Source organism: Medicago sativa, chromosome 2 (assembly GCF_051527215.1).
Source record: "Medicago sativa cultivar Bolivia chromosome 2, Bolivia_mono, whole genome shotgun sequence".
NCBI lineage: Eukaryota > Viridiplantae > Streptophyta > Magnoliopsida > Fabales > Fabaceae > Medicago > Medicago sativa.
The window spans coordinates 47,496,084-47,640,262 of NC_140750.1; the positions used below are offsets into that span (position 1 = coordinate 47,496,084).

A 144,179-nucleotide genomic window follows, 5' to 3' on the forward strand; every position below is an offset into this window, starting at 1 on the left:
TATTTGCATTAAATACGTCTTCAATTGCATTAACTAAGTAATATGAGAGAAAATTTGTAGACTTTGAATAAACGGGTGTGATCAAGTGTGAAAATAGAGGTTGAACGGATGAGATTAGATTAGTCATTAGTTCATGTTTAGGAGGGAAAAATGCTAGGGATTAGGGCAACGAAGGGTGAATTAGGGCAAACATGATAGCCAAGCAAGTCTAGCTTTAATAATAAAGGATAAACCACACCGAATTTTCTACAACACAACACTGTCCAGAGAACCAAACACACATAATTTGCACACATATTTTAGCTCCTAGTTTTAAGAATTCTCAAAACAACTTGTTTCCTAGCTTTTAAGCGTTTGTTTGCAGAATTAATTTTAGGGTTATTTTTCTTTCATGTATATATATTATTCAGTTCTAGTTCCATAGTTTGGATGTTTTTTTAATCGCTACACGCTGTTGATATTGAATTCAAGTAGTTTTCACATTACCTAATTTCAAAACCTAGTCCGCCGTATTTTATTTACTTATTTAGGTTTCCGCATAATCCTTTCAAGTTTCAATTTTTCCTTGATTATTCTCTGCAATTCATGTTACCATTGTTGCTTAATTGAATTCATGCGTGTTGATTCCTTGTACAATTCACGGCAGCCGTATCATATACATACTCTATATTCACGTATGGCTGATCCATTGAATTCTCATCCTTGAAATTTAACATTGCCATGCCCATTCAACCTCACTACTTCTTATTAATTTCTATTGCTTGTCCTATTCCAATTTAGCTTTTTTCTTTCTCCCGTACTTTATATTTATATTTGTTGTGTTGCTGCAATCCAATCTGTGAGTCCATATTGCTGGTAATCCGTGTTTTAATTGAACCAAATTGGTCCATATTGTTGCAATTCAAGCCGTGCCATTCAAATTATTTGTTTGTTTGCTTAGTCCATTGTTTTGCAGTACGGTCTCTAAATTTGCAGTTTGCTGCATCGAATTGTTCGAGGGAATTGTTATTATAGAATTGGTATCTCCTTCAATTTTAATTGTTAGTAGTGTTGCCGTGGCTGCTCTCCAAAGTTAGAGATTTCATCATAAAGAGAACTGGTGGCCCTTTTGCATTTCTTTTTTAATTTCTTCTACATGCATTTTAAGTTTCTCTTATATTTTTTTTTTCATTTCTTTTGCATTTTATTAATTTTTATGTTTATTAGATTAGGCTGCATATTTATCATTCATTTATTTATTGCATAGATATTTATTTTTCTTATGTCATTCATTTTTATCGCATGGATCTTAGAATGTAAACTAGGCTTAATGTAAATTATTTATTTTTCCCCGCAGACTTTAGCATGTATAATAGGCTTAACCTAATAGTTTAGGTGCATGGGTGCGTGCGTGTGTGTATGCCTTTTATTTTATTTCTAGCTTAGGGTAAAGGTTTTTGTGGTGATCCAACGTCACCACAAAATACCTACGCTTTATTTTCTCGCTCCGTTAGTTTTAATTTTAGTTTAATCATTATCATTCAAAAACAATAAAAACATGCAAATAGTTCAAAAACACAAAAATATTTTCTAAATAAACCTTGATCCTAAATCAAGTGACTGACTTTTTTTCATTTTATTTTCTTAATCAAACATTAATCAATCTAAATTCTACTTTGAGTCTTTTTTTTCCTTATTATAAAAAACACAAACGAATTCATTTTGCCACTTGGCTTTTTATTTTAAAACCTTTTTCAAACTAATAAAAAACACTCAACCAATCAAACGTCAATTTTTACCACGAACAACGTGATTTTGATCCCTCACGGGTACGTAGGCAAAGGACTCGTCCTTCCAAATCAATAAAATGTAGATAAACTAGGTCTCCTTTCTTTTATCATTTCAAATCCTTTTTTTGTCAAAAAAAAAGCAAGTAAGTTATAGCACATTATTTAAATAAAATCAAGAGGTTCCCGTAGAGTACTACGGACATAAAGGGTGCTAATACCTTCCCTTTATGTAACTAACCCCCGAACCTTAAATCTTTTCAAAATGGGGTAGTTTGAACTTTTTTCCCCTTTTCTAAAAATTAAATATTCAGTCGTGAAAATAAAAGAGTGAGTCAAAAGCTAATCAAATAGCCTTGATCTCCGAAAAATGACGCGACAATAATCTTGTGGCGGAATCAAACTTTTCAGAATATCTTCAAGTGATCTCAGCAACGTAGCATCCATTTCAATCCTCGGGAACATGTTGTGCTGTTGAAATACGGAGAACTTGCTCCTCACACAGTCGTCGTTTGTGAGCATTATCTGGTTGAACTGCTATATCCCGGGACGTTCATATTGAACGTCTTCCACCCTCCTTGTGTCTTCGAGGTTGAGTCCTTGGTTGATTTCATTCAGTAGATCCTTCATGTCAATCATGTCATCCATATACACCTCTAACATATTTTCAATCTTGTCTTTGAATATGTAACATCCCAGACTGCTTTCAGGATTGTCTGTCGAATGACCCCACAAACCAACACGAGTCTTTTCAGCGTGTTTTGTCCTCACTCGCACGCTTACCGAAAAACTTCCCGGTAGGTCACCCATCCCAAAATTGCTCCAAGTCAAGCACGCTTAACTGCGGAGTTCTTATGGAATGAGCTACCGAAAAGAAGATGCATCTTGTTGATATAGGTAGTTCCAAACAATTCTTATAAGCCTTCCTTCAACCATGTAGTCTCATACCTACACGGCCTCAGGATCCCTCTCATTCCGATGTGATTCGGTTCCTCTAGAAACTGTCGGGAGCCGCTCATTGTCGTGCCTTGTGCACCGGCGACCACTCTCCTGTCCTCGTCAGCTGTGGGTGTTACATTCCCACCAGCTTCCGCTTGGTTCGTCCCCGAACCACACCGTACTGGGAGAGGTCTGCTCTGATACCATTTGTAACATCCCAGACTGCTTTTAGGATTGCCGACTGACCCCACAAACCAACACGAGTCTTTTTAGCGACAACTGACGAGGACAGGAGAGTGGTCGCCAGTGCACAAGGCACGACAAATGAGCGACTCCCGACAGTTTCTAGAGGAACCGATTCACATCGGAATGAGAGGGATCCTGAGACCGTGTAGGTATGGGACTACATGGTTGAAAGAAGGCTTATAAGAATTGTTTGGTACTACCTATATCAACAAGATGCATCTTCTTCTCAGTAGCTCATTCCATAAGAACTCCACAGTTAAGCGTGTTTGACTTGGAGCAATTTTGGGATGGGTGACCTTCCAGGAAGTTTCCCGGTAAGCATGCGAGTGAGGACAAAGCACGCTGAAAAGACTCGTGTTGGTTTGTGGGGTCAGTCGGCAATCCTGAAAGCAGTTTGGGATGTTACAAATGGTATCAGTACAGACCTCTCCCAGTACGGTGTGGTTCGAGGATGAACCAAGCGGAAGTTGGTGGGCATGTAACACCCACAACTGACGAGGACAGGAGAGTGGTCGCTGGTGCACAAGGCACGACAATGAGCGGCTCCCGACAGTTTCTAGAGGAACTAAATCACATCGGAATGAGAGAGATCCTAAGGCCGTGTAGGTATGGGACTACATGGTTGAAGGAAGGCTTATAAGAATTGTTTGGTACTACCTATATCAACAAGATGCATCTTCTTTTCGGTAGCTCATTCCATAAGAACTCCACAGTTAAGCATGCTTGACTTGGAGCAATTTTGGGATGGGTGACCTATAGGGAAGTTTCCCGGTAAGCATGCGAGTGAGGACAAAGCACGCTGAAAAGACTCGTGTTGGTTTGTGGGGTCAGTCGGAAATCCTGAAAGCAGTCTGGGATGTTACAAAATACTTCGTTCATCATCTCTTGGCATGTAGCATCTGTATTATTAAGTCTGAAGGGCATTACTTTGTAACAGTAATTCCTTGTTTTGGTCATGAAAGCGATTTCTCATCATCATGCGAACTTATGGCGATGGATTCATCCCTACTATGGTCCTTTGAAGATGAGGCGCCACAACCCAATCTTCGCGCCAGTCCCTTTGTGGTGAGTGCTTGGCGTGGCTCTCTTCCCCTCTGTTATGGCTTTGTTTCTCGTTCCTCCCGATTCTAACTTGGGATGAATGATGTTGGGCTTCTTTATGACGTTGAATGGATGGTGTTTTCTGAAGGAATAATCCGAAGGCGCATCACCTTGGTTAAGGTTTGGATCTTTGATGTTCTGTTGATTTGAACAGCTTAAACATGAGCCAAGTGTTCACCTTGGTTTCTATCATTTTGGACTGAAGCTGTACTTTTGTTATGAGATATCGAATGAGGTTATCTATCTGATCTGCTCTAGCGTCAGGCGTGTTTGTCTAAGCTCCATTGTCTCATGATTGGATCCCCATATTTTAGTGCATAAAATGTGGATTTCTTTGACTTTCCACGCTGTAGGTTGCAACGACCAACGTTGAGTTCACCGGAGGCGGTAGATTCATCGTGGTTTGAGGTGTTTGACCCCTGTTTCTCGTGGGAATGGAGTTCGCTGTTGAAAATGTAGCCATGGTTCTGGTGGAAGGTTCTGGCACCACCAGTGAGAGGATGAGCCCAAAAGTTCTAGCTAAAGACTATGGCACGGAGGAGGAGGAATCAACAATTTCATCAATTTTGCTCGCGTTATGGTGGACGGATCTATTATTCACCTTCTTTTTGGGTTGTAGAGATTGTTTCTAAGGTTCGATTCCCAGTGACGTTTCCACTTATTTGGTTGGACATAGGATTATTGTATGTCAGGTGAGGTCCGCTGTGGAGAGGGTTTGAGGTTTACATCGTCCGTCGTGAGTCCTTCTTCACCATGGGGGGGTGGTGTACCTGCACGTGCTCTGATGCCCAAGTCAGTACAAGAGAGAGTGTAGCTATATTATGGGTAGGAAGCGTAATACCCGACACAAGGCTAAGCATGGGTATATATATAGTAGATGAGTATTGTAACGCCCTATTTTATTATTTATTTGATTGAGTTTAGAGTCTTTTCCATTATAATTTAATTAATATGTTTGATAAGTGATATTTTTATTATTATGTGTTGATATTTATTAGTAGCCCCTATTTTATTATTTAGTGGAGAAATATATTTAGTGGAAGAATATATTTAGTGGAAGTATATATTTAGTGGAGAAATATAATTATTTAGAATAATGAGGCTTTGGGGCAGAATTGGAATTAAGAGAAAATAAATAGGTTAAAGTTTATCTAAAGAGGAGAGTCAGAGTTAGAAAAGAAGGATTACGTGCAAACTGTTTTTAGGAGAAAGAGGAGAAACCTAGAGAAAGAGGAGAAACCTAGAGAAGAGAAGAACCAGATAAGAGAAGTCTGTAGAATCCTTGCAATCAATCAATCTAAGGTAAGGGTGAGACTAACCTTCTTTAATCATAAGTATATGCTTCTAAAATAGGGTTTAACATTTTTGTTGTTGTTTTATTTTGATGATTAGAGAAGTTATGGTTTGAAAAGAAGTTAGGGTTTTGAATTGCAATTTAATTGATGAAATTCGTGCTCTAGTTGTAGTGATATGTTTGAGTATGTTAATTTGTTGATAAATGAATTGTTGATGATGAATTTGCATGCTCTTGGTATATTTATTTGGATACTTGATGAATTATGCTCAATTGATGATTTATGTTATGTTGTTGTTGATTTGTGGTTGGATTCATGATTATGAGTTGTGGTTGTTGATGGTTGTTGTTGTTAATGTCATATTATGAATTGATTATGAATTATGTTGATGAACCTATGCAAAGGATTGTTTAATAAGTTGCTTATGTTGAGGCCTTTTAGTGCCAAGTACTTGTTTAAATATTAAGAATTTTTCCGCTGCGACATATTTGAATTTATAGACAGCAGGTGTTTGAAATAAAGAGTAGATTTTAACTCTATTTATATTTGAGGATATTTTAAACAAATGTGACATCCTATTTTAAGTCGAATACTCTGATTATTATGTATTATTTTACATGTTGGGAAAACGGAGTGTTACAAGTATGGTTTTGGTTGTCAAGCCTTCACCTAGATAATTGTCAAATTTACATGAATGATCTATATGATATAAACTTACAAACCAACGGTCAAATTTGAAAAATATGCATCGAGTAAAACAATTGCATTATTTGATCCCTCCTTAAAAATGTATATGTATATCTCTATATATATAGGAGAAAAGTTTGTTTGTCTCTCTTATGCCATACATATAGGGTAGCAGTTTACTGTCATCCCTTTTAATCATTTAATATCACTAATTTGTATATAAAATATATTTTTTTTAATAAAAACATAACATTAATGTTGATATTTTAAAATAGTCACGCAATTTCAAAATTTTATCATATAGTCTTTATCATATTTATACATAAAAATATTTATGCAGTTCATAAAATTTGTAACGAGTGCGGTGCAAATCTTAAAAGGTGTTTTCTATATAAAATAAAAAATATTAAATTCAAACGCAAGATTAATGTTGATATGTTGAAAATAATCATTAGTTTTCAAAATTTTATGACATCAACATTCTCATATCGATACATAAATATTTTCTTTCGCACATATAAGCATATAAAATTTGGATCGAGCGCGGTGCAAATATTTAACTGTGTTTTGCATGTGTAAAATATATTTAACAGAAACACTACATTAATGTTGATATTTTAAAATTAGTCACAAATTTCAAATTTTAACATATCGACTTTCTCATATATGTACATAAAAATTTGCATCCGTTGATATAAGAAAATAAAACCCGCACCTGGCATGGTGCAAATATTTAACGATTTTTTGTATACAAAAGTAAAAACTATTTAACAGAAACATTACATTAATATAAATAATTTTATTTAATATTTTTAAATAAAATTAGTCCTGTCCCCTTGCACTTCCAAGGAGAGTTCACTAAAAATGTAATATCTGATTACAATTGCTCAAACACACTTTGCAGGAGTCTTCCTATGCTCAAGAACACAATCAAGAGACTTATATGCTCAAGCACAACTGCAAAAGACTTCTAACCAAACAAAATTACAAAGAAAATTGTTTGAGGTTGAACACTTGATATACAATCAGTGGTGTTCACAATACAAATCAGATACAACTCTTTAAGACTCTAGAATTTCTAAGATATGATTTTAAGAACAGAAATTCTAAGTGAACTTTGGATGTGAAATGATTTCAACAGAGTTTTGATGCTTTCAAATTGTTGTAGAGTCTTGTTCATTCTTCAAGTATTCACTCCTATTTATAGAGGTGTGAAATGAACGTTGTAAGTGCCAGCACATCCAAAAAGAGTCGTTGTTGAAGCTTGATCTTTCACCAATGATTCCTTGCCTGATTTAGTTATTGTCCTATGAAGGATCAATTTCAAATTCATTCCAGTTGAGAGGGAACATTTCTGCAGGATTGGTTGTATATTCAGAGCTGTTATCTTGTCTTGCAGCAGAGACACAAAACAGAGTAGTGGAGAAGGTTTCGTACATAGTACAATGTCAATGCTCTTGTTCCTTTTGCAAGCAAATGCCTTCAAATACTTTTGAAATAACCGTTGCAAAGTTCCACTAGTCTTTTGCCATCTTTAGACGAGTTTCAATCCATGAAACAACTCTTGAATCCTTGAATTTTGCAAATTCAGTTGATCTTCAGCTTCTGGTGAAAATAGCTTCTGATAAGGAAGCTTCTGATGACGTGGCACTTCAGGACCTCTAGTCTTCAGGAGCACTAGTCTTAAGGAGCTTCTAGTCTTCAAGAGCACTTTGCCTTCAAGAGCTTCTAAGCTTCAATCTTGTTGATTCCTTTGCTCTTTAGTTGCTCATTCAGAATCTTTGTATGATATAAATTTTTGTCTATGGTCCTGTACACTTGAACAAATATTAGCAATTCCAATTGTCAATTTTTAATACCTTGTTATCATCAAAACTCTAAAGTTTTATTGTTAAACACATTTTGTTCCAACAATCTCCCCCTTTTTGATGATGACAAACAATAGTATTTAAAACTTGATCAATTGTTGTTAATCTAATTAACCAGTTGACTTTGAGGTTCTGAGGTTTGTAAGCTCACAGTCTGAGGTTTGTAAGCTCTGACTCCCCCTGAGTCTGATAGTCTTTAAGGTGAGGTTTGTAAGCTCCCCCTAAGTTCTATCCAGGTTAATTAAATTCTTTTAACGCGCAATAATATTTCAAAATGAAAAGTAGTAGATTATAGATAAGAAGAATGGTTCAATTAATTTTATTTGAAATTTGATACTCCTTATTCGTTCAGAGCTTATACCTTTCAGGTAAGAATGATAGAAGTTTTTCAAAATAATTTTCAAATAACATTAATAATGGGACTCAGAGCCTTTAAATACTATCACATATACTCCCCCTTTTGTCATTATCAAAAAGAAATAAACAAAAAGAAGAGATGAGAAAAACATATAGTAAAAAGGTTCAAAGCAATATAAGCACATATTCAGAGCATATTAACCATTTTCAGAGTAAAAACATAAATTCAAGGTTAATCAGAGCATATCTTAAGAACAATATTTAAAACATGAGATGATATTCAATATTAATCAGAAGCAAAAAGGAGTTCAGAGCTTATATAAATTTCAGAAGCATAAAAAGAACAACATCGTAATCAATAAAGAAACTAAACAACTAAGGTGGCATCTAAGGGTTGGGTTGTTGTGATTGTTGGATCAACGCCATCATGCGAGTAATGTCCTCAGATTGCTTCTTCAGGAGCTCAGTCAGTTGCTTTACAGTTTCTTCAAGAGCTAACGGTCTCTGAAGTAGAGAATCTTATCTAGCCTTAGATTCTTCCTGCTGTTTTATCATTTTCTGCTTCAGCATCTTGAATACCTTTGCTTCTCTTGATACATATTCTGATTTTGAATAGAAGGGTTCATTTGCTAGACACAGAATTGGACCTCTAGCTTGCTCAGCTAAGTGCATATTCTTCAAGTGACGTCTCACTGCAGCAACTTGGATTCTAAGACATTTCTAGCTTACAGCATCTAGCAATTCCGAAGCTTTGCTCTTCAGAGATGTCCAACGATCCTCATAGTCAACAGATAGAGTTAGAACTCTTCTTAGTTGCACTAGAGCTTGCATTTATGTGTTGATCTTTAATAACTCAGATTCAAAGTATTCAGATTTCAGAATGTCTAAGGGTGGTTGTTCAAGAATCTGAATATCAGATGAAGATGAAGATTGGTCAGAAACACTAAGGGTTTGGTTTTGAATTGGTTCAGAATCTGTGACAGACACAGAAGGTTTAGACTCTATCACTGGAACAGACTCTTCAATAACTGTCTCAATAACAGATTCTGGAATGGTCTTTTGATGAGTAGGTTGTGGTATTTTTGGTGTTGGTGATTGATGATGGGGGCTTTCTGAAGCAACTTCCATAGAAGCCACTTCAGAGCCTTTTTCTGAGGTGTCTTCAGTAGGGATTGATGATGAAGGTTCAACAGGATTGTCAAGAATAATCATGTTGAGGGGCTGAATGATTTGTGGTTGATCAAGATGGTCAGGGGGTAGTTTACTGCTTTTAAGCTCAAGTAACTCACTTACTCTTGCTTGAATAGATAGATACATATGTTTAAAAGGAGAAACAGGTTTTGAGGGCTTTTTATGGAGTTTGGATGATGATGACTGGCCTTTTGGAGTGGATTTCAGAAGGGTATCAATGGTCATATCATCATAATCATTGTATGATGATGAAGTTGGTGAAGAGGGGTCAGATATCTCATGTATCACAGGTTCTAAATGAGTAGAGACATTACCTGTCATAGCAACTTCTGAACCATCTGTTGTTTCCTTCTGAACATCTTCAGCAATATCAGAAGCCATCAGTAGTTTTGAAGCTTCTGAAGTTACAATCTCTTGTAGTTCAGCAGTGCTTTTCAAAGCCTCTTTAGCTACTTCAACAACTCCAGATGCAGCAGCAGCAGCTTCTCTATCCCTTGCTTCTCTTACCACAATCTTCAGAGCTTCATCAACCATTTCTCTGATCTCATGATCAGATTCTTCATCAACAATACTCTTTGAGAGCACAGAAGAAGGCACTTCACTATGCTTTGCTACAGCAACAACATCTCTGTTTGCAGCTTCTTCTGCTTTCTTCTTCAGAACCTCTCTTGTAACCAGTTCTGTTGTAGCTTCCTCTCCTTCAACCATATCTGTCACATAAGTTGATTCCTTCAGCTTTCTTATCTTGGTTGATTTCTTCTTCTTCTGAAGAGGCTGTTCAGAAGCTATTGCTGAAGCAGAAGCAGCAGTTTTGTCACTTCTGGTCTTCTTAGGAAGTATAGCTTCAGGATTCAGATCCTCAGCTTCTTCTTGAACAGACAGAACCACAACAGCTTTCTCTTTCTTGGCTCTTTTAGCTGGCTGTTCAGCAGCCAAATACTCTTCCTCTAACATTTCCTTTCTCTTTCCCTTTCTTCTTCCTTCAACAGGTAGCTTGGTTCCTAGCATATCCTCAGGAACCTCTTTTAAACCTATAACCTCACCAGTTCTTGTGTAATGATCACTAAGAAGTGCCATTTGAACTGCAATAGAATCCTTCTTACAATTGGAGGGAAATCAGCATTCAGTTGTGAGACCACCATGGATTCACTAATATCTGACTTCAGAGGCGTGAACTTCTCAATCAGGTACATGTTCTTCAAGGTTTGTCCATTGATCACCTTGCCAACCACTGTATCAGCATTGAGTCAGTGTAGAACCTTGTTGCACTGAGTGCTGCAATCATTCCTCCTTGATGGAAGATTTCAGAAAGAAGTCTCCCATAAGGTACCCAGATTCTGTCCTGGTTCTGACTCTTCCAAAGCTCCTTCTCCATGTATTTGAAGATATACTTCGGCAGATTGATTTTGTCTCCTTTGATAAGGTGGTGGATGAAAACTTTATGCGCCAATGAGGGTTGGTCACTGCCACCACCCTTTGGTAGCAAGTTCTCGTATTGTATTTTCAGAAGTATCTTCTTTTCCATATCCAAGACAGCATACTTCTTCGGTGTTGTTGTGTTGTAGAGAGTCATGTTGACGATATCATTCGAGGAGCTATTCTTTGGATTTGGAATCTCTATCCCATAGTATTGGCCAAAAGCTCCTACGCCAATCACAGAAGCAATTAACTCCTGATTGATTCTTATGGGGACTCCCATCATAGACGACCTGATTTCAGTCCCATTAAAAGGTTCCAGGATCATTTCTTCCCTTGTTTTCCCAGCAAGCTCTGGATAACGTAGAATCATATCCCTTTCTTCTACATCTGCTGCTTTTCTGTCAAAGATAGATGCTCTTACCCAGAAATGCCTTACCAAGGCTTTATACGTAGGACCATTCAGCATCCTAAAGTACTCCTTCCATCCTTGAGTAGCATAAAATCTTTTGATATTACAACCGTGATACAGAAGAGATGTGAAATCAACTGGGTTTTCAACCTGTACTCTTAGTTGATGTTCTTTAAGCTTCATAGTAAATCCAGCTATCAGATACACAACCCTTCCTGGTTGCTCTTGATGTTGTTGATGTTGTTGCTGATCTTGATCTTGAGTACTTACTTCAGGAACAGAACTAGGAGATGCCATAATTTGATGAAAATGACGAAGATTTTTGGGTTCTAGGGTTTAAGAGATAGATAAAATCTGATTTTCTGTGTGTAACTGTTGTAAAAACTTGAAAGTGTAGGTAAAGTGAGTGAGTTGTGTGTGAGTTTTATATATAAAGTGATTTTGTCAAAACGTTTCAAATACAAAGGGAACAAACAAACATATCATTAATGACATTGGGGCGCGCGAGATTGTACTTTCAAAGCATAAATGCATCATTGCCCCTTTTAGTTATACACCAATACAAATAAGCCATGTCAGAAGTTCTTAGAGTAACTGCCAAGTTAGTGGGCCAGGAGTTACCAAAAAGTAACTTCCAGCGTTTCCACTAACTCTGATATTCAGAAGCACAAAACCCAGCTTCTGGACTTCAGATGCTGACGTAATCATCAGAAGCACATTTTCCTCAGAACCTCAATAAAGAGCTTCTGATGAAACATGACTTCTGAACTGACTTCAGAGCCTAAAATCCTATTTAGGAGCAAGCAAGCTTTTAATCAGACACAAAGTGCATGTTCAAATTTTTCATTATAAAATCAAAACTTTCAACAATTAAACGCTTGGTAAATATATCAACCCATTGATTCTCAGTATCAATGAATTGTATATCTAAAATTCCTTTTTGAACATAGTCTCTGATAAAATGGTGTTTGATTTCAATATGATTAGCCATTGAATGCAAAATTGGATTTTTAGACAAACAAATAGCAGCAGTATTATCACAATAAATGGGAATACTGTTAACAATAATTTGATAATCTTCCAACTGATGTTTTATCCAGAGTAGTTGTGTACAACAACTTACAGGTGAGATGTATTCTGCTTCTGCTGTAGACATAGCAATAGTTGCCTTCTTTTACTAGCCCAAGATATCAGATTATCACCCAGAAATTGACAATTGCCACTGGTTGACTCTCTTTCAATCCTATCACCAGCATAGTCAGCATCACAGAATCCAATTAGCTTATAATCTAAGGATTTCCTATAAAGGAGTCCAAGATTAGTTGTTCCTTTCGGATACCTGAAGATTCACTTAACAACAGTTAAGTGTGATTCTCTAGGATCTGACTGGAATCTTGCACACAAGCATACACTAAATAAAATATATGGCCTAGATGCAGTGAGGTATAACAGGGAACCAATCATACCTCTGTACAGCTTCTGATCTACCTTTGCTCCTTCATCTTCTTTGCTTAAGGTGCATGTAAGATGCATTGGAGTGTTCATCACTTTACAATCTTCAAGCTTAAACTTCTTCAGAAGCTCCTTTGTATACTTTGTTTGATGAACATAAACTCCATCTTTGCATTGATTAATTTGAATGCCAAGGAAGAACTTTAGCTCTCCCATCATGCTCATTTCAAATTCATGCTGCATTAACTTAGAAAATTCCTTGCAAAGAGAAGCATTAGTAGAACCAAATATTATATCATCAACATATATTTGCACAACAAGAATATCTTTCCCAAGGGTCCTTCTAAAGAGTGTTGTGTTAACCTGACCTCTTTTAAAATCATTTTTGATTAAGAAATTACTTAGTCTATCATACCAAGCTCTTGGAGCTTGTTTCAAGCCATATAGTGATTTCTTCAGTTTATAAACATGATCAGGATGCTTAAGATCCTCAAAACTAGGAGGTTGTTTGACATACACTTCTTCTTCTATAACACCATTAAGAAATGCACTTTTGACATCCATTTGATATAATATTATGCCATGATTAACTGCATAGGAAAGAAGTAACCTGATTGCTTCCAATCTTGCAACTGGAGCAAATATTTCAGTGTAATCAATGTCTTCTTGTTGACTATAACCTTGTGCAACAAGTCTTGCTTTGTTTCTTGTTACTTCTCCTTGCTCATTCAACTTGTTTCTGAATACCCATTTTGTTCCAATAATGTTCTTCAGAGATGGTTTGGGTACCAGATCCCACACATCATTTCTTTGAAATTAATTCAACTCTTCTTGCATAGCTAAGATCCATCCATCATCTGAAAGTGCTTCATCAACTGTTGTAGGTTCAATCATTAATATCAGTCCAATCATTGAATCTTCTTGTCTGAAGTATGATCTCGTTCTTGGAGGACTTTCTTTGTTTCCAATGATTTGATCATCAGGATGTGAAGACTTGTATTTGAAAGTGTTTCTGGAAGGATCTGCTTGATGTGAGCCATCTTGTGCTTCATCAGAAGCAACTTCATCTTGAGCTTCTGATGTGGGTTCAGCTTCTGGAATGTCTTCAGAATCAATTGTCTGATCAGGTTCTGATGTGTCTTCAGGAACCTGTATCTCTGCAAAACTTTCAACTTGCTTTGGAGTTTTATCCCCAAGCTCTTTGTCATCAAATTTAACGTGCATAGATTCTTCAACACAAAGTGTCTCTGAATTATACACTCTGTATGCCTTTGACCTTTCAGAGTAACCTAAAAAGATTCCTCTTTGGGCCTTGGCATCAAATTTCTTTAGATAGAGCTTGTTATTCAGAATGTAGCATGTACATCCAAATTGATGAAACTAAGAGATATTGGGTGTTCTTCCTTTAAAGAGTTCATATGCTGTTTTCTCCAAGATAGGTCTGATATAGATCCTATTTTAGACATAACATGATGTATCCACTGCTTCTGCCCAAAAATGTTTTGCTAAATTGTTTTCATGGATCATGATTCTGGCCATTTCTTGTAAAGTTCTATTCTTTCTTTCTACAACTCCGTTTTGTTGTGGAGTTCTAGGAGAAGAGAATTCATGGACAATTCCATGTTTTTCACAAAAAGCTTCAAATGGCTCATTTTCAAACTCACCACCATCATCACTTCTGCTTTTCAAAATCTTTGTTTCTTTTTCAGATTGTATTTGATTGCAGAAGTTACTGAATACATCATATGCATGATCTTTCCTTCTCAGGAATTTCACCCAAGTCCATCTGCTATAATCATCAACAATGACTAATCCATATTTACTTCCATATAAGGATGCAGTGCTAACTGGTCCAAAAAAATCAATATGGACTAATTCTAAGGGTCTGGAGGTAGAGACAATGTCTTTTGTTTTAAAAGATGATTTCACAATTTTCCCTCTTTGGCATGCACCACAGAGTGCATCTGAATGATAATCAATGTCAGGAAGGCCTTTGACAAGTTGCAACTTACTAAGCTTAGAGATTAATCTCCAGTTAGCATGTCCCAACCTTCTGTGCCACATCCATTTCTTATCATCCACTGACAGAAGGCAAATCAACTTCTGATCCACCAGTTCAGAAAAATTGATTTTATAAACATTCCCTACTCTCTTTCCCTTGGATATTATGGATTTGTCATCCTTGTTGATTATTGTGCAGTTGGATTTTTCAAACAATAGATCATAACCATTGTCACAGAATTGACTAATGCTCAATAGGTTATGCTCAAGCCCATCTACCAACCACACATTATTAATTGAGGTAGAGGAATTACCTATAGTTCCTGTACCAACGATCTTGCCAGACTGGTTGCCTCCAAACTTCACATTTCCTCCTTCCTCCATTGTTAGATTGAGGAACATGAACTTCTCTCCTGTCATGTGTCTTGAGCAACCGCTGTCTAGGTACCATGATTTCTGCTTTGGCATTGCTATTAGACATATCTGCATTTTTCACAAGTTTAGATTTAGGTACCCATTGTGCTATGGGTCCTGGAAGGTTAGTAGTTGAAGTTCTACTCTTCAGTTCTTGCACTTTAGGATGTGATTTAGGTTGCTTCTGATTAACCATCACCTTAGGTTTAACGCCTTTTGGTTTTGGTACTTTAGAAGCATAGACTGTTTTGTCCTTCTGAACTCCAGACTTCAGGATCTTGAATTCTAGTTTCAACAGACTCTGAGGAACAAATTCTGATCTCTTCAGAATCCTGATCTTTGATGTCTTAGATCCAGAATTAGTCATAACCTTAGACTTAAGGTTCTTTGGCTTTGATGCAATCTCAGCTTTAGAGCTAAAAGCTTCAGGTTCTGACTGAACCACAGCTTTACCTTTCACACCTTCAGGTATAAAAACTGCTTTCAATCATTCCTTGATGCATTCACAACAATCTTTGAGATTGGTTTCATTAGTTTTCACTTCTGTAAAGCCAATCCCTCAACCACTGCTCTTATAAATGCTATAAATCATAGAAGCAACTCTGCTTCTATCAATGCCAGACATTATAAAATCTTCAAGCGCAATCTCATGGTTGCTTAAAGGTTTTCCATTACACTTTTGTTGCAGCTTCTGACATAAGAACCTGAGCTTGTATTCATAAGTTTTACAAATGAAGTCAAAACCTCTGAGTCCTTCTTCAGAAGCCTTTAGATCCAATAGAGTTGATTCTTGTTGTTTCATTAGATTAACATATTTTTCTTTTAAATCTTTCAACTCATTGGTTCTTACTTCAAAATGTGTAAGGAGCTCTTTAAGTGACTCAATTGATTCTTCTCTGGGAATTTTAGAATATACCTCATTTTCTTCTTCTGAATCTGATTTTGATCCAGCTTCTGAAGTTGCTGTTGCTACCAACCCAACAGCCATCTTTGCACCTTCATTAGCTTCCTCTTTGTCAGATGCAGATTCACTTTCTAAATTATCCCAGGTGGCCATCAAACTCTGCTTGATCTGTTTCTTGTACTTGCTTGGTCTGAAAGTTGACTTCTTTGACTTGTCCTTTGATTTCTCCTTCTGAAGATCAGGGCATTCAGCAATGAAATGTCCAGGCTTCTTACAGTTGAAGCATCCCTTCTGATCTTCTCTCTTTGAGCTTCTGAAGCTACTCCTTCTGGCCAGAAACTTCCTATTCTTCTTAGCCAGATACTGCAGTCTGTTGGAGAGCATAGCCATCTCAGCAGCATCTTCTTCAGAATCTGAACCAGATGGTTCTTCTTCTTCAGATTCAACTACTTTGAGGGCTTTTGATGACTTGCCTTTGTATGGAAGAGCTATTGATTTACTCTTTTTAGTAGACTCGTGTTCATTAAGACTTAACTCATGAACTTTGAGAGAACTAACAAGATCTTCAACACTTAAAGTGTTTAAATCTTTAGCTTCCTCAATGGCAGTCACCTTTGGTCTCCATCTAGCAAGCAAACTTCTGAGTATCTTGCTCACATGATCAGAAGCAACATAGCTCTTCTCCAGTATTTGAATTCCAGAGACTAGGGTTTGAAATCTTGAGTACATCTCCTCAATACTTTCATCATCCTTCATCTTGAACAACTCATACTGATGAACAAGCATCAGTGCTTTGGCTTCTCTTACTTTCTTGCTACCTTCATAGTTAGCACACAAAGATGCAAACATAGCCTTTGCAATAGATTTATCACTCATCTTCATGTATTCTGCATGTGGTATAGCAGAAACAAGAGAGCCTCTGATCTTGTGATGTTTCTTGTACATCTTCTGAGCAAGAGTATGAATCTTTCTATCAACAACAGCTCCTTCTTCATCAAGAACCAAGTCACCAACTCCATCTTCCAGTATATCCCATAGTTCTTCATCTATGCCCATGATATAACTATAGAAGTTGGTCTTCCACCAGGAGAACTCTTCAGGATCTCCATTGAACTTTGGAACTTTTCCAGAGTCAGCTTTCTTTTCACTATTGTAATCATAAGCCACAACATTATGATTAGCACCAGAGCCAGAGCTAGAAACAGATGATTCACAAGATATGTTTTTCTAAGATCTTGGACTGTTACACTGTTAGGTGTTATCAACAGAACCAAGGCTCTAGATACCAATTGAAGGGGAGAAAAACACAAGAAGGGGGCGTTGAATTGTGTTAGACGTTTCTTCGTTTTCTCTAAAACTCAGAACACTTAAGTTCAGAAACTTGAAGAACAGCTTCTGAATTGGGTGATCAGGAGCGTATGCAGCGGAATAAAGACAGAGAGAAAGGAAAGAAGAAAGACACAAGCAATTATACAGGTTCCTTCCACAAACCGGAAGTAGTCCTATCCCCCTTCCACTTCCAAGGAGAGTTCACTAAAAATGTAATATCTGATTACAATTGCTCAAGCACACATCAAGAGACTTCCTTTGCTCAAGCACACTTTGCAAGAGCTTCTATGCTCAAGCACAAATGCAAGAGACTTCTAACCAAAAAAAATTATAAAGAAAATTGTTTGAGGTTGAACAGTTGATATACAATCAGTGGTGTTCACAATACAAATCAGATACAACTCTTTAAGACTCTAGAATTTCTAAGATATTATTTTAAGAACAGAAATTCTAAGTGAACTTTGGATGTGAAATGATTTCAACAGACTTTTGACGCTTTCAAATTGTTGTAGAGTCTTGTTCATTCTTCAAGTATTCACTCCTATTATAGAGGTGTGAAATGAACGTTGTAAGTGCCAGCACATCCAAAAAGAGTCGTTGTTGAAGCTTGATCTTTCACCAATGATTCCTTGCCTGATTTAGTTATTGTCCTATGAAGGATCAATTTCAAATTGATTCCAGTTGAGAGGGAACATTTCTGCAGACTTGGTTGTATATTCAGAGTTGTTATCTTGTCTTGTAGCGGAGACACAAAACAGAGTAGTGGAGAAGGTTTCGTACATAGTACAATGTCAACGCTCTTGTTCCTTTTGTAAGCAAATGCCTTCAAATACTTTTGAAATAACCGTTGCAAAGTTCCACTAGTCTTCTGCCATCTTTAGACGAGTTTCAATCCATGAAACAACTCTTGAATCCTTGAATTCTGCAAATTCAGTTGATCTTCAGCTTCTAGTGAAAATAGCTTCTGATAAGGCAGCTTCTGATGACGTGGCACTTTAGGACCTCTAGTCTTCAGGAGCATTAGTCTTCAAGAGCTTCTAGTCTTCAGCAGCACTTTGCCTTCAGGAGCTTCTAAGCTTCAATCTTGTTGATTCCTTTGCTCTTTATTTGCTCATTCAGAACCTTTGTATGATATAAATTTTTTTCTATGGTCCTGTACACTTGAACAAATATTAGCAATTCCAATTGTCAATTTTTAATACCTTGTTATCATCAAAACTCTAAAGGTTTATTGTTAAACACATTTTGTTCCAACAAACTGTGTTTATCTTTTACCAATAATATAACAAATATAATAAGAATTCTTATCTTTTTCAATAACCCAAACAATATAGCAATTTTGTTTTAGGGTGTAACTAGAATTATCCTTTATATATTGTTATAGAATTGATGATTAAAATTATTTGTATAAATTTTTGTCACTTTTTTAAAATTATATGTATAGATTTTTGTAACTTTTAAATAGTAACAAGCAAATTTGTTTTAAATAGTAACAAGCAAATTTGTTTAAGGGTATCTTATCTTATCTTAATATATATAAATGTTAGGGTATCTAATCCCGCCTTTTTTGGTGGGTCCAAATATTTTTTTTGAAAAAAAAGGTTTGAGGGGAATTGAACCGCCTACCCATAACAACACCGTAGAGCTTTTACCACTAGACCACTAACATTTTTATTGAAATATTGTTGCTTCTAAAATGGATATGTAATCCTAATGGCCTTTTTTTAAGCTATTAACAATCATTTTTATTGTGTATATTTCCATGTTTGATTACTTTCACATAATTTAATTTATGACTTTGATTCCATATTCATTTTTGTTGATGCAAACTAATGTTTTTAATTTGCTTTTTTGAGATTTTGCATGTCGACCACTCTCAATCATCACTTAGTTTGATTGTTTTTATGACTTTAAATGTAACTCTAAAATTAATAATATGACCACTTTGATACTTACATATGAAACTCTACAAAACCCGTACATCGTACGGGTTAGAGTCTAGTAATATAATGAAAAGTTTAACTCAAAATAAAATCTTGTATTCTATTTATACACAGTTGTAAGTAATACAATCCATCAAATAAAGTTAAAGATCACAAAAATAAAAACATATACGTAATATATATATATATATATATATATATATATATATATATATATATATATATATATATATATATATATATATATATATATATATATGGGTGGTAAAGAATCTTAAATGCACGATCATTGACATGTTATTAAAGCGATATGCATAAAAATAACATAGTATTATTTTTTAATATATCTGCTTTGCTAAGGTTTATGGAATGGCATCCCACAACCACAAATAAAGTCATTGCATTGCGGAACTTGTGGAAGTCTACACATTCTAGGTGGACAGTCCTCATCATAAAGGCAGAACTTCTTAACTGTGATGTCAAATAAGAACTAGAGAATGTTACTAAAAGTTGTTGAAACCATTTAGAGTAAGATAAAGAAGATAAATTGAAAACTGTGTAAAATAGTACTTACAAGAGTTTGTTATAGAAAAAGATATGGAAAGAAAAATGATCATAGCATAAACAATATTTAAAACTTTAGACATATTTTTTTTCCTTTGAATGTAAATATAAAATTATTTGAGCACTTTATAATGTGAAAAACCCATATGCTTTGTTAAACACAAACCATTATTAAAATTATAAACATTATTAAAGATCACTTAAATCATGTATTGATATGTTGTGTTTGTCTCTTTAGCTCAATGAATATTCAATTGTCCTTTCATTATATTTTTAACTAGCGGGGTGTTTTTTTTTTTTTTTGAAAGAACTAACAGGGTGAATTGTATACTTTAATAATCGATCAAATAAGCACTTAAAAACTTAATAAACTAATGTAAAAGATGTCAATGAACTATATCAAAAGTAACTCGCAACGAAATAAATAAAAGAAAAGAAAAAATGACACAAAAATTTATATATGTTCGACCAGAAAATACATTATGGGGCTTATAGCCTACGTCCAGTCCTAAAGAAAACAACCATGAGATTTCCCTAATATCAAGCTTTTAAAACAAGATAAAATAAAACCAGTATAAATTGAGCATTTTTGCGGAGAGTTCTCGGTTGTTTTAAAAGCTTGATTTAAGTCTCGTGAACTTAGTTCAGTTGGTAAGAACAATACATAATATATGCAATGTTCGGTATTCGAACCCCGGACACCGCAAACAAACAAAAAAGGTATGATTTAAGTAACATCTTAAGGTGATTTTTCCTTGGGATTGGACATTAGACTTATTTTCATTTGTGACTTGAACAGTATAAACTCATGTGTACCTTTTCATTTCCTTTCATCTATGTTTTACTATTCCATTGCAACTTATTTTTACATTATTCATTTTCAACATATTTATTTATCGTCTCTTAATTTATTTTAATTTATTTGATCAACCGCTTTATTTTTAAAGTATACAATTCACCCCTATCTTGTGTACATTTTTTGATTCACTTGTTCAACATGAGTTAGTGATGAACAAATCCTAAAAACCTAAGGAGGAACCTCACGGCGAGAGGTAAATTATCCAAAATCAAAAGTGTTCCATACCATAAACTTGGCAGTTGATCATTTGGATAATATCAGCAAACAGTATTTACCATCCAATGCTAGCCAAGTTAATCCAACGAGTGACCCAAAGGCTAGGTTGAATTGTCACAGGCCAGTTGACCACGTAGGCGAGATGAACACATTGAAAGCTGGTTTCTTGAGTACTTCTTGTATTCTAATTTATATAATTGGTTGTACTCTTGCAGGAGATTTCTTCATTTTATTTATATAAATATACTATTAAAAAAAAGTAAAGGGTTGTTGGCCACAAATCCTAAAGATGCTGGTCCATATACTTGTATCCAACAATGAGCTAGGGCACACGTTGCACTTTGACTAAATCCCCACATAAAACACATGTGCCTTTGACTCAGTCTAGATAGGTGGAGTAGTGGGGGACCCCATGATTCTCCAACTCCTCCAGTTTTCACTCTTCACTAAAATTTTCAACTCCCTCACTACTCATATGGCCAACTCTATAAATAGGAGGTTATAGGCCGGCATAAAGCATTCACTTCTTCCACCTCGCCAAATAAAGAACCATGTCACTGTCATTTAATTGCTCCTTTAGATTATGATAATTAACAAAATAGTTCAGGTCAATCCCTTGATTCAGAGCCCTCTTTTCTAATTATAATTCCCTAATCCCTTAGGTGAACAATCATCAAAGGTTTTAAAGTGCGTTAATTCAGAATGACAACCTAATAACTTTCTATCCCGGGATTGTCCGTTAAGTTGATCAGCATAAATAAGTCAAAGTTATAAGCTGGTGTCAGTGGTCATATAATCTCTAAGTTCAATTATATTGGGTCAGAATCATAAAAGCATTACGCACAATTTATACTGAATAAACTAGAATAACAATCGTAATAATTCAGAGTTATAGATTACATGGCAAAAAAGCTAGAACATAATCATCTCAGACCTAATCAATTGAAACTTAGCTAGTCATGGCTAATGCACAAATAACTAGATTAAAAGAAAACAACATTACATGAATTTGGGACTGACTATGAGTTGGATGGCAAGCCACCATGAAATCTGCAATCCTTGGCTCCAAATGTGTCTTCAATCTCCTCAAAAATCAGAACCCCTACTTCAGAAAACAGCTTGGCCTTTATAGAAAATTTCCAGGTCACACAAAAATCGTACCACGATACAGAAAATCATAGCATGATTTGACATTAAATTCATATTCAATCAGGCGCGTCTTGAAAATCGTAGCACGATGAGGATTCATCGTAGCACGATTTATTACGTTGCAAAAGCCTCCTCAAACTGTCTCAAATGGTAGCACGATCCAAGAAACCGTAGCATGATTTCCTCTTTGCTCCAGCACTAAAAATCTATCCTTTTGTAGCTTTGTACTCATGCATAATCACCTGAACTCAGCTAAATTTACCCAAAAACTACTAATAAAATGATATATGACCTAGTGTCATCAGTTATAACAAGCAACACTCCCTTAGCGTCCAATCAAGGTGTTTTCGTTCTTTTGCTTTATTATTCAATCATGTTATTGTTGATTTCTTTGTAAATATCACCATTACACTAGTGTTCATATCAAGTTGAATAAACTCTCTTTTTAGCAATTCAATTCGGTATATAAATTCCTGGGAACGGTCACAATCCTCAAAATATTGCCACGCACATAGTTTTGTTTCCTGTTAATGTGGTGATAAAAGGCAAAATTGTATGTTATCACGTTGCACTTATCCTCCATAATGAATAAGAAAATGAGTGAATGAATGGTGAATTAAATGAAGATGTTTACATGAATGTTCCCCCAGACAGCAAAGCTGAGAAGCCATATCAAGTATGCACGTTGATCAAGCCTCTCCATGGTCTAAATCAGACTAGCAAAAATTGGTATAAAAGATTAAATCCAATGCTTCTTCTTTTACACTCTTACTGGAATATGTTGATGATGTTATCCTTTATGGTAACTTTTTAATTGAATTTTCCTCTATTAAACAAATTCTACATACTTCCCTTAAAATCAAGGATTTAGGCTAACTCAAGTATTTTCATGGTCTTGTGGTAGGACATTTCAATGTTGGCATATCTATTTGTTAAAGAAAATATTGTCCATACTTACTTTCTGATTCTTGCCACCTTGATTCTAAACCAGTTTCTACACAATCAGATACATCATTAAAGCTACATCATGATGCTAGTTCTCCCTTGAAGATATTCCCTCATATAGAAGACTTGTTAGTCGATTATTGTACCTTAACACTGCAAGGCCAGACATCACATTTGCAACACCCTAAACCCCATATGCAATAAAACATGCAATTAATTCAAATACAAAAGAGCTCAAGATGTCACAACTTCGTTTTTCTCAAAAACATCATAAATATATTTTCAAAACTTGCAGCGGAAAATCATCATACAAAATATCTCAACAACATGTAATTATCCTCAATACAAGAACAGCAAAATCCAATGCCATGTCTCAGGTCTCAAATACATAACCATAGTCTCATCAAATAAAATCCAATAAAGGATAAACGACAATAAACATAAATAGTTGACACCCTAATCAAATCCTAACTAGACTCGAGCAAAAGGTAAATGGAGGTAGCATCCAAGCTAGTCCTCAAGCAAATTACAAGCAAAAGTAAACTCAGTCCTGCACACCGTCTACCCATTCATACAAATAGGCAGGCGGTCAACCAAACGACCATTGATGGTTAGATAATATTCCACGTAATAAACATAATCAAATAAGGTCATTCAAGGATTTCAAGCGTAGCACATATACATACTCACCACTCCTAAAATACTAACATCATATGAATATTATCTTCAATTCAATTATAACCCAACAATCCCCATTTCAACAACAAGAGATCATCACATCACCAACAAATAAATTCACGATATTCATAATTTGTCTTATATAAGCATCAAATCATATCTTAACATAACAAAACTCAACAACATATATCACAATTTCAATTAGGCATATTAGCACATAAATTATTGTTCCATTTCACCTCGCCAATTATATATCATCACCTTTCACATTTTCAATACACATATTCATCACCCCCATACAACAATCTCATGTAATTATTTCAAATAAATACAATCATCAGCTCAAGGATATAAACAAGAAAATCATCATCATCAAATAAAGTCATCAAATGTACAAGCATCACCAACAATAACAAACACCATCATGTACACATCTCCACACGAATTCACATTATTCACCAATCACATAAATTACAAAGTGACATAATTCATCAAGTCACAATTTTCGTATAATTCACCAAATTACCTCATCACATAATGATGAGTCATAATTTAGTCTATTTTAATGCATTATTTAGTTTAGTTTAATTTAGATTTGATTTTATTTTATTGCAAATTTATTTCCTTTTTAAATCTTTTACTTCAAATTGCTTTTTATTTTATTTTAGGAACGAATATATGGTGGAAGGTGTCTTGGAGCAAAAGAAAGAGGACTGGAGCAAATACAGTGCGAAAATACGAAGATACAAGACAAAAATATGTCTCCACCAAGTCAGAAGCTTGGCACGGCCCGTGCCAACATGTGGCACGGTCGTGCCACCCTCCAGGATACTATTTTGCTGCTTTTCTTCAAGCCCAAGTTACCCTGTTGCAGCTTTACTGATTTGCCCTTATAATTGCTTAGATTTTAAGTCAATTGTAAAACTATAAATAGAGTAGCATTCCATCATAAACATTCACCTCTTCTTAGAATATTTCAGTGAATTATTTCAATAAAGTTCTTTTAATTCTTTTGTTTCTTTCTCGCAATTTATTTTATTGTTTTCTCTCTTCTTCCCCCATGTCTACGATGAACATGAGTGAGTAGACTTCTTCTTGTCTTGGGATTGTTGGGAAAGTCTAATGACATAATCCTAACGAACCAAGCTTTAACCCTAATTTCATGTAACCGTAATTTCTAATTTAGATTCACCGTTTTAACATGAATTAACCATTATCAAACTGTAGAAGCGAAAGTGGAGGGTTTGATAATTGTTAATCCATCATCCCAAACATCAATTCATAAACTTTGATGTTGGAACAAGTGAATCTAGACAATAATTGCAAAGGCAGAGAAATAGTCTTTGCAATTATTGAGACACAAGTAGTTTCAATCATTATAAGCATCTTCTAGTAATCAAGTCAGCGAAATAGGCTTGGTTGCTAGGGGAAAACTCTCACCGGACTTTCATCGGAAAGGTGAGGAGCTAAAGGGAAACCGGTCTTTAGAAATTAAGGTGTAAACCATGAAATTAGAAGTTAAAGTCTTGTCTAGTGAAGGGTTTGTTATTATGACGAACCAATAATCCCAAGGCTATTTTTATTATTGTTATTTACCTTAAGCAATTAAACCTCCTTTTTATAAACTTTCTTCTCCTCTAATCATTCTTTTAAAGTTAGTTAAATTGAACAACTCCCTAGTTGAACGATACTCTTTTACTACTATTACTTCGATAGCCCGTGCACTTGCGGTCTGACTCTATCAAGTTTTTGGCGCTGTTGCCTGGGAGTTAACTAATTTAATTAACTTTTTATTTTTGATTAGAATTCTCTTTCTTTTTCTATTCTTTTATTTTTCTTTTATTTTTCCTTTCTTTCTGTTATTGTTAACTTCTTGGGTTCTCAACCTTTTATGCGAAGGACTAGAAATCGAGTGGTATTCATACCCGAGATCGAAAGGTTCTTACATAGAAGGACGAGAGAGGCACAAATAATACCGCCATGGCTAATTGCACTCTCAAAGAGTATGCAACGCCATCTACGGCTGAGCCATAAGCTATTATAGTGTACCCAACGATTGAGGATGACAACTTCGAAATCAAGCCTGCCCTACTTAACCTGTTGGAGTAAGCCCTAATATCCAATCAATATTGATTGGGTTTGGCTTTGTATCATGATATTGATATAAATATATATTGTGAATATATATAATAATAAGGCATTTCTTTATTGATTTTGTTATGTTTCAAAATAATAAAGTCCCTAGAATAGATAGTTCATGTAATGGAATATTAAGTGTGACTTAATCATGAGATTACATTACGTAAAGAACGCTATTCTTAAACATATCCATAGTCAAGCTTTAATATGAATTGGGATAATAATGAAGCATAAAGACTATTATGTATGTAGACTGATGACCGCATCTCATGGGTCATTGATATTGAGATATTAAGTCTATACATAGGTATAAATATTAGGGGTAATATTTATACTGGATTGACCCACCGTGAGAATACTACATAGTATGTTATGAAAATGTCATAAGATATTCTCACAATGATAATAATGTATATCGCTCTTAGACCTGAAACCACTATGATCCCTAGATGTGGACTCAAGTGCTTTGTTGCCATTCTAACGTTGTCTGTAAAAGGATAACCATAACGTTGGTTGATGGGTACTTGATGAATCATGCTGAGGGACATGAGTGTCCTAGATGGGATTTGTCCCTCCTCATAAAAAGGAGATATATCTTTAGGCCTCTTGATGAAATATGACTGTAAAATTGCATGGCCATGCCGAACTAAGTCAATATAAGATATTGGACTTATTCATTATTCAGTATATTTCGGAATCAAGGAATATAAACATTGATCTATACAAGGGTGACAATATCTATGCCTTGGGATCAATAAAGATATCGAGACAAAGGAGTAAGTGTACACATGAGTATTATCATGGAAAGGTTTCGTCAGATCACTTGACATTCTTGTCACTTGGGTATCAATGATGTGTTGCTAGATACCGCTCATTGTTTATAATATTAAATGTTAGATTTAATATTATTGCCAACGTGACTAGAACCTAAAGGGTCACACACAAAGAACAGTCAAAAGAGAAATATATAAGTATGACTTATATAAGGGATGCGTTTAGTAAATAACGCTAATTAGTTAGCAAAATTACTAAACTCGTTGTTGGGCTTACGGAAGCCCAATAGTGACTTATGACTTGCAGAGCACACTAGAAGTTCTATAAATAGAACTCTGGTGCTGAAGTTTTTGGTTACACGTTTTTGGAGCAACCCTTCTTCTCTACACTTCCCATTCATTGGCTAGCACCGAGTTTTGGAGGAGCACTGTTCGTGTGGACTTGCTAGAGGCTTTGCTGCTTGCTGCTTGCTTGGCTGTGATCGAGATTCCAGTTTCCAATTTCCTACGTTCAGATTCCAAACTTCGAGGTAACAATCGAATCACTGATTCATGTTTGAATTTCGTAATGATCCAAGGAAAGAAAATCGAAATTCTTCTTCTTCTTCTTCTTCTTCTTCCGCTGTGTATGATATCTTTCGATTTTCCTTCAGTGGTATCAGAGCCAATTACAAAACCATGAATCGGATTGCTTTGTTACTGCTTTATGTTTTAATATGATTAAACATTTTGAATCGGAATTAAATAATAAAGAGAATTAAAATTGGCATCGTATCATGTTTTCTGTGCATGGCTTTTCGATTTGTTTGATGTTTCAGAAACCGTTTCTGGTGAAGTATCGACATATCGATTATACATATCGACGGGAACATGATTGGAAACAAATCAAATTAGATTATCTTTTAAAATTGTTTTAAGAGATAATAATATTTTCGCAAATATTTGATTTGCTAATATTTTGATATTCTATAAAGAATTAATTTGGAATGCAAATCCGTTAATAAAATAGAATATTAAGTGTTAATATTTTATTATTTAAATTTAAATATTAATTAAAATTGATTGATCAATATCATATATGTGATATATGATTTTAATACAACATCATTATATGTGATATATTGATGATATCATTCGTTCAATAGGTTTTATATAATTGATTGTGAATTTGTAGTCAACTCGTGAGATTGAGCTTCGAATACCGATTCTGGTGAAGCATCAAAGATCCGGTTGTCCATACTGAACAAACAATTGTTAAAACTATTGATGTTTGATTGTTGTATTAGGATACCTAATTATACAAGCGTTGTATTATTATGGTTGTATCATTCGATCAATTGTTTTCAAAGAGATTGTTGTGAATTTGAACATTTCGTGAGAGTGAGCTTCAATATCCGAATCTGGTGAAGCATCATAGATCCGGTTGTTCATGCTAAACAAACAATCCTTGAAAATATTTATGTTTAATTAATTTATTTAATTGGAGAAAGGTAGTAAATTTAAAAGATCATGATTTTGAAAGAGTTTCAATATCAGATATGATTTTTGAATTTGGTAATAAAATATTTGCTTAATTTTAGCCCTGTAATTTGTTTTGGAAACAAATTGATTGCCTAAATAAAGCAGATTTAATTATAATAATTATTGAGTGTCAATATTACTATAATTAAGTGAATAAAAATTCTACCTTTCGGATTGTTTTTCAAAAGTTGTTTGAAAGGTAATAAACGATCCTAAATTGATAGTTAATTTAAAAGATCATGATTTGAAATAGTTTCAATGTCATATATGATCTTTTGAAATTATTTAATCGATTTGCATGACTTTAACTTGATTTGTTTATAATTTAAAAGAATCATGATTTGAAAGAGTTTCAATATCATATATGATCTTTTGGATTTGATCATAATATTTTCCGAAACGATTTGGGTGTTCATAAACGTGTCAAGTGTTGATGCGAAATACGCAATCTAGAATATTTTGGAACACAATCTGAGATATTTTGGTATGCAATCTAATATATTTTAGTACTTGATCTGAAATATATTTTGGTACATAATATAATATATTTTGGTACTCAATAAAATATATTTTGGTACATAATATGAGATATTTTTGTACTTAATATCATATATTTTTGTACTCAATATAATATATTTTGGTACTCAATTAAACCCCAAACTAATCTGCGTAGTGTGATCATATGTCAAATTTTAATTTAATTTATTTAATTATAAGGTATAATTAATAATAATAAAAGTGTGTTTGTTATTATTATCATGTGAATGATTATGGCCCTAGTCCTTTTATTTTTTTCTTTTGGATATTAAAATACGGCCTGCGTGTCGTGCCTCTCTCTTATATCTCTATTGTACATTCTCTTCTCATCCACTCCCTCGTATGTAAAACGAGTTTCTTTCATATGTAATGTAAATAGAATGCAAAGAAGTAATAGGGCTCATGACGTTAGGATAGTCCTGGAGGTCAAGCTTGGAGAAGCAAGGTCGTTTCTAGGATTAGTTTAGATTCTCTCATTGGCTTGAGAGAGTCATAGCGTTAGGATGGCCATAATCATGTCACTTTTATTATTGTATAATCGTTATGCATGTTATGATTGGAGTGCGAATATATATGATATATAAGCCGTGGTGAGGTGAGATCAAACTTAATAAAAATCCTTCAATTCAAAATATTAAGTTTAATGCTTTCCAAAAGTTTAACACCCTTCAAGACTAATATCGAAATGTGTAGGTTTCGCCTTCGCGAGGTGCACTTTCTATACTAGTAAGTTGCGGTGCGGTAATCCAATTTACCCAAGTGTTATTCTTTTGGGTTTAACTTAACTAAATTAATTTTAATAAGATTAAAATAAATTTAGAAGCAATGTTTGGGAACATCTATATGATAGATTAGAGTAAGGAGTTATTCACTCAAATGATTTGAAAGTTGTATGAGATACAATTGGAAGGAGTTCCTACCTAAATAACTGAGTTTTGAGTACAGCCTCCGTTGACTTAAAGCAAGGTGAAATATGGATTTCAACCCACTAGAAAATCTTCCAATGAGATTTTCCGATTCAAATGTTGAAGGTCATTTGTTTTGAGTAAAATAGTGGGAGCATATTTAATTAAAGACCTAATTAATTATGTTTTTATATCATGATACAATTTTATTTTATTTTCTGTATTTAGAATTTCTTCGACATATATAATTTTATTATACTGTTAAATGTTCTTATGAAGAACAAAATCTTCAGAAAAGAGTTTCTGAATTGGCACAAAATTTAAGAATTGTTCTTAAGAATGAGAAAAACTGTATATTCTCGAGCAGTTATTTCCTAGCAACTTTCTATGTCTATATTTGAAAAACAAAGCTTATCAGAAGCATTGGGTCAAATGAGTAGATATAGGATATCTCATAGTGGTAACGACGATGGAGAATGATATGATCATTCAACCTCAATGTTATAAGATGAATAGTTTAAGCCTATCAAGTAGATGTACATGGATAAGAATAAAATTCAAATTCTGTTTTTTCTACCTTTGAAAGGTTAAACACGGTTGCAAAAAGGGGAAGCAATTATTTCAAAAGTTGAAAAACAAAAATTGCTCGTAGTTTTGAAAGGGTCAAAATATAAGAAAGAAGTAAGACTTCTTATTTACCCATATAGTTATAGAAAGTTAAATTTATACTTCTTCATCATAAGTATATGATACTTGATGATTAATCTCATATTTGTTGAAATATAGAGAGTTTTAAAGAAGCAGAACATTAACTATAAGTGAAGTTCACCTACGTCTGGAATGGAACAAATTGTTTCATTGACTATAAGAGCTTATGCATGGACTTAAACTTAACTTGATATGGAACCAAATAACTGTTATTAAATTCCATATAAAATAGAAGCATTAAATCATAAATCTTGTATTGACAAGAGAATGATTGTGTAGTTGAATAATAGACAAACATTGTCCTATTATGCAAATTATGTTTTCTATAGAAGTATGCTAATCAAGTAATGGATTTGAGTTCCATGATCTTGATAAGCTGGTCTATAACTTATATGAAAAGAGGATCAAATGAGATTTGAACCTTTTGTAGATTATTGGCATCAACGTTTAGTACAAACAATTGTGATTCACATTTCCAAAAATCCATGGATATGGACTATTGGACTCATTTGATTTTATATCATTTGAAGGATGTGAGCCCCACTTTTCAAAATAGATTAGTACACCGGTCACCAACAAAGGTGAAAGGACACATAATTCATTTGAATTGATATACGTATGAGATGTATATGGAGAACTAAACATATTTGCTAGATATTGTTTCTATTACTTCATCTAACATTACTAAATCATTTAGTAGATAAGCAAAGTGTATTTGACACGATTCAAGAAAACTTTGAAATTGTTCAAAGATTTTAACAATGAAGTAAAAGGAAAGTATAAAGACTATACGAGTAAGTCGTGATGGTAAATGCTTGATTAATGAGTATAATGATTATTTATATCGCTTCATGTTTGACATAACTCGATCTAAAATAGTTTGATTATAACTCAATGACTCTTGAAATTAACTAAATTACAGTTATTCTTCACCCATAACAAAGTTCCAATTAAGTAATCATAAAGACACCATATTAGATATGGATGTAAGAGTACCTATTTTGACTTTATGATAAATTGAGGTTATATGGTTTATTAGATAAACTAAACTTCGAATTTAATGAATGTATAATTGTGTAACTATCCTTAGGAAACTAAAGGATATTATTTCTACATCTTCTTTTTTGACAAAATTTGTTTGTCGCTAGAACTGGAGTATTCCTTTTCAAGGAGTATGTCTCTACAGGAGCCAGTGGGAGTGATGTAGAACTTGAATTAAGACAAGTAACACAAAATACACATCTCTCTAAAAATGGAACACGAGTTGATTCAACAAAGGGTTGTTGTTAAATCATCAGTTTGAGTAGCACAAGATCTAAATGGCTTGAACTTTGAGAAGTGACTATATGTCATGGGATCTTATAAAGGATCTATGTACACAGACCATATATGGATGTTGGAATGTGAGTTTTCTTTTAGAATACTGACATGGATGGTATTATGAATACCTTTAAGATGTGATTGATTGTATATGGTTTCATGCAACTCATGATGCAAATTATGACGAAACCATTACATCATCGTAATGCTTAAATCTAACGATCCCAACTGCCATTGTTGTATAATACATGTTCTAGAAGATGGATAACGAGGTTGTATTCCTTAATTGGAATAACCTTATATATGTATTTGACATATGTAGGATTTCGTTAATCCAAAGGATGCTAGAAAGGTATATATATTACAAAATTCATGTATGAATTGGAGCAAGCTTCTTGAAGTTGAATTATTTGTTTTATTAGTGAAGTTTTATGAAAAACTTTGATTAATAAAAATCTTGTGCACACAAGGAGAATAGTGGGAGCATTGATATTAGTTTGGTGGAGTATGTGGATGACATACTAGTCACCAAAACAATTTATCTACACATGTGAGACATGGTTAGAAAATTATTTTCAATATGTACCAAAATTGATTGTAGTGTTCGACACTAGAATACTTTCAAGAATATCCATGGATGTTTTAAAGGACTAAGGATTGTTTCTTGAACACAGATTAAAGGAACATTGTAAAGAAGTTACAATGATGCTGACTTTAATATCGGTGTACAGTATATCCAAATCGCAATTTGGAATAAATGCTATGCTTGGATATCAACTATGAAATTTGTAAAAGTACAAGCTTCAAATAGTTGTTGTTTCTATTACAGATGTCAAATATATATGATTTGGATTGTTTAGCTCATAACTGAGCGAAACCATGTGTCTCTTGCATTGCGGATTCCATTGATCCCGTCTGAGGTAAAATTGGTTTAATCTTGCGAGCAATGAATACTTGATCTCACCAATAATCCAAATGTATACTTTGACACTTCAATTTCTTTTCGATGGAAGATCGAAAGTGGAAATTGAAAGAAGTGTAACCTACCAACATAGGAAAGAGTTCCTTATCTACTAGAATAGTATCATGCCCAGGGTGTGCTTAAAGCTAACACTTGATCAATATATATTGAGTTAATATTTGATTGGCTTTTAGTGCTAGTGGGAGATTGTTGGAGTAAGCCCTAATATCCAATCAATATTGATTGGGTTTGGCTTTGTATCATGATATTGATATAAATATATATTGTGAATATATATAATAATAAGGCATTTCTTTATTGATTTTGTTATGTTTCAAAATAATAAAGTCCCTAGAATAGATAGTTCATGTAATGGAATATTAAGTGTGACTTAATCATGAGATTACATTACGTAAAGAACGCTATTCTTAAACATATCCATAGTCAAGCTTTAATATGAATTGGGATAATAATGAAGCATAAAGACTATTATGTATGTAGACTGATGACCGCATCTCATGGGTCATTGATATTGAGATATTAAGTCTATACATAGGTATAAATATTAGGGGTAATATTTATACTGGATTGACCCACCGTGAGAATACTACATAGTATGTTATGAAAATGTCATAAGATATTCTCACAATGATAATAATGTATATCGCTCTTAGACCTGAAACCACTATGATCCCTAGATGTGGACTCAAGTGCTTTGTTGCCATTCTAACGTTGTCTGTAAAAGGATAACCATAACGTTGGTTGATGGGTACTTGATGAATCATGCTGAGGGACATGAGTGTCCTAGATGGGATTTGTCCCTCCTCATAAACAGGAGATATATCTTTAGGCCTCTTGATGAAATATGACTGTAAAATTGCATGGCCATGCCGAACTAAGTCAATATAAGATATTGGACTTATTCGTTATTCAGTATATTTCGGAATCAAGGAATATAAACATTGATCTATACAAGGGTGACAATATCTATGCCTTGGGATCAATAAAGATATCGAGACAAAGGAGTAAGTGTACACGTGAGTATTATCATGGAAAGGTTTCGTCAGATCACTTGACATTCTTGTCACTTGGGTATCAATGATGTGTTGCTAGATACCGCTCATTGTTTATAATATTAAATGTTAGATTTAATATTATTGCCAACGTGACTAGAACCTAAAGGGTCACACACAAAGAACAGTCAAAAGAGAAATATATAAGTATGACTTATATAAGGGGTGCGTTTAGTAAATAACGCTAATTAGTTAGCAAAATTACTAAACTCGTTGTTGGGCTTACGGAAGCCCAATAGTGACTTATGACTTGCAGAGCACACTAGAAGTTCTATAAATAGAACTCTGGTGCTGAAGTTTTTGGTTACACGTTTTTGGAGCAACCCTTCTTCTCTGCACTTCCCATTCATTGGCTAGCACCGAGTTTTGGAGGAGCACTGTTCGTGTGGACTTGCTAGAGGCTTTGCTGCTTGCTGCTTGCTTGGCTGTGATCGAGATTCCAGTTTCCAATTTCCTACGTTCAGATTCCAAACTTCGAGGTAACAATCGAATCACTGATTCATGTTTGAATTTCGTAATGATCCGAGGAAAGAAAATCGAAATTCTTCTTCTTCTTCTTCCGCTGTGTATGATATCTTTCGATTTTCCTTCATAACCTGGTGCAGCAAAACCAATTTTCGGGATCCCCCACCGAGGATCCCAATCTTCACATCTCTGTTTTCCTACGAATTAGTGGAACCATGAAGGAGAACCAAAAGGCCGTAAGACTTCATCTCTATCCCTTTTCCTTAAGGGATAGAGCTAGCGCTTGGTTCCATTCCCTTGAAGTCGGTTCCATTACTTCATGCGATCATATGAGGCAAGCATTCCTTGCCCGGTTCTTTCTCCCATCCAAAACTGCTAAACTAAGGGACCAAATTACTCGGTTCAATCAAATAGATGGGGAGTCTCTCTATGATGCGTGGGAGCGTTTCAAAGAAATGCTCAGACTTTGTCCCCACCATGTTCTAGAGAGTTGGCTCATAGTCCACACCTTTTATAATGGCCTATCTTATACCACTAAGATGTCTGTTGATACAGCTGCAGGTGGAGCTCTAATGAACAAGAAATACACGGAGGCATACGCCTTGATTGAAGACATGGCTCAGAATCATTACAAATGGACCAACGAGAGAGCCATAACTAGTTCTTCATCCTCCAAAAAGGAGGCAGGTATGTATGAAGTCTCTAACTATGACCACCTTGCTTCTAAAATTGATGCATTAACGGAGAAATTTGAAAAATTCAATGTTAGTGCCATCAATTCTGCTTCTACTTCTTCTTCTTGTGAAATCTGTGGTATAACTGGTCATGTTGGTGTTGATTGTAAACTAGGTAGTGCTATCAATGGTGTTGAGCAAATGAATTATGCTCAATACAACCAAGGGATGAGACAAAATCAAAATTTTTACAAAAATCGAAATCCCTATGGACAAGTAGCACCACCTGGCTATGCAAACAACCAGAGATTCGCTCAGAAATCCAATTTGAAAATTTTGTTGGAAAATTCTATTGTCAACCAAAATAAACAACTTCAAGAACTTAAAAACCAAACCAGATTTCTGAACGATTCTCTTTCCAAACTCAATACCAAGGTTGATTCTATCTCTACTCATTCTAAAATGCTTGAAACACAAATCTCCCAAATAGCCCAACAAGTGTCCACTCTTTCTCAAGAACCGGGAGTCTTTCCTGGTCAAACCGAAGCCAACCCTAAAGCTCATGTTAATGTCATATCTTTTGGGGGTAGTAAGTTAGGAGAAACTATTGCTAAGGTTCAAAACATTGAGGAAGAAAATGTCAAGCTTTTAGGTGAGAAAACTGAGATAGAAGGTGAGAAACAACTTGATAAGACCCAAACTCCATCCCCATTGGATATTGCTAAGCTTAAATTGGAGGGTAAGTTTGAAAAATTTGTTAACATACTTAGGAAGATTTGCATTAAACTCCCTTTTGCAGAAGCTTTGTCTAGGATGCCTCTATATGCCAAGTTTTTAAAGGAATTTTTTTCAAAAAAAGGGCTATAGAGCGTAGTGAGACAATAGCTTTGGCTAAGGACACTAGTGCAATCATTCAGAAGACACCCACTAAGCTTAGGGATCCAGGTAGTTTTGCCATACCTTGTATGATTGGGAGTGAGACCGTTGACAATGCCTTGTGTGACTTAGGAGCTAGCGTTAGTTTGTTACCTTTGTCCCTCTTTAAGCGGATGGGAATATGAGAGTTGAAATCTACCGAGATAAAGTTGAAGTTAGCTGATCGTTCTACCATGAAACCAGTAGGATTTGTTGAGGACATACCTGTTAAGATAGAAGGGATATACATCCCAACTGATTTTGTAGTCATTGACATTGAAGAGGACGAAGACGTCCCTATAATCCTAGGTAGACCTTTCCTCCCCACTGCGGGAGCTTTTATTGATGTTAAACTTGGTAGGATAGTCTTTCAAGTGAGTGATACAATGGTCAGCTTTGAGTTGGAAAATGTTATGAAAGGTCCCGCTCTTTACTCTTGTTGCATGCTTAAAGATCATGTTGTGAAAGAACGTTTTAAGCGTCATCTACACAATATGATATCTTTGATCCCTTTTAAGGACTTTTTCTAACCGTCAAGCTAATGACTTTAAACGAGCGCTTCGTGGGAGGCAACCCAGACATTTATTTGCTTTGTTTTGTTTGTTTTCCGTTGTTTTAAGTGTTTTGTAGGTAATTGTCCAAGTGTGATTCGAGAAAAACTGAAAATTTTGAAGCCCCCAGGACCAGAAGGTTGGCACGGCCCGTGCTAAGGTTGGCACGACCGTGCCAGATGTTACAGCACAAAAGGTAGCAAAACTCCAGAACCTTGGCACGGCCCGTGCCAATATGTGGCACGGCCGTGCCTGACTTCTTGCCCCCTATAACCTTAAAAATTTTCTTTCTTCTTCCTCATTCACAACCACAAACCTCTTTCATCTTCTAAACTTCTCTCTAAACCTCCATAACCATCCATCTTCAAACCTTCATATCTTCCTCAAAACTTCACCAATCCACTCAATTCTTTCACCAATCAATCACAAACTTCATCCTAAACACAAACCACCAATCAAAAACAACTTTCATCCACCCAAAACCATAATTCACCAAAACCCTATTCCACAAAAACCTAGCCCAAAAACCACAAATCCTTAACCCATCTCAACACCTAAACTCAACAACCTTACTCAAACATAAACCCCAACCCTAAACCAACCTTTTCCACCCAAATTCATCGCCAAACCCTAACCTTCACCAAAACTAAAAGTCAACAAAAGGTCAACTTCTGATGGCTTCAAGAAGAAGTGGTAAGGAACCAGCAAGCTCTTCCGGAGGACCTCCCTCAAAGAAGCAAGCACAAGAAAAGAATCATGGAATCAAGTTCAAAGACAACAAGCAAAGGGATAGGTATAAAATTCTAACTTCTAAATCCTTGCATCCATCTAGGTATCCTGATTCTTATAGTTTGAATGTGCTAGGGATTAGGAATGATGTTTATAAGTTGTTAGGAAACCTAGGTTGGATTGAGATGTTGAGACCTATGAGAGGTTATGAGAACTTCACCTATGAATTTCTAAGTTCTATTACTTTCATTAAGGATAGGTTGAACTATGATAACCCTAACCATAGAGTTGCTTTCCGGCTAATGAATGTTGATTATGATATGTCTCTTCAGCACTTTTGTGAAGCATTAGGCTTTGCAAACGAGGGGTATATACATGATTCTTGGGACCAAAGTTTGAAGCTGGTTGACTATCAACCCGCTGTCTTTTGGGAGCTTATCACCGGCCTTAGGCAATTTGTCTCTAGATCCAACAAAGCTAGTAACATTCATAATCCCGTGCTTAGGTACCTTCAGAGGGTTATGACTTGCACTATTTGGGGTAGAACCGAGTTAAGGAACACAAGGACGGATGAACTCTTCATGTTATGAGCAATGCTTTATAACCACCCCGTGAATACTTGTTTCTATTTGCTTGACTACCTTGACCATGTAGGTACTAGGCCTGCCGGAAAGGGAGAGATAATGGTGGGTGGAATTATCACATACATAGCTAGGCAATTTGGAGTGGGTGAAGATGAGGGGATAAATAAAATTGAGGGAAACAATAGGTTGAACATAGAAACCCTCATCGCAATGAATTTCATTAAACATTGTCCACCCATGAAATACCAACTCAAACTAAATGTGCCTATCTTGCTTCTACTTCCTAACCCATCTCGGACAAGCATCGAGATGGAAGAAAATTTGTTGTATGTTGATAATGACCAGGTACATGAAGAGCAAGACCATGATGAAGGAGAAGGTGCTAACTTGCACCATGAGGAGGAGCACCATGGCTATGAAGCCGGTGAGGTTAATGAAGATCAAAGATGGGCATGGATTCATAACGAAGTTGAAAGAATGAGCACCGAGCAACAAAGGCAAGGTGTTGAAATCTCCGGACTAAGGAACGATGTTCAAAGGAGCAACCGCTTAACACAAGAAAACAATGAGATGCTCCGCCAGATGATGCAACACCTACAACTCCAATGTCCTCCTTATGGACCTCAATAGACATTGTGAGCTATCCTCTTCCTCTCTTCCCTTCTCTCTTCTCTCTTTCTTATTCTTCTTCTTCTACTCTTTTAATTTATTTTTTTTTTTTAATCATTGAGGACAATGCTTCCCCTAAGTGTGTGTGTGTGTGTGTGTGGGGGGGGGGGGGGGGGGGGGGGGGGGGGGCTAATAAAGTGTCTAGAGTCGTAGTGTTTCCAAACTCCCTTGAACTTTATTCTTTTGTTTTGTTTTTATAGCAAAAGGCATGATTACTAGCTTGTTTTTAATGTAAAATATGGCATAAATTTTTTGTTTTGTCTCTTCTTTAAAGGTTGTTTCTTGTACATAAAAATGATTTCTTGTGTTTCTTGTGTTCTTGCTATACCCACATCTTGTTTTATTGTGAAAATTCTCCAATGAGAAAAGCACCCGGTTGCAATCTTTGAGTAAATGTATGAGTAGGTATTTTAAGGAGCACGTTCTATCTTTAGAGTTAACTTAGACCCTTAAAAGTCTTTAGAGTAAAAGTAGTATAAGTTTGTGTGGGAAATTAATCAATTGTGCCTTATTGTTATATTCTCTTAATTGTTAAAAGTAAAATGGGGCGGGAGAATGGCACCAACATGTGGGGGAAAGGACAATCCCTAACTTCCTAATTGTGGTGGTGACTCCCTAATTTGAACTTAAGTTCCAAATCAATTCATCAATGCTAGGGGAAAGGACAATTACATCCAAAAAGACTTCCTACGCGGAGATGAAATAAAAAATTTTGCAGCACTGCTTAGGGTGATTTTGAATCTAGGGGGAAAGGACAATTACATCCAAAAAGACTTCCTATGAGGATAGATAGCCCCTAAGCACCTACAGCCCCTTTGAGCTTAAATTGTTAACTTAATTTAATTTTAACCAAATTCCCATCACTCTTATATGAAATGAAGGAAGGACTTTCCTCGGTTACTTTAGCATTAAGGATAGAACCTGTTCCTCATAATATCTGTCTTATACAGGAGCAAGAAAAGGGTTGGACTGCACACACACACTCACTTAAGACTTGATGTTGGGTTGAATAGGTTCACAAGGAATGTTTGAAATTGTGATTAGTGTACTTGAAGCAATGTTGTTTTCAATTGCATTGCCATAATTAATCTTTTGATTGCTACTATGTCCATTGCCTTTTGCTTGAGGACAAGCAAAGATTCAAGTGTGGGGGAGTTTGATGAGTCATAATTTAGTCTATTTTAATGCATTATTTAGTTTAGTTTTATTTAGATTTGATTTGATTTTATTGCAAATTTATTTCCTTTTTAAATCTTTTACTTCAAATTGCTTTTTATTTTATTTTAGGAACGAGTATATGGTGGAAGGTGTCTTGGAGCAAAAGAAAGAGGACTGGAGCAAATATAGTGCGAAAATACGAAGATACGAGACAAAAATATGTCTTCACCAAGTCAGAAGCTTGGCACGGCCCGTGCCAACATGTGGCACGGCCGTGCCACCCTCCAAGATACTCTTTTGCTGCTTTTCTTCAAGCCCAAGTTACCCTGTTTCAGCTTTACAGATTTGCCCTTATAGTTGTTTAGATTTTAAGTCAATTGTAAAACTATAAATAGAGTAGCATTCCATCATAAACATTCACCTTTTCTTAGAATATTTCAGTGAATTATTTCAATAAAGTTCTTTTATTTTTTTATTTCTTTCTCGCAATTTATTTTATTGTTTTCTCTCTTCTTCCCCCATGTCTACGATGAACATGAGTGAGTAGACTTCTTCTTGTCTTGTGATTGTTGGGAAACTCTAATGACATAATCCTAACGAACCAAGCTTTAACCCTAATTTCATGTAACCGTAATTTCTAATTTAGATTCACCGTTTTAACATGAATTAACCATTATCAAACTGTAGAAGCGAAAGTGGAGGGTTTGATAATTGTTAATCCATCATCCTAAACATCAATTCATAAAGCGAAAGCGGAGCTTTGATGTTGGAACAAGTGAATCTAGACAATAATTGCAAAGGCAGCGAAATAGTCTTTGCAATTATTGAGACACAAGTAGTTTCGATCCTTATAAGCATCTTCTAGGAATCAAGTCAGCGAAATAGGCTTGGTTGCTAGGGGAAAACTCTCACCGGACTTTCATCGGAAAGGTGAGGGGCTAAAGGGAAACCGGTCTTTAGAAATTAAGGTGTAAACCATGAAATTAGAAGTTAAAGTCTTGTCTAGTGAAGGGTTTGTTATTATGACGAACCAATAATCCCAAGGCTATTTTTATTATTGTTATTTACCTTCAGCAATTAAACCTCCTTTTTATAAACTTTCTTCTCCTCTAATCATTCTTTTAAAGTTGGTTAAACTGAACAACTCCCTAGCGGAACGATACTCTTTTACTACTATTACTTCGATAGACCGTGCACTTGCGGTTTGGCTCTATCACATAACTTGTATGCATTCAATGTTCTAGACACCTCTACATGCATGTTGTACCAATTTTGGAGTTTGGAGGTAATCTTACCGAGTTATCCACTAACGTAATAAACACCACTAATTACATTCTTCACCAACTAATGTAATAAACACCGCCAATTACATTCTTCAGCAAAGACTCAATATGACTATGAATGCATGAAATTTCAAGTAAAGACTCGACAATGCATAATTCACAACACTATATTATATAATTTTTACCATCATATAATATCTTCACCAACTAAAGTAATAATCACCACCAATTACGTTCTTCACCAAAACCACCACCGCATTATCAAGCATTTACATCCATACGATCAACAATTCATAATCAACAAAAGAGTCATCAATATAATCATCATCAACAATTATCATCACAAGGGAACAACATCGTTTCACAAAACACATTTCACATAATAGACAGATAATCAACCACATCATGATAACCAACATATTATACAGCCACCACTCATTGATTCATTCTTATTTCATCATATTATCATGAATACAAAGTCATTTGTAAGTTATCAAATCATAATTTTTGATTTTGACAAAGTTCGTCTATTTTCACAAAATCACCAATTTCGACATTCTCACACAATTCAACATATCTCATGCATATTAGACAACAATTCAATCACACACCATCATATAATCATGAGCATAAAGTCATCCACAAGCTAACAAGTCATTTTTCAACATTTCACCAAAGTTCGTCTATAAATTCCAAAGTTCATCCATTTTTATCATTTTTCACAAAAATCAAGTTTCATGTTCATATCAAACCTATTTGGTTATTCTTTCATTATTACAGAAAACAAGTCATAACATCATTTCATTTGAGAAAACCAAGTTTCGAAAAATTCAGAATTCATGTGCATTTTTACTTAAAGTTCGTTTCAAAATCATAAAACCAATTTAATCCAAATCAAATGATGTTCCAGTAGATTTATTAGTTAAAACAGCATCAAAACAATCAAAAGGAACACTTGGGGATGTCCGAAAATGACCCCAAATGCCTGGAACCTCCAAAATTGTGGGTTATGTCCTGCGTCACTTGCCACGACGACAGCATGGCTCGCCCAGCGAGCATCACAGACACAACAACCCCTAATTTTAGGTTCCTCTCGGGAACTCACACCAAATTTTCCCTAAAAAACCCCAATTTTGATCCCAATTGACCCAAAAATGTTGCACAAACTTCACCAACATACATTAAAATGACATTAAAGTGAATCAAAACATGAGTTCATAACATCAATTCACCAAGTTTTCATCATCACACTCATTTTTCACCAAAAACACCAAAACTCGACAATTCAATTCAAACTTCCCAATTATCATCATCAAATTCATGAATTCTCATCAACAGGTACCTAACAACATTCATATCACATAAATCATGAATTCATCATTTATCAACAACAACATCATCATTTTCACTAAGTTAAGCAAAATTCTCAAAGTAATCACTTCAACACATATTAACAATGAAAATTAAGCATCAACAAGTTTTCATATACCCAAATTCACCACATAATTAATTATGAGCACGAAAATTAACATCCAAGATCATCAAATCCATGGTTCATTCAAAAGCAATTATGACCCATAAGTGAAAAACTAGATTATAGCTTATTAAGTAGAGCAAACCTATCCCCCTTACCTTGTTTCCTCAAAAGCTAAGCTAATCTCCAAGAATATTCACTTTCTCCAATGAATCCTAACTTCCTCTTTACTTTTCTAAAAATGGGTTCTTCCTCTTTCTCTCTATTCTTCTCTTCTATCTCAACTCTCTCTATTCTCTCTAGCCACTTTGTGAAAATGAGTGAAATGGTTTCTAACCCTAATTTTCCCTCATGAGTTATGTATATATACTTCAATGATAGGCTAGGTTAATACAATTCATAATGGGCCTCAAAACTCTTACCACTTAATTCTAAAAAGTTACCACTCACTTAACTCTTAAAGACTTCTCATTAATTATCACCTCAAAATAATTACCATAAGTTACTACTATCTTAGTAAACATAGCTCTTCACACTAAAACACTAAAATAATCTCCACTCTAAAATTACTAATTTACCCTTAGTCCTCAAATGACCAAAATGTCCTTAATCTTAAAAATGACTAAAATACCCTTCTCGCCTAAAAATCCACTAATCCCAAGTCAAACACACAAACAAGCAATTAAACACATAATTCAACCCCAACAAAAGTGCAGAAAATTAGTTTTTCAATGTGTTTTTCACTAATTAATCACTTTCAAAACCACTAATTCAACCCCAACACCTTCAAGCTTTTCAAAAACAATACCTTAGGTCAAATACCCCATTTTAACTACTTAACACACACCAAAACATCTTTTTAACTTAATTAATCTCTTAAAAACCATCGATAGCTTAAAATCCGTTTTCACTAATTTAACTCCACACCAATCAACTTAACAACATGAACACAATATCATAATCATCTCAACATAATAACAACCTTTTCAATTCATTCATATATCCCAATTTATCAAAACAACAACTTCCATGATTATTATGATCCATTTTTCACACAATTCACAACAAACCACAACTTTATCCAAACAACACATTTAACATAATTACTTCCATGAATTTTAACATAGAAACATACCCAATAACATGGCAAGTAATTAGAACATGTTTTGAGCAATAATCATCAACAATATCATGATTTTCACATAATTAAGTTAAAATCTCAAAAGCACTTATTCCATATAATCAACCATGCGTTTTAGCACAACAACAACAACATTTCATAACTTTTATCGTATTTAAAATTAGATTAATTAAGAGAGCACAAAAATTACCGTAATTAATCCATTTTTTCATGAAACACAATAATAATAACAACAACACCAGCAACCAAGTTTTTACCTATACCCGCAATCAATTCTATGAAAAGAAATCCACACACCCATACCTTAGTTTTCAATCTTTAAGCTTCATAGCTCCAAATTCTTTCCCTCTACTTGATCTTCAAGTTTGTTCTTCCTCTTTCTCCTCTTGGGTCTCTTTTTTCTTTCTTCTCTCTCAATTTTCTTTCTATTCTCACTTTGACTCTTTATAGTGAACTTACCAAATGAATCCCAAAACTAGGGTTATGACTATTCTATAGTCTTATATAGCTATCCTATTTGGCCTAACTCACTTAACATCTATTAGGCTCAATTATTCTTACTAACAATTAACTCTCATCTTTCTAATTCACTTAATTCCCTTTTTTTACCATTTACCTCAACTCTAGTAATTCTACAATGTTACCACTAACCTCATAAAATAACATTCACCTATAATTTACCTAAATGCCCTTCATTCCCCAAATTACCAAAATACTCTTAATTTCTCTAAAATCCAATTAGCCTAACAATTAAAACACATCAAACAATTAAATAAATAATAAAGCAATTAAATAAATAGTATCCTAAAAATTGGATCGTTACAAACTACACATGCACACCATACTGCTGCTCTTAGAGTTCTCAAACCTTCCTGTCGATATTTTTCAAAATATGATAACACATCCTCCGATTGTTTTATAGTAGCATCGATAAACATTTAATTAGATTGCAAGTTTTTTCTAACGGTATTTGTTCTGGATCAAATTTCGACCTATATAATGGACAAAATTCAACACAACACTGCCTTAATGATGTTGAGGGAAGGTCACATGTGCGCCTACCAAACAAAAGCACCACCATGGAACAATCTTGGACGTCATACCCGTCTCTAACTAACTCCTGCCGTCGATGTAGGGTTTCATAGAAGCAGTTACTGTAGGGATCTCAAGAGGGGGGTTTTCAAAATTTTAATCCTCTTAACGGAACAAATCCCATTGAAACAGATCTTGATTAAATCATTAATCACAAATCAAACACAAACTTAAAATCTTAAGGGTCCATTTGATGCACATGATAAGAAGACAGGATATGATAATACTATCCCATCCTTATTCAATATGATGTTTGGTGCACCAATAAGAAAGGATAATTTAAACTTATGTTTTTTTATCCTTAGCTTTTGGTGGGTTAGAATTATCCTATCATGATTAAAACAAGAATCCTTATTTTTCCCTCTCTCAATTCATCATTCATGTTCTCTCTTCTCCCCATCCATCGACCTCTACCTCTTCCTTTCTAACAGCCCGATTTTCGCTAGATTTATTTTATTATTTATTATGTGAGTTTTTATGTGCTTGTTTATGATTATTTGCCTCTGTGTGTATTTTGGTGGGATTTGGTGTTGGAAGGGTATTTTAATCATTTTGGACTCAGGGGTATTTTGGTCATTGTGGCCTATATAAACTCTAGTCTTTAAATTAGGTTAATTTCACACTTTACAAACTTTAGAGAGAGGTAGAGAGAGAAAGAGCTAGAGGAGAGAAAAAAGGTTTTGAGAAGAGAAGAGCTTGGAGAGGAAGAAGAGAGTAAAGATTCAATATGGTGGAGTTAAAGTGAAGCCTAAGCTTAGTTTGTGCTCAATTGAGGTAAGGGGGATAGTGTTCTATCATAATCTCTAAGTTATAATCTCTTTTCTACTTATATTCAAAAGTGTTTATTTGTGAAGAAGTGATTATTGCGAATTTAATTGATGAAATCCGTGCTCTTATTTTAGTGATATGTTTGAGTATGTGAATTAGATGATAATTAAGTTGTTGATGTTGAATTTGCATGGTCAAGTTATATAGAAATGGTTACTTTATGAATTTTGCTCAAATTGATGAATTGTGATATTGTGTTGTTGAATTGTGGTTGAATTCATGATTGTGAAGTGTGTTTGTTGTTAAGTGTTGTTGATAATGTCATTTCATGAATTGAGAGTGAGATATGTGTTGTTGTGTGTAAGTTGTTGTTGTTGGAACCTTGAGAATTAAGTGAATTGATATATAAGTTGTTTGGTATTGTTGCAAAAAGAGTCTAAATGATGTATTCGAACTTTGGAAAATGATTTTTATCATTTTGGGTATGTTGGGGATCAAAATAGGGATTTTTGAGATGATTTGGGGATAAAACCAAGGCCAAAAATGTGGCCTCCATGCCATTGAGTCGATTCAGGAAAGTTTGAATCGTATCAATCTGCATCTGGGCAGATTTGAATCGATTCAGACAATTTTGAATCGATTCAGACAATTTTAAATCGTCTCATTTTTTCTCTGACTTTGTTTGAATCGATTCAATAGGATGTGAGTCGATTCAGCCTTAGTTGCAAACGTGAATGTTTTATATATGGATGTCATCTTTCCAATGGCTTTGGTTTCACTTTAAAATGTTTTATAGAACTTGATTTATGATCAAATTACTACACATAGGTCATGCGACATTTTTCATGAAACTTTGTCATAACTTTTTCACTAAACCATGAAACATCTTCAAAATTTATATTAAGCTTAAGGAAGTATTTAGAGTGAATAAATGAGTATGTAATCATGAAGTAGTGATGTTTATGAATGGTTTAATTTGGATTTCTTAAATGATAAGAAACTTGAAGTGAGACGAACTTTATGAATTTTATGACTTTATCGTATTTAGCCGGTGAAGCGCACATGTATACTCAACTACACTTATATGTGATCTAAGTTTATACATAGTCGAGGAACTAGAGTTTGTTCACTTAGTTTTGATTCAATTGTCTCAATTGTTTTTAAGTTTTAAAACGATAGACAAACTTTGTCGAAAATGATCTTTAAAACCGAATACCTTGCAAATCTTTTGTGAATAGCTTGATATGATTATATGAAGATGTGTGAATGATTGATAGGTGTTGAACACGATGTTTATCATAGAATGATTTATTTTCTCTTTTACTTGGATTGTGAAAAATTATATGAAGTTGTTGATTTGTAGTGATGTAGTTGATGTTGGTGAATGCATATATGTTAAATGATGGTGATATTGTTGGTGAATGCATATATGTTAAATGATGGTAATATTGTTGGTGAAAACATATATGTTAAATGGTGATGATGATCTTGGTGAATGTGTTGTTGAATATATGTATGGTGTGTCATATGTTCATGCATCATGAGTCTTAGGATGTTTACATCCAGTGGAGTGATTTGGATACTTTGTATTCAATGGTTTAGGATATTTATATCCAGTGGTGTGATTTGAATACTTTGTATTCAATGGTTATGATGTTTTTGTTGCATCATGAGGTGACAACCTGTTGTTGTTGGTGATGGTACTATGTCCATATAGGAGTCGTGTCGAGGCGTATATTATGTCTTTGCATGAGTCCTAATTGTTTATATGCATTGGTGAGCTTGGTGAATTGTGTACTTGATGATGTTTGTTATACTTGTACACTTAGTGATTTTAAATGATGATGTTGTTTTGGTGAAATGATGAAGTGTGAATTATATGTATGTGATTGGATGATCTTTTGGTGACGATAATTTCCTTGTTTATAACTTTGAAATGTTGAATTGTATTCGTTGAGATTAATTATGCTAAATGAGGAATAAGGCGAGTAATTCTTATATTGATTGTTGTTGTTAAGTGATGAATCTTGATAATGATCTAAGGTATGAATATGCTTAATGTGTTATGATAGAAGTATGATAACATGACTAATGTTGAGCTGGGGTAATATATGTTATGATAGTATTCTAGGGATGTTGAGTATGTATATGTGTTATGCATGAATCCTTGAATGTTTATGCTTGTTTATGTTTGATTATGATGATGTGAAGCTAATCCCTAGTGGTTCGTGGTGAACCGCCTACCTATTTATATAAATGGGTAGATGGCGTGAAAGATTGATCTTTTAGCTTGCTTGGTGAGTTGCTTGAGGATAGCGGGAGCTACCTCTGTTTATCTGTTTAGGGTCTTAGTATAGGCTCTGATGTAGATTGTCGGTCTGTACGTTATTTTAGAATAACTCATGCTGTTGTGACTTTATCCATGTGTGGATATTTAGAGTTTATTTGATGTTGTATCTGGTATTTATACTATGGTTACTTGGTGATGTATGCTATTTATCCGCTGCGAAGCTTTTGGAGAAATTTTTATTATGCATGTTTTGAGATCTTTTGGAGAACATAATGTCTATTTCTTGAATAAATGCATTATTCGCGTGTTTTATCGCTTTAATAGGAGTAGGGCGTTACATCCTCCATAACTTTTCAATGCCATTCCTTCTATCTGTTTTGGATATGACCCCAATTCCATCATGCAATCAATTCATGTTGAAACCACTTCCTTCGCTCCTGTCGTTCTTTCAACCATGGTGCAAAACTCCGTCGTAGCTGTTCACATCCCTGGTTCGTGATTTCGTTTCTCCTACACTATACGTTTATGAATTGGGGGTGTTGAATAGGAGAACTAAAGAAGAAAACTACCAGATTTTAATCTACTGTTACAATTTGTAATTTATTAGTTTTCAGAACCAATTTCATTGCTAACATTTTAGTTAGAAGAACAATTATACAATCAAAGGAAGAACGGTAACAATAGAGAGGGTGGAAATGGTTCTGATACAAGAATTTGTTATAACCTGTATCAATTCTGCCGTCCTTCTATCTGTCGAACAAAAAACAAGGAAGACGAAGGTTAATAATTTTTTCTAAATTTTTGTTTTTTGAAATAATTTTTTTTAACGTAAAAAAAAAACTTCTTCAATAACTTTGTATATCTAATAATAACATAATTCTATTTAATTTAAAAGGGTTAAAATATATAATAAATTACAAGGTTAGTTTTGTCATTTAATTATGATATATATGATATCATGTTTGTTATCAGGTGTGCACTGATAACAGGTCATCTTACGTTATTCTTAACATGTTTTTCAGTCATTTTCATTAGGTTTTAGGAGCAAAAAAGAGGAATATATGCAGGGCAACGGGGCGGGTCAGGGGCGGGTTTAAGTATCCCCGTCCCTGTCCTAGCTTCCATGCACCTGTACCCATCCCCAAACCATATTGGGGGTAAAAATTGAACACCCAACCCCGCCCCCAATTGGGACGGGTCTCCCTGCCCTGCCCCCACCCCCACTCGCGAAAACACTATTTTTTATAAAATATTTAAAAAATGCATATTCATTCATTATTGAATTATCCCTAGGTGCGGGGTGGGTATAAGCATCCCCTGCCCCCGGCCCCGCCCCTGTACTAAAGACCCAAATTTTCCCCGCACCCAGTTAAATATGTTTTCCCTGTTAAATTTGGGGCGGGGGCGGCCGAGTCTGGATGGGGGCGGGTTTTGTTGCTATGTCTAGAGGAGTATTAGAGAGATTGCCTATGATTTTGGGACTTTTGTAATGTTTTCTATATTTGAGTCTGTAATTATAGTTTTCCCGAAACATAGCAATTTGAGGGGGTTTTTGAAGTAATTCATGAAGAAATCATGCAAATTGGCATTTCAAGAACAATCGAAGTTTTGTGAAGACTTTGGAAAGACCAAGAATGAAGATTCAAGAAGCCTCAGGAGACTTTACAGTGGGAGGAATTATGTTCCTAAGTTCTGAGGCAAGTTATTTGAAGATGAAGATCTAAAACGACGTAAAATCAGAGAAACTGGGCTCGAGAATTCATGTCTATATTGAACACAAGATGTAGCATGTCACCCTTGTCTAGTTCAATATTGGGCCTGTAGACATTTCTCCTGTTATGTAGGAGGGGCCAATTTCATCTTGGTCACTCATGTCCCTCAACTTGATTCATGAAGTACCCATCAACTGACTTTATAGTCATCCTATTACAGACAATGTTTGAATGTTGATAAAGCACTCGACTGCTACATCTAGGGTACATAGTGGTTTCAGGTCAAAGGGTGAAATACACCACTAGCACGATAAGAATATCTAATGACACTTTTCATAAATTTTACTATGTAGTATTCTCATGGCAGGTCAATCCAATATAAATATTACTCATAATATTTATACTTATGAAGACTTGATAACTCTTTATCTATGATCCGTGAGATGTGATCATCAATCTACCCATAAAATAATCTATATGCTTTAATGTTATCCCATTTCATAATAAAGCTTGACTACTAATTCTTTAAGAATAATGTCTTTTCCTTTAATGGGTCTCACGATTAAGCCACACTTAATGCTCCATTGTACAGACTAATTATTCTAGGAACTTTATTATTTTGAAACAAAACAAAAGCAATAAAGAAACGCCTTATTATATATTCATACATATATGTCAAAGTCATGATACAAAGCTAAATCCAATCAAAACATATTGACTATTAGAGCTTACTCTAACAGTTACAGTGAGCTGAACTATATAGATTTGGCTCACGGTCACGCCCAAGTAGGATCACATTTTACACATTTTTTCATACTTTCTTCTTTGCAATCACATACTAACTTGAACATCGAAGCAATAGCCCGTTTTACAGATTGTTTTCCCACCGTCGAAGGACATAACACTCAAAAAATGTCCGTACCGAAAAAACATTAGGTGGTAAATAATTTATATTTATATGTATACATTTTTTGTACATATGCCATATTAAAATAATCAGTTATATTAAGTTAATATCATATAATGTGTATATACTATTTTTTATAAGGTTATAAATGTCATTTACAAAAATATAACTCATTTTTTCCATCCACTTTCTATCACTTTCACTCTTACCAAACATCCATCAAATCATCTCACTGTCTACTCACTTTTGGCTTATTTTCTTTCCTTTAACAATCTTTTTTCTCTTTCTTTCCTTTCACTTTATTTTCTCATCCAAACAAAGCATTAGGCCCGGCCCTGCTCATAACCTAGAATTGCCTCCTTTGTTCTCTAGCACATGTGAACTATGTGGTCGAATGCACGAACAAAAAAATTTGGATTTTCTCAAAAATGGGTGTTTGCCTGTGATTTTGGCAAACAGGGGCTAGTTCTGATTATTACAAGCGAGATCAAACTAGAAATCTCAAGACCGTTGTGCAAAGGTTTTTTTTATAGGAAAAGGTTTTGAAAAAAGCCCACGAAATGCACTCAGGTTGCTTAGAGAGCAAGACGGGTTTGAATTAAAAGGCACTGTCTCTCGACAGGTTTGAGTTTGCAAGTAAAAAGCTTAAAATAAAGCAAGATAAAAGTAAGTTTACGCACGTAAACTCAAGGAAAAGGTAAAATGCATTGCATTAAAATAAAAGGGGTGGTCTATAAATCAGTTTACATACATTCTGTATAACTTGTTTCCCCAGACGCCGGTAGTTTGAGTGTTGTAGAATTCTGTATATGATTGGCAACCTACTTTCCGGTTTGGAAACTACTATTTGTACTAAAAAAACTAGATGGCGAACCACTAAGCCCATGATCAGCACTTCCTCCATCTTGGACAACTACTTGTCCCACGTTTTCCACTAAAAGGAAACAGTCTCCTTGCTTGAAATCGTGGTTTCCCGCCCTTTTGCTTGTCTTCGACGCGAAACACCCTTTCAGCCTTGCTTTGTTGAGATTCTGACCATACGCTCTAGGCTTGATGCTTTGTCGAAGCTCTTCACCTTATATGTGAAAGCTCTTTGATTCCTGCAAGGTTAAAGGTCCAACAAATGTTGACCATATTAAATGAGCCTGTCAAATTTATAGGCTAACAAATGCCCCCAAAAATGCCATTTTCGACGACATAATTCTCATCAGTGAGGAGAACATTGGCATTTTTTATAAACATTTCTCCTTCCATACTTATGACGTCATAGCCATCATTGCGTTTTAGACATAGTCTTTTCATGTCCCCTTGAAAAATCCATTTTTCCCTTTTGAAAATTTGTAAAATATGTTTTTTCTTCAGACAACTGATCAAGTTCTTGCAAGGTCTTCCATTTTTTGACCCTTTGTATTTCTTGTGTCATTAATGTGCCACCTTCTGCCTCGAGCCTTTCGATTTCCAGTGCTTCTAAGTATTCGCCTTTTCCCGAGACACGTGGTAACTTTAAAACATGACATGAAGAGCCTTCATGTGATGTCTATAAATCCTTTGCCACTCCTTGTTCATTTTATTCACCAACTCTCTTTCATTCCTTTGCAGGCTTTTTTGCTCACAAAAGAAAGAACCAGAGCACGCAGAATGGAACGTATTTCAGATGATGATCTGCTCAAGATTTTTAAGAAAGTAGCAGCTTCTATTGTTGGGCGCTTCCTTCGTTTCAGAGCAACATCGTCTCGCCCATGGAGACTTACTAAGACTCCTGAAGTTCTTCGAGCTTTGCCAAGAAATTGTATATCATTCCTTACAGATCCTAAGCCTTGCATCGGGAAGCGAATTCTTATCCAACGAATCACTGATAGCGGGCATCCATCCTTTTGTGTAGCTCGAGTGGCTCATCTTCTTCATGAGAGATATTTCAACCTTGGAGAAATTCAACTAATTCTCCTAAGCACAAAAGCAAATGGCTCTGTCAAAGCAAAGTACTTTTTGATGCTTCTCAACTCTTTGGCCAGCAGCGGGTTTTCTCCAGCAGATGTCTTCCTAGTCTTTGAAGATCTCTTTGAGAGCAAGCAGCTCTTTAATTACAGAAAGGCCCTTATGTGCATTCCAGGTTGTTACTCGTTGAGGCCTCTTCCCCGTGAATTGGACAATTGACTTACGTGTCGCTTCTTCAAAACTTGCAAAGGTTCTGGGCGAAAACCGAATGTCTTTTCACCACCTCCAGGTTCCGACAATGACTATTTCATGATCGACATCTGTCTTTTATGTCGTTTCGATGCTGAGCTTTTATGGTTTTTAACCCACTTTCGTTTCTCTTGGACATTTTGATTTTCGTTCGAGGCCACAAATCCTTTTTGGTATGTCGAACTAGAAATAGGTTGGAAGCTGATTTCGACACCCATCTTGTAATTTTTCCCATTAGATGGCTTTTGAATCTGAAAAGAAAATGCCATTTATCTTCCCTGTAGTTCCTTCATTGGTTCAACACCGTTCAAATCGAAAACTTTTGTGGTAACTTTCCGTCACCAATTTTGTTTCTGTCAAAAACCTTTAGCTAGGGATCTCTTTACAAGTTTTCCACTAGTAAAGATTTCTATCAATCTTCCATAATCACAACCACTTCATTGATTTTCCCAATTTATCCTTGATCAACGCGCGGTGTTATGTGCCAGTTGGCCTTTTCTCGGATTTTGAGGAAACCAACTAGAAGTTGTTGAAGATTTTTGGCTTTTCCACTTCCCCACTCTTTTTGTTGTGGATGTGTGTCGCTACTTCAAAGGTTACAAAAAAGAAATATTCCATTATACTCTTTCATTCTCTATAAACATGTAACTTCCCTTGATAAACCCCTCTATGCGAAAACTGCTTCTTAAACTTCCCAGACTTCATGTTTTATTCTCAAACATGGACTCTACCTCAAAATATTGTGGTCTCTTGAGTGAAAAAACGTATTCTCAATTGAAAACTGAGGATCCTCTCACTGCACTAAAGATTATCACAATGAGCCAAACCCCCACTTCTCTTCCTTCCTTGGGTTACCCTAAGGCATTTAACCCTGACTACTTTCATAGTGCTCAGGAAAATCTTCTCAAACAACTCAAGGATAAGATTCTGGATGTTGATCTTTTCCAAGTATTACAAGAAGACATTCAACGTTCTTCATCTTTGATTATCCTAGTTAAAACCCTCCTCAACTCTCCAAATTCTGCTGCCAATTCTTCACTTCTTGCTTTTTTAGTGGAATTTGCTCCTTTGTTGGAACAAATTTCTCAACTACTCTTTGATAAGCAGCATCTTACTGAAGAAATCAAAGAGCGAAGGGGGCTCCTCCAACATCACTTTGACGAGTATGTTACCATCAAACTTGAAGCTTTGACCTTCAACCTTCATCTCCATGAAAATAATGGTATAATCCGATCAAAAGCTTCTGAAGCTATTGAACATCATGCTAGGGTTGTTACGCTTGGGAAACTTATAGACTCCTTGGTCTTGGAAAAAGAGTTTGTGGATTTGAAATTGGAGATTTGCGAATCCCTCTATGAGAAGCTGAAAACTAACCTTCGCATCTGAGTCGATAGTTAGGTTATCTAGCTTTCTAGGTTTTCATTTGTAACCTTTGATTTCAATTGGTGTTGTTATGCGTTGTGTTTGAGACATAACAATATCCAATTTCTCTATAATAGTTCAACAATGTTTCATATTTCTTTGTTAATCTCAAAGCTGAATGTTTATTTCTTTGTCGAAGTTCTATGTTTGTGCTATTTGATTTCACACAAATAGGCTTATATTCTCAATACATGCCTTTATTTTGACATATTGATCAAAGAAATATATTCTCTTGATAAGAAATGGTAAAGATCTTCAACTATTTGAGCTAAAAATTATTCGTAACAAAGCTACGCATTTGCAAATAGACCAAAATTTGTAAATGAAACTTCCATAAACATAATTGTTTGCCCCCAAAATTTGATATTGATAAGTTTGTGATACGGGTTCTAAACAAGAATTATATCTATTTTGGTTTCACCCACTGCTTATGGTTTCTTACCCAAACTTTTGAATATTTAAGGCAGTTAAATGCCAAATTTTACCATTTGATTTTAACTAAGGAATCACATTAATTCCTTATTAAAGATACAATCAACTTCATGGCCAATTGACCAAAATTTCCTTAAGCCTAAACTTAGGTGTTTCGATAGTATCTTCACTAATGGTCTCCTAACCATCTTTTACTAGGTACCAGCTACTAAGGCCTTCTTGATCTCACATTCCGGCTGAACAACCGTGATCCAATTCTAAGCATCCTACTTAGATATGATGATCATCTTCATCATTCCCTAAGGTTAAGGAATTCAAATTTTCTAAACTAAGCTCTATGTTGAGAGCCTGGTTTTCAGGGTTTGTAGCGGTACCCCTCTTAGGCTTCTGGTATTTTCCCCATTTTGTTCTTGTCATGGGATTGTCTCCCTTGTCGTTGTTGCTATAAGAAAACTTCCTCGACTCAAAGGCAGTACCATTTTTGTTGTTATCCACAACACTGGTGTTTCTTTTCACCGTATTCTTCCCATGTTGCACATTCTTGTGGGTCGACTGAACCCATTTTTGGTTTGGTGAATAAGAGACCAAAGTTTTTCCTTGAATACTTTGATTGACATTATTGGTGGTCGAAGAGTTATTGATGAAAGGAATATAACTCTTTGTAAAGGAAAACTTAGGTCTATGATCAGCAGACCATTTCCCCCTTTTCTTAGGTTTTACAATAGAACCTTCGAGGCCTTTAGTTGCCTCTATGTCAAGCACAACACTACATCTAAGGCAGAGTATTACCTCAGAAATTCTTCAGCTTGCATCAATTGAGGATATCAACCAATTCTTCTTCAGCTGTAGGATACACTGTCTTTAACTTCTCATCGAGCTAAGGCTCTAGAGAAGTCTCCTCGATGAGTTCTGCATCTTTAGTGATGCCCACCATTTGACATTATGCAACCTCAATTTCTGCTTCTACTTCTGCTTCGACAGACAAGTCTTTCACATCGTGAATGATTGCTTCAACCACATTGTAACCTGCAATGTCAGTGTACATCATGCTTGCATCCTTCAAAGGATCAGAGTCTACTTGCATTTGAGGCTTTGGTTTGTTTCCAAACTTCTGAACCAAATCCCTAAAAAGGGAACATCGAGAGGTGTTATGTCCCAAGAAGTTATGATATTTACAAAAACCTCTTTTCTGACATTGTTCTAGTGATGGACTTTTTACATCCTTAGGTGCTACCACTTGACCATCAGCAACTAAGAGATCATAAATTTTGTTGCGTTTGGTTACGTCGAATGTATATGTCTTGGGGACATATCTTTCATTACTTGTTTCGACAGGATTATTCCCATCGGAGGGCCTTAACGATTTACACGTATAAGGGGGCCCTGATTTCAACTCAGCAATATCAACCTCCTTTATTTCAACATCGCCAAAAGCTATGTCGAATTCTTGGTTGCTTTCTTCTGATGTGACAAAAGCAACCTTTTCTTTCCTGAAATGTTTATGAGTTCTGGCTTTTTCAACCTTTAGTCTTTCGACATGTCGAACTCTATCGGCCAATTGAGCCATGTCTCTCAAGTGTTGAGTGTCTAATTTCTTTCGAATGGAATAATCTAGGCCACCAGCGGCCATTTCGACTAACTCATGTTCAAGCACTTGAGTGAAACATCTTGCCTTTAAAAATCTGAATCTATTGAGGTAATCTTCAATGGATTCAGTGGAACTTCTCTTAACGCTCGCCAATTCTTTTAGACTGATCTTAGATTGGCCCATGTAGAATTGTTCATGGAATAACCTTTCCAATTCAGTCCAATGTTGGATCGAATGCGGTGCAAGAGTAGTAAACCATGTGAAGGCATTCTTTGTTAGAGAATTGGGGAAGAACTTCAACCTCAAATTCTCATCATTTGCTAGGTCTCCTGCCTCCGTCAAATATCTTGCGCTATGTTCGACAATGGAATCACTGGTATCCCCTGCAAATTTGGCGAACTTAGGAATTTTATAACCCCTTGGAAGTTCAGATTGTAACACCAATTCCGACAAAGGAGAAACAAAGTTTGGCATATGCAGGCCAATATTTAAACCATTTTGAGCTATTATACTTTCGACCAAATTGGCTATATTGTTATGTACTCCTATGTTTTGTTGTTGGACATTCCGAACAACTTCATCGGCATTATCATTTCGATCTATCAAGATCATTTCAGGTTGACCCTGTATCATTGGTTCGACCGACTGGGGTTGAGGCACAAGTTGTTGCCTCTGAACCATCGGTTCAACTAACCTCATTGTCGATGTTGTATTTGTGTAACCGGTTGGTAAACCGGTCGTGGGGGTGCAAAGAAACTGGTTGGTAAACCGGTTGTGGAGGTGCAAAGAAATCTTCTATTCTCCCCATTTGTGTGGTTAAAGCTTGGTAACTCCTGTTTGTTTCCCTTATCAAAGGATTAAATACAATACCAATTTGTTGCGTTAACAAATTAACCATTTTGTGGTTACTCTCATCCATTTGTTGTCTTAACAAATACATTGAATCTATTGTCAATGGTGGTAGAGTATTCCGACCAAAAATGCTAGAACTTGAGGGACTATGTACGTTGTGCATTGTGAACAAATTTGCTTGGTCTGCTAAAACGGAAACACTATTATGTACATTTGCCATTAGTGATGTTGGCATACCTGTTAGCCTATATTTTTAAGGCTATCATTTAATGTGGTGTTAAATGCAGTCAAAGGAAGGTTGACCTTATCATCGAAGAAACGAAGAATTGTTCTTAGGATTTTATCGAAGTTGGGCTTCTGGGAGCACGTGCTTCAGTTCGACGGATAAAAACCATTGAGGGACAGTTATTTCAGATAAAGACAAGCAACAGATATCTTCAAGCGGCGCATTCGAAATTCAAATTAGGCAGTTAAGACTTGTTAGTTTTTATGTGGTTATAGGTTTGAATTCGAATGTAGGTAGTTATTTCTATTTGTATAAATAGTAGTTTTTCATAGGAAAAAAGGGTCGCAATTCAATCATACAAAACTTACACTCAAATTATCCGTATGGAAGCGAGAAATGAGTCACAAGTTGCAATGTATGAATCTGTGTACCAATTTACTTTCAATCAATGCAATTTAAGTTCTTTTTCTTAAATGTCTTTGCATTTTACTTGTTCATTTTGAACAATTTCTTTGTTTTTATTTAACAAGTTTCGATTGAAGTCAACTGGGTTGGTTTCGATTGCTTTTATTTTCTTTGTTTTATTTAACATTCAAGAACATTACGGTTTCCCAGAAATAACAAAAGCACAAATATGCTCTTAAGATTTACTGGTTGATCTTGCAAGTAACTCTGTTTAAACCAGCGTTTGTTTACAAAAAATCAGCGTAAACAAATTGGCACGCCCAGTGGGACCGTTTTGTGCCTTTGTAAATAATTTCATAACGAAATCTATAGAATTCATATTGTTGGTTTGTGTTGTGTATGCTCTTAAGGAGTAGGAAACAACTTCCTGAAATGGTACGTCCTCCTCCCAGTCCAAGTACAGCGGCATCGAACGCCGTTGGTTCATCAGGAACCACAACCAATCCTTCTTCATCATCTGGTGGTACGCAAGCAATTCCAAATAGTACCACAATGACGGCATTAGAAACCGTCGAATCAACAATGGCCATGCCAACATCGCAGGCCATTCCAGCGGTCACGACATCCGCTCAAGTGTCTCAGGCCATTTCGACGGGATCAACTATCCCTGGCCAAACTACACAGGCCGTCCCAGCATTTTTCAGTCTGGGCACAAGTCGTCGAAATATGCAGTATGGAATGCCAACTTCCTTAATGCAAGGCCTGCATACAAACCCATCCTCGTTCTCCGAAAGTTTAAATGTGACAATGCCTCAAATGTTTACTCCTGGGGTAAGTGTTCCAATTGCAACGCCCCAACAAACTTTAACAAACGTATCTATGATGGCATTAAGGCAACAAATGGATGAGGCCAACCATGATATGGCCAATTTAGTAACGCAACAAATGGGTGCAGTGATTAATCCCTTAATTCGAGATACAAACAATTGTTATCAAGCGTTGTCTGCTCAAATGGAGCGAATTGCTGATTTTTTCGGTGCCTCTGCTGCACGAAGCACACCGTTTAATCGAAATTTAAATGGTGGGTCAATAGAACCCCCAGCAGTTAGTCAAAATGCCCAAGTGCCTGAGAACCAAATACCGCCACCAGGGATACATGCACAAATTATGGAAGAGCCCGAAAGGGCACCAATATTGGTAAATAGATACCAAGATGCAGACCAAGTGGTCATGCAAGCCCGTCGAAACAATTATGAAGGGCATAAAAACATAGCGAATGTTGTCGAGGCTTTGTTAGCCCAAAATGGCTTTAATATGGGCTTACATAGGCCAAATTTTGTATCACCACTATCTGAATATGTTTTAGAAACTGACATGCCAAGAAATCGGAAGGTTCCCAAATTTACTAAGTTTGCTGGGGAAACCAATTAGTCAACAGTCGAACATATTGCTCGATACCTTATGGAGGCAGGTGAAATGGCAAACAATGAGAACTTAATATTGAAATATTTCCCAAGTTCCTTGACAAAAAATGCCTTCACTTGGTTCACTACATTACCTCCTCATTCTATTTTTAGTTGGAATCAATTGGAAAAAGCCTTCCTTGAACAATTCTACATGTGCCAATCTAAAATTAGTTTGAAGGAATTGGCTAGCGTTCGACGAAGAACGCATGAATCCATTGATGATTATTTGAATAGATTCCGCCTTCTTAAGGCAAGGTGTTTCACTTCAGTACCAGAACATGAGTTGGTCGAAATGGCCGCTGGTGGCCTTGATTATTCTGTTCGAAAGAAGTTAGACACCCAATATCTTAGGGATATGGCACAATTAGCAGACAGAGTTCGACAAGTTGAAAGACTCAAGGCTGAAAAAGCCCGGTCGAACAAATTTCCTAAGAAAGAAAAAATTGCCTATGTAGATACAGGAGACAGTGACCCTGAATTCGATTGGGGATCAGACATTGTCGAAGAAAATGATATAAACTTGGCAGAACTCAAAGATGGACCGCCTTATACTTGCAAATTGTTAAGGCCATCGAATGGAAAAAATCCCGAAGAGCCTAAAAATGATAAATACCCGTCCAAAACATATACTTTTGATGTTTCTAAGTGTGAGGAAATTTTTGATCTCTTAGTTGCAGATGGTATAGTTTTGATGCCAAAAAATATGAAACTTCCTCCTTTAGAACAAAGGAAGAAACGAGGTTTTTGCAAATTTCATGGATTTTTAGGCCATAACTTATCTCGTTGTACTCGTTTCAGGGATTCTGTGCAAACAGCTCTCGATGAGGGGAGACTGAAGTTTGGAGACAAAACCAAACCGTCAATGCAAATCAAAACAGATCCTCTAAAGAAGGCTGATTCAATGTATGCTGATGTGGTTGCCATCAACATGGTAGATATTTTCGAAGAATTCAGCACTGAGCCCCTTTCTTCGATCCCATTTCTAGATCAAAATCTAAAAACTGGAACTGAAGAGATGGTGGTTGAAGACCATCAGTCTGAAAATGCAATGGTTACTGAGGACCAGTTTGCTGAAAAAATGAAATTGGCATATCCTAAGGCTGAAGAAGATTTGATTGATATTCTCAACAGGTGGAAAATTTCCAATGCACATGCCATGCTTTGTCCAAGATGCAGCATAGTTTTCGATAAAGAAGCTGCAAAATCTGTTGAAGGATTTCAGCCTCAAACTAAACGAAAAGGGGGTTGGGTTGATAACCGGCCAACATTTGGTTTCAACAAACGAGGAGTCCCCTATAAATTGAATCCTTCAGAAAATCCAGGTAAAAATCACAGAAGGACTTTCAATCCTTCTTCGAAGGTTCCTACAGATACCTGGGTCTTCTTTGGAGGTAAAAAAATCTGGTTACTCTACTCCACCAACAAAATGGGTGAAAAGAGTGGCCACAACATCTCATCAACAAGAGACATCGAATTCTAGCAAGTATGCCTACATCAATAATTATAAGGGTAAGAACCCTATGACAAAAACACAATGGCGAAGGTATCAACGCCAGAAAAAGGCAAGTGTTTTGGAAGATGTTACTAATGTTGAGAAAAAGGAAAAGAAACAGGAAGCTGTTTTCGAAATGGTCAAAAGACCAGCTACTGAAAGGATATTCCCTCCTTTGTCGATCTTGAAAGAAGACCTCCCAAAAGAGGATGAAGAAATGACTTCAAATTTTTCTGAATCTGAGCCAAGTCTCGATATAGTGTGCAATGTTGTATCAGTATTGCCAATTGAGTATTATGTACCTTCTGAAGTAAATGAAGTGGCAAGCGATTTCACTGAAGAAATGGCTATTCACAAGCCATTGTGTTACTATGTTATGAACAATGGTTGTGTTGAAGATCAACATGCAGTGTTCGAGAGACCTGATATCTCGATGATGCATCACCTCAAACCTTTATTTATTCAAGCCAAAATAAATGGCGTGGGAGTGAATAAAGTGCTGGTGGATGGAGGTGCTACAGTGAATTTGATACCACAATCCTTTTTAGAGAAAATTGGTCTTGTCGATTCTGATTTAAAACCACATAACATAGTTCTTACTAACTATGAAGGAACAACTGGTAATTCCCTTGGGGCTGTCGAAGTCGATTTGATAGTTGGGAGCGTGAAAAGAACAACTACATTTAGAGTAGTTCCATCTAAAGCTAACTTCAATGTGTTGTTAGGAAGGGAATGGATCCATGGTGTGGGGGCAGTACCTTCTACTCTACATCAAAGGATTGCCATTTGGAGAGAAGATGGTTTGTTAGAGAATGTCGAGGCTGACCAAAGTTATTTTTTGGCTGAGGTGAATACCATCACCAAGAAGAATTTCGACAAACAACTTGCCAATATTTCTCCAGTTCTTTCTCTAGGTCCCAAATATGTAATTTCTGAAGATGAAATGTATACTATGAAACTACATCCTGATGGTTTTGTATGGGAAAGAGAACTCGTCGATCATGATTACATAATGGTAGATCTTAAGGAAGTTCCTCTAGGGGAGGAAAACTTGCTCAGAATAAGAGCTTCAGCATACAAGAAGGTTACTGATGACCTCACCCCTGAATCAACGGAGTATGCTATCTCACCAACTGGGTGGGACATTGAAAAGTAACTTATGGTTAAGCCCAATTTTTGGGACAAAATTACGGACTATGTGGCCGAAACTCACGCCAAAACGGCTAAAGAAACCGAAAAGTGAGATGATCGAAACTCCAGTAGAAGATATTACTGATGATCTTCTTGATGATCAAAAACTGGATTGTATATATGATGAGGAACCTTTGGGTTTCGAAGAAGATCCTATGGGATCTACCATCAAAATAAAGGCGCATGATCCTCTCGAAGAAGTGGATTTGGGAGATGGTTCACTTAAAAGACCAACTAATGTGAGCACGAAGATTCCTGAAGAGTTCAAGGTTCGAATAGTAAAACTTTTGAAAGAATATAAAGATTGTTTTGCATGGGATTACAATGAAATGCCTGGTTTAGATCGAAAAGTGGTAGAACTGAAGTTACCAATTTGATTAGATAAAAAACCTGTGAAGCAGATTCCTAGGAGGTTCGCGCCATAAATCTTGCCAAAGATTAAAGAAGAGATCGAAAGACTCTTGAAATGCGGTTTCATCAGACCGGCCAGGTATGTAGATTGGCTAGCAAATGTAGTGCCTGTTAAAAAGAAAAATGGGACAATAAGAGTCTGCATTGACTTTAGAGATTTAAATCTCGCTACTCCCAAAGATGAATACCCTATGCCTGTAGCAGAAATGCTAGTAGATTCAGCAGCAGGATTTGAATATCTAAGTATGCTTGATGGTTATTCAGGCTACAACCAAATCTTTATTGCTGAAGAGGATATTCCTAAAACAGCGTTTCGATGCCCGGGGGCATGAGGCTGTTATGAGTAGATAGTAATGCCATTCGGCCTAAAAAATGCTGGTGCTACATATCAAAGAGCAATGAATTCGATGTTTCATGACTTCATAGAAGACTTTATGCATGTCTACATCGATGATATCATAGTTAAATCTTCATCAGAGGATAGACATTTGGAACACCTGCGCCAGTCATTCTAAAGAATGCAGCAATATAGATTAAAAATGAATCCATTAAAATGTGCATTTGGTGTTTGTGCAGGTGATTTTTTAGGTTTTGTTGTTCACAAAAAGGGGATTGAAATCAATCAAAACAAAACCAAAGCAATAATGGAGACTAAAGCCCCTTCGACCAAGAAAGAGTTACAATCTTTATTGGGAAAAATTAACTTTCTTCGAAGGTTCATATCGAATCTAAGTGGTAGAACGCAAGCATTCACATCACTACTTCGTCTGAAGAAAGAGCATGTGTTTAAATGGGAACCAGAGCACCAGAAGGCTTTCGATGACATCAAATCTTATTTGATGAACCCTCCTACTTTATCTCCTCTTTTAAAAGATAAAAAGATGAAATTGTATATAGCAACTTCTGAAAATACTATGGGTAGTATGTTATCACAAGAGGATGAAAATGGTATAGAAAGAGCCATTTATTATCTTAGTAGGGTTTTGAATGATGCTGAAACAAGATATCATCCAAGTGAAAAATTATGTCTTTGTTTGTATTTCTCATGTACAAAATTTAAGCATTATATAAAGCCTTTTGATGTTTGTGTTTATTCTCATTTCGATATAATTAAACATATGTTGTCAAAACCTATCCTGCATAGTAGAGTGGGAAAATGGGCTTTAGCACTTACGGAATATTCATTGACTTATCAATCTTTGAAATCCGTCAAAGGCCAAATTGTGGCTGATTTTATTGCTGATCATTCAGTGGAAGATCCGATGCCTGGGGGCATCGAGAACTTGTGGTGGAAGTTATATTTCGATGGTTCTAGTAATAAAAATGGAATCGGAATTGGAATGGTGATTATTTCACCAAACAATACTATAACTAAGTACCAATTTCGAATAAGTCAATTTTGCTCCAATAATGAGGCTGAATATGAAGCCTTAATTACCGGTTTAGAAATTTTACTCGAACTGGGGGCAAAAAATATCGAAATAAATGGGGATTCAGAACTAGTATTGAGACAATTGACCAAAGAATACAAATGTGTCAAAGAAAGTCTAATTTTATACCTCACCATAGCAAATGTGTTGCTCAAACGTTTTGTTCATGTTAAAATACAACATATTCCAAGAATGGAGAATCAAGAGGCAAATGACCTTGCTCAAACAGCTTCTGGATATAAGGTTTCACATGATCAAGAGCAAGAACCCATCGAAATTAGGAATAAGCGCAGTTCGACAGAATCTTTCCCTAATAAATTGTCAACACCAAAACTTGGGGGCATAGAAGCATCTCATAGACAAATACAAGGTATGAATTTAATCGAAATTTTGGTTGTTAACAATTTATCTGATGATGATTGGCGAAAACCAATAGTACAACTTATCGGAAAATAAAATACAAAGCCTTGAGTTATATGATTGTGGGAAATGATTTATTTAGAAAGACTCCAGAAGGAGTTTTTCTTAAATGTCTTGGAGAAACTGAGGCATACTTAGCTATCTCCAATACCCACAGTGGAACATGTGGTACGCATCAAGCAGGCCATAAAATGAAGTGGCTCTAATTTCGACAAGGTTTATATTGTCCAACTATGCTAAAAGATTGCATAGAGTTTGCCAAAGGATGCCAAGGATGCCAAGAGCACGCTGGAATCCAATGTGTGCCAGCAAGTGAACTACATTCGATAGTCAAACCTTGGCCATTTAGAGGTTGGGCTTTAGTTGTGATTGGGGAAATAAAACCTAAATCATCGAAAGGCCACAAATATATTTTAGTTGGGATAGATTATTTTACCAAATGGATAGAGGCAATCCCACTAAAGGAAGTTACACAAGATGAAGTGATAAGTTTTATTCAAAAACATATCATATACAGGTTTGGCATTCCTGAAACTATCACTACAGATCAAGGATCTGTGTTTACTGGTCGAAAGATGGTAAAATTTGCTGAAACAACAGGTTTCAAATTATTAACCTCAACACCATATTATGCCCAGGCAAATGGTCAAGTTGAAGCAGCAAATAAAAGTATTATTTCGATAGTTAAAAAGAAAGCCAAAGGTAAACCCCAGAATTGGCATGACTTTCTTGGTGAAGCTTTGTGGGCATGTCGAACTTCTCCCAAAGAATCGACTAATACTACACCCTATAGGCTTACATTTGGTCACGACGCTGTCTTGCCACTCGAAATCTTACTTCAATCAACCAGAATCCAAAGGCAATTTGAAATTCCGACGAATCGTTATTGGGATATGATTTTGGATGAGTTGGTAGACTTAGATGAAGAAAGATTAATGGCACTAGAGTTTCTCACAAAGCAGAAGGAAATAATAGCTAAGGCTTATAATAAAAAAGTTAAATCGAAACTTTTTGCCCAAGGAGATTTGGTATGGAAAATTATTCTGCCAATGGACAAGAAAAGTCGAGTGTTGGGGAAATGGTCTCCTAGTTGGGAAGGACCATGGGAAATTCGAAAAGTTTTTTTGAATAATGCATATGAAATCAAAGAATTAGATGATGATCAAAGAGTCATGCGCATAAACGGAAAATATTTGAAAAAATATAGGCCGATGTTGCAAGAAATTAAAATTGCACAAGAGTAGTTCGAAATGAAAAACGAAACATGGCATTGGTAAAGATAGTGCCAACTAATGGGCAAGTTACATTATAAGTCCCAAAATGGATTAACCAACCATTACCAAAAAAAAAAGTGCAAATAAAATAAAGGCTAGGTTGAAATAACTAAAGCCATAACTACTCTAGGCATAACGATCGAAACCAAAAGCAACCATCATCCACTTGATTTCTGTATCGAGGCGGCAGCGGATACAATAGCCTTCATAGCAATATCCTTCATCACTATTAGGGAGAAATCCTTGATAATCTCCTATCCATCCATCTCCAAGGCAGTTGTGCCGGTTAAAGCAATAAAATGGCCATAACATTCCAAGAGGAAGTTTCCGGTGAGACTCATCACTGCGAAATCGATAAGGAGTGCCAAAACCGAGAATATCATGACGGTATTGGAATATCTTTCTGGTCATCAAAAGTTGTTCAAAATCCTTAAACATTTGCTGAGTGTCAAGAAAAGGATAGTTTGTGGCTCTAATCAATACGTCAAAGTACTTGACGCTGTTAGAACCAGTAACCAAAGCATTGTTAAGCAAAGTCCGTACCACACGTAGCTTGGGATATGGATGAAGTAGTTGTTGGGTACATCGAATCATGCAGAAAAAAGGATGGCCAGTATTCCATAAACGCCCCGAGAACCTTAAAGTATCACAAGTAAGGTCAAGATCAATAAGCAACTTGACACAGCGAACATGAAGAACTTGTAGAACTTCAGGGGTTTGGCAGATAAAACGATGTCGTCTGTTAGTTTTCCTAAAATGGCAAAAGGAGGGTGCATCATCAGCAGCAACCCTCTTAGCTATGTTGATGAGAAGATCATCACTTAGAAAATCCATTTCTAAAAAGAGAAAACTTAGAAAAGTTGAAAGGAGTTTTCAAGAAAATGGAAATGGAAGAAGATGATGGAACTTTCAAGAGAAGTTTTTACATTTATAATAAAATAGAAGATGGAGAAGTTACTTTTTTACGGTTTCTAAAACTATTCAGATGCACACACGTGGCGCTAGAAACCGTACATTGCTTTGGAAAAAGAGGGAAGTTGAAAAGTTGATTTATTTACTTTTTATTTTATTTTCCTTTATTGTCATTATTGACAAGATAGTTTGACGGTTCCCTAGACTAGGTTAACTTGTTTGGTTAAACAAAAGAAACTTTTTAGTTTCTCATCATCACTTGTCCTTGAAACATGTTCCTAAATAGTATTTTTAGAATATTTTATGGTAAATAAATTGGCAAGTAAGTTTTTTAGAAATAAAAAGTACTTATGCCATTTAAAATGGTAAAAATACCATCACAAAATACCAAACAAAGATAAAAGGAACTAAGTGTTTCGAAATAAAATTATTACATAAATATTGATACTAAAGGATAAATTCGGACAAGAGCTTATCGAGTTGGCTTTTAAAAGTCGAAAGTTTTCCATCGAGAGCACTACAATTTTTAGTAAGGGCTTGTATTTGCTGTTGAAATTGTTGTGACTCCCTGGCCTTTTGAAGAGCAGCTTGAGCCTCTTGTTTCGTGAGTTTTTCTTTGTCCAAGAGGTTAGTCTTTTGAGTTTCCAATGCTTGGATTTCTGCCTTGTATTTTGCAATGGTAGCATCAATCTCTTTCACCTTTTGTTGAACAACTGGAGTTTCTTGTCGAAAGGCTTCAAATTTAACATTGAATGCGGAAACATCCGCCACAAGCTGATCACAGCGTTGTGTGTGCTCTTCAATTTGGGCTTGATCAGTCTTCTTTTCTTGAAAAGTTTGATTGATGTTATCAAGAAAAGGCTCTAGTGAATGAGAAAGGTGTTGGAACTTAGAACCAGAAGGAAGCTCACAAAGCCTATGCAGCAAGTCTTTTACTTCACCAATGATGCCCTCATCTTCCAAAAGATTAACTTTCAAGACTTTGTCTCGGAATTCCGCTAAGAGATTTTCTTTCGATGACTCTGACGAAGCGTCAGTAGAAACGTTCGAAGATTTACCACTACTCTTCGAAAAGAGTGCATTGTTCTTCATCAAGAAAGCAAATGCATTAAGAGAGTCCTCTTGTTCAAGACGGTCGAATTCTTCTTGGTTTATGGCAACATCCGCCAAGTCTAAATTACTCATTGACGCGACCTTCTCCGATGAAGGGTTAGTCTGATCAAGGGTGTTCTTCTCAAGAACTGACCTTTCCTCTTCAGCCAGTTTGCTAAGGTTTAAACCTTCACTATTTGTCTTCGATGGCGGATTAGGAGAAATATTAACAACACCAGGAGAGCTAGTCTCTTCCCCTTCTTCTTCCTCAACAATTGGAGTTGGGATATCTTTATCAGTCGAGGGAAGCTGACCTTGTTGAGAAGTATCAACAATGTCATGTTCGATATCCTGCAAACGAAATGAATGTCACAAGGGATTATCAAAAGAACATAGAATAGAATATGTTAAAAATGGCATCAGGTTCATAACTTACCTTCGAAACATTGTCACCTACACAAGATTGAGCACTGTTAGGATTTGAATGTTTGTGCTTGTGCTTCCTCCTTTTTGGGCTCGATTTGATTGGAGATCCCTCAGTGTGTGTAGTCTCAATGGTGGTCTCTTGGACTTTATGTTTCCTTTTCCTTCGGCCTTCCTTAGCTTTTGGCATTTCTGAAATGGTAGTGACTTCGACGGCCTCAGAAGTAGAATCAGGCTGGAAAAACATCGACTATAAGATTATCACACAAAGAAATAGTTGAAAATAGGTCAATAAGACTTACATGATCTTCAAGAGAAAGTTCCTCAACATCCATAGGAGATGGTTCAGGAGAAGGGGTAACCTATTTCTTCTCTGATTTCAATGACTTTTTCTTCGATGCTTTCCCTGACTTGGACCTAGATGGTTTTGGAACGTCATCATCATCGTTTCCATCTTTGGAGTCCAAGGAAACAGCTGCAAAAGGAGGATACAAGATAAGTGACAAATAACTTTTCTTTTAAAAAAATTTTATTTTGCCTAGAAATTGATTGCTAACTTCATTACCTATTCCTATCGGAGAAGTGATTCGAATATGAGCAAGATCTAAGCCAAGATGACCTCTAAAATTGTAAAGGTTCAATTTCGATGCAGTCACTCTATCCTCCTCTTTCTTTATTAACAATTGTTTCATTCCCAGTAAGGAAATACAGTTTAGCCATTTTGGATACGGTGGCCTGAAAGCTAATGCCAGTTTACTGGTTGGCAATGGTGCGAATTTTGTTTTAAAGTGCAGTGTAAAAAGGTATTTGCTAGGAATAAAAGGTGGAAACTTTATCGAAGGAAGTTTATTATAAATTTTATCTCTTAAGGTTTGGGCGGCATAATTGACTGTTCTTTTTAAATGCAAAGGATCATATACAGTTTGAAAGTACTTTTGAAAAGCCTGAATTTCTCGAATATGCGTACCTTTGGTCTTCTTAGTCTTGCTCTGCACATTGTTAAAAGCAAGGATTAGTTGAGGAAGTATTCGATCAGGATTCACTCGATTGGTCTGGCGTTCATAATAATCCCGCCACCATCAAAAGAATGCTTCAGTGCATGATGTAGATAAAACAAATGGAATAGGCTTGAAAACAAGTTTTTGTTTTTCAGCTTTACGTAAAGTTGACCTCCAAAAGTGTTCTATCATTGGCTGCTTCAGGTCATCTATGCTTTGGTACAAAGAAGTGGGTTTAGGCTGAACTAACCCAAATTGCCTAGCAACATGGTTTGGTTGATAACCATATAACCCATAAGGACTACCAGGGGTAAGCCTGCTAGATAGATATGTGGGAGTTAAATAAGCTTCCCAAATGGCATTGATTTCCGCCTCATCTTCGATGGAGGTTGCTGGAAATTCCTTTGTAAACCAAGTTGGCCCTCGAAGCTTGACAGTGAATGGAGCCATGGCAGGAGTAAAGGTATCACATTCTAAGAAGGTATTAAAAGCAATAGAAAATAGGTCTTGAGAAGTCCTATTGCTATATTGGAGCATAGCCAAACCAATACCTTCGATAGGGCTATCTTCATAAGCTTTCTTGAGGCGATTAGGAAGTGTGATAGCCAGCTTTGTCCTAAAAGTGGCCAAGAGCCACAATTGAAACAACCAAATAGGACCAGGAATAATCAAACTACCCCGAGATGGATAATCTTTGAAGTTGGTTACTGCTTGGTTTAGGTTTTCATACAAGGATCCTAAAATGAGTTTGCTTAGGCAAATGTCTTTGCCTTCGTGCAATTGGATGGCTAAACCAGTTAACTTTTTGGGAATCTGGATTGACCTTGAGCAAAAAACAAATCTAGATAGCCAACAGGTTAAAAAGGCAATGTGTTCTATATCAGAAACTTCAGTAGTCGAAGTATCATGATGGTCTATGGCAAAGTAACCATAGGCAGGCCTAGTAAAATCAAAAGAAAGGTATGTTTGATGAATTTCAGGATCGAAAGTTTGGCCAGTAGGCTTAAGGCCAGTAATGCCTGCGACATCTAACAAAGTAGGTGTAAGCATACCACATTTTAGATGCAGGCTATTTGTCGAAGGATTCCAAAAATGCAAAGCAGCGATTATCAGTTCATTGTGGTACTTAGGTCCTAGCCTAGACAGCTGAATAAGGTCAAAAATGCCTATATCTTTCCAAAATTGACCTTTTCTCTTCTCTAGTTTATCTAGCCAGCCAATGTAAGGGTCATTTTCGCCAATTTGTGGTTCAGTTCTGAACTTGGATTTCAAAAAACTTAAGTCATATGGACCCTTAGTGAAGACTAGTGGAAGTTGTTCTTCTGAACATGGAAAAACGGTGCTAAGACCCTTTGGGGTTTCCTTTTCTATAGGAAGCAGCCCTAATAATGCATGTTGTGATTTAGGGCAAGAGATAATTACCTGCGATTTCCAGATTTTATCTTCGGCTTCCTTGATACCAGGTTCCTCTATGAACACAGGAGCGCCGATGGAAAATTCCTTAGAGAAATTTATAGGCTCATCGCGCTTTGCAGTTCCAGATGAAGAACCTTGTGCTTTTGTCATGGTATGAGTGTTTAACGATTGAGAATGACGAATGGAATGGGGTAATTTTTTCTGGAAAAGATGTGGTTTAGAAAAAGGGTTTTTTCTGGTTTTTGCTTTGAAGAAGAAGAATGAATAGTAGAAAAGGAAAGTTTGGAAAGTGAAAAGGTAAAGGTAAAGCCTTTATGTTTTATAGCCTTTTGATCAAGACAGGTGTCAACATCTTGTGTTTGACAGTTTTACAAAAGTGGTAGTTCCCAATGGAACGTGGCCCACTAAGTGTTCCCGCGAAACAATACCATACGGTTGTTCCCGCGAAACATTCTGCATATTTACATTTCGTTCATCAAGCCTAGGCCTGTTTGAAGGAGCACTAGTACTTGGCATGCTGGTAGTCGAAGGAACAACATCGGTGAATGGGGGTATAACGGTTCCTATTTCTGGTCGTATCATTTGAGTGGACGTAGAAACGGTTGAAGGAACGGTTACTCCCATTTCCGTCGAGCCTGGCATAGCCATGATTGCCCCCACAGGGGTCGACACGTTTAAATCTCCCAATGGAGAAGTCGCTTGTAAAGGTTGTGCTTGTGAAGCGGATGAACTCGCACGAGTCATAGATTTACCACTTCTCAAATGCATACACAAACAATCTTGGTGTTTTTAGCAATAAAGTTACCCGGAAATAGTAACAAAATTCTAAAAACGGATCTCTTCAAAGAGACAGATTTTTGAAAAAGTTTTTGAAAACGGTTTTTAATTTTGAAAAAGTTTTTGAAAATCAATTGCACAAACTGGGTCCCACTCGGCGTGCCAATTTGTTTGCCTGTGATTTTGGCAAATGGGGGCTAGTTCTGATTATTACAAGCGAGATCGAACTAGAAATATCAAGACCGTTGTGCAAAGGTTTTTTTATAGGAAAAGGTTTTGAAAAAAGGCCACGAAATGCACTCAGGTTGCTTAGAGAGCAAGACGGGTTTGAATTAAAAGGCACTGTCTCTCGACAGGTTTGAGTTTGCAAGTAAAAAGCTTAAAATAAAGCAAGATAAAAGTAAGTTTACGCACGTAAACTCAAGGAAAAGGTAAAATGTATTGCATTAAAATAAAAGGGGGTGGTCTACAAATCAGTTTACATACATTCTGTATAACTCGTTTCCCTAGACGCCGGTAGTTTGAGTGTTGTAGAATTATGTATATGATTTGCAACCTACTTCCCGATTTGGAAAATACTATTTATACTAAAAAATTAGATGGCGAACCACTAAGCATGTGATCAGCACTTCCTCCATCTTGGACTACTTGTCCCACGTTCTCCACTAAACGGAAACCGTCTACTTGCTTGAAATCGTGATTTCCCGCCCTTTTGCTTGTCTACGACGTCAAACACCCTTTCAGCCTTGCTTTGTCGAGATTCTGACCATACGCTCTAGGCTTGATGCTTTGTGGAAGCTCTTCACTTTATATGCGAAAGCTCTTTGATTCCTGCAAGGTTAAAGGTAAAACAAATGTTGACCATATTAAATGAGCCTGTCAAATTTACAGGCTAACAATGGGTTACTTACACTTAGTCTAATAACTTAAAGAATATTACTAAAAACCTAAGGGTCCTCACCTTAAAAGAACCTAAGGGTTGAAAACATGATAAATTTTTAGCAGAAATGGTCACAAACACGAATCTACATAGTTCTCAATCGTTTGGGTTAGATCGAAGTGCTACATCTACATCTTTCCCCTCGATAGGAAAATTTATCGTTGAAATTTAATGTAGAAATTTTGTTTAGATGAAAGAATGTGGTGGTGACATAACCAAGATAAATGAACACAATATTCCATGACGTTATTCGAAAGTTTCCAAGGTGTACAATGATGAAGTGGTGGTCAAATCAGAAAGTAAAGAACATTATCTTGTGCATTTAAAAGAGTCACTCAAGTGAATGAGGAAACATAATTTAAAAATAAACCTAAAGGCTATGTTTGGATTAATGGAATGAGATGAAATGGGATGGAATGAAATGAAATAAGTTAATGTTCTATTGTTTGGATACTCATTAAAAGGATGGAATGGAGTGGACGCTAATGGTATGCATTCTATTACATTCCATGAGTAAGCCACACAAGGCATTAAAATCGATAAAAACAAATCCAAGGATGTATTGTAAGCCACACCTCTACCTAACAAAAAGGGGTTATAATATTTCCCTTGGCAATGTTAATTCCTAAGGTGTTTTGTCTCTAATTTGTTAGGTAAAACAAACTAAAGGTTGGAGAACAGTTTAAATGGGAAGCCAAACATCAAGGTAAGTTTGAATAAATCAAAAGTTTCATGACAAATTCACCAGTTTTGATCATAGTTTTAAAATCCGGGCTGAACCGGCCGGTCGGGCATGTATATGACCCGTAGGGAACTGGTGTGAACCGTACGGTTTTCGGCCAAACCGGTCACTCGGTGGGTTATGAACCGGACCGGTTTTCTGCACAAAAAACGGGGAGGGAGAGAGGGAAAGCGAGAAGAGATAGAGTTGCATCATCATTGCATAGAGAGAGCTTCACAACATTCAATTATGCAAAGAGGATAAGAATCCAAAGAGGAATAAGTAGGAAAGGATAATACATCTAGATAGGATAAAATAAATGAATGACACTTACGACTGCTCTTGTTTGGATTTCAGCTACTAGGGTTTACTAAATAGTTGGTAAGATGATGTGCCTTTTAATAAGCTGCCTTTTAACAAGCCCGTGTTGTATGATTTATTTCTTTTTTATTTTTTGGATTTCATTTCAACCCGAAAATGACGCATACTACGCCATTGTGAAATTATGTTAATTTGTGTGTCATGATTTTTTTAATTTTCTTAATGACATAGTCATTTGACTTAACTAGGATAACATGAATACAAATATTTTATAGAAATTGACGAACCGAGTTGTATGACTGAGTCGTTCGATTTAATCTGGCTCAGTTATGCGGTTCAACCAATGATCCAATGGTTCGATTACTGACCCAGTGACTCAGTGCGCCAGCCGAGTCAAGAACCGGTCCGGTTTTTAAAACCATGGTTCTAATGCATGCAGTGTCTAGTAGGTCTTTGAAACCGTACATATTGATATTTGATGAAATATTATATTGAGTTGATTAGCTCACAAAGACGAAAAATAATATCGAGACTCGAGACAAAAAGAAGATACATCGAGAGAGTCATTTATTGCGTAAACGCGTGTTAATTATAAACAATTTTTTTTATGAAATTTTGATTAAAATTATAGATATAGATATTAGATATTTTGCATCTTCATATTGTAATAAATTATCATAAGGTTAATTAAGTTTTTAGTCCCTATAAATATTCACAGTTTTGTTTTTAGTCCTTACAAAATAAAATCACACTTTTTAGTCCCTGTGACATTTTCCTTAAGCATTTTAGGGACCAAAATGTTGATGGAAAAATTTTATAGGAACTAAAAATGGTGATGGAAAATTTTATAAGGACTAAAAAGTGTGATTTTATTTTATAGGGACTAAAAACAAAATTCTGAATATTTATAGGGACCATTTACTTAATTAACCCATTATCATATAATTATCCTTTTTCAGTGATACCAACAATATAACAAATATCATATATTTCAATTTGTCAAAAGATATCTTTAAAAAAAATTAGAACAAATTATTATCTTTTTAAATGATACCAACAAAATAACATTCTTATAGTCAAATTTACTTAAGGATATAATTAGAATAAGAAAAATTCAGCACAAAACGGCCTATTTTCTTTATATACAGTATATATATGTTGTCTATGTCTATTTTGAAAGATAAGTAGTGTTGATAAATGGAGATTGATAATTTTTTTTTCTTTTCAATATGTTCCATTGAAAGCTATAAAAGGGCAAACCATTCAATCTTATAGGATTATAACATAGGCAATTACCCCCCTGAAATTGTAAGTTTCGTCAATTACCCCCCTGAAATTAACAAAACTTCAATTACCCCCTGAAATTGCACAACGTTAATCAATTTACCCCCTCTGTCAAATTTCTCTGTTAGTCAACATGACGTTTTGTAAATACCCCCATGAAGTTTTGCACTTATGTGCAAAATGCCCCCCGAACTTGAAAATTTATATATTTTTTTCTTATCCTTGACTCAAAAGATATTAAAGGCAAACAATTAACAGTTAACTTAGAGTTTGACGTTCATGCTTATTAGATTGGATAAATGGGGTTCTGTTTGTTGTTCATGCTTATTAGATTGGATAACTATCTTAATTCCAAGATAAACAATTCATGCACTTTTGTGTGAATCTATTCATGGTAGCGTAAATTGGCTAGCTAAACATTCATGCTGCAGGAACTTATGCTTCAGTTTGGCTTGTGAAACAATGAATTGCTCAAGTTTGACATTTATTCAAACGAGCCTAATAAAAAGCACCAGTCTTCCCTTGTTATGAAAGAGTAACGCTTGAATATAGATCATTGGTTTTTAGGAGTATTTTCAATAGGTAACATCAAAGAGAAATTAAGTACATAAATTAAAGGATAAGAAAACAAAAATATATAATTTTTAAGTTTGGGGGGCATTTTGCACATAAGTGCAAAACTTCAGGGGGATATTTGCAAAACGTCATGTTTACTAACAGAAGAATTTGACGGAGGGGGTAAATTGATTAACGTTGTTCAATTTCGGGGGGTAATTGACGAAACTTACAATTTCAGGAGGGTAATTGCCTATTTATTCCATAGAAAATATAATTTGATAACGTCTAAACACCAAGAAGGTGCGGTAGTAGGAATTCCGATAGTGTATAAGGATTTGTTGGTTCCTTAAAAAAAACTATTTAAAGGTGAATATTTCCATTTAGTATATACCGTAAAAAATAATTAAAAAGTTGATATTATTCTTTCCAAAAAATAATCCATTTATTTTCAACCGAAACATTTGCAATGTTTCATATCGAAACAATGTATGTGTTCTTAGCCCCTTCCCGCTGCTTATTAATAATATCTCACACTTTCAAAACCAAAATATCTCTCTCTCACTGTATTTTGTTCCTATTTGATCCATTCCCGCAACAACTACCAATAACATGGAACTCGATCACACTGAGGTTGCTGCTAGTTACTCGCGCACAAATGGCAAATCTTGTCATTAGGTTGATTTCTAAGCTTCCATGATCGTTCGTTATTTTCTTCTTTTCATTTTCGATTGATTTTATTCAGCTCCTTGTATTGTTAGTACATACCACAAGATGATAAAATATTATAGTTTAAAGATGGTAAGCTGACAATGTATACACACTCAACCAATCAAAACGCATGGTATTGACACATCATATTTCAGTATTCAAATTAATATAATTATTTAAAAAATAATAGGAAAATCTGAACATGACAAAATACGATGTTGGTGGTGGCATTTATGGGCTGTATCATTTCTGTCTATTCAATTTGCATCCAAAATCTTGGTAACCCTTACGCACTCCAACGAATTCCTAATCAAATCCTAATTTGATCAATTCATTTCAATTTTCATCAGAAAACCCGCTAAATTTTGCTTAGTTGCTAAGTTTCGCTTTTGGACTTATAATTTGTTAACTACCTTCTTTGGTTGGTGCTTGGATGGGAGAGGAGAGTCTAATTTGTTGCCATAGAGTTATTCAACTGTGTTTATATTTTGGTTTTTTTGGTTTCGTCTTTGAGAGGGATTGGTAATTTTGCTGTCATTTGGTTGTTTGTGCTTTTGGATCATCATTCTTGTATTCTCTTATTTCTATGGCTGAACACTTTTTTGTACTTTTCTCTCAATAGACATATTTTATGCATTTTGCCTTTTTAAAAGCTTGTAAACAATTTGTTAAGAACATGCAGGAATCAAACTTATGGAAAAATATACATCCTCCAAGTAGACTGTTTCAAGGACATATTGGTTTTGATTTGCAGCACTTGATAGATATCTGGCAAGTGTACCAAAAACTATCGAAGTAGTAAAGAAAAGATCCTACCCACGAGGACTGTGTTAACTTCAGTAATTCAAAAGCGTTATTATTTAGGATGTATAAAAGTTATTTTGTTTTGCCACTAAGCAGTTGATTGGTTTGATTGCATAAAAGTAACGACAGAAAATAAAGATTGGTTTTAAAGAATAAGAGAGAGATGAGATCAGATCTTTCGAATCATCTATGTTCCCCTAATTGGTATACTGCACCTATTCTTATAAATGATTTTCTAGTTTCACAATAGTTAACAAAATAGTCTTAATCAATCCCTTGAGTTAGGACCCTCTTCTCAAACTACAGCCCTTAATTCCTTAGGTGGTCTAATAATCTTTGAAGGTTTTAAGCATAGTCACATAATTCGTGTAATCAAGGGAGAATTGCGAATTGGTACGTGAGTACCGAATTCAGGTACTTCGGCATATTGGTACGCACAAACCAGCGAACCAAGCGTACCAAAGCATGGTTACCGCTGATTGGTTGAAAAAAAGGTTTAGACTACAAAGTAAATATAAAATGAATCACCATGGGTTGAGGACTGAGTGAGAAGAACATGAACAAAGAGTGGAGAGTGAGAAACTTGGTAGAAGAAATTAGGTAAAAAAAATACTTTTTTTTTATAGCTCACTATATTTATTTAGGTATTATTACTACTACGAACAGGAGCGTACCGAAGCTGTATACCCCTATACATACCGAATTCTTCTCCTGTCGCGTACCGCGAACTCGTACCTGTACCGCGTACCGGAACGAACCGCGAATTATGTGACTATGGTTTTAAGTACGTTAACCTAATATCACTACAAACGATTATCCATTCCTAGACTAACCCTGTTTATTAGAACAATTAAATTAGGTCTAAGTAGAAAGTTATGGTCAGTAGTCATTCATTCTCATTAAATCATGTTTATATTTGATCAGGATATAAAAAGCATTAACAATTGAATTGGATAAAAACTAGATTGTCATTCACAATAAATAGAGTTTCACAGCAACGTGGATCAATTAGGGTTACAAAGAATCATCTCAGACCTAATCTCTAAGATATTTAACTACTCATAATCGAGTTTACAAATAGCATAATCAATAATGGAATCAAAACATACATGAACTGATAGAAGGTTGAAGAAATCGCCCTCCTAGCCGTCTTTAGGTCTCAAAATCACACTTTTCTCTTCTCAATTCGTAACCCTTATCTTCAGAATAGACTTCAGCTTAAATAGGCTCAGAAATTCGCCCAAAATCGTGTCACGTTTCAAGTAAATCGTGACACGTTTTCATATGTGTAGAAAATAGCTGAATTAGGGTTTCCACAAATCGTGTCACGTTTTGGTCATCGTGACACGTTTTCTCAATGCCGAGAGCATGTATTTTTGCCTTGCCAAATCGTGTCACGTTTTTGCAGAATCGTGACATGTTTTTCTTCTTTGCACTTTCTTCAGTTTTTCTGCTTTTCTTGCTACATAAGTTGCCTTGTGAATTCCAAAATGTGATAAAATTACCTAAAAAATTACGTAATGACGAGATGTCATCAACACTCTATCAAAAGAATAAAGGAACCACTATGTTATGCCAGCTATTATGGAGTATTATGTATTTGGAAGTGTATACATCAACGCCTTTTGTGAGTTCATTGTAGCACATAGGGCTAGGCATAAGGTCGGTTCGGTTCGGGTTCGGGTTCAAACCCTGAAACCGAACTAACCCACGGGTTACAAATACAAACCCAAACATAACCAATATAAACTTCGGGTTTTTCGGGTTCGGTTTTTCGGGTTGGCGGGTTCATCGGTTCGGTTTCCGGGTTATACAATATTGTTCATTCAATTTTTTTCCCAATTCTCTTTTTCTTTTTTTACTTCTTCAGTGCATGATTTAAACAACAGTCAAAGAATTCAACACAGATTCGATTCACAAATTCAATATGAATTCTTCTTTGTACTGCTTTTATGGTTCACAGATTCGAAATCTCTTCAAGTTCCACACACACCACAGAAGACGATTTAAAAATATCAATATCTTGAAAACTAGATCTAACAATTTTACCACAAAACTCCCATATCGGAAAAAAAAAATGAAAGAAGATAGTGATTAGAAGAAGAAGAAATGTATTGTGGGAGTTTTTAGGCTAAATTGTTGAGCCTTTGATTGATGATATGTTTGAAGAAGAAAAAACATGTTTCCAAAACAAAAGAGAAGAAGTACTGGAACGGCAGAGAGAGAATGGGATGAGTTTGAATGTGAATGAGATGAAAAGAATAGAAACAACGTGATGTAAAATTAGGGTTGAGGGGAATATGAATGAGTGAGATGAAATGGGTTTGGGCTGGATTAAGAAACATTTTTTTTTCTGTTTTGGGCCTAGTAAGAAACAAACATGGAAAACCTAATAAATAATAATAATAATAATAATGGTTCATATGGGTTAGTCGGGTTAGTTCGGGTTCCAACGGATTCAAAATGACCACCCAAACCGAACCGAATCTACCCATAATAACCCGTAAAATTCACCCGATCAACCCCTTACCCGTTTTAACCTGAACCGAATGTGTAAATTTACACCGGGTTGGTCGGGTTAATTCGAATTGACCCGTATTTGCCCACCCCTAGTAGCACACACATCATGGATACACTCACATTTTGATGTCTCTAAAGGACAGGTCAATTCCATCTTATTGTCATTGAAAATTTCTATAAGTATGGGGCTTACTCACGTGATCTTTAAATCAGACAACAATGTCATAGTGGATGTCATCAAAGACTCAAGGACACCAATAAACGAGCTAGGAACAATTATAGTGCATTGTGGTGATCTTTTAGCTTCTGATGTTGGTTATCATCTTACATTTGTAAAGGGGCAACATTAAATATAATGATTTCGAATATAATAAACTAGTAAGAAAACTAGTGTAACAACTATAGATGCGAGTCTTAATATCTTTCATGAACCGATTCCTGTAACTTGCTTCAATTTTGCTGATTTTAATTAACTTTTTTTTAAATGCCAAATCAATTTTATTAAAATAACACTCGCATATATGTTGTACTAAAGGTTGAAATTAGATTACAATGGAGAAGTTCAATAAGGAACAGAGAGAGGAATTAAACTACTTCCTCCGTTTCAAAATACATGTCACAATTTTATAATGTGCACTATTCATATAGCTTGCTTTGACCATATTTTTTAACTAATATATAAATACAAATGTTAGCATGTAAGATGTTTGATTTGTCTCGATGAATATTTTAAAATATAAAAAATTTATAATTTTTTATTATATATAATTAAAGATATTAATGTTCAAAGTTGTGTATTGGCATGTGTGTAGTGGTTGATTGGATTTTGGAACAAAGGAAGTACCTGCTAAAATAAGAAGAACTAGGCCTCCCAGAAGATACAACACCTAAGCCAAACATATGTGCACTATTCATGTAGCTTGCTTTGACCATATTTTTTAACTAATATGTAAATACAAATGTTAGCATGTAAGATGATGTTTGATTTGTCTCGACGAATATATTTAAAATATAAAATTTTTATACCTTTTTATTATATATAATTAAAGATATTAACGGTCAAAGTTGTGTATTAGCATGTGTGTAGTGGTTGATTGGGACATGTATTTTGGAACGGAGGACTAAAATAAGAACAACTAGGCCTCCCAGAAGAAGATACAATACCAATAAAATACACAACATTCAAGGCACAAATTTTTTTTTCCAACACTTGCTACTAGCAACAAGAAAGTGAAAAACGAAACAACCCATACCAATAAAATACACACAACAGCAGTAGAGCACACTTAACAAAGCCGGTAAAAAAACTAATACAAAACTTCAAGTCCGGCCAGAAATTGAAGAAGATTACCACCACACTGCACAAATAGTCTCAGTGAAAAAACAAGCATCACAAGATAGCCCCCTCGTAGAAGTTGAAGCACATCTCAAAGAAGCATAAAATCCAGAAAAATCCACCTCAAAGTCAAAATACTATAGCCAACCCTTAAAGATCTATCAAGTACCACAACTTCTCAAGTTCCTCAAGTGTGTCTCCCATACCCTCCTTTGAACAAAGAATCTTATGGTCAACTATCAATTCATTTGTTCTTGATTTAGTAATACGGCCCAACCAAAAACTAAAACCTTTGTTCTTTGCATACCTTGTATAGTAATTCTCTGCATCTTCAAATTATGCAAAATCTAGTCCTTCATACGGCTATAAAGAAGGCACCATTGTTCGTTCAACATTGGTATTGTCTGTATCCTCGGTGATTTCAAGAATATGGTCATCAAAACTAATCATGATAGAATCTACATGCGTATTTGTCATCTATACACCTGGAATAGTAGCAAAAACAATTCTTAAATTTTAATGTGACTGAATTAGTAGTCTATATATATATATATATATATATATAAAATAAGGCAAACAAGACTATATGTATAATTTAGTAGATATACACTCACCTCACATTCACCATGGTAGCAAGGAGTCTAATTAAATGGAAGAAGCAAAAAAAAAAAAATTAAACGCCATGCATTAGATATAGATTTAGGAATAAAAAAAAATATTGACATTTCTGAATTTGTAGCAAAAAAATTGATTGGATTAATCGAAAGAAAATCAAAAGCATGGATCAATACATAGTGAAAACAATTTGCGATTTTAAAGTAAGTGATTTATAAGCTAAATGAAACAATATAGAAACATTTAAAAGGAGTGATGGCCAATTCCTGATCACTCTATTCAACCAAGGAGTGAATGATGAAGAAAAAAACTCACATTTTACCATCCCATTTTTTTTTTTTTTTTGAAAAACAAAATCAAAGTATTTAAATTTCCACTAAAACTAAAAATATGTTACGTTTGGAAACAAAAAATAACTATGTTGCAAGATAACTATAAATAGAGTTATATGGAAATTGACATGATTACTACCTGAAGCCATTTTCAAAAGTTGAATTTAGGGTGTGTTTGGGAAGAGAGTTTAGGAGGGGAAGGGAGGGGAGGGCTTACATTCCTTTTTTAATTTAAAGACATTATAAAATGATTTTTAAAAAATTGAATTAACAATATGATAAATGATCATATAATACTTCAAAAACACTTAATTTATCTTAAAAAGACATTTTACATTGTTCGTAATTTAAAAAATAAAAGTGAACCCTCCCTCCATTCCCCTCCTAAACCCTCTTCCCAAACACACCCTTAGTATTGTTTAATTTTTTCTTCTTTCAACCTGCATTCAAATTAAGAAAGGCTCTGCCCTGCCTATGCTCTGATGTCTCTCTCTAGAAAGGGACATTGAACCCATATTTGAAGAAGAAGAAGAAGAAGAAGAATGTATGGGATTTTGTATGCAAGTGCAAGACCACAATACAAAAGCAATTAGGTATTCGTGTTCAGATTATGGTTATTTTTTTAAATATATACTAATTTTAAAATTGTAATATGACATGTCAAAATTATTGGTTTTGATTGGTTAAACGTGTATAGTTGCAATACACTGACTGGTTACTATCTTTAAACTCAAAATATTAATATACACCAATTATATTTGGCTCCTTGTATTGTTTATATAATATAAAAATTTTGGATGTCTTTTCACTTAGTTCATGATTAACAATGCTCATGTTCGTGTACGCAATTCAAAATAACTTGGACATGAGAATAAATGTTGTTGGTAGATACCACTATTGCAAAAAAAAATATTAAATTAAATAATCATATATTAGTATAAATTCAGATCCTTGATTTAATTCAGATTTGCTCCTTGTATTGTTCGTAGGTACCAATGGATGATAAAGTATTAATAATGCATATTTGTTTAGCTCAGATCCAAGTAGCACTGATATGAATTTACATTCAATTATTTTAGTTTTTCAAATTATTATCGGTGTCGACGTGTTAATCTCATCTCTGATGTCTTTGTCAACGCTTAAAAAGTTTTTATTGTGAAGTAATTTCTAACGAGATGTCGTTTCTTAATAATGTCTAATGACTTGTGACTGTTGAAAGGAAACATATATATTATAAAAAACACTCTGTGTGTGATGTTGCTCAAACATAAATTGTCCGACATAAACGACTGTTGTGATTAGCAGTATGAACTTAATTATGGAGTTTAGTTAATGGGTTGAAATAGGTGTTTAAAGTATTGTGTGGTCAACATAAACGACTATAGTGATTAGTTTGCATTGAGTATATTGTTAGCTCAAGGTATATATTGCGAATGAATACCCTTTTTGTAAAGCCGTGAGTTAATGTAAAAAAAATAAAAATAAATAAAAAGCATTTGATGGGTTGTAGGATAATGATTTTTTAGGTTAAATTTGACTATATAGAAAATGTGTATGCTTTTGATTTTCAGTTTTAAGATTCATTTTGATGCTAACAAGTATGTTTGTTTAGTTTTCCACATTAAAGTGCCATAAAAAACAATGAATTTGGCTTATAAATGTAAGGACCAAAGAAATAGGAAGCCTTGTGTCCTCAGGTTCTGCTACAAATGCCTCTTGGGCATGTTTGGTTCACCTTATATTATTTTTAATTAGGTTTTATTTTCAAAACTATTATATTTTATCAAGAGTACAAAGGTAGATTATTTTTGTGATGTTTTTTAAATAACACTATAAATTATTAGATATGTGTTAAACTCAGATACGAGGAAAAGGAAAAAGAACTAGACATGTTGAATGATTGGATATGTCGAAGGTGTAAAAGCATTTGCAACTGCAGTCGTTGCATGTAAGTTATGGTTAGAATGTAATTTTAGTTTATTATTGTGGTTTTTATTCTGTATCATTTTGTGTGTTTGTTCTGAATTAAGAGACAGCTTACAGGATAAAGAACAACCATCAACCTACTGGTGTTTTAGCTCATATAACCAAGGAATTTAGTTTTAAGTTTGTGTCTGAAGACTTGCTCCCTTCTTATTTCAAAAAGGGTCCTTGGTAGACATAAAAACCTAAGGTATAAAAAACTGGGTGATGAGGGTGCAAGATTTAGGAGGCCCGGTGTAACTTATATATATGCACTACTTGTGACAAATTTGGGCATAATGCAAGGACATGTAAGGAAAATCGAACCCAGTTGCCCTCAAAAGAAAGGTATTGTATATTACTTAACTAAGTCATTCGCATATGAATGTTCTTTGATATGTAATTTCTCATTTAACCAAATATTCCTGCATTTATGTAATTTCTCATTTAACCAAATATTCCTGCATTTTATTTCAAAAAAAAAAACCAACTAAATATGCATCGACGGTCGAAAATGCTACTTCTGAAACTATGGTAAATGCTACTTCTAAAACTTTGGTAAATGGTTCCTCTCAAACTGTGACAAATAGTAATCATGAAACTGTGATAAATGGTAAGTGGTCAAGTCTCAACATTATCATTTATCACAGTTGCATGATTACTATTTGTCACAGTTTGAGAGGAACCATTATCCAAAGTTTCAGAAGTAACATTTACCACAATTTCATAAGTAGCATTTTCAACAGTTGACGCATATTTAGTTGGTTTTCTCTATAAAAAAAATGCAGGAATATTTGGTTAAATAAGAAATTACATATCAAAGAGCATGCATATGCGAATTACTTAGTTAAATAATATATAATACCTTTCTTTTGAGGGCAGCTGGGTTCTGATATTTCTTACATGTCCTTGCATTATGCCCAAATTTGTCACAAGTAGTGCATCTATAAGCTACATTGGGCCTCCTAAATCTTGCACCACCTTCACCCGGTTCTCTAAGCCTGAGCTTTTTAGGTCTACCAAGACCCTTTTTGAAATCAAAAGAGAGCAAGTCTTCAGACACGGACTTAAAACTGGATTCCTTGGCTATACGAGCTAGAGCACCAGTAGGTTGTTGGTTGTTCTTTATCCTATAAGCTTACTCTTAATTCCGAACAAACACACAATGATACAAAATGAAAACCACAATACCAAACTAAAATTACATTCTAACCATAAATTACATGCAGTGACTGCAGTTGCAATTGCCTTTGCACCTTGGACATATCCAATCATTCAACAAGTCTAGTTCTTTTTCTTTTTCCCTGTATCTGAGTTTAACACATATCCAATAAATTATTGTGTTATCTAAACAACATCACAATAAAATAGTCTACCTTTGTACTATTGGTAAATAGAATATTTTTGAAAATAAAACCTAATTGAAAATAATATAAGGTGAATAAAACCTGCCCAAGAGGCATTTGCAACAGAACCTAAGGACACAAGGCTTCCTAATTCATTGGTTCTTACATTTATAAGCCAAATTCGTTGTTTTTTATGGCACTTCGACGTGGAAAACCAAACGAACAAACATGTTAGCATCAAAATGAACCTTAAAACCGGAAATCAAAGGCATACACATTTTCTATATAGTCAAATTTAACCTAAAAACATCATTATCCTACAACCTATCGAATGCTTTTTTTGACTTTTTACATTAACTCAGGGCTTTAAAAAAAGGGTATTCATTCACAATATGTACCCTGAGCTAATAATATACTCAATGCAAACTAATCACAACAGTTGTTTATGCTGACCACACAATACTTTAAACACCTATTTCAACGCATTAGTTAAACTCTATAATTAAGCTCATACTTCTAATCACAATAGTCGTTAATGTTGGACAATTTATGTTTGAGCAACATCACACGCACATTATTTTGATAATATATGTTTGCTTTGAGAGATAAATCCTTAGACATTATTAAACAACGACATCTCGTTAGAAATTACTTAACAATTAAAACTTTTTAAGCGCTAACAAAGACACCAGAGACAAGATTAACATGTTGACACCGATAATAATTTGAAAATTTGAAATAATTGAATGTAACAGCATATCATTGCTACATGGATCTGAACTGAACAAATATGCATTATTAATATTTTATCATCCATTGGTACTTACAAACAATACAAGGATCAAATATTAATGAAATCAAGGATCTGAATATACAGTAATAAATGATTATTTGATTTTTTTTTTTTTTTGCAATAGTGGTATCTACAAACAACATTTATTTTCATGTCCTCGTTATTTTGAATTGCGTAGACGAACATGAGCATTGTTAATCATGAACTAAGTGAAAAAAACATCCAATTTTTTTATATTATATAAACAATACAAGAGCCAAATATAATTTGTGTATATTAATATTTTATCATCATGTGGTATCTACTAACAATACAAGGAGCTGAATAAAATCAATAGAAAATAAAAAGAAGAAAATAAAACATGATCATGAAAGCTTAGAAATCAACCTGATGACAAGATTTTTCATTTGTGCGCGTGTTACTAGCAACAACCTCAGTGTCAACAAATTTCAGAACCACCATAATTGATCAAATTAACCATCAATTGAAAAATATTCCCGATTATCTCACATTGTCAAAATAGCAAACAAAATTTTGCATCCTGGAAAAGTGAGGATCTAAGATTAATGCATGCCTCCCATGAATGGCCAGATTTCAATCACTTTAGAGCATCTAAAGTCCAAATGCATCACATAGAAAAGGAAAAATATGGATATAAACACTATCGGCGAGAGGTGCGACGGTGAGAGTTGCGGCGCGCGACGTATCAGAACCGCTGCGGCGGTTGGATGACAGCGGGTCATGACTATGGGTTGTGTGGTATGGGTATGAGTTTGTGAAATGGATCTCAATATGGTTTTATTTATGTTTTTTTTAACACATACAAAGGTTGAGACACGTGTCAAAATCTGAACCATGAGATTAAATTAAGGGTTGATATTGAGCAAAATCACATGACTTTTCCTGCCAAAAAGTTATGGAATCCGGATCCGTGACGAAGACAAAAATTAGAAAGATGTGTTAGAGAAAAATAATAGAATAAGGGGATGCACATGTGCGTTGTTTTTCAATCACAACCATATAAAGTTAATATAAGGCTTAATAACTATTCTCATCATTCTCATACACATAATGCATTCTCGTATGATATGTCCTCATATATATATAGACACACTAGGAATTTTATATTTTTTATCTCGGGTCAAAAAACAAAAACTCACACTCAAATCTAAAATTAGTTTTTTTTTTGTTGTTTGTCAAATGCATCCTACGATCTTTTAAGTTATACATTTTTAACAAGTTAATTCTATAAGTTATTTTTGTGTATCAAATCGGTGGTTAAGTCATCAAATGTTTTTACTATTGTCACTTCCCATCAAACTTCGTATGCGAATGGGGTCATGATTTAGAAGTCCTAGCTCAACTGGCAAAAATGCCGAAATTGTTAGGCCGGATGCCATGACCGGGGTTCGAACCCCGGTACCTCCACTTGTGTGTGTGAATTTATAATGCCTTTGTCATTTCGTCTATCTACCAAAAAATCTACCAAAATAAAAAAAGAATTAAATGTAATAAATGTAAAAAATCAAAATGTTCTTCATCTTCATCAATTTTTGAACTTTTAATTATTATAATAACTTCATCTTCATCAATTTTTGAACTTTTAATTATTATAATAAATAAATGCAATTTGTTGAGTTGGAATTGCTACTTCAGCTTTAAAGCAGCCACATAACCTTCTTTTAATGGAGTTTGATGTGAAAGGGTATTGTGAAAATGTTTTATAACTTAAAGGAACGATTTGTTACAACAAAATTTAAAGGTTTAACTCGTTAAAATCTTATAACTTAAAGATCACAAAATGCATTTTAATTATTAGTTTTTAATAACTTGACTAAGATAAACACTTTAACAACTATGAATTATTAGTTCAAATGATAAAAAGACTTTGACCCTTTAAATAAGTAGTCAGAAGGGTTCGATCTTTGGTTTTTGTGTATGGAGAAAAATCAGTCGGGATAGAAAAATTCACGTAATGTATCGCACAAATTTCCTGAAGGAGATTAGTTATTTTTAAATGAACATTTTGTCACAAGTCTTTCAAGCGGAGACAAAAGAAAAAGAGCAAGGGAGCTTTCACGGTTTAATTACAAACTGAATTATATAATGGCAATATTTTGAAGAGTGTATATAGGGGAAAGAAAGTGAGACATAAATGTTGGTTGAAAAAAAAAAATGAAGTTCCTATCACGTGGTTTAAAAAAGGAATCATGGTAGGAATGCAATCCCATCTCTATGCCTCTGATGGGATACAAAGTAAAACAATTACTTTCATCAAATTAAAGAGATTTTGAGAATCCACATTCATAACATAGAAGATAAATGCAGCAAAATTCTCATAGTGGCCAACAAGGGACCACTTTACAAACCATGAAACAAAACCACTAAGAAACTCAAATACCTCAAAGTGGAAAAGGAAAGGATAAATGTCATTTATATGTGATGTAATATATATTCCTTTTTTGAGAATGTTGTTAACTCTTGTTAGATAGGTATTGTTATTGTTGCCTTTCGTATTCTCTTTGATATATGAAAGTGTTACCATCAAGCATTTATGTTCATATTACTTTTGTATTAAGGAAGCTTGAAACTGAGTCATGAAACCAATTTCTAGCTATGCCTATGGTGCCTATAGGTGCTCCTTACATGGCTAAAATCTCCCTCATGATAGCACAAATTGTTAAAAAGGTGGCAATTTGTTTTTAGTGGTTTTCTAAGCTGTAACGGTAACTCCAGTTATAAATGAATATAGTTCATTTTCATTAATAACTTTTTATTTATTCTTTTTTTATGGTAGATGGTTGAAAATTGAATTGAATTATTTTGGTCTATTAATAAAATTCAAGGAAATGAGGCTTGTATAAATGACTCCAGCTACACTCTTGTTCAATTCATCAAAGCTATTTGAGACTTGTGTTGTGATATATGAAAGTTGCAGAAATGGGAGTTCCTTGCAGCCCAAAGCGCCAAGTGAGAGTTCTACTGGCAAATTCTGTTTTGGACTGAAGGGAGCTCCTAGTTCTTCGCTTTCATCCTTTTTATGTTTGATGATCTCTTTCAATTTGTCTAAGATTTCTTCTTGATTTCTTTTTTTATATGCTTTGATGTTTGAAGTAAATGTTGTTTTATGTTACAATAATAGAGATTTTAATGTCTCCTCTACCTCTGCCTGAAAAGTTTTTTCAAAATATGCAAATATAACAACCAACAGATCTAACATATGACACTGTTTATTTTTGAAGAGGTTGTGACACTGTATTTGTTTACTGTTTTTTTGAAAGGAAATATATATATATATATATATATATATATATAAAAGATAATTTTGCTTCCCTTATGCTAGATATATCCCTATTAGGAATTGCTAACCTTATTGTCACATGATTTAAGCAGACACATTTCACACAGTGTACCATGCATATGTATAGGCTATTTTGTGTGCCATACCATATAAGTACTTAGTTGTTGAAGAAGCTATTAACCCTGTTGTTCATTTAATTACTATTAATTCATTATGATATCTAGCAATTTTCTCCAAAAATATGATGTGTGTAAAATTTCCTATGACTATATTCTAAGGCTTTGTTTGCGAGTTCGGAAAAAAAAGGAAGGAGTTAGTGGAAGAAATAGAGGACATTGGGATGAAGGATTTTTGGGAGCTTATTTTGGGCTTATTTTTCTTTAAAATATAAAACCCTTCTCATTTGAGGAACTAAAAAATTGTATTGGAGGAGGATTTTGGGGGGTTTGGAAGGGTATATACGAATTCTTCAAATTTAATATATGTTGTTATAATATTTTTAAAATTAAAAATATATTAGTCATAAGCATTAATTTATCACTATTTCAAAATATATGAAAGATTTCTCAATTTTCCCTATATTTTTGTCCCCCAAAGTCTTTCTTTCTCCACCCCTCCAAACTCTCAACAAAGCCTAAGTATTTCTCTAGCAAATTTAGGCCAAATGATGCCGAAGGAAGACCCAGATTTAAGGGTAGATTTGTAACATGGATTTTTCATTGTATCTAAGGGTCAATTGTAAGGCAAACAATATACCCCTTTTAGAGGATAACACTCTAGAATCAGTCATGTACTAGCCTACTAGGTTGTTAATAATCAAAGAGGTTGATAGGTTCCATTAATCACATTATCTGCACAAAGAAAATAAAATTAAAAAAAATTGATTATCGTATTGGATTTGTCTTCATTTTTAAAACCATGATTTGAAATCCTGTGTCTTGTAACAATTTTTCGGTTAATAGAGGTCATGAATATCTCATCTGATTATGATTTTGTCTTGATATATTTCAGTTATAAAACCAAATTGCAAGAAATGTTCGGCCTTTATAACCTGAAACATGTGTATTTTTTACACTTCAATTTGCCTCTGACATGGTATTATGTAGGGTTTGAAACTTTTCGAATTGTATATGCAGAAATATTGTACACTAATTCAGCTTCTAGATTCCGAAAAGTTTTTTTACAAGCTCTGGACTAGCATTAGCATAATTCTATGCTTGAATTCAAAAATGAATGAAACCATACAATTTCTAACGAACATGATAACTAATTTTCAGTTCATGACTTCTTAACCCCCCTGTAATATAAATTCAAAAGGTCAATAAAGAGTAGAAAACTGCAAAATTACGTACTCTCTTACATATGTCTAAATTGCACTATGCAACTCCAATTTGCATCCCCAATATAAAGAATTTGGAGGTTTCTGCAATATCGTAACTGAAGTCACAGCAGCTACAACAGTATTTGTCCGTATTTTACCGTAATATAAAAGTTCAAAGCGTAACTGCAGCCATAACTTAAAATTATGGTCTCTGCATCTTTTTTACACATGAATGCAAAACACACTTATCAAAATTACAGATAAGAGACACAAACACATACAATAACGTACTTGATCCATGTCATAGAGATGCGACAAAATAATACTTCCTTCGGTCCTATTTATAAGAGACATTTTGGTCAACAAAAGTTGATGTATTTGGTCCAAATTCTTAGTCAGATACATTTTGTTGACCTAAATATTTCTTATAAACAGGACCGGAGGGAGTATGTTGGTTGTCGACGCCAATACATATACATTGCCTATGTTAAACTCTAAGCAAGTAAAGGCTGAGTTCAGGACCACCACTACCAACAGGGTTCATCATGTAGAAAGCTTCAGAGTCTTTTGACCCAATAACCCTCTCATACTTGGCTCTCATATACATGAGCTCACCTTCAAAGTCACCACCATTCCCACTACTTGGCAATGGCAACACACCAGCACCCATTGAAATAGGTTCCACAGCTTTCAATATCTTCCATTCCTCTGATCCACATTCATGCCTATATGCATAACCACATTTTCTTCCATTACAATAAGTCCTCCAAATTGGTTCCTCAAGCAACTTCAAACTCTTTCTCCCTCCTCCTTTCTTCTCACACTCCAATGCAATCCTCACCACTCCAGAAGCCATTTCCCTAACCAAAACACTTGTTGGTGTTGCTAGCTCAATTAAGAATGTAGGGCTCAACTTTGAGTCATCTTGGAAAGCAAAATGGACATGTCCACGACGGTATCCGAAAAGGGTGCCCACCATACGTGTGCCACTAGAACTGTGAAGTGAACGATTCTTTGTGAGAATTGTTAGTGCTGACTTGAACTTTGATTTTGAATTCTTCTTCTTTTCAAGAGCAGCAATTTCTAATGGCATTTGGATTCTTAAATGATTATGATGATGTCGATGATGATGAACCTCTTCTTTCTCACCACCAACATCATCATCATCATCATCCTCAGGAAAATGTGATGATGAACTTATGTTGAGTATTACTTCCTCATCATCTTCATCCAAAGCCTTCTTTTTCCAATGGAAATACCTTCTAGAGAAGGAGAAAGAAGAGTCATGTGGTGACTTGGCTGCCATTATGGTCTTCATAACCAAACAAAATGTAAAAAACTAACTTCTCAAAAGGTTGGTTTTTTTTTTTATAAGAACCACATGAGCATTATATGATCATCAACAGAAACAAAAGAGAGTAAGTAACCAAGAGAGGTTTTACAATATAATTTCTGACTTATGATTTAGTAGTAGTTTGCTAGTGTGTTTAAAAGGGTGATTTTATCTTCATCATTGTAACACCTTTTTGTCAAAACAATATGACAAAAGGAAGGTAAGCGGCCACCACCTACCTTTTAGGGAACAAGGATTTATAGATTTTGAGGGCAACAATAAATCAGAATTGATATGGACAGGTAAAGTTTGATGATTTTGTTGTGTGTGTGAGGTGGAACTATAAAAAGTAACATTGTTTTGGTGTTATTTCTTGATCAAAAGAAAAGGGTAGGAGGAGGGGCTTGACTCGTTACACTGACTAGCACTGGAGACAGTTAAAGGCAGGTGAAATCACACCTACCATACCCACCTTGGAATGGAATTGGTGAGGGATAAATACAACCACATAATATATTACCTGCATACCTAAACATTAAACTATCTTGAAAATTTTCATTGTCAATGTTTATAGGAATCACTTTGAATTATCATTTTCTGTATTTTTTATTTTTTATGTTGTATCTTTTCTATACTTCTAAAGACTTTAAATTATCAAAAGCATTAATAATTTATAGAATAACATACTTCGAATTAGTACAAAGGGTAGACTAAAATAATAATAACTAGTGCACAAGTCCTAACTCAACTAGTAAAAATGTCGAAATTGTTAGATCGATAACCGAAGTTCAAACCCCATCTTCTCTCGTGTATGTGATCTTCTAAATGTTTTGTCATTTCATCTATTTATCAAAACAATAAAAAATAATAATACTAACTGTCTATTTTGTATATCTTTTTTTTAGGGATTCTTGAGATCACTTTTAACTACTATTTTTTAACTACTATTGTAACTTAAGGCATAAATTATCTAAAAGTTATGATACTCAATTACAATTTGTCATTGAATGTCTTGAATACTATTTAAACAAATATGTCAAGTTTCATTTTTTTTTTTTTTTGACAAAAAAATATGCAAGTTTCTAAAGAATATTTTTTAAATTGTTAATAAAATGTTAAGAACCTAAAATATCGAAAAGTGATTTTAAAAGCAACAAATAAGCACAAGCACCATCAATTGTGGGTTTATTTTCCTTGTGGTTGATCTTTTGTCATTATAATTGTACTTCCCTATACTTATCCTTCAGTCTTTCACTAATATGAATCCGAATTTCCACATCATAAAGAAAGGAGAAAGGAAAAAAAAAAACTAATTTTATATCACTTAGAAATGCACTGCCGAACAAATTATGTCATCTGAAATGACAATGAGATGAAAAGTAACCATATCAAAATTTGTAAAGATCACCACAATACATCTAGAAAGAATGATAGATCGATTTGAAAGCCTAATTTTCTGGATTACAATACAACAATAAGGAGCTACCAGAGCTCAAACTAAAGGCCTAAATTTGCCTTGATCGTAGTGAGCGCATACAAAAAATATTTTACACAAACATTTAACTACTTTTTTTTTTATCAGGAAACATTTAACTACATGAATCAGGGTCTCGTGCTACAAACTTGACATACAACCTTGATGAAGTAGAAACTATCTCTACTCATTCCTTTCTAAAAGGTAGGATAGCGCCATCGATACAAGCTTTTCTTTCTGCCTTTTGTACTCGTTGTATCGAAGGAAAAAGTAACCAAGATAATCAAATTCTATTGGGGACATCTTTGCCTGTTTATTATGCAAAGAAATATCAATAGCCATGGATATCATTTTAATAAGAAAGCAAAACAAGCATAAAAGAAGAAAATATATTACCTGAATTAGCCCCCACAGAGACCAGAAAAGGTGTGAGGCCAGTGCATATGTATTTACCTCAACATACAAAGTTTTAAGATCATTCTCAGACACCTGTATTATGAATTGGTATTAAAGATCTTATAATACAGCCGAAAAAGAAAATAACCTATATTACAGTTATATAGTACACAAATAATTTACATGCCCTCAAGTGGAACAGGGCATTCAAGTCTCAGTTTTGATTCCCACCGGTGCCAATTTCGGTGGACTGGTCCATACAGAGCTTTGCTCTGGCTTTAAACGGGGCCCCGCAAATGGATGGTGGAATTGGACCCCTCAGATTAGTCGTTCCTTGGGCTGGATACCGAGTTTTCAAAAATATGTGTGCGTGTCTGCGGGGGGATGTGGGTGTGTGTGTGTGTGCATATAAAACCGAATCAAAGAAAGAAAACCTTAAATCACACTTGAAATACTTAAGTAAATTCAAATTCAATAGCATGAGAGTTTGAAGTCATTTGGAAATTAAACAGAAGGATTTTTTTTAATGTAACCAAAATCACTAAATCGCAAGATTTATGTGTGTACTCTTAATCGATGAAGGTAAGCATAATCACAAAATCTTAATCTTTTACGATTCAAATCGGGATTCCACCCTATTCTACAAAAATAGGATTATTTGTGTGCTCTTAATCGTTGAGGGTAAACATAATTGCAAAATCATAAGACTTTACAATTCGAATCGGGATTGGTAGGAGTAGCAAAATATCACCACCACTAGCCAAGTAAATTTTCCAAGTATCAATTTGAGATTAATCCCTGACAGGTCAGTGAATTTTGTAGCAAGTATGAGAGAGTTTGTCAACTTGACTCCCCCCCTCCCATACCCAAAAGTCAAAATAAAAAGACAACTTACAAATGCTAACACTGAAGTGGTGTTTTAATCGTAGACAGTAAAAAACCTAAATAAACACGCGTGACAGAAAAGATGATGATCATGGCCATAGTTGATAGACTATATGGATCTCGTTTTACGGATGCTTGATAATCTGGAAACAATGAAATAAATTGCATTTTTAAATATTAATCCCTTTCACTGTGATTATTACCTCTTGAGGTCTGTCTGGCTGTAAGTAATGCCTGAAGAAATGATATTGTTCGTTCATATTTGGGTACCTGCATGATAAAATATTGAATAACTAAGAAATTAATCTGCATGATAAAATGTTGAATAACTAAGAAATTAATCATGACCGAGTAAAGCAAGAAAAGCAAGCATAAATAACTTACAAGGAGTAATCACATTCAAAACCAGCATATTCTGCAAAGTGATTCCCTATGTCATAGCCTCTGTAGTTGTATGATGCATACTCATAATCAATGAAGTAAAGTTTATCTGGACATTTGTCAGAACAAATCAAAGATTAAAACTTAGATTTACTAATAAATAAATAGGTTATCAAACCATTCTCTCTGGACATGAGAATGTTACATTATTTCTGATGCCAAATGCCCCATATTCCAGAAGTGTGTTTGTCTCCTTATGACTTTATTATAAACTAATAGAATAAATTAACATCATAACTTTCTGTTATCAAACAAACTTGGTAAGCTTTAGATGATCATTAATCTAGTATAGTCCATTTTTCCGGCTATAAAATAACTCGTCAACATTGAAAATGGTAGAACTAATAGAATAAATTAACATCATAACTTTCTGTTATCAAACAAACTTGGTAAGCTTTAGATGATCATTAATCTAGTATAATCCATTTTTCCGGCTATAAGTTAACTCGTCAACATTGAAAATGGTAGAACTTATACCAAGCTCATGACCCTACCTTTAAGGTGACTTTTGTACTCAACCATTTCAAAACTATTGAAGAAACACACACATACTACTTGTTTTTAACAGACAATGCAACACCATTACATTTTAACTTGCTCACTGCTCAGTAATAAGTAATTTGCCGCATGTGCTGACTCATTTAGTCATGTATTTTCAAGTTTCAATAACATCAACACAGTCTAGGAAGAAGAATGGCAAAGGAAACATAGAAATAAATATTTATTGTTTTGGTAAACACCGAGATATAATCATACTCTCAAAGGTTCATATAAATGCAACATACAAAAAATGGCAAATATAAGAAAAAACTATGAATAGAAAGCATCTAGCAGAATATGTTTTAATGTCAGCGGTAATTTCTACAATAAATTAATGAATAAATAAAACTAAAATATACAGCAACAAGGTGGAAGCATAACTATTACATTATTGAGGTATGTGGCTACCTTCTTCATGATTAATCATTATGTTTCCAGAAAGCAAGTCATTGTGAGAAAAAATTACAGGAGATTTGAGACGATCACACAACACCTGTTGCAAAATAAAAAATATATGTATGTCAAGAGAACATTTTTTACGAATATAGAGTACATCATTCACTGCCACTACTTCATCCATTTTAAAGAATTTACCAAAGCTTATTCATAAACTACCATCACAAAGACGAAACTGGAAAAGAAGGGGATGATATGTTATATCCCTAAGCCTGACACTTGGGCATGATAGATCTACTTCATGAATGGATTTATAATATACTTTTTAATCCAATTTCTATTTATTTGGTTTTCAATGAGATAGAGTTCTTTGTTATTACATGACTCTTTCTTCTTTTTGGGTACTATTATTACATCTCTGTTTATTCATAATTAAAGAGAGATATTGCAGCAATTTTATCGTCCTGCAATCAAACTTTCACATTTTGATTGATGTAGGAATCGCTAGAGACAGAGAAGACAGCAAATGGAAGATGAAAGAAGCCAGTGTTGACACAGAAACCTTTCCTGTGGCTACTTTCTGTGCATGTAGACATAAGGCAAGCTAGCAAGTGCGTAAACACGGCTTGAAAACAGACTTCATGGTGCACAGGACCAAAATCCCCAGTCTTGTGTCCACACTCAGCCTCATAGTGACAACTATAAATAGATGGTGGCAGCTGAATACTCACAACCTTGAGGTAGGAATTCAAAGGAGCCAATTATAGAGTGAACATAACTAGTTTTTGATTCTCTCAAATCTTTAGTTTAGGGATTTAGGATTCTCAATCTGAACTTTCTTTCCCGGTTCATCCCATTAACTTGAGTTTTTGTTGTCCTATTGATTGATTGCCTAGGAATAAAACTTAATATTTGTGTGATCATGTAAATTCCCGAGCTTAATGGACATTTCAATCAATATACAGAAAGTGTTGGGGATTTTAGTTGAAGTATTGAAGCTTAACTACAAATGTGAACATCAGATATTTGGACTTCAAATAATGGCTACTTGTAAACTGTGATTTTTTGTGTGCTTGTGTTTCAGCTCCAGCGGTCACAAGTTTTATGTTATTTTACTTTTAATTCCGTTTTGTAATAAATATCTTGGTACTTTACAATCAGTCTAGAATTTCTAGCTGGTAATCGGAACCACAACCTAGTAGGAACAAAACTCGACTCATCCACATTACTTGTAGGAAGGCTCGATCAGCGGTGGCGGAGCCACGTTGTCAAAACCATTATGCCAAAGAAGCTCAAATCAATTCAATTTTAAGATTTCATTCTCTATATATCTTCTCTCTAACCCTAAACTCTCAATCAAAAAACCCCACAAAACCTTCCTCCACCAAACTACTTGTCGCTGACATAGGTACCAACACCAATCTCCACCGAGACCACCCCTTTCAACAACATTGATAATGAGTTGATTATTTGACAATTTCATAACATGAAATCGTGCAGATGATTACTGTAGAGTATGTATATAATTTTTTTAGTACAATGTATTTTTTTTAATACATGTTATTTTTATATATTTTAATTAATAATTAAAGTTCAAACGTTTGAACCCCAAGCTCAGGGTCCTGACAACGTCATTGTCGAGGAGGGATGGTCTACAACACAGGAGGAGGGGGTGTTAGGGGTTGTGCTACCTGTAAGGGTTCATGACTTTGTATTTCTGAATATTTCTTTATAGATATTTTGCATGATATCGATACCAAGTTATGCATATATAATATTTGATGAGTTATGTTTTAATTATATTTTGTTATATGTTGATAGTATGCTTATGCGTGTTGTTAATATGTGTCTTGTAAATAGGCTACAAATAGTCGTGGAGTTCGTGCTAACAATTATGCTTTGTTTACTTTGTGATGTCTATGTGTTGGCTACTGATACATTTCAAATTATATAAACGGAACACATATTTTACACATTCAGCTTATATAACTGAAATATGTCAACATAAAGAATTTCAATGTTGCTAAAAAATGGTGTCATGAGGGTTTGACATAGTTTGTATTACATAAACTGAAATGTTAAGTTATTCTGGCGTACTATATGTCAAGCTAATAAAATAAATTATTGGATGTTATTTATTCGCAAAACTCTTGGTTATGAGTTTTGATAGATTTTGGATTCTATAATCCAAAATTTCATTTATATACGCATCAAATTCTATAATCTGAATAGAGACAAAAAAAAAAAAAAAAAAAATAGTAGGAAAAAACTTATGGGTATGAATATGAAAAGATGCTCTTTAGAATGAATTCAAGGACAGCTAATGCAAAACAAATTTCTCACATCATTCTAACTAGTATGTCATATAGGTATCATACCTGTACAAAGAAAGATTTGCACATAAAAATGTTACTTGCACGATAGATTTAATGTGAGAAATATTAATCCATAATTTGTTTAAAATTTATTTGCTTAAGAATAATTAAATAACAAAATTAAGGTGGTGTCCGGAATGATATCTACAAATTCAATGAAAATGAAATTCAAAATAAAAATGACATATCCTTCTCAATTGTGTGCATGTCTACATGCATTTAGTTTATTTTCAGGGTTATTTTGGCCATTACAACATTCAATGCCATCGCACTCCAATCTCTCTCTTAACCTATTTGCACTATGACTGTAGGCTGCACAACTGGATTTGATTGAGAAAGATGTGTCATTTTTATTTTGAATTTCAGTTTCATTGAATTTGCAGATATCATTCCCATTTTGACACCACCTTAATTTTTATTTAATTATTCTTAAGCAAATGAATTTTAAACAAATTATGGATTAATATTTCTCACATTAAATCTATCGTGCAAGTAACATTTGTATGCGTAAATCTTTCTTTGTACAGGTGATACCTCTATGACATACTAGTTAGAATGATGTGAGAAATTTGTTTTGCATAAGCTATCCTTGTCTTCATTCTAAGGAGCACTTGGTAATTCCATTCATCAGGGAACTTTCTACCTTAGCCCCAGTCTTAATGTAGTTCGAATGTTTAGCAAAAGTGATCAAAAATTTAACAGGACAACAGATTTGAAGAGCCAATCTTAAATCTAAAAGTTTTCACACTTGGTGAATAGGATTGGACTTATACTAGTAATTTATTTATTTATCATGCATTACAAACAAAGTAATATACAAACATAACGGCTAAGATAAATAAGAAAAGAATAAGCACCTGGAGCTCATAAATTTCATCATGAACTTCCTTGAATGAAACTGTCTTGTAAGTCTTTTGCTTTTCATTATCACCAAATTCTAGAACAGATGCTGCAAATGAAAACAAAAAGTTAAGGCAGCTCAAATACTATAAATACCAACCTTTAAAGATATATGATAGGAACCTGAAAGGTCAAAGTGGATTCAGGAATGGATAGAAAAAGTTAGATAATAAGGTGGCACTAATTGTCATGTGAATGGGGAGAAGAAAAGGGATCTAAATCATCCATCCACGTGGCATTGATAGTCATGTCAATGGGGTTATAAAAGACAGGAAAGCCTAGAGGATGAGGCATTCAGAAAGTTTCTCATGAGTTGTTTGGGAGAGAAGTTCTCTCTGGTCTAGGAGCTTATCTCTGGTAGGAGTTCTCTGAACTCTGGTTTATCATTTCCTCTGTTGTCAATAGCGGCCGCGCCACCCGCTATAGTGGAGCGCAGCGGAAAAAATCAGCCCACTGCTCCTAGCCGCGACGGAGCGTGTCGTATGTGAATAGTGGTTAAAGCAGCCCGCTATTCAGCAGTGCGGGGCGTATTCAATGCTGCCAAAGCGGCCGCTACACACACACACACCACGCAGAACGATGGTTTGGTCCATTACTTTAAACCGTTTAAGGGTGGTTTTGTAATTTTTGAAACGTTAACTTCATGAATTTTAAGTAATGTTTAAGGTATTTTAGTATTTCTTTTTGAACAATATGGTATTTTAGTAAAAAATATATTAGTGTCCGCGCCACAAAATAGTGCCCACTACGCTCCCCGCTCCCGCACCGCACCAATTTTTGAGGTGGCTGCGCCGCGCCGCATTTCCGCTTTGACAACAGAGATCATTTCCTTTTCAGTTTTTCCACCATCGTAGAGCTCTTAAGCTCACCCATCTACATTCAATAATACAATTTCTTTTTCTTGAATTTTGGGGTTCTATCATATACATTAGACTATGACAAAAGAAAATTGCACAAGGTAACTCTTTATATTGATAACCATTTTAATATACTGATCAAGTACTTTGCAGGACTAGGGAGCAAGAATAACAAATGCAAGGACCTTCCAAGAAAAATATGGGGACATTAAATAGATGAATTCTAAGCCAATTAGGCTAGCCACCCAAGAGAATCCTCACATAGGATAACAAATCATTCTAATATCATAAGCTATTTCTCTCAAATTTGAAATCAGGGGAAGTGCTAAAATTGAGGCAAAGCTGAAGGGAAGCTAAAAATTTAGCCTACGAAACATAGCTGAAATCCTACAACTCATCGACACAAATCCAATTCACCTTAGCAAAAATTACAGAAATAACTAAAACAAAAGAAAGAGAAGTGATCAAAGTTCATATTAGTTATAGGGAAGAAGAAAGAACCTTTCTCAAAAAACTTCCAGATATCATTCCATAATTGGGGTTCCTTAGAGCCTGGAATTTCCACACCGTGAAATTTTTGCAGTTGTTTGGCTATTTTGGCAACCAGTTTTGGTTCTCGCATATCTGCCATTGGGGAAAAGCATTCAGGAAACATTAATTAGGTTGTCATTCTACAGGTCATCAAAAGTGTTAAAACAAGTACGTAATTATTAAATGAAAGCCAATATCATACTATAACTTACTCCATATGATACTTAATTCAGATGTTTCAAAGAAACAATACTGTGTGTGTGTGTGTGAGAACTTGGAAATGGATTAGAAAATAGGGTGGACAAGCTCGCTACAAGCAAAAGCTGCCCTCTGTAAAACTGGAAATGCAAAATACAGGAAACAAGATAAACGGAATTATGCAGGACAGAATATCACGACTCCAAAACTATTCCATCCTACTCAATCCTTGCCTTCCTTCCCTCTCCTCAATGCATGACAACATTATAACCTTCCGAGTCTCTTCCAAATTTCAACGAACCACTTTCTTTGGTATTTTATTTGCAGTGGGTACTTTCCAATGCTCTTCAATTCATCTGTTTCATCTTCTTCCTAACAAATGCATCCCCGCACTTCTATCCAACCCACTACTCCTCAAACCAATTTTCATTTTTCTAGCATAAACATGATCTACATGGCTATCACAATATTGTTGAGATTTAATTAAAAAAGTTGGCTTAAATAACAAATTGTCATAATATGTATTAAGTTATCATGGTCGATTGTTATGAGAAAAGACTACAAGGTTGGGGAAGACAAGCTCAAAACGATGCAAGTTCATCCAGTAAGGAATTTACCTCAGGACTATGGCGTTCTAAAGTTAAGATCCAGGCACCAACTGGGTATAAATTGAAATCGATTCAGAAGGGTATTTTCGGTACATATCTAGTGAGCAGTTTACCACAGCTCTAAAGGAGACCCCTAATATTATCCCTAGATAATAGATATGCTGCATTCAGTAAAAACGAATTTCCATACGTACAATGCAATATTGGATACGTATTCTCTGTCTAGTGATGCTTAATTTTCTTATAAATATTATCACTAACACCAAAAAAGCGCAATCTAACAAAATCTATGTTGCCTTTGTCATTTGAGCTGAAAATGAATTTTTTAAATTTGTACCTGATGGAGCAAGAGTATGCGCATTAATAAAAGATTGCACTATGCCATTTCCAAATATTCCAAGCCACTTAGCACCAAATCCTGCAGCAGTGATGTATTTGATGGCCTAAACACCATTTCACAAGCAATTACAATAAAGAAACTTCAAGTAAGCTATTTAGTATGTTAAGAGATGCAACTAATCTATCCCATTGCAAGACTTAGTTCAAGAATCAATTAAAATTAACCATTAGAACTCATATTTTCCTCTGATCAAATGAAAAATGGTTTCTATTTTCTCATTTTAGGCAAATAAACAAATATTTGCACCTATATAACTATAAAATATATATGTTTATGATAATTTTGAATTTATTGGAAGTTCAGGTTGTTTATCCCTCTTCATAATCTTTGTTATTGTTGTTATTATTATCATAATTTTTAATCTGACCTTATTAAAGCATATTCAGGAAAACGAAATCTGCAGAACATATTAAAGGCATTGATACATCTATCTACAATGAAATACATTTTAAATTCTGGTTCCGAAAAACTAAAAGCATCTGTAGTTTTTGTTATGCTGCATCCTCTAACTTAGAAGCACAATAAGTCTCATAAAACTAATTTCTGCTACTTCAAAAAGAAGGGGGCCTAAAATACTCAAGGATAATGAGCCCTCTTTTCCATAAGCCGCAAAATTGTAGGCCCCATATATGAAGGAGGCCTAAAGTTGGCCCCCTTTTCCATTAATCTTTAAAAAAAAAATATCTCAACAAAAAAAACTATTTTTTTTTTAAAATAATCTAAAAAAAATAATAAAAAATGGGAAAAAAAAAATTTCCAACAAAAAATTGAAGATTTGAGTGGGGCCAAGAGTTGTCCCTCAATAGGGCCATCAATAAAACAACAAAAGTGGGGCTAGGGCCTAATACAGATTCACTCAAAAGGGGGCAAAAAATATGGGGCTTTTCAATACAGTGCATTTTTGACAGCTATAAACATAGTATTCCGAAAAATATTACCACAGGCAACAGAAACAAAATCAAAACAGCAACATCAATACAAAATAATGGCAACATTTGATTCAAAGTAAACCATGTTTTGTACATAAAATTGCAGTACATTGTTTAACTAACCTGCAATTCTCGAAAGCGATCAATGATATGCTCGGTGTTGGGGCCATACAATCTGATGGTTATAATATCATCAATAGAGTCCCCTTGTTTAACTGAAACCTTCAGTACTGAAAATAATGAAAAAATTATCAAATATCAACTAGTTTGAGGTCATTGGTTCTAATCTACCAACTAATTATTACAAACACTTTTCATTCAAAAAATAACATCACAAAATACCCAGGATGAACAAAAAGTAATAATTAAGCTGGCAATTTTTCTGGATTTAGCAAATAACAAATTAAAATGAGAAATTATGAGAAAAAAACTCACATAAATTTGTTATGCCTCCAGAAATTTTCTCAACTTTAAAGCAAGAATCACCTAAACTTGACCAGGTCTTGAACATGTCCTTGCACAAATTACTGCATTCAAAAACAAAAACAAAAAATAAATAAATTTCTACAAAATAAACATTCAATTGCAAAAACAAACCCCAAAACTAAATAATTCAAATTCAAGAACAAATTACACAACCCATTAGTCCAAATCAAAGAAATTGAAATGTTACTAAAGATTCCGCAATAACTAAGTAATTAGAATCTTTGACACCAGAAATCCTAGCTTAGGCCACTTGGGTCCGCTACGAGACTAATTCTCAAGTCGACAGCCAAGCAATCATTTTTTTTTAAGGTCTAACCAATGCCCGGGGCACCAGTTAACATTTCCCTTTTTTTAAACCGGGACTGGGCTACCTTCCAAATTGACGACTCGAGGAATCTAACTGGTTTTTTTCCTCGGAGAAAGTCATGTTATCAACTCTCCCAACACCGTGCGGGTAATTTTATATACAAAAAGTGAAAAAATTTGCAAAAGGAAGTGCAGGAAGAAAAGAAAAAGGGTTAAGAGAGAGAGTTACTGACATGACGAGAGGTGTCATTTGAGGAAGGGAAAGAGAAGGATCAATGGAGAGAAGAGAAGGAAAAATCTGCGAAGCGTAATCATTCCGAGCTTGTTCTGCGATTTCAACGGGATTCCAGATCTTAACTTTTCCACCCATTATTAGTATTATTGATTATTGAATCGATGAGAAAGGTTCAGAGGTGGAAGCACAGAGAGAAAGTGAAGAGTTTCTTCAAGTATGATGTATGTAAAAGAGAAGAGAATTTTGTGAATGATGTTTGTGAGAATGAGAAAAGGAGAATGGTGTTTATTCGGTTATTCCTATTCTGTCTTTCGAATTGGGCGGTGTGGTGTCCAATGAAATGATCACTAGTCCTACAAAATGAAATGACCAATATGACCACCACTTCTCATTGCTGCAGTCGGCAAATCCTGGCAGTCACGTGTTTATTTTTTATTTTATTTTGGGATAATAAATATGTTTTTTATTTTTATAAATATATAATTTTTCTTTTTAGTTTCTTTTAAAAAAAAATTAACTTTTAATCCCAGTAAAATTTTCAATCACTATTTTTTGTCCATAATTTTACGGCAAATGGTGTAACTTTTGGATTTTTAAATGAAATGTGTAGAATAATATTATAAAAATAACTCCCAAAAAATTTATAACTTTTTCATAAAACATGAATTCAAAATGAATTTTTAACCGCAAAATAAATAAAAATTCATATTTAATTCATGTTTTGTTAAAAAAATCTAATTTTTTTCGATAATTTTTTATAATATTGTAAAATTTTATGCAAAATTTTATTCAAAAATATGAATTCTACATATGAGTTTACTTAAAACGAGAGATCAAAAGTGAAGAATGGAAACTTTTAGGGACTAAAAGTCGGAAAAAAAATTAGAGGGACTAAAATCAAAAGTTGATATATTTATAAGAAATGTAACAATGCACAATATCGAATAACGAATACGATGGTTTAAGAAACAGAACAATGCGTAAACAGAACCCAGCTAGAAAAGGTTTTCCATTCAACTTCATATACAAGCTATCACTTGAGTCCCTCAACTAATAGCTTGGGGGAAATAGTTTCGGTATGGGATAACGTCCGACCACTACTAAGATCCAAAGCCCTCCTCATACAAGTACATAAACCAAAGGTGAACAACCGACATGGTCCTTAGCATGGGAGTGCATGGACCAAATGTGAACAAACCAACATGGTGTGTGGCAGAGAAGCACACGGACCAAAGATGAACAACCAACATGGTCCATGGCACAAATAATCCAAGGAGCAAACACTCACAATTGTCCTTCAAAGGATTACAACTATCCCTAAAAGGATCATGATTGTCCTTCCACAATAGCTGTATAGGTAATGGTGCAAGGGCAAAAACCCAAACATCCAATATAAATAATGGCCCAAGTGTTTGGGGTCAGATACACCTATCGTCCCACATCATTCACTGATTTGAGTGTCGTAGCACGTACAAGTTCACCACCCCCATTCACCTAGAGAAGTAGGTCATTGGTGACAGAGAAGAAGGGAATAGCCGATGAAAGTGTCCTAATAAAAGGTCATTCAACTCCATTCCAATAGAATCATAATTCAATTTACATCATTCGACTTACAATTGATCTGTTGACACCAGTCGACTTACACCAAATTTTAACCATTTAATACAATAGATCATGTGGTTTAAAATATTCAAACAAAAAAAAATGTGAGTCCTCTTTTTAATATGTCCTCTTTTCAAAAGTCATGAGAAATAGATGTAATTTTTTTTATGACTAAAGTTGATAATAACATAAATAAACTAGAAAATTTTTTTATGAGAAATTAATGTGAAACTAAAGTTGATAATAACATGGCCAAATACCTCCCTGGGTCCTTTAAGTTTCACGTTTGTAACAGACAGGTCCTTTAAGTTTCAAAGGTTACAAATAGGTCCTTTAAGTTTCTAAGGTTTCAGATAGGTCCTTAACGGAGGTTGATAGAAAGGACCTATCTGAAACAAACTCGAAACTTAAAGGACCTATCTGTAACCTTTGAAACTTAAAGGACCTATTTGTTACAAACGTGAAACTTAAAGGACCCAGGGAGGTATTTGGCCTAATAACATAAATAAACTTGAAAACTTTAGTCATACTAGTTGTCCTTTTTTATGTAAAAAATGCATATATTTTTTAATGAGTTTATAATAAATCTTTTTAGCACTTATGGAGATGCAAGAGAGCCTTCTAAAAATTAGTTTCATTGTTGAAAGTCTTTTACATACATTCATGAGTCGAGTGTCCCTTTATATCACTCAATAAGTGTTCAACATAGTAGCTTTTTTTAGAGGAACATAAATAGTTTTTTTTATCAACCTTTCATTATCTTTTATTTCTTCTATAACCTTTTGTGATAAATAAAGGAAAACTAGAAACAACAATACAATACAATTATATTAGTCGGAAATGAATCTTTTTATGTGACAAGAGAGCCACTTAAATCTTCACCTTTCATCATAAAGAATAGAGAACAAAGATTTAAAAGAAAGGAGATTTAAGGGTAGAGATGTGGACACATGAAAAAACATGAGAGAGAGAAAAATGAAGACCAATTTCCATAGTAGACAATTGGAAAAAATCCATTCCAAGGATATAGTATATATAAAATGTCTTTAGTTTACCCACTAGGTAAGTATCTAAGATAATATGATTTTGCCAATTTGTCTTGCATTTTATTTCATTTGCAGCTTTTCATGATAGATTAAGGAAAAACCTAATATATATAATATTTTAAGGTTTCAACAATGACAAGTTTGTCCTCTAAAAATAAAGAATCTTTCAAATAGTAATTAAAATCGTAATTAACAACTAATTATTTTTTATTAAATTATTTTATTCCAATAAAGTGTTTCTCTCTTTTATTGGTTCTTAAACTAAGTTTACATTTTCTTTTATAAAAAAAATTATTAGTTTGTGATTCAAGTATCTAATTTAATTTGTATATGTTTGTTTCTATATCATGTCATAGATGAAGCATATTAAGATTGACAACTCTAATTCAGCCGAAATAGACAATAGTAAATTGCTTAGTTTCTAAATTAAATTATTTTAGTCGAATATAAGTATGAATTTAATGTTATAACTCGTTTTAAGGGAATGCTGTAACCCCGACGACCCCGACTTTTATTTATTAAATAACAAATATATTAAATTAAACAGGTTCTACACATGCTCAACATTTCACCATTTTATAAAACAAAATCATAAGTAAAACAGGGGACTAGTTTATCGACTTTAAATAAGATAAGTTAAGGTCTCAACACGATAGTAAAATAAATCAAGGTTCCAAAGAAATCAACTCCAAGAAAAGAAAATCAACCAACAAATAAAACCACCGACCCTAGTGTTACAAATCAGAGCACGTAAATCGTCTATAGATTTTTTTCATAAATAAAATAAAATAGAAGAAAACTTTCATCCCCACCTTCCAATTACCTCGCAGCTAGAGTCCTCAACCTGAGTATTTGTACCCCACGAGTACAGGCACCACAACAACAACAATAACAATAAAGGGGTGAGAGTACAATCAATAACATATATTTAGTACACATAAATAACATCAAATAATGGTAGTATTTAAGTCTTCAACATTTATGTACATCATTCATAATTCTCACCAATTTAACATCAACAATTACACATCATTCACAACACGCACCGTGTTCAAACATCATCATTTATATGCAAAATGCACTTAATTCCTATCACATATATGCATGTGGTACCAATTCTACTAACTAATTTTTGTATGTCAGAGTTGTGTTACTAAACATACACTCACCAATCTCACCAATTTTTCTAATAATGATATGATGCTTGAGAAAAAACTCACCAATACGGTATATATGTCACCATAATTCATCACCATTTCACAACATATATCTCACCATTATTCATCACCAAATTCACAACAAATGTCTTGCCAATATTTTCACACCATTATACAAATTATATCTCACCAATATTTCAACATCATAAACAAGGAATATCTCACCAATGTCATACCCCAATTTTTGACCTAAAGACTTACTGTCACATGTCCTATGACCCGATATATTCTTCGATTTTTCAAAGAAAATTTCGGCAGAGAGCTATTTTAAAATACCTCTTTTTTGGTTCGATTTCTGGACCCTTTTTTTATTTTTTATCTTTAGTTTTTCATTTTAGTTAATTTCCATCTTTTATTTTTATCCTTTTGTTTTATTTTAGGTTATTTTATTTTATCTTTTTTATTATTTTATTTTCTTTATAATAGGTCCGAAAATAAAATGTCCAAGGTCCAAAATTTTCCAAGTCAAGTGTCAACTTTCACATTCCTCTTTTAAAATTCACCATTAAACACCATTCAAATCACCATCAAAATCCATTAAACCAGTTTTCCATTTTCATCAACCTCTCCACCTATAAATAGAGCTCTCATTCCTCACAAAAAGACACCAAAAGTTCTCTTGAGTTGTCAAAGAACTGTTCTCTCTTCTCCCTCGTTTAGCTTGTGTTGACGAGCTATTCTTTTCTTCTCCCTCTTTTTCTGTCCCTTCGGAATTTTGTCCCTTCGGTTGTCCCTTTCTATTAGTTTCTTTTATTTTCTTACGTTTTAGCATTTTTTGCGTTTCATTTTATTTCTATTTATTATTATCATTTACCATTTTAATTATCGTCATTTATTTTCCACCAATTAGAATGAATCTAGGTTCAATGTAAACAATATAAATGAGAAAAGTGTGTGTGTGCGCGCGTGCGCGTGCGCGCGTGTTTTTTTTTATTTCTTTACCACTTTATATATATCGAAAAATGCAAAAAATATATATTAGGGATTTTGTGGTGATCCAACGTCACTACAAAAATCCGCGCGCTTTTATTTTTATTGCTCCGTTAGTTTTATTTGCATTTATTATTCCAAAACAACAAAAACATTCAAATAACAAAAATCACAAAAATATTTTCATAATAAACCTTGATTTTCAATCAAGTGATCCCATTTTTATTTTATTTTCTTAATCAAATGTTAATCAATTTAATTATATCTTGAGTCTATTTTCTTTTAATACTAAAAAACACAAACCAATACTTATTTGCCACTTTGGCTTTTCTTCTTTAAAACTTTTTCAAAACTAATAAAAAATACAAAACAAATCAAACGGTAATTTCTACCCCGAACTACGAGGTTTTGATCCCTCATGGGTGCGTAGGCAAAAGACTTGTCCTTCCAAATCAACTAAAATCAATTTTCTTTTTCTTTTTTAAGTCACCATCCAATTCTATTTTCTTTTCTTTAAAAGCAAGCAAGATTTAACCAAAAATTAAATAAAATCTAGAGGTTCTCGTAGAGTACTACGAATATTTAGGGTGTTAACACCTTCCCTAAATATAACTAACCCACGAACTCTAAATCTTTTAAGGTGGTAATTTGAACTTTTTTTTCACTTTCTTTAAAAAATAAAAAGTTCAATCGTGGATAAAAATAGTGAGTCAATGCTAATCAAATAGCCTTGATCTCCAAAAAATGACGCGACAGAAATGACGACTTCACTGGGGATCTCCCCTAAGAGGGTTGAGCCTAACTTGACTTTATTTAAATTTTGTGCTATAACTTGCTTAAAAATAAAAACAAAAATAAAAGATGGAAATACGTGTATATATGTTCTCCCTTCTTCTTTCTTCTTTCTTAACGTGAGTGGTGAGATAAGTCCTAACCCGGGCTTAAGGGAAACAATAAGGTAGGATAGGGTATAATCATAGTGTCATACCAAGAGCATTCTTGCGCATTGTGTACATGTGATATAACCCCGCTCGGTGGAGGCCTCACGGACGGTAGTACTCTTGTTGTCACGAGCATTCGTGTCAGCGTTATTACTTTCAATGTGAGTGTCCCGCGAAGTCGAGGACCTTTAGAGTTACCTTTAACCCATCTTGGCCTTTTTAGGGCGTAGTGCGGTGGCTAACCAAGAGCATTCTTGAGATTAGTTGATACACGATACTACACTCAAACGAGACTTTCTTGCGAATGTTATTAGACCAGGAGCATTCCTGTAACCGATAACATCCAGAAGGGGTTGTAGACTTTGAGAACTTGGTAGAACCCTTGTTACAAGTACAATTGAAACCATAGTCCTTACCAAATGGCGTATTTACCCTCAACTCCAACATTATGGACTTAACCTCGCCATGTTTTCACCGTTTGTGTAGCATAATCATGCATACATGCATTCATTCATAAAAACTTTTTTCTCATTAATATCAAAGGACTTAGATAAGTTCTTGTAAACATCGGAGGTGTGGACCTTATAAAGAGGGACACCAAGGAATACAATTTCAAAAGTCTTAAACTAGACCTTAGCTTTGTTGGGGACTTTGTCTTTGGCTTTGCTTGTATTCTTAAGGGAGCTGTTTGTAATATTTCAAATTATCAAATGAAACAATGTTCCTTATGATGTTTACAATTACTTTGACAAGTCCTTCGATAAAAAAAATGTGTCTATTTTTTTTGCATAAGCATCATACATCATTTTGCATTTCATAGTCTCAATTCTGAGTCTCACAAATTTTTCTTTTCCATAAAAGGTCAACCGTTTCAAAAGTGGTCTGACTGTCCTCGTCCAAAGCCAACTCGCACCTACAACACTCGTGCAAACAAAAAGAGAGAACGTATCAGTTTGAACAAGAAATCCACGAGCATTCGTGAAGAGGTAACAACACTCCAGGCCGAGTTAGAGAGACTGAGTACCCTGGTTACTTCACTGGTAGCTTCGCAGAATCAGCCGCAGTTCCAACAAGGGCCCGAACACCAACATCAACAGCAGCCTCAACAACAGGCTCCAAGGATGCATTTTGACCCAATCCCAATGATATATGCGGAGCTGCTTCCCATCTTGCTCAAGGAGAATCTTGTCCAAACCAGAGCGCCTCCTCGGGTGCTTAACAAGTTGTCGGTTTAGTATCGATATGATCTCTCATGTGCCTTCCATCAAGGAGCACTCGACCATGACATCGAGCACTATTACGCTTTGAAAGCCGAAGTCTAAAAGCTGATTAAAGTCAATATCTTGCTTTTCTAAGATTGAATTCGGACGTGCAAGTTAATCCACTGCCGAATTATATTACCTAGTGTTGTGACACATGGAGTGGGTAACCGTAATTGGGTCGCTGTTGATGTTCCTTCCATTGTTTTTTGTTCAAATAACGTTTGTTTGTTGCTTTTTGCTTTTCAAATATATCTTTTCGTTCTGCCCGAGACGAAAGTGAACTTGTTTAGGGCTTTTTGCTTTAAGTATTTCCATCATTGATAAAAAAAAAAAGTCGTTTTGATCCTGGCTTTGTTTTTATTTTTTGCTTTTTCTGGAAAATTGTAATACAAAAAACCAAAAAAAATCTTTAATGATTTCCCAAATATCTGCATACAATCATTCACTTTCTAAAATCAAACATAAATGTAGATTACACATTGATAAGCTCGTTGAACACATTATCCATATACTCTCTCCCGACTTTGAGTTCCCTTTGTCCAAGGATGAGATAATGAAGAGATTCCCGACAAAGATCTCTCGCCTACTGGGGCATCTTAGCCGTCAAAGCTGCAGACAAAATATCAAAGAAGAAGATGGCTTTCATTTGCAAAGACTGGCACGAGATGCTACCATTTGCACTTCATGAGTATTGTACTTTAGTACAGACTTCAACAAGGGCAACCCCCTTTTTTCTTCAGTATACAACATGGAGGTCATGCTTCCCGTGGAGGTCGAAGTCCCGTCAATAGGGGTTCTGATGAAATTCAAGCTTGCTTGAACTTAAATACATGACGACCTTGTACAACCATATCAAAAGTGGTTGAAACAAACTTCCAACAAGAAGGTCCGTCCCCGTGAATTTCAAGAAGCAGACTTTGTGCCCAAAAAGGTACTATCTTTCCAACTAGGCTCCAGGGACAAGCGGACGCCTAACCATGAAGGCCCGTGTGCAATGACTCTTGTGACTACGGATGGTGACAAACACACATGTCCTATGAATGCCGGTACAGTCAAGAAATACTTTTTCAAAAAATAAAAGCTCGATAAGTCGCAAACCTGAAAAGGCGGCTTAAGCAAAAATAAGCGTCTCGGTGGACTGAAAACCCGAAAGGGCGGTCTAGGCAAAAATTAGAGACATGAACAAAAATGATTATCCTGATAGATTGAAAACCCGAAAGGGCGATCTATGCAAAAGTTAAGGATCATGACAAAGTAACTACATCAGGTCAGACACCATCCACTTGGGGTACCTCAACTGTCAAAGTACCTTCGATTTAAGGCATCTACAAATCAAAGACTTGGAACAGGGGAAATTCAAAGTTGTTGGGGAGAATAACAGTTGTTGTGTTCAATGTACCTTCCCATATATTTACCATTTTCCAAACTTTGCAAAGAATCGTGGAGCCATTCCATTGGCAGGTCACCACTCAATTCATCAAATTTGAGCCTGTGCCCATTTATTTGGAACTCTCATTTATTCTATTTGCAAAATTTCTTCTATTTTTGATGGCAATACTTGAAGCAAAAATTTTCAAAGTACAAAACTTTTTATTACATCTTTTGAAAAGTGTGAACAACAAACACACTCTCTTTGAACTCATGAGTAGATGAAGCGTACATCGGCATCCGCCTCGAGAACGGTTACATTCCGGAAGAGAAACATGGCTAAGCATTATGGAGAGGACCTCTGCTTCGAACAAGATGTTGTCACAGTCCATGAAATACAAAAAATATATAAACAAAAAAGAGCTCGCTAAGCTGAAAACCTGAAAAGGCGGCTTAGGCAATAGAGAGCGTCCCGGTGGGCTGAAAACCCGAAAGGGCGGTTCAGGCAAAAATTAGGGGCATAAAAAAGGAATATACTTCCGGTGGACTGAAAACCCGAAAGGGCGGTTCAGGCAAAAGTTAGGGATTTTCAAAGAAAAACAAAAGAAAAAGCATGACGGATGAGGCATACCAGTGGAAGAACACTTTGCGTCGGTTTACAAATGGCGACTTCTCCCAGACTTTTGGTTAAACAGTGGGCTTTATCCCCAGAAGACATCAGTTGTTACCTTGTGCCGCCGGGCTTTACCTCGTAAACTACTCGATTTGTTCACAATAATATGATCTCCAAGAAAGTTTGCTGAGCGTTTGTACTACGATGTCAGTCTGCTTCTCATCTTACATGTCCTGCCTCGTTTCATCGAGTTCGCCTGTCATATACAGTCACACAATCATATTGTTGTACAATCGTACATTTATACATCCATACATTCATACATTTATACATACATGCATACATTCTTGTATTCTTACATTCATACATTTATACATCCATACATTCATACATTTATACATACATGCATACATTCTTGTATTCTTACATTCATGCATACACAACATCATTCCTACATTGTTGCATCAGTCACCTAGAGCTTTTTTTGGCTGTATCCTTTCAGTTCGGTCCTCAATCATTTCAAGTGGCAAGTTCTAACAAACGAACAACTTGTAATCATAATTTTCATCAAAAGTGTCATCCCCTGTGTGTTTAGTCAAGAGATGTCACTAACAGTGGCGTATCCAGGACCCTGGACCAGGGGGTGCAAAATTATTTAATTTTTTTTAATGACTAATATTATTTTTTAGGGAACTAAAAATTATTATATAATAAATTCTTTCATTTAAATAATGGGTATTAGAGTAAGAACCGAAGTGTCTCCTAGGGATCACTCGAGTGGTGAAAAAATCGGCCTTAAATCTAAAGGTTGGTTCTAGTCACTCCTATTTTTGAAATAATTTAAATGTAAATTGTTTTGTGAAGCCTTTCGAAACCTAAGATTTATTCTTAAATTGAGCTTGAACACAATCTACTTGTTAAAAAAAAAAAAGACACTATAATTATAAAATATTGAATGTGTGAGATTTATAAAAAAAAATTGTGTATGCGTATATAATAATATACGTTTATACATAAATTTATAAAGAATTTAACGATGGCCTTATAAAAAATAAAAAATAAAAGAATTTAATAATGTTGCTAGCATTGTGACAACACTTTTATACTTTACTTTGTACATGTTTCTCAACTAAAGTACCGTAAAAAAAAAAAAAAACATGCGGCCCAAGCCCATTAACAAACACACCTAACCCTAAATAATTGATGCTCACGTTTAGCCGCCGCACAACTTTTATTTCTAGTTAAGCATTCTTCCTCTTACTCAGCTGCCACTTCAATGATTCTTCTTCATCTTTTCCTTTCTGCATTTGCTCTCTCTGCGAGTTCTTTTCCCGCCTTTCTCATGACTGGGTGTGAGAGATACTGATTTAGAGGTGCAAACCTAATTATTCAGGGTGTGCAAAATGGCAGAAATGCATGGTAGTATATGCAATTTTTCAAAGTTCAGGGTGTGCAGGTGCACACCCTCGGCTGTGTGTAGATCCGCCCCTGGTCACTAATCAATCATTTCAAGTGGCAAGTTCTAACAAACGAACAGCTTGTAATCTCTATTTTCATCAAAAGTGTCATCCCCCAGTGTGTCTGGTCCAGAGATGTCACCAATCAAAGATGCCAAGTGGCAAGTTCCAACCAACCAAGGAACAATTGACATTCACCTTTTTATCTTTATTGTATGCCAAGGGGCAAGTTCTAACCAATGAACTGTGAAGAAGATGTCCTTCTTAGACTTGGCTTGGTTTTGATGATAACAAAGTCACATCACAAAAGAAGAAAAACTATGGAGGCTCAAATTGAAGAATGAAGACAATGGGACTTAGGCTTCATAGTTATATTTTTGTAAGTATGGTCCTTATCTTTGATTTATCATTCTTAACTTATGGAACAACTTAGAATGCTCAGAAAATAATTATAAACATTTTTTCTAAGTCTCCATATGAAGCAATGCTAAAGCTCTCATGAAAATAAATCACACACTCACAACAATTTTCATTTAAAAATGATTTTGCATAGAAATATTTTGAGAAGTGCATATTTGTTTATAACTTTAAAGATATATTTCCGCATGTTTTTTAATCAATCCATGAGATTAAAAATTGCATAATCATGCATATCTTGAAATGCTCTTTGATTTGTTTTTGGGAAAAATTGCTTGATGGATTACGTTACATATACTTGATTACGCACCAAGCATTGCATCATGACATAGAAATTAATACATAATTCATTTTTATGTTCCATATATTTTTTATTCAGAAGGTATCCGTTGGCATTTAAGTTCATTACCGTTGGCATTCCATTCTTAAGAGAAAATTTATTTCCCAACGGCCAAATTGCTCTTCGTTCTCATTTTTATGAATAGGTGCAATTTTAAATATGTTTCTATTCATTGGTAATCCTTTTTGAAAAGTAACATTGCTTTATAAACATCTTTTTAACTTCAATAAATTCAATTGAGAATCAAATCAATTTACATACAACAACTTTCATTATCTCAATTGACATTTTCAATATCACTTGATTTTAAACTTTCATTCAAATTGTTTGGAAAACTTTGCATATACTTTAACATTTATTAAAAAGTTTTCTGAGCACTAAGTCCATTTGTTAGAGTGATATTGATAAAGATATACAATCATACATTTGTTATTCTTCAATTACTTTGTTGTAAAGTTTCTTGCCATTGTTGGTGAAAATTATTGTTAAAGATAGTGGGGTGCTATCTTGTGATTGTTGTAAAAGGTTCTTTGATTCGGGAAGATTCAAAGTCCACCAAAAGTGTTTGGTGTTTGTGTTGTAATCAAGAGAGAGGGTTTCTTTCTTGTGTTTATGTTAGAAAGATTGTTAGGGGGTCTTGGGGTGAGATTGCTTGTAACAAAGATTCTAACATAGTGAATTCCTTCGCGGGGTGTGAAGGGAGTGAACTGACCCTAAGGTTTAGAGGGGAACCACTATAAACTCTCTTGTGTCTTTTTTTCTTCCCTTGCTCTTTTATTTTTCCGCATTTATACCTTCATCATTATTTACCGGAAAATTATCAAGAACGCTAAACTCTGAAAAATTAACCAATATTCCTAGAAACCTAATTCACCCCCCTCTTAGGTTACAATCTGAACTTACAATTGGCATCAGAGCAAGAGTAAAGATAACTTGCTTCTTTGATCCAGAAAATGGCTTCCGTTAAACCGTTTCTAGCAGAAGGTCCTAATTCAAACCGACCACCATGTTTCACCGGAGATCATTATGATTTCTGGAAAATTAGGATGACAACGTATCTAGAAGCCCAAGGTGAAGAAATTTGGGGTGCTGTCCAGAATGGTCCTTATGTTCCCACTACAACTGTGAACGGTGTGACTGGTATCAAACCACAAACATCATGGGATGATGATGACCGAAAAAAAGTGTTATTTGACAAAAAGGCAAAGAACATTCTTCAATCCTCTCTTGGGATGGATGAGTTTTTCAGAATTTCTAACTGCAAAACGGCCAAAGAAATCTGGGACACTTTGGAAACAACACATGAAGGAACAGAAGAAGTAAAACGTTCCAGATTGAATACCCTCTCTCAAGAGTATGAGATGTTTAGAATGCAACCAGGAGAAAATATTCTAGACATGCAAAAGAGATTTTCACATCTTATCAATCATCTTGCAGCCCTTGGAAAAACTTTGTCCAACAATGAAATAAACTTGAAGATTCTCAGGTCACTATCAAGGGAATGGCAACCAAAAGTAACAGCCATATCTGAAAAGAAAAGTCTTTCAAACATGTCGTTGGCAGCACTTTTTGGGAAATTACAAGAGCATGAAATTGAACTTGCAAGACTGGAACAACATGAAGAAGTAGTAAAGAAACATAAGAACATTTCCTTGAAGGCGGAGTCCAATGTTGTTCAACAAGATGATAGTACTGATGAAGATGAAGACATCACTATTCTTTTAAAAAAAATTGGAAAGTTTCTACGAAAAGATAAAGAAATTAAAATTAATAAAAGAAAATTTCACAAGATTAATGATGCTTCTACATCAAAACAGAATTACACATGTTTCGAATGTGGAAATGAAGGTCACATAAAGGTAGATTGTCCGATCCTTGCAAAGAAGAACAGCCACAAAGGAAAGAAAGAATTCAAGCCAAGAAGGGCCTACATTGCATGGGAGGACAACGATATAAGTTTGTCTTCAGAATCAGAAAATGAAGAAAGTGCAAACATGACACTAATGGCTTCTCATCATTCTGATGATGAAGAAAATGAGGTTAGTGATTCTGAAATTAATGATAAACATTCTTATGAAGAATTGCAAAATGCATTTAATGAATTGTATGAAGAATGCATTAATCTTTCTAAAACTTGTGCAAAGCAAAAGAAACAAATTGTATCTCTTGAAAGAAAAGCTTTTGATGCACAAGTAGAATTAGAAAAGGTTAAAAGTTCTTCATGTAATAAATGTAAAGAAAATGAAACAAAAATTGTTGAATTAAACCAAGTGATCAAAAATTTTGAAAAAGGTCACAATGGTTTGGAAGAAGTGCTTAGTAAACAAAGATATTCAAATAACAAAACTGGACTTGGTTTTTCAAATTTTAATAAACCAAGCACAAATAAAACGGTCTTTGTTAAAGCAAGCACAATTTCCAACAATATAGAAACAAAGAAAATGCATGTGGTAAATTCTTCCAAAAGTATGAATCATAGAAATAATTCTAAAGGAAGAAATTATAGTAGCAATTTTTATAAGAAAAATAATTCTAATGTTAGAAATAATTCTTCCAATGGAAACAATTCTAATTCATATCATTATGTTCATAAATTAGCATGTTTCTATTGCAACATAAAAGGTCATACTCCGAATACTTGTTACATAAGAAACTTTGGTGTTCCTTATGGTGAATTTATTTGGGTAAAGAAAGGTATTAACCCACAAGGACCCAAATCACAATGGGTACCTAGAAAGTACTATTAATTGTTTTGTAGGTACTTGAAGACCATGTGCTAAAATTGTCATATTTTGATTGGGTTCTATAAGATACAAGATCATACGATACGATTCGATTTATGAGTTATTTGTGGTTAAATAATGCTATAACTTTGATAGAAAGATGGACACTCATACATGTTGATGATGATGGTTAAAGGTACACATTTCGTTCAAATAAATACATGATATGCCTATGAAATTTGATAGTTGATTCTCATTATCGGTTGAATTTTATGTGTACATGAGCAGTAGCACTTTTTCAATTTTAATTGGAAGTAATAATCAACACATGCTGTGTTTGTTCAGGGCTATAACAATGTTAATAATATCAAGTGACGCATGTGTTTGATGCTTCGTATTTTTTTTAAGAAAAATTGAAAAATTCTTTATTTTACCGTTTAAAATCTTTTTAGAAAATTACTGTAAACAAAAAGAATATATAAAGCTGACTCATATACATAGCTATGATATTTCAACAATCTATGTGAATCATTGAATATTCATTGTGAAGAAGATCAATTATTTTTACATAAAAATTATTATTTCCCTATATTTCGACCCTTTGGATTTTACCCTTTTTCTTCTTTTTGATGATGTCAAAAGGGGGAGAAAGTGTATGTTTGTGTTTTGTGTTTAAATTGTTTCAGGTTATCCAATTGCAAAACAAAGGGGAAGATTTATAAGATAGGGGGAGTTTCATTGTGCAAACATTATCAAAAGGATATGGTTTGTCATCATCAAAAAAGGGGAGATTGTGAAGAAGATGTCCTTCTTAGACTTGGCTTGGTTTTGATGATAACAAAGTCACATCACAAAAGAAGAAAAACTATGGAGGCTCAAATTGAAGAATGAAGACAATGGGACTTAGGCTTCATAGTTATATTTTTGTAAGTATGGTCCTTATCTTTGATTTATCATTCTTAACTTATGGAACAACTTAGAATGCTCAGAAAATAATTATAAACATTTTTTCTAAGTCTCCATATGAAACAATGCTAAAGCTCTCATGAAAATAAATCACACACTCACAACAATTTTCATTTAAAAATGATTTTGCATAGAAATATTTTGAGAAGTGCATATTTGTTTATAACTTTAAAGATATATTTCCGCATGTTTTTTAATCAATCCATGAGATTAAAAATTGCATAATCATGCATATCTTGAAATGCTCTTTGATTTGTTTTTGGGAAAAATTGCTTGATGGATTACGTTACATATACTTGATTACGCACCAAGCATTGCATCATGACATAGAAATTAATACATAATTCATTTTTATGTTCCATATATTTTTTATTCAGAAGGTATCCGTTGGCATTTAAGTTCATTACCGTTGGCATTCCATTCTTAAGAGAAAATTTATTTCCCAACGGCCAAATTGCTCTTCGTTCTCATTTTTATGAATAGGTGCAATTTTAAATATGTTTCTATTCATTGGTAATCCTTTTTGAAAAGTAACATTGCTTCATAAACATCTTTTTAACTTCAATAAATTCAATTGAGAATCAAATCAATTTACATACAACAACTTTCATTATCTCAATTGACATTTTCAATATCACTTGATTTTAAACTTTCATTCAAATTGTTTGGAAAACTTTGCATATACTTTAACATTTATTAAAAAGTTTTCTGAGCACTAAGTTCATTTGTTAGAGTGATATTGATAAAGATATACAGCCATACATTTGTTATTCTTCAATTACTTTGTTGTAAATTTTCTTGCCATTGTTGGTGAGAATTATTGTTAAAGATAGTGGGGTGCTATCTTGTGATTGTTGTAAAAGGTTCTTTGATTCGGGAAGATTCAAAGTCCACCAAAAGTGTTTGGTGTTTGTGTTGTAATCAAGAGAGAGGGTTTCTTTCTTGTGTTTATGTTAGAAAGATTGTTAGGGGGTCTTGGGGTGAGATTGCTTGTAACAAAGATTCTAACATAGTGAATTCCTTCGCGGGGTGTGAAGGGAGTGGACTGACCCTAAGGTTTAGAGGGGAACCACTATAAACTCTCTTGTGTCTTTTCTTCTTCCCTTGCTCTTTTATTTTTCCGCATTTATACCTTCATCATTATTTACCAGAAAATTATCAAGAACGCTAAACTCTGAAAAATTAACCAATATTCCTAGAAACCTAATTCACCCCTCTCTTAGGTTACAATCTGAACTTACATGAACAACTTCCATTTATTTTTTATCATATGTCGAGTGGCAGGTTCCAACCAACGAACAGCCGACATTACTCTTTTTTCCTTTATCATGTGTCAAGTGGCAAGTTCCAACAAATGAACAGGTTGCAAATCCCTCTACCTTTATCATGTGTCAAGTGGTAAGTTCCAACAAACGAACAGCTTGAGATCACCTTTTATTTTCCCACAAGTGTCATCCCCAGTGTTTCTGGTCAAGAGATGTCACTCATTATAAGCCCGGTGGATTCCGGTGAACCCTTACAAAGCCTAGCGGATTCTGGCCAACTCTTATCAAAAGTCGAGTGGACTCTCGCAAACCTTTTATCAAAAGCCGAGTGGATTCTCGCAGACCTTTTATCAAAAGCCGAGTGGATTCTCGCAGACCTTTTATTAAAAAACGAGTGGATTCTTGCACACCTTTTGATCAAAAGCCGAGTGGATTCTCGCAAACCAAGCCGAGTGGATACTCGCAAACCTTTTATCAAAAGCCAAGTGGATTCTCGCAAACCTTTTATCAAAGCCAAGTGGATTCTGACAAGACTTTTATCAAAAACCCGGTGGATCCCGGCAAGCCTTTTATCAAAAGCCTGGTGGATTCCGGCAAACCTTTTATCAAAGCCGATTGGATTCTCGCAAATGTTTACCATGTCGAGTGGATTCTCACAAATGTTTACCAAGCCGAATGGATTCTCGCAAATGTTTACCAAGCCGAGTGGATTCTGGGAAATGTTTACCGAGCCGAGTGGATTCTCGCAAACCTCTTATCAAAGCCGAGTAGATTCTCGCAAACTTTCACAAAGCCCGGTGGATTCCGGCACACCTTTACAAAGCCTGGTGGATTCCAGCAAACTTTTACAAATCCCGGTGGACTCCGACACACTTTTTCAAAGCCCGGTGGATTATGGCAATCTTTCATAAGCCAAGCGGATAGCTTGCAAAATTGTTGTCTTATCAAAAAGTGTCATCCCAGTGTGTTTGGTCAAGAGATGTCACTAAAAAGTTTTGTCTTCATTAAGCTATCGTTCCAAACCAATACGATAGTAGACAATCATTTTCCCCAGTGAAACTACATTACCCCCTAGCGGAGTCGGATCCCTTTCTTCAACGAACTTGGGTATCCCGTTGTTGTTTCTCGTCACAGTTAAATCATCTTTGTCGTCCTGCATTCATAATTGCATCACGAGCATTTCACAAGCATTTCATAGCATCTTAGGTCAAAAATGGTGTACTCTATATTTAAGTCTCTTCGGCCAGTCAAATCAAAGATTTCATCTTCAAGTCTCCGGACGAAGAAACTTAAATAGGGGCATCTGTCATACCCCAATTTTTGACCTAAAGACTCACTGTTACATGTCCTCTGACCGGAATATTCTTCGACTTTTCAAAGAAAATTTCGGCAGAGAGCTATTTTAAAAAACCTCTTTTTTGGTTCGATTTCTGGACCGTTTTTTATTTTTAGTCTTTTTTATTTTTTATCTTTAGTTTTTTATTTAAGTTAATTTCCATATTTTATTTTTATTTTTATCCTTTTGTTTTATTTTAGGTTATTTTATTTTATCTTTTTTATTATTTTATTTTCTTTAGAATATGTCCAAAAATAAAATGTCCAAGGTCCAAAATTTTCTAGGTCGAGTATCAACTTTTACATTCCTCTTTTAAAATTCACCATTAAACACCATTCAAATCACCATCAAAATCCATTAAACCAGTTTTCCATTTTTATCAACCTCCCCACCTGTAAATAGAGCTTTCATTCCTCACAAAATGACATCAAAAGTTCTCTTGAGTTGTCAAAGAACTTTTCTCTCTTCTCCCTCATTTAGCTTGTGTTGACGAGCTATTCTTTTCTTCTCCCTCTTTTTCTGTCCCTTCGGAAAAGTCCCTTCGGAATTTTGTCCGTTCGGTACTTTTGTCCCTTCAGTTGTCCCTTTCTATTAGTTTCTTTTATTTTCTTACTTTTTAGCATTTTTTGCGTTTCATTTTATTTCTATTTATAATTATCATTTAGCATTTTAATTATCATCATTTATTTTCCAACAATTAGAATGTATTTAGGTTCAATGCAAACAATATAAATGAGAAAAGTGTGTGTGTGTCCTTTTATTTCTTTTCCGCTTTATATATATATCTCCAAAAATGCAAAAAAATTAGATTAGGGATTTTGTGGTGATCCAACGTCACTACAAAAATCCACGCGCTTTTATTTTTATTGCTCCGTTGGTTTACTTTTCTTTTATTATTCCAAAACAACAAAAACATTCAAATAACAAAAATCACAAAAATATTTTCATAATAAACCTTGATTTTCAATCAAGTGATCCCATTTTTATTTTAAACCTTGATTTTCAATCAAGTGATCCCATTTTTATTTTATTTTCTTAATCAAATGTTAATCTATTTAATTATATCTTGAGTCTATTTTCTTTTAATATTAAAAAACACAAACCAATTCTTATTTGCCACTTTGGCTTTTCTTCTGTAAAACTTTTTCAAAACTAATAAAAAATACAAAATAAATCAAACGGTAATTTCTACCCCGAACTACGAGGTTTTGATCCCCCACGGGTACGTAGGCAAATGACTTGTCCTTCCAAATTAACTAAAATCAATTTTCTTTTTCTTTTTCTTTTTCTTTTTTAACTCACCAATATCAAATTCTATTTTCTTTTCTTTAAAAGCAAGCAAGTTATAGCCAAAAATTAAATAAAATCGAGAGGTTCTCGTAGAGTACTAAAAATATTTAGGGTGCTAACACCTTCCCTAAATATAACTAACCCCCGAACTCTAAATCTTTTAAGGTGGTAATTTGATTTTTTTTTTCCACTTTCTTTAAAAAATAAAAAGTTCAGCCGTGAATAAAAATAGTGAGTCAATGCTAATCAAATAGTCTTGATCTTCAAAAAATGACGCGACGACCAAAATTCAATATCACAAACAAGAAATATCTCACCAGAATTCAATATCATAAACAAGAAACATCTCACCATTATCATTACTGTTTATAACATCATCATTTATCATAAACAACAACACCATATTCTTCGTTTATTTTAGTCTTAGACTCCTTTATCTGAAATCTATCTTAGACTCACCATTACTTTAATATAATCAATCATTCCTAAAACATCTAAACACTCTTCCCTCACCTAAATACATTGCTATGGGACTTTAATTCTTACCTTCGAAACTCAAAACGCAAAGAAAGTGCAACATTGCCTGTTCATATAAATTAGTCATTAGTTCTTTTTATTTTGAAGGATAGAAAAAACACCAACAATTCAAGAATTCATCAAAAAAATGCAATGCCTTTGACTAGGGTGTATACGTGTTAATCAAATTAAAAAAAAATCATGCATGCATGTAGGCATAGGAGTTTATGTTTTGTATCATAGATTACTCAAATAATGCCTAAATTACTCAGATATTGATTTATATCATAGATTATAGATCTAACCATAGACACGTCTTCATTTGTTTATTATTTTTTATCATTTGTTTGAGTTTGAACCATGCTCTTTAATTCTTTATCCATAAGCTCAAATCAATTGAGCTATCAAACCCTCCACTTTATAAAACAATTAAACGTAGCAACCACAAATACTCAAAACTATTATTAGTTTTTTTATCATTATTATTATTATTATTATTATTATTATTATTATTATTATTATTATTATTATTATTATTATTATTATTATTATTATTATTATTATTATTATACTGAACTATTATTGACAACGAAAGGCATAATGTACCAAAAAGACTAGTCAAAAACTCTACCACAAAAAACAACGAAAATAATAGTATTCTCGTTAAGAAAATAAATAATGGAATGTATATTCTCCCTTTAAAAAAAAAAATGAAATGTGTATATTTCATAAAAATAACTACCGAAGGCTTCCTTAAAAAAGAACTACGGAAGGCATTCCCTAAAAAAAAACAACGGAATAATAATTGATACTTATTACATAATAACTATTTTATTTTAAGTTATAAGGATAAAAATGGATTTTAGATAAAATAATAAGGGTAAAATTGGAAGAAAAATTAATAAGCTATAAGCTCAAACTCTATTTGAAATAGCATTTGAAAAATAAGCTATAAGCTCGTGAAATAAGTTATAAGCTCGTGTTGAAAAAGTGGTTATCAAACAGAACTTTTTTTGTCATACGAGAGCTTATAAGCTATACGCTATAAGCTCATTAAGTGACCATACCAAACAAAACCTTGGTGTAAGCACTTGAATTTAGAAAGATAAAAAAATTGCAACCGAGATTTCTACCAAATTGCAAGACTTTTTTGTCACCACATAAACGGTGACTGGCTTATTTGTGTTTGCAGTAGCATAGGACAGAAAGTTAAAGAAAATATGTTCCTCTCTATTAAATTTTTAAAACATTAGAAACCATTGGGTCAATTAGATTGAATCATTGAGATTTGGTGACTTTTCCATGCAACAATTGCAATACTTATGAGGTCAAAGGTGCAACTAAGTCAAGGAATTATTTCATAAGAGTGATTAAAAGTCTCTAAAGTATTGTTCTATAAAACTAGGGAGTTACACTAATCTTGCCATTTGACATGTAGATCTTTGTTCGGGTAATTTATGTGCATGGCGAAATTGTGCTAAAGAAGCATAAATTTGAGTGACTACTAACTGCACAGATACTGTTTTGTCACAATCTAACACTTTTCTGCCAAGAAAAATTGTTTTGTAAAATTTTTGTTCATCAATCAAAGGTTAGTCTATGGTTATTATCTTGTTGAGAATTACCTAAATCAGCAGTGAAACTATGTTGAGAAATCCCATAAACAGAAACATTCAAATTGCCTACATAGTGTGTCTAATGTAAAAAATAAAAATCAGAAGACATATTTTCCATATCCAACATAAATCTGTGTGTTGAGAAAGTATGTAACGCAGTGAGTTTATAGGTAGCACGAGATGGTCATTCTGTAGTTTCTTGATCAAAGCCAAAAGTGCAACATTGCCTGTTCATATAAATTAGTCATTAGTTCTTATTATTTCAAAGGAAAGGATAGAAAAAACACCAACAATTCAAGAATTCATAAAAAAAAAGGGCAGCTCAGTGCACTAAAGCTCCCGTATACGCAGGGTTCGGGAAGGGTGTATGCTAATGTTAATCAAATTAAAAAAAATTCATGGATGCATGTAGGCAATAGGAATTTATGTTATATTTCTCAAACACCAGATTATATACATTACCTCTTGGAGAAATTCAAAAGACACAACATCATCCACAGCGGTGGACTTTTTGGTTTTCAAGCTTCTCATCTCTGACTGTATCAGTTTCAGTTCAATTTTTATGTCCTTCAAAAGCCTCAACTGCTCTTCACCATACCCTGATTCAAAGCCACATGTGATGTCATGATACCTTCTACTAGCTCTCTGCCTTTGAAGCCTAACAATTCTCTGATCAACTTCATCTTGAGAATTATGATCGAAACCCATCCTTTCTTTCTCCTGGCCAGCGATAGTCACCATGCCCTTTCCCTTGTCTGCATCATGTTTAAAATATGATTCAACCATTCCCTCAGACACAGATTCTAGTTTTGTTAAGCTAATATCTGCCACAGAATTCCTTTTCTCAAGCTTTCTTCTCCCTTCGTTATAACTGAATTCATGCTTTCCGGTGGCTTGTGGGACTTCAAATACATCGTGAACATTAGTCGAGGATCGATGATCAGAAAATGTTGTACTGGCAGGCGTACTTTCACAACAATTTACTACTTCATATGAATTGGTAGAGTTTAATTTGTTTGTTTGGCCACATTCAGAGTTTATCTTACTACTAGCTTGTGATAATATTGAACATAACCTCCCTCCTTTATTTCTCAAGTTTGCTCCTATGTTGTTCGAATCTGAAATCAGTTTCACTTGTTCATGTAACATTCTTATCTTGTTCCAGTATGAATCTAGAGTTCCACTTCCACACACCAAGCTAGGTTCCTGGTCACTCGAAACTTGAGCTGAAGCCGACGATCTTTCCCCCTTCCGATCAACACCCTCTCTCAGAGTCGGAATCTTTTTAAAGCGAATTGGGGGCATTGACTTTAGCCTTCTCATAACCGTGCTCCCGTTTTGATCACTTGTATTTGATTGCACATACTGAAACTCACTTGCATTGAGATCACATCCTAAGCTCACAAGTTTGTCCTTGTAAGCCTGTAATTGAAACTTGAGAGATGCAGTTTCCATCTCTTTTTCATACAAAAGTTCTTCAAAAGCTTCGAGGGTGGCTTCGGCATGGCCTATCTTCTCTTCTGCCATTCTCTTGAACTGACTTGCCTCCATCTCCACCATGGCCTTCTCTCCTTGTAAACGCAGTATCATGTCCATTGCCTCTCTTGCTGCTGTGGCTGAAGCATCCCTTTCCTCGTCCAACTCCACATACAACTTCTGCAAAAGTTGCTGTTGAGCATGAAGTGTCTCCGTCGCGCCTACTACTGATACATCACTTCTAGTTCGACACATCGTTTGTGTTTCTGCCATTCTACTATGCCTTCCTGTTGACCTAAAATAATCACCATTCAACATTCAAGTTGCAAAGCGATCTCAATGTATAGCGCGAAATAAACTTCATTTATATATACAAATAAAAATATTCAGCAAATCTGCGAAGATTACAACCAATGAGGTGTTTGGAAAGATAATTATGTTTAGTTTAATCATAGAATTGATTTTGAATGAATCGGTTTTATAAAATATATTCACATAAAAGTGAATAAAACAATACATTTCAGACTAAAAATCATGTTTTGAGGCAAAATCACTAAATCGCATAATCAAGTTAGAATTGATCCTAAAAAATTAATTGATTCTACTCAGAAAACACAAACATATTCAAATGAATTGTATATATAAAAGCTTAAACAAAACAGAAACAAAAGAATTCAAACATATACAAAGTGAATTCAAACATGCACTATCAAAACATATGTCGATTTAATGTGTGTTTCTCAGAAACAGAATCATGGTATACTGAACATTTAAACAAAATGCAAAATCGATTAATATGACATAACAATTAGTAAAAATGATGAAGGTAAATATATTCAGTGATTGCAAGCAAATAGATCCTTACCAAAGAATATGAATGAAATGAAATGAAATGAGTCAGGTTTTGTAACAATGATAAAGATTTGAAGACAAAAATGAGTGTGAAATTGTTTATAAAAGGAACATGGAAATACGGCTGTTTCTCTGCTGTCAACGAGTCAGTGAACTGCGTGTGCTCAGAAAACATGGGTAACGACTTTTTTTCATCTTTTTTTTTTTCTTGAGGAATTCATTTTTTTCTTAAACAAGTAACGACAAAAACGTAAAGGGGATGTTTCTCTAAAAAAGGGATTTGACTTTTGTTTGTCCATTATGTAATTTTTTTTTTTGTTGTTGTTAACCCTTCTTTTTATATGAGAAAGATTTTTTTTGTAACCGCAACTTTTACGACGAAGTAAATAAAGTCTGGTAATAAAATTTAGGATCTTATAAATGATTCGTCCATTTGATAATCTGATTCAAACCTTTTTTTAGCGTTGTTTGATTTTCTTTTCCTTATTTATTAAAGACGAATATCATATTAGCGTCGACCCAACACATATTAAGAATGATATCTTAGGTAAGAGTTCATGTAAGAATTTCTCGTACATTATTTATTTGTAACTTTTTATGTTAATACATTTTTTGAGAGGATTTTATGTTAATACATATAAATATATAAAGGGGTATATAAGTAATCCGGTCTTCGATTTTGTAACAATTGTTCAATTTAGTTCTTCAATATTTTTAAAACTGCACAATAGTTTTTAAATTCGTTACGCATGAGTTATTACAATCTCCCTCTTAACTTCAAAACGCTATATGTGATGACGTGCGATATTAAACAAAGATGTGGCAGTTTAAGTGGATTCCAAATCACCTTCACATAAAAAAGGTAGGCATAGCAATGGGGTAGGGTGGGGACGGGTTTTACATTTCCCGTCCCGATACCCAATTCTCATATACTTACCTATTATTCTACTCATACTCAACGAGGATGAGAAATTGAACCTCATCCCCATCTCCGACAGGTTCGGGTATCCCCGCCTCATCCCCGTCCCCGCATTGAATAATTTTTTTTAATAAAAAATATAAGTTTTTTTATCAACCCCAAGAGAAATATTGTATCCAACAATATGTTCACTTTAACATTTGTTAGACCGATTGATTTAGTTGCTTCTTTAAATATCAATGGTAGTTTTTATAACACGATTATCAAACAAAATAATATGGCATATCAACACAAAGTAGTTTTTTACATTCGGAACGGGTCATTTGAAAAGAAGAAAAAAAACAATTAAAATATATATTTAAGTGGCAAATTTTGGATTTCTATAAAATTTATATACGAGGACCTGAATGGAAGTGATGTGTTTAAGAAAGTTCTTCTTTTACTATGAGTATACATGATGAAAGGAATCCAATGTTATTTGTGATTAATATTTTAATCTTTAATCAGAAAGAAATTATATGGATTTGAGAAGACAAGTTTTGTTCATGTATATGAATTTTCTCTGTTTGCCTAAGTGACAACTATTTTTTTTGATTGTATTGCTTAAGTTGTAGGAATTATGTTTTTACTATCATTTTGCATTCTCTTTGTGATACCTTAGACCATCTACAATAGAGCGCTCTATTTTGGATGCTTAAGTGGGTCATGCATGTACACATCATCTATTTTATAATTTTCAATCATATTACTTAATAAACACTCAATCTCTTCAACTCATCAACTCAGAAAAAGTTACTAAATATGTCCTACTAATGACTCAATGTCATTGTATTTCAACAAAGTTTATTGATTTGCGTATGATTTGTTACGTATAGCCCACGAAAATAGAGAGAGAGAGAGAGAGAGAGAGAGAGAGAGAGAGAGAGAGAGAGAGAGAGAGAGAGAGAGAGAGAGAGAGAGAGAGAGCTTACATAACCACACTACTTCTCTATAAGCACCAAACATTTTCTCTCGTCAATGGGGGTGTTTATTTATTCCGGTGCTAAAAAGGTGAAACACCTTCCATTGTAGATACTATGTGGAGGGTTAATATCTTTTCCTCATCATGGCATGACATGTGCATATTATGTGTGATGTCTATGTGGCGGGTTAAACATTTTGTGTGATGCCTTAGTGGCAGGCTTACTATATCCAGATCATTTAGATCTTAGGATCGTGCATCTTACGCATAATTGCAGTTGAGTCTGTTGCATATTTGTAATGTATTAATTGATTAACTTCTCTTATTACAAAACAAATGTTTATGAACCTTTTCTTAAGATATATGAGTTGGTTGTATTTTTATTTTATTTTATTGAGAAGTTCTGATACTATCTACTTTATGATATTGTTTCTTATGTTTTGAGTATGAACCAATTTGAATAAGAAAATTGACTCTTACATTAATAAAATGTTGTAGGTACAAAAGAAAGAAATATGAAGTTGATGTGTGGTTTAAGCATGCGTGGCGACAAAAATGAGGTTATTAAATTTTTTCTGTAATTTAAAATATTTTTGAAGTGTATTATTTTCTTCTGTTAGGAAATAACAAATTATATGTAGTATTTTTGAGTAATATTTTTGATCAAAATTTCGGGGCGTTACATAAATTAAAAATCTCCCAAATTTAAGGCTGAATCTTTAGAACTCTAAAACGATAGTAGTATTCTCATTCATCCATGAAGAATGTATAAAGTCAGGAGCCTAAGTTGTTGTTTGACATTAACATTTCTCCGCTGATAAAAGGTGGGAGGAGAGGAGGAGGAGGAGGTGAGATTGGGTATACTGTCATGGGTTTTCGGTGAGTTAATGACAGGAGGGTGTGAACAATTGTTGTTTGCACCCCTGAAGAAAATTGTTATTTGCAATGGACATGGATATGATTAGAGCCAACCAAAGTGGTTGTTGTTGGATCTCAGTTTAATATTTTCACTCCTTGCAATTGTTTCGTTGTTTTTTTTTTTTTACTACCAAAACAATTGTTTTATGGGTTAAATAAGTTTTTCGTCCCTATAGATATAGCAAATTTTGATTTTAGTCCTTAAAAAATAAAATAAAATGTTTTCATCCTCACAATTTTTTTTTTAGTTTTGGTCCCTAATGGATATAATTTTGACATTTTTAAACATAATATGAATATATAAAGGTTGAACATAATAAACGGACGTAACATCTTTAAAAAACACGGACATAACATGGATATATCTTGATCATAAAAGTATTATAATCTTGACATTCATATGAACATAAATTGGTCATTAAGGACCAAAAATAAAATAAAAAATTTTGTGAGGATGAAAACATTCTATTTTATTTTTTAGGGACTAAAATCAAAATTCGTTATATTTATAGGGACGAAAAATTTATTTAACCCTTGTTTTATTGTTAAATAGGGTAATGAAAATGGTGTAGTGAATTTGTGATTTGGATTTGGTTTGAGTTTGAAAAGTTAATGTGAAGTTGAGACAATCACAACTAAGAAGCTTATCATTTTCTTTAACTTTTTTATTTTCTAGACTTTGTGATAAGATAATGAACACGGTGATGAAATAATAATAATATAATTAGTTAAAACTTAAATTATTTTTTATTTATTTTAATTTTAAAAAAATTTCTTTTAATGTGCCATGTAGCATAAAATAATTGGGCCACGTGATACTCTGTTAATTTTTTTTAACAATCGACTAATAGAGGAACCCAATCCAAAAAAAAAAAAATGCAGGGATCAACACTAAAATATGGTGAAAGTGCATTGACTAATCACATATTTATGTCATTAATTAAAAATAGTGTGATATGTGTCTATTTTAAACGCCTTTATGTTCAATTGTAAATGTTAAATGGTAAAATTGATGTGAATGACAATGCAGAATAAATCATTACTCCCTCCGGTCCTAAATATAAGCAAATTTGACTTTTTATATTCATTCAATTAATGATGTATGTGGTCTATAATATGAACCACATACATTATTAATTGAATGAACCTAAAAAGTTAAATTTGCTTATATTTAGGACCGGAGGGAGTACATTGCAACATTTATTATTCATAAACGTACCATCTTTCATTAGATTCATAAACATGTTGTGATATCATTAGTTCAGTAGTCATCAAACTAACCTTGTCATTGTTCTAACTATTATTGTTCTTTTGGTATTTTTCCCTCATTTATCATGAAGAGCTATAAAACCAATTAAAAAAATAATGAAATGTTGGTACAAACTTATTGTGATAGATCCTTACCTCTAAGTGATCTAAAGTGATACATATGATACATTAACATACTTAAGAGACATTTCATATATACTTCAATATTAGGAAGACTTTTTGCAACTCTATAAGGGGCCTAAAAGTATTTAGTTGAAGAAAGCAATGCATGGTATCTTAGCTATAAAAACTGATCAAATAATTTGATTGTTTGTTAGATGCAAAAGAAAAAAAGTATGGAAAAAACTCTTAAGTTTGTTTGTGTTGTGATCCTATTTCTTTTTCTAATTCTTGTTGCTGCTGAAATTGAAGGTAAGCCATATATATGTACCAGTCATGCAAAACATATAAATTCTTATACTTATATTTATTTTTCTCGTTTTATATTGCAGAAATTAGATGGCCGTGTACAGAAGACAAACATTGTCCAATGTGCAAATCTCCTCAATTTATGGCGTGCATTGATTATAAATGTTCTTGTTGGTAACAATTATAGTTATTAAGTTAGAAAATATTATGAAAGATAGAGATTATGGAGAGAAAGAAAGAAAAGTGAAAGTTTCAATATCTCTTGTGTGTATAAGTCCATTACAAATGATCCTTAATTTTAGCGAAACACAAGAATATGGGTAAATGGATTAATTAACTATGGTTATATGGCTAATGGACATCCACAATAATATTCATAACAAAAAAAAAGCTTTATATTACTTTCAAGTCTTTAATTTTGTACTCGTATATTTTATGTGACACATTTTTTTTTTTGATAAAATGACAATTTTTGTTTTGTAGTTATCTTATTGATGTGGGTAGAAAAGATACTTAAATAAATGATGTTTTTTCATCTACCCTCCCAATTAACAAATGAAGACCATTATGTTATTTTGATATTATCTATAACCATTTTCGATTTTTCCACCTTCCAATTCATAAAGAGACTGATATTCATTTACAACCAAATGTACCAGAACGTAGCTAGTCAGGTTATGAGAAACAATTGTGTATCAAAAGTTAAGATATTTTTCATTTCTTTGCAACCCCAACCCATGGCATACAAACCAAGCCATTGAAAATGATTGTAAATTTTATTTTTTATTTTGTCGTGGAACAAGTAAAAAAGAAATAGTTATGAGTTTAAACTTCATCAAGCAAAATCAATGGATGTCTTTAGTAACGCTTTTTTTCATAACACCACTCTTGTAGAAACCCCCCTTAAAACAATCTCCAACAAAACACGCATACTTTTGACGGAATTGAAGTAGATCAAAGCTTTGCCATTGAATTTTCTTGACAATTTCATAATTACGTGAATTATTGTATTTTGCAAGTGTTGTCACCTCTTCGACCTTGACAAGGTATGGAGAGAACATAAGCATCAAAACATAATTATAATTACATGCTTCATTAGTTAAAGGAAATATGACTATATAAAGTAATCATTCTTTCTACTTCAAGATTTAGTATAAGAATGTTTGGCCATTGAAATTGGTTACCCATTCAATTTATCATGTATTGAGTTGTATCTTTGTGTTTATATTTTTAGAAATTAATTTTCATTCACTATTAAAGTATAAATTTTTCCAACAAAAAAGTATAAATCACCACCAATCACAGGTCATCCGTTATATGACTTTTGAATTCTATTTGGTTAAAGTCACGTAAATTTCATGATCCAATGATTAAGATTCAATGACTATGTTAAAGATTTACAATGTCATATCCAACGATTAAAACACGATCATCAAGTTGTGTTCTTTTGGCTATTGTGGGGACAACATATTAAGATATTTCTTATGTGATTAGACCGTCTCTAATGACGTGTTAAAATATTTCTTACGTGATTAGACTGTCTCTAATGACGTGTCATTAAATTGAATAGCGTGTTTTAGTTATGATATTTATGTGTATTTTAATGTTGACTATTAGATGCAGTTGTGATTTTTATGTAAGCAATTTATGTTAATTAAGTTTTGTTTGATGTTAAATTAGTTGTTATGTGATATGTAATGATTATTGTGTGATTTTGTATTGATCCAAAGATTTCTGGTTTCAGAAATCGATTTTAAGTTTAGCACAATCAATTTCTCAATTAAAGACTAGAAAATCTTGAAAACAAATTTAAAAGAATCAATTTTTAAGTTTTAAATATCAATTTTATGTTGAACTTAATGAAATCAACTACAACAACTTATGAAAACCCCCAAATTTTATAACTATTATAAAACTAGGTCATGAATTAAATCTTTGTACATTACCCTTGTAACATCTCAGACTGCTTTTTAGGATTGCCGACTAACCCCACAAACCAACACGAGTCTTTTCAGCATGCTTTGTCCTCACTCACATGCTTACCGGGAAACTTCCCGGTAGGTCACCCATCCTAGTACTACTCCAAGCCAAGCACGCTTAACTATGGAGTTCCTATGGATTGAGCTACCGAAAAGAAGATGCATCTTGTTGATATGGGTAGTACCTAACAATTCTTATAAGCCTTCCTTCAACCATGTAGTCCCATACCTACACGGCCTCCGGATCCCTCTCATTCCGATGTGATTCGGTTCCTCTTATTAAAGATAGTACCTGTAACAGTCCGGTGGTCCGACTCATCCCGCTTAAGTCCGGGGCCGGCCTGGCTCCGCCACTGTTACTGTACCACGTTGTGGGTGTTACATGCCCACCAGCTTCCGCCTGGTTCGTCCCCGAACCACACCGTACTGGGAGAGGTCTGCTCTGATTCCCACCGGTTGCGTTTGACCAATACTCAAAATCATAGAGACGAGTGAAACTTCACGTTCTTTTTCTCACGCTTCATCATCTTCTTGGACTCTTCTCTAAAGACCCTTCATGTGGCATCCCATGTCGCAACTTGCTTTCCATAAGGCCTTGTTAAATATAATCTCATAATAGACTCGCCGTATTCTCATAAAATTTCCTTATGGTTGAACCTTACATACTTAATATTAGACTTACCTTCTGCCATATCAATACCATAATTAACTTTTATTCCTGAGCAGATCTCAAACTCCCATAGCATGCTCATAATGCACCTCGTGCTTATCTTTCTCGAACATCCTACTTGCATCTTCGTCTCTCGCATGTTATGCTTTGCTTAATCTTACTAATGCTAGCTCGTTTATTTCCTCTTGAATAAAAATTCATAAAAGTCGCACACGGATCATTGGTGTTGATGTTTCTTTATTATATTTATAACATATTGAATTTTGGGTCTCGGTCGTTACCATAAAATTCGTGGAACGAGTTGATAACACAACAGTGTCATCAAATCTTGATCCAAATGTTCAAATTATTTTTCATGTATTGTAACCGACCGGTACCTACGAAATTCCATTTGAAATTTATGAACACCAATTCCAATTATCCATATGCGTGTATCTTTTCTAAAATCTTATAAATTTGTCATGGTAACGAGCCTTAGTAAATTAATTAAGCAAATCATAGATTCGAGGGGTAATTCACACTCCACAACACTTGAGAATCTTGTAATCTAACATAAGTCTTAACCACTTTACTCCTTACTTCCTGTCTTCACGACCATAACGTCTGTTTCATATTCCGGGTCCTCTAAGCTCTTGGTCTAAACTCCTTTAAACTCTTGACACATTAATCTCCAAAGTTACCTTAAACTGAATCGATCCCATTAATGGTTGTTCATGCTCTTTTTCCTTTGAAAACTTTAGGATGTAATGTGCATTCATTACTTGATGTTATAAAAAGTGTTATTGCAAACAAAATTGTGGAGACAACTCTCCAATAGTCACTGCTGACCCTAGAGACGAACTAACAGTTTTCGAAAAACTGAAATTTTCGCCCCATATTCGCTATCGGCGAAATCATCTAAAGTAATTTCGCTACTAGCGAAAATTTCGCTATTGGCGAGTTTCTTCGTCTCAGTTCTCCAAAAATATATATATATATATATATATATATATATATATATATATTTTTGTACAAAATCTTATTTCTCAAGCAATCCAATGCACATTATCCATTTTTTAACATCATTAAAACATTCATATCATATGCACGACAAGCATCAACATCATTCGATTCAATTCTCGGCACATAAAAATTATTGCCTTAATCCTGATACCATAAAATATCCACAATTAAACTTAACTTAATCTACTGTGAACAGATTGACTTGTTTCTCTGTCGACTCGCTCATCATTCCAACATTAGAGCCTTATACTATCTGGGCATTTAAACTTTGGCTTCAATCACATACCTTTATCCCTGAGAACTTCCAAATTTCATCAACATATGTCGACTTCTTCTTATCTTGCAACCTCATACTTACATTCCATAAATATATATTGCCCTTCTATAACACAGTCCTACTCCAATCACGACTCTTACCGGAACTTCAGGTCGCTCTTAGACATTCCAAATTCTTCACTTCCGGTTAGGGGTGGCAAAACGGGTCTGACCCGCGGGGCCGGCCCGTTTGGCCCGCTATTTTTGGCGGACTGAGTCGAAGTTTTGAACTCGCTTTCTATAGTTGGCTCAGCTCGTCTGGTCTCGTTAAAATATGGGGCGGGCACGGGGCGAGGTGGGCCGGCCCGCTTAACTCGTTGGAAACGAGACGAGCACGGGGCGTGGCGAGGTGGCGAGGTGGCTCGCTTAACTCGTGTTTCAATTTGTTATTTTTAGTCTTATTATATGTTTTTGGATTTATTTTGGTTGTTAGATATATTTTGAGACTTATTTTATGCTTTTGGATTTATCTGTTGAGTTTATTTATTTTGAGACTTATTTTATAATTTGGTTGTTGAATTTATTTTATGATTTGTTTTATGTTGCGCATTTGCCTTATTTTGCCATTAGTTATGGTGTTGAATTCGACAATTTGATAATTATCTTGTTTTTCACAAATTTACTTGCTACCTACTCTTTTATATTTTTTTACAATAAAAGCAACATAGTTTTTTTTTTTAACAATTAAGTTGTAAAAAAAAAATTGTTTAGCGGGCCGGCCCGCCAACTCGCAAGCCCGCCACTAAACGGGGCGGGGTGAGATTTTGGACTCAGTCACAACATTTGACTCGGCTCGTCTCGTCTCGTTTTTAGTGGGCTTAGACGGGGCGAGCCTAAATGGGGCGGGCCGGACCGCTTTGCCATCCCTACTTCCGGTATACAAAATACCTTTAACAACTTCCCCGACGTTGTCAAATCAATCCATCTTAACTTTACCTTACCTTCCCGGAGAAATCAAACTTAAACTGATAATCTCACCGGCCACCATTTGGCACGATTAGACTCTTACTATTCTTACTCCGAGTTTCTACCTTCTCCAATCATCTTCATCACATACTTCGTTCCTCCCGGTCCTATTCAGCTCTCAGGCATCCGTTCTAACCGTCAAGTGTTAAATTGAGTTGATCAGGCTCAACTAACATCAACAATTAAAACATTTACCTGGAACCCAATGGTCCCACTTCCTTTGTTGTAACTTAATGACCCAAGGCACGGTCTGAATCGACCTGCTCTGATACCAAGTGTAACATCCCGGACTGCTTTTTAGGATTGCCGACTAACCCCACAAACCAACACGAGTCTTTTCAGCATGTTTTGTCCTTACTCACATGCTTACCGGGAAACTTTCCGGTAGGTCACCCATCCTAGTACTACTCCAAGCCAAGCACGCTTAACTATGGAGTTCCTATGGATTGAGCTACCGAAAAGAAGATGCATCTTGTTGATATGTGTAGTACCTAACAATTCTTATAAGCCTTCCTTCAACCATGTAGTCCCATACCTACACGGCCTCCGGATCCCTCTCATTCCGATGTGATTCGGTTCCTCTTATTAACGATAGTACCTGTAACAGTCCGGTGGTCCGACTCATCCCGCTTAAGTCCGGGGCCGGCCTGGGTCCGCCACTGTTACTGTACCACGTTGTGGGTGTTACAACCCTTTTTTCATTGTATTTTGTAGTGTATTTAAAGATCAAAGAATAAAGAGCCAACCAAAGTAACAAAGAATTTGAAAATTATCAAAATTCGCCTGGCGAGCAGAGCCATTAGCCTGGAAAATTGAAATAGATAACAAGAATATGTGAGACGCCCCAACGTCTCAGTGAAACCTTAATAACCATCCTAACTCGTTTATGTAACGCCCTATTTCTATCAAAGCGATAAAACACGCGAATAAAGAATATATTCAAGAAATAGACGCTACGTCTTTAACAAAATTCCAACAACATGCATATATAAAAATTCTCAACAGTCGCAGCGGATATAACTCATACATCACCAAAGTTTACATGTCATAAGAACAACATAAATTCATAAATGAAGTCTCCAAGACCCGACAAATGGGAAAAATCTCGACAACATAAGCAAATCCAAAAATCAAAAGACTGACACCTAATTAGAGCATAGACCTAAGACTCTAAAGAACCGACAACGGAGATTAACTCCCGCTGTCCAAGAAATCGCCAAGCAACTCACCGAAAGCAAACTACTCCTGCACTCCGTCTACCCATTCATACAAACAGGTAGGCGGTCAAAACCTCTGGGGGTTAGCTTCACATCAAACATAATCAATAATAAACAGTTTGACATAATGAATCAAATTAAGTCTCAAATAATTTACATGAGCAATTAATTTCCATATAAATATATTCACACAACCATTCCAAGTATTACAAGTATGTACTCACCAAACACATTTATCATCAACAACCTCGTCCACATACAACAATTAAGACATCATGCCAATATGATATGCTCCTACTCGACACATATATGCATGTGGTACCATATCATCAACCATTAGATGCCAACCGAACATCTTATGTAAGAGTACACCTCCTCTTACAACCAACTATGTAAAAGTACACCTCCTTTTACATTTCTCATATGACTCAATATGATTTATGATGCATGTACATACAACAACGACCCAATAATGCAAAACTTTCAACATAAACAACCACCAACGACAATGTAAAAGTACACCTCCAATTACATTGACTAGTTCATCAACAATTGCATTATCAAGTATTTAAGTCCATACATTCAAGAATCACAATTCAAATGAGAGTCATCATCACATTAGTCAACATCAACTACACAATATAGCTCAATAATTCCATATACTTTCTCATAAACCAAGTAAAGTGGAACGATACAACACTTTATGATAAACATCATATTCAACCTCTAACAACCATTCATATATAATCATTTAATCATATAAGACTATTCACGAAAGATTTATAAGATAATCGGCTTTAAAGAACCATTTTCAACAAAGTTCGTCTCAAGTGGCAAAACAGCCAACGTTGATATTTTTCAAAACAAAACAACTTGTTCAAATTCGAAAACTTACAATTCAATCTTAATTAACAATGTAAGTATGAGCATAGGCCACTTACGAACTATCAAGCATTAGTTCAAAGATTAGCCTGGAATTTTTATTTCCGTCACAACTTTGGTCTATTTTAATCCAAAAATTTAGTGGGAATTGTTGGAGGGAATAATTTTTGTTGAATAATGTGGGTGGGAAAATTATTTATCATTTTTAATATTATTTATTATTTTTCCTCAAAAATAAGATAAAGATAAATAAAAATATATCATCAGAATCCCAGGATCAGGATTGTCTCCTGTGAGTTGTCTCCAATAGTATGTTCAGCACTAATTTCATCTGTTAGATTTATATTGTGTTTCTTTTTCTTCTAGATTACATTTTGATTTCTGCTCTCCCCCCTGCACTTTTCGCTCGCACCCAACTGAAAATACTATAATGCCCTTGCGCTAGTTAACTAGCGCACTAGCGCAGGTGTAAAATAATGCGCAAGTTAAGATAAATGGCGTGAGTTAAGTGGCGCATAGTGATTTTAATTTATTTACTATATTCAAATTATTTTATTCTAAATTATTTTATTTACTTTATTCTAAATTATTTATTTTCTAAATTATTTGTTCACTTTATTCTAAATTATTTATTTGCTATATTCTAATTTATTTATGCACTTAAAATAAATTCAAAATTAGAAAATAAATTCGATTTTATTCTAATTCAATATTTATTCTAATTTATTTATTCATCAAATACAAAATTAGAAAATAAATTCGATTTTATTTATTCAATATTTATTTATTCAATACATAATCATAAACATAAAATAAATGCAAATATAAATACAAATAAAAAACAAAACTAATAAATATAACTCTCGTTTTATTAATATCATTCAAACATTACAATAATTAATACATATATTTTATTTGAATTCACTAATCTACTTAGTATCCTTTTACCCTCTTGGGGTGAAAAAGTTATGTTTACCCTCTTGGATATATAGTGATAGCTCTTGGAGAAAATAGTGATGAGTCCTGTTGAGGAAAATGACATCATGATCCTTAAGGTAAATTTAAATTTGGTTCTTTTTATACCCATGATGGTCATTACTGGAATTCAACGATTTCACCCTAAACATGAAATCTAAATTAAATTCGAGTGTCGTTTTTATGGAGACACTCTTTTGAAATTTTGACTTAACATCTCACCAAGTGGACTGTCTTCTTAGAAACATATCTTCTTTAGACTTGACAAGGCCGATGCTTGATGTAGTGGGAGGTATACTCCAAGTAAAGAATACTCCAAAGGGCGATGCACTCTCAATCAAAATAGGTCAAGACGAATACTCCAAAGGCTTGGTTGAATGTCAGTATGCATTACGGGCCCGGCTTACCTTGACTAAGGGCGACAAACCTTACAAGGCACGCGATTTGGCTTCCAAATTAGGCAAGATTTGGAAAAAGGTTCATGAATGGAAGATGGTTCCACTCGGACGTGGTTTTTATGATTTTCTTTTTCAGCATCCGAATGATTTAACCCGTATTTGGGTGGCGGGCAGTGTTTCTCTTCAGCCGGGACTGCTTCGTCTCTCTCAGTGGACGAAAGACTTCCATCACAATTCACATAAACAAACTCATGCTTCATTATGGATTAGACTTGTAGCGCTGCCTCAAGAGTATTGGCGTGAAAGAACGTTAAAGGAAATTGCCAGTGCCGTGGGTACTCCTATCTCTATTGACGCTCCGACCCGTAATAGGGCGTTTGGACATTATGCCCGCATTCTGGTTGATATTGATTTGTCGAAGCGGGTTTTTGATGAAATTCTTGTTGAAAGAAAGGGTTTTGCCTTCAAAGTGGAAGTACAGTATGACACTTTTTTGTCATCATTGTTATGTCATTGGGCACAACGTTACAACATGCAAGTGGTTGCGCCCGGAAGTGGGTAAGGATGATCGTGGTAAAACTCAAGTGGTTGATAAAAGTAAGAAGGTCTCCCAGCAGCCTCCGGGTGACAAAGGAGCTTCCTCTTCTGGATCTTTACAGTATGTCGCAGTGGTTCCACAAGCTTCAGCCAGGGAAGTGATAAATACGGATTCTGAAGGTGTTGTACCAAAAGATTTATCGTCCTCCTCCTTTAGCTTTGCTCTAAATAATATCACGGACTCGGTTCCACAAGGTGCGCTTCCGATCCCATCCATTCCAGTGTTAGATTTGGTGACAGTTGATGAGCACGATGCAGTTCATATTTCTGAAGAGGAGGGGTTGGCCAATATGGTTTCTAAGGAGCCTGTTCAATCTTCTCCATCTGTTTTTAATGTTGAGCACGTTGACGTGCATGAAGATAATGTTTCTCCAGTTCAAGTACTTCCTTCGAATAATTAAAGTATGGTTGATCAAGCTGCCATGGTCCTTGATGAGTCTCAGTTTGAATTGGCAGTCGCTCATTTATCGGTGCAGCAAGTTGAAGTTTCACCTTCAGTTGCTGCATCTTGCGTGGTGGCACATGAGTCAAGTGCTGCTTCTGTTGAGCACTTGATAGGAAGATTTGTTGCACCTCAGGATATTATCCCTGTTCATCATGTTAATCCGAGACTTCAACACGATTTAGAGCTTTGGCAACGCATTAAAGAGTATGACAAAAAAGCAGCAGAGGGACCATTCACTGCGGTCTTGACAAAGAAGCAAAAACAAATGATGAGAAAGGAACTTCTTGATAGGAAGCCGCCGTATAGCACCCGCTCAAGGGGACCTTCTCCAACTCCCCAATGAATTTTTTCCACTAGAATATTAGAGATGGCATAACGCTCTCCATCGCGGTGTCCAAGTCATATCTCACATTTACAGAGAAGGCAATTGTTGTGCTAATAAGTTGGCTGTCATGGGTCATGTTGTTCACGACACTGTTTGGTTAACGACTTTACCCCCCAGTTTTGAGTGCTGATTTTTTTTTTTAGGGACAGAGTTGGTCTGCCTAATTACAGATTCCCTTAATCTGCTGTTTTTTTTCTGTTTTTGTTTTTTCTTCTTGTTTTGAGGGTCTTGGCCTAATCCCCCCTCTTGTACAGTTTTTCCCCTTTTTTAATAATATTTTGAGTTTGGCGGCATAAGATAGAGGTTCTCCGGGGTGCCAACCTAGTTGAGATGTCGGTGCTTCCTCTTGATGATTGTCCTCTCTCCTAGCTTATCCAAAGAAATACCCCCAGGATGATTCTTTTTACCCACTGTAAGTTCATATTGTAACCTAAGAGGGGGTGAATTAGGTTTTTAGGAATATTGGTTAATTTTTCAGAGTTTAGCGTTCTTGATAATTTTTCCGGTAAATAATGATGAAGGTATGAATGCGGAAAAATAAAAGAGTTAGGGAAGAAGAAAAGACACAAGAGAGTTTATAGTGGTTCCCCTCTAAACCTTAGGGTCAGTCCACTCCCTTCACACCCCGCGAAGGAATTCACTATGTTAGAATCTTTGTTACAAGCAATCTCACCCCAAGACCCCCTAACAATCTTTCTAACATAAACACAAGAAAGAAACCCTCTCTCTTGATTACAACACAAACACCAAACACTTTTGGTGGACTTTGAATCTTCCCGAATCAAAGAACCTTTTACAACAATCACAAGATATCACCCCCACTATCTTAATCAATAATTCTCACCAACAATGGCAAGAAACTTTACAACAAAGTAATTGAAGAATAACAAATGTATGGCTGTATATCTTTATCAATATCACTCTAACAAATGGACTTAGTGCTCAGAAAACTTTTTAATAAATGTTAAAGTGTAAGCAAAGTTTTCCAAACAATTTGAATGAAAGTTTGAAAGTAAGTGATATTGAAAATGTCAATTGAGATAATGAAAGTTGTTGTGTGTAAATTGTTTTGATTCTCAATTGAATTTATAGAGGCTAAAAAGATGTTTATGAAGCAATGCTATTTTTGGAAAAGAGTTATCAATGAATAGAAACATATTTAAAATGATACCTATTCATAAAAAGAGTTTGAAATATATTTGAACCAAATATGGACGTTGGAACATATAAAAATGCTGATTGAAAAATTCTCTAAAATAATAGCCGTTGCCATTTTTTAAAATGTAGAATAGCAATTAAGCATTGTAGTAAAATTTGGCAACGTAACGGAATTAATTGCCAAAGGATACAATGCACTATTAATTGTTCAGAGAAATAAAAATCAATTTAAAATAAAGTTCGGTCAACTTGAATGTATAAAGGCCATAAATCTTTGTAGTTATATTATTACAAAAATAGAGACCAAATCAATTGCATGCTAAAGATATTTTTATGTTCAAAATAATAATGCAATTTTCATAATAAACTATGGCTTTTCATGTAAAAAATATTTCCATGCAAAATCACATTTCTATGAAAATAATTGTGAGTGTATGATTTATTTTCATGAGAGTTTTAGCATTGCTTCATATGAGGACTTAGAAAATGTTTGTATATTTTTTTTCAGAGCATTCTAAGTCTTGTTAAATGTTAAGAATGATAGTGTCAAAGATAAGAACCATACTTACAAAAATATAACAATGAAGCCTAAGTTCCATTATCTTCATTCTTCAACTTGAGCCTCCATATAGTTTTTCTTCTTTTGTGATGTGAGTTTGTTATCATCAAAACCTAGCCAAGTCTAAGAAGGAAATCTTCTTCACATCCACGGTAAAAAGATTTTGGGAGTAAAAGGAAGCAAACCTAATTTTACTTCAAGGGATGATGTCTTTTTCCCCAACCCGACTGACCACTATTTCCCACAAGAACCGATCACTATATACCTAAAGGGGTAAAAAGAGCCTAGAGACTATAGAAGAAAAAAAGAAGAAGAAGAGAAAGAGGGGGAGAGAGTGGGAGGAGATAATGTGAGGAAATGAGGAAGTTTGTGAGGGTATTTATAGGTAAGAATGATAACCTATTTTGTATCTACCTAGTCACGCAGAGATTATAAGGTGCGTGAGTTAAGTCACGCAGTATGACTTAACTCACGCAGAGGTATATTTAGAAAACATGATGAGCGCGAGCAAAATGTGCTGGGGGAAGAGCAGAAATCTTACATTTTTCTATAGGTTTGTGAACCATTGGATTTGAGGCAGGACAAACAACAGATGGTGTGCGCAGGTGATGATCAATCTCCATAAACCTTATCCGTATACGCACAAAAACACAATCGTAACAAAAAATAACAAAAACGCAATCCATCACCAGAAACCTAAATCGCTCTCTCTCTCTCACAAAGATCTCTCTTTGTACAAAGCTCTCTCTTTCAATCTGAGGATGATGATAACCCATAACCCTCCCTAAATTCCATCTCTCACTCTATCGCTCATTCAACCGCTCTCCGCTTCTTAGTTCAATCAGCGCTCTCTCCTTCACAGTTTGCAATTTCAGGTTTGGAATTTACATTCTTTCTCAGCTTTGTTCCTCAATGTACGTGATATTCTTTTTTATTTTTGTTAACTTATTTCTCTTTAATGAATTTTTTGATTTTTATGAAATGGGTTTGTTGAAATTTTGATTTTTGGTAAAAGAGTTTGTGTTTTTGTTTCTGGTAATAAGATCCTTTAATTTGACAGAAAATGCAGAATAGGTAGGGTAAGTAAAACTAAAGCAAACCGAGAATCCTTAATTTCAGGTGAAATACAAAATCACTCAGTATTCCCCCTTAATTTCATAGTAGACCAACAATCACTTAAGTAATCAGGTAATGCCCTTGTGAGAAAACTCCCATTATTAAGTTTTATACACATAGAATTGAAACACTTATATCAAAGGTAATGCAGTATTTTATGTCAAATTAAAGGATCTAATTACTATGCGTTTTCTTACGGTTATACTCGATATGGATTTGAATGTTTGAGGGAAGAAATAGGTTTTTTGTTTGTTGAATATGACTATTAAGTTTAAGATACGTATCCAATGAACAAAAGCAAAAATGTTGAATTCTTTGTTGAGACAAAATCCTTATTTAATGTTTTAAAGATTACAAACATATTATATTTATTTAATCTTGTTATCTACTAATTCATTTTGTGAGAATTTGTTTCATGAGAACAATCTGAGAACGTTCTTGCAAATACGATGAAAATGAAACAGTACATAAAAAGTGAACAAGTCTGCACAGCAAGAAAGCATGGCAGATTATTATTTGAAATGATGTCTCTTGGGCCATTGAAAAAGGGTTCGACCCATTTGAATGCAAAAAGCCCATTAAGAATAAAATATCTCACTCAAGGAGAAGAGCACATGGCTTTTTAAGCATGACATCACTAAAGCAAAAGGACATGACATCATCTGCATTGGGCAACAAGTTATACAGCTCATTACAGCTGGTTCTCTCATGCGCAAGCAAGCAACAGTGCTTTCAAAGCCAGGCAAATCAGACAGAACATTCTGAAAACGTTCTGGCTATTTTAAAGAAGAAAAGAGAAATCAATTGAGACTTTGGACAGCTATCAAAAACGTGTCCAACAGCTCTATTTTCTCCCTTGATCACCAAGACACTCCTCACCTATAGATACAAGGGCCTTTGAAGGTTATAAGCAAGAGTTTTGCAAGCTAATATCTCTCTAAGTGAAAATCATCACTACAAACAAAGCTCTTCGCAAACAAAGCAAATTCCAAGCTCTCTCACTATATCTCTTGGATCTTCTCTTTCGAATTTGCTATTGTAAAACTCAAACAAGTGTTGAGTATTTATTTGATCCAAACAAATCTCATTATACAAAGTGTGTTGTATTTCTCAAAGTCTATTGGGCTTAATAGTTTTGAGATAGAAAATTCCAACCTTTCTTT

General features: G+C 34.5%; 7 protein-coding genes, 3 long non-coding RNA genes, 1 other non-coding gene and 2 pseudogenes across 16 annotated transcripts; 5 read left to right on the forward strand and 8 right to left on the reverse strand.

Annotated features, from left to right (window-relative positions):
- Positions 1-10,666: 10,666 nt before the first annotated feature.
- LOC146946988 (uncharacterized) lies at positions 10,667-11,575 on the reverse strand. The gene has a single exon (XM_085748349.1). It carries the CDS (start codon positions 11,573-11,575, stop codon positions 10,667-10,669), a length of 909 nt encoding a protein of 302 aa, XP_085604475.1.
- Positions 11,576-19,610: 8,035 nt separating this feature from the next.
- On the reverse strand, positions 19,611-20,074 carry LOC146946989 (uncharacterized). Its single transcript, XR_015026879.1, has 2 exons — positions 19,896-20,074; positions 19,611-19,792 (listed from the first exon to the last, which is right to left on the reverse strand). It is a non-coding gene; the product is annotated as an uncharacterized LOC146946989 (long non-coding RNA).
- A 14,437-nt stretch (positions 20,075-34,511) lies between these two features.
- On the reverse strand, positions 34,512-34,618 carry LOC146946990 (small nucleolar RNA R71). Its single transcript, XR_015029461.1, has one exon. It is a non-coding gene; the product is annotated as a small nucleolar RNA R71 (small nucleolar RNA).
- A 19,771-nt stretch (positions 34,619-54,389) lies between these two features.
- LOC146946991 (uncharacterized) lies at positions 54,390-56,626 on the reverse strand (annotated as a pseudogene).
- Positions 56,627-60,176: 3,550 nt separating this feature from the next.
- Positions 60,177-61,304, forward strand: LOC146946992 (uncharacterized). The gene has a single exon (XM_085748350.1). The coding sequence runs from the start codon at positions 60,177-60,179 to the stop codon at positions 61,302-61,304; it is 1,128 nt and encodes a 375-aa protein (XP_085604476.1).
- Positions 61,305-62,868: 1,564 nt separating this feature from the next.
- LOC146946993 (uncharacterized) lies at positions 62,869-63,636 on the forward strand. The gene has a single exon (XM_085748351.1). The coding sequence runs from the start codon at positions 62,869-62,871 to the stop codon at positions 63,634-63,636; it is 768 nt and encodes a 255-aa protein (XP_085604477.1).
- A 15,943-nt stretch (positions 63,637-79,579) lies between these two features.
- On the reverse strand, positions 79,580-85,830 carry LOC146946994 (uncharacterized). Of its 2 annotated transcripts, none has more exons than XR_015026881.1 (2): positions 85,120-85,830; positions 79,580-80,169 (listed from the first exon to the last, which is right to left on the reverse strand). It is a non-coding gene; the product is annotated as an uncharacterized LOC146946994 (long non-coding RNA). The 2 variants fall into 2 exon arrangements; XR_015026880.1 differs by lacking the exon at positions 85,120-85,830 and adding an exon at positions 80,299-80,805.
- Positions 85,831-89,486: 3,656 nt separating this feature from the next.
- LOC146946995 (protein MIZU-KUSSEI 1 pseudogene) lies at positions 89,487-91,195 on the reverse strand (annotated as a pseudogene). The gene has a single exon (XR_015026882.1). The product of XR_015026882.1 is annotated as a protein MIZU-KUSSEI 1 pseudogene (transcript).
- A 911-nt stretch (positions 91,196-92,106) lies between these two features.
- Positions 92,107-102,910, reverse strand: EMB1187 (Protein kinase superfamily protein). Its single transcript, XM_085744748.1, has 11 exons — positions 102,643-102,910; positions 102,053-102,144; positions 101,741-101,847; positions 100,626-100,731; positions 99,453-99,575; positions 98,052-98,143; positions 94,832-94,916; positions 93,827-93,932; positions 93,646-93,712; positions 92,558-92,650; positions 92,107-92,470 (listed from the first exon to the last, which is right to left on the reverse strand). The coding sequence occupies exons 1-11, from the start codon at positions 102,777-102,779 to the stop codon at positions 92,345-92,347; spliced, it is 1,134 nt and encodes a 377-aa protein (XP_085600874.1). The 5' UTR covers positions 102,780-102,910; the 3' UTR covers positions 92,107-92,344.
- A 10,052-nt stretch (positions 102,911-112,962) lies between these two features.
- Positions 112,963-116,720, forward strand: LOC146946997 (uncharacterized). The gene has a single exon (XM_085748940.1). It carries the CDS (start codon positions 114,791-114,793, stop codon positions 116,582-116,584), a length of 1,794 nt encoding a protein of 597 aa, XP_085605066.1. The 5' UTR covers positions 112,963-114,790; the 3' UTR covers positions 116,585-116,720.
- Positions 116,721-123,565: 6,845 nt separating this feature from the next.
- LOC146946998 (uncharacterized) lies at positions 123,566-126,117 on the reverse strand. Of its 4 annotated transcripts, none has more exons than XM_085744751.1 (3): positions 125,891-126,117; positions 124,012-125,312; positions 123,566-123,776 (listed from the first exon to the last, which is right to left on the reverse strand). In XM_085744751.1, the coding sequence occupies exons 2-3, from the start codon at positions 125,296-125,298 to the stop codon at positions 123,753-123,755; spliced, it is 1,311 nt and encodes a 436-aa protein (XP_085600877.1). In that variant the 5' UTR covers positions 125,299-125,312; positions 125,891-126,117; the 3' UTR covers positions 123,566-123,752. The 4 variants fall into 4 exon arrangements, with proteins under 4 accessions (XP_085600877.1, XP_085600876.1, XP_085600875.1 ...); XM_085744750.1 differs by having other exon boundaries at positions 124,012-125,320; positions 125,891-126,039; XM_085744749.1 differs by lacking the exon at positions 123,566-123,776 and having other exon boundaries at positions 123,780-125,320; positions 125,891-126,028.
- A 4,102-nt stretch (positions 126,118-130,219) lies between these two features.
- On the forward strand, positions 130,220-130,760 carry LOC146946999 (uncharacterized). The gene is made up of 2 exons (XR_015026883.1): positions 130,220-130,355; positions 130,436-130,760. It is a non-coding gene; the product is annotated as an uncharacterized LOC146946999 (long non-coding RNA).
- A 7,871-nt stretch (positions 130,761-138,631) lies between these two features.
- Positions 138,632-139,754, forward strand: LOC146947000 (uncharacterized). Its single transcript, XM_085748352.1, has 2 exons — positions 138,632-139,231; positions 139,296-139,754. Exons 1-2 carry the CDS (start codon positions 138,632-138,634, stop codon positions 139,752-139,754), a joined length of 1,059 nt encoding a protein of 352 aa, XP_085604478.1.
- The last annotated feature ends 4,425 nt before the right edge of the window (positions 139,755-144,179 follow it).

Excerpts from the sequence above, each read along its gene's own strand:
- LOC146946997 (XM_085748940.1), top strand. The coding sequence starts at position 114,791 with ATGGCTTCCGTTAAACCGTTTCTAGCAGAAGGTCCTAATTCAAACCGA.
- LOC146946993 (XM_085748351.1), top strand. The coding sequence starts at position 62,869 with ATGTTGTCAAAACCTATCCTGCATAGTAGAGTGGGAAAATGGGCTTTA.
- LOC146946988 (XM_085748349.1), bottom strand. The coding sequence starts at position 11,575 with ATGGCATCTCCTAGTTCTGTTCCTGAAGTAAGTACTCAAGATCAAGAT.
- EMB1187 (XM_085744748.1), bottom strand. The coding sequence starts at position 102,779 with ATGGGTGGAAAAGTTAAGATCTGGAATCCCGTTGAAATCGCAGAACAA. Across the intron at positions 98,144-99,452 it reads CTGGAAGTTTTTTGAGAAAG|CATCTGTTCTAGAATTTGGT; the intron begins GTTCTTTCTTCT and ends TTTCATTTGCAG. Across the intron at positions 93,713-93,826 it reads TTTGAATGTGATTACTCCTT|GTACCCAAATATGAACGAAC; the intron begins GTAAGTTATTTA and ends TTTATCATGCAG.
- LOC146946998 (XM_085744749.1), bottom strand. The coding sequence starts at position 125,298 with ATGGCAGAAACACAAACGATGTGTCGAACTAGAAGTGATGTATCAGTA.
- LOC146947000 (XM_085748352.1), top strand. The coding sequence starts at position 138,632 with ATGCTTGATGTAGTGGGAGGTATACTCCAAGTAAAGAATACTCCAAAG. Across the intron at positions 139,232-139,295 it reads GTTTTGCCTTCAAAGTGGAA|TGGTTGCGCCCGGAAGTGGG; the intron begins GTACAGTATGAC and ends ACAACATGCAAG.
- LOC146946992 (XM_085748350.1), top strand. The coding sequence starts at position 60,177 with ATGACAAAAACACAATGGCGAAGGTATCAACGCCAGAAAAAGGCAAGT.